The sequence below is a fragment of the Sapajus apella genome, unplaced genomic scaffold, assembly GCF_009761245.1.
Source record: "Sapajus apella isolate SASKATOON/1434 unplaced genomic scaffold, GSC_monkey_1.0 scaffold16, whole genome shotgun sequence".
Taxonomy (NCBI): Eukaryota; Metazoa; Chordata; class Mammalia; order Primates; family Cebidae; genus Sapajus; species Sapajus apella.
In genome coordinates, this window is record NW_022436956.1 from 10,146,745 (window position 1) to 10,288,961 (window position 142,217).

A 142,217-nucleotide genomic window follows, 5' to 3' on the forward strand; every position below is an offset into this window, starting at 1 on the left:
CATTATCTTGCTCACACACTGTCTTGTTTATGGCTCCCCTCTCTTTCTCTATTCAATCCCACCCAACCTTCAAAGCCTGGCTCATGGGAGACAGGGTTTCTAATGGAAAATGTTTAGATGCAGATGGGTCTGGATTTGAAATCTCAACTTGCCAGCTGTGTGGCTTGGGCCTTTGCCATATGTGAAAATGGGGATAGTCGTCCCCACATTCCAAGCCTGCTAAAGGGGAATGAGTGTCAAGGGTCTGCCATACCACCCACCTCTTCCAGGAGCTCCCCTATCCCTGCAGCCTGCTCAGTCTGTCCATCCTCTGAGAGTATCACTCTTACTAATGTCACTCATTTGGTAATGAATCTTCTCTGCCCTGTAATATCTCTTGTGATGAACCGCCCTCGGGTACTGTGATGTAACTCCTTCAATATTAAACTTTCCATGGTTTCCATGCGTCCCTCCCCACTCAAACTGTCTGATCCTTCATGTAGAGACCAAATCTTGTCATCTTTTGTCTCCCTCCATGGCGACTAGAACACAATGGGTGCTAAATAAATTGAAGATGTATTTGCAGTAAACGGAGGGTCCACAGGCAACAGAAGAAACCCCCACAGGAAAGAGATCACATTTGCTCAGAGTAATAGCCCCTTCATGTTCTCCACTCTGGATGTAACCGTTCCCTGCCCACACTGGCACTTAATGAACACTCCATTCATTGAGCGCATGAATCTGCTGATTCCCTCAGCTCAGTAAGGTCAATTGTAGTGGCTAATCCAGAAAAATATTCAGTCTGAAAAAAAAATTACCTCTTTTTGTGAATTTTAGAATGTCTTTAGAAATGGTGTTTATCTTCTAAGTTCAGTGTGACCATTAAAAAGAGTCAGTGTAAAAAAAAAAGTTAATTTAAAAAAAAGAGTCAGTGTCTTATGAACATAGCTCACCCTCCATTAGAGAGAAGTGGCTCAAGAGTGGGCTAAAGTGTCAGAGGGTAGCTGGCCAGAGATTTAATATGTGTCACCAATAATCCACAAAGCCGACGAGCTACTGTCAAAAAAAAAGGATTCATTGCACGCTGCAGTCATTGTGTGCCTTGTTCCTTGGAGCTTAAAGGACTTCCCCAGCCTTTTGGACCAGGGGGTCCCTTGGGCTAGGGGCTGGGAGAGCCTGGGTGCTGATCAGCACTGGAGCTTCGGATGAGTCACCACCTCTCTGGGCATCAAGGTCCTCATCGCAGAGAAGGCCTAGACCAGAGGCTCTCCACAGTCCCTCTTGCAAGTTGCATTGATTCCAAACAGTAATGAGCCTTCCTGTTTTCCAGAAAGTCAAATGAGCCAGGGAAAGGGGGAAAAGACACACTTAAAGCCCCAGGCGTCTGGCCCTCAGCCCAGCCTTCAGTGCAGGGACAACAGCAGTTCTCCTACCTTCACCTCTCTCCCCACAAAAAATCCAAGGGTCCTTCCCAGGCCCTTCTCTGTAGCCGCTGGCAGGCCAGGACAGCGCTATGAAATGGGCCAGGTGCCATGAATTTGGAGAAGCTGGGGAGGCCAGTTTCACAACCCAGCTTTCCTAAGAGAAAAAGGCTATTTCTTCCCATCCAAACCCAACACTGGGAATAAATGTAATGGCTTAGGTGGCTTAGCCTGTTGTATGTAACATCTGTAATACGCCAGGTATTTTATTTGTCTTGGGCCATCTGAGTCCCACAACAGAATGATGACATAACTATTACAGTCCCCACATTTACAAATGAAGATACTGAGGCTCAGGTTAAGATACTTGGCCAAAGTCAAGGTGATAGTACACAGCCGATGGGAGATTTGAACCCTGATCAGCCTAAAGCCTTTTTACCTTTCAGCTAGATCTTCCTTTGACATCTATCTGCCTATCTCTGGGGGATTCAGCCACACAGAGAAAGCAGTGGGACCGCCTTTAGTGGGTACATGAGCCTTCAGTGCTACAACATTCTCTCCCTCTCTCCTGACTCATAGGGCGACCAACTGCCTGCCCAGATTACCTGAGACTGAGGGGCACCCCAGACACAGGCTTTCAGTATAAAATCCATTACAATCCTGGGCAAACTGAGATAGTTAGCCAAACTCCAATGGGGACCTCCTTGTGCTTTATGGCTCCAAAAGAAAGCAAATATATTTTTAGAATGCAAACATAATTGAAGGACGTTATCAGTAACCCCACTGAGGAAAGCAGCTTTAGGTCTGTCCCCTAGCATAGCCCCAAAGGGCCAGGTCACACAATCAAAGAAACCTCTCTGTGTCCCAGCTCTAAGCTAATACTGAGGGTAACCAATCTGAGTTGAACTGGGGATTGCAGGAGGTGGACAGAGAAGGGAAGTAGTCTGTAACTGAAGCCCAATGGGCCAGATTCCTTAAAAACAGAGCCATGAAATGCCCATTGCACCCCCATAGTATGGGGTCACTGGTCCATTTTACAGATGGAGCAGCCATCTTGGCATCTTGGAGGCCATTTAGAAGATCTTCTCTGAGTCTCCCAAACATTTAAGAAGGCTAGATCCCAAGGGACTCACCAGGAGACTCCTCTCCCAAACTAAGCAAAGTCCCCATGACGCAAGACCATGGGGAACTATTTCTATGGGAGAGGGAGGCCAGGCCAATGCCAAGTTCTCCCAGCTCTCACTGGGCAGCTGATAAATGACCTTGTTCAGGTCCATTACTCCCAAATGTATGTATTAAGGGAGAGGACTCCTCCCTACCACAAGTCCCTCATCAGACACCCCTAACCACTGTTCCCTTCTACCTGAGGATAGAAGACCAAGAGGGCAAAGCCTCTCTCCTGCTATGCAAACTTTCTGCTTCCGTCAGGCAGCACCTCCTCCAGGAAGCCATCCCAGACTACTCCAGCCTGCAGCGTAACCTCCTCCCTTGACCTCACGCTACTGCTTCATAATGCATCTCACGTGCTTGTCTTGTACTATTTAACTTAATGTATAAGAAGATGGGTGCTGGTGAGAGACCAACTGGGTTACAATCCTGGCTTCTCTTCCTACTAGCTGTGTGGCTTTGAACAAGTTGCTAAACCTCTCTGTGCCTCAGGTTAATTAAATGTGAAAGAGGCATGGCAACATCCCCATAGAATCATAGTGAGAACTGAGTAAGTGAATAGGCATAAAGTGTTCAGAACAGTGCCTGGTATGTGGTAAGCACTGGTTAATATTTTCTAGCATTATTATCTTAACGTTAATATCGACGTTAGTAAGCATTGTCTCCCTAGCTAAACTAGAAGTTCCTGAAATGCAGGACTAGAATCTGATACTTCTTGTATTCTCCACAGACTCCAAGTCAGAGCTGAATAATCATTTCCTGCGGATCGACCTTGACAGAAAACATTCATCTTACCTCCTGGGAGAGAAGTATGTCTGCCTGTCAACTACCAATAGCTGCCTTTACCACCATCCCCCAAGGTGGTCCAAGGAGCAGCACCAGAGATCTTGGGGTGACATTATAGCCCGTCAGGCCATGTGGCCCCAGGAGCAGAACACAAGGAAGCCAGAGACCACAAAGCAAAACCCCTTTTTTCCCCAGGAGCTGTGTCATGCAAAAAAGCCAAAGCTCCGCCAAGAGTCCTGGAGGAAATCCCAGAGGCTTTGGTTCTCATTCTGACTCCGAGCTCTGTGACCTTTCACAAGCCCCTGAAGTACCTCCCTGGGCCTCTGTTTACTCAGTTGTTAAATGAGAGAGTTGCTCAAAGACCAATGACTTAGTTCCTTCCAATTATGACATTCCATGAGTCAATTTCAGAGTAAGGGAAAAAGCATCTTTGAATGAACCTGACACATCATTTCACGAACAAACGGCTCTCCCCATTTATTCACTCTTTCATTCATTCCACAAACATTGCCTGGGCTTTTACTACAGCCAAGCACTATTCCGGATTATAGCAGAGGGGGGAAAAAGAGACAGAATCCAATAATCGCTCTGAAGAAAAATAAAGATGGAAAGGGAGAGCCAGGGAGGGGACAAAGGGGGTTTTATTTTAGATGGGAAATGAGGAGAGCCTCATTGAGAAGATGACATTGGAGGAGAAAACTGAAAAAGCAAGCAAGCAAGCCATGCAGATATCCAGGGAAAGTGTTCCCAGCAGGAGGAACAGTACGTGCAGGGGCCCTAAGGCAGGAGCGTGTGTGGCTGTTTCAGTTACAACAGGGGCGTATAGAAGGCCCATGTGCCTGGAGTGAGCAAGACAGCGACAGGAGATGAATTCGGGAGATGGAGATCTAGCCATGGGGAGGACTGTGGCTTTTATTCGGTTACAAACCCAGATCATTAAGCTCTAATGTAAATGAATTTGATGCCGTTCACATATATGATGAGGGCAAAATACCAAATGCATTTGTTCTTTTTCACCTGCACCCCCACCATCATGGATCTGCAATCTATTTATAATTTTTATTATCCTTATGTTCGTTTTGGGGCACAAAAACCAAGGCTTGGGGACATCTGTTTCTCTGTCCAGGACTATATCCAAATGTTGGCCTGGGCTCCATTTCAGAATCTCAGACTCAGTTTACCCACCCCTCTCTGAGGGTGCAGTCCTTCTTCAGACTCAGACTCCAGGGGTTCCATCGTAGGCTCTTCTGAGGCACAGCTCAGTGACTCACGCCTGACCCGCCACTCTGCCCCAGGTCCCTAGCTGTCTGTCGGCCCTTGTAGGCACAGCCCTTTCTCCCTGCCAGGGGCATATAACTCCATGTTCCCCTGCCTGGGATGCATTTTCCTTCTGCCTTTTCTCAGTTTTGCCTTATCTCCCTTCAGGCTGAGCTCACACATCACTCCCCAGGGAGGCCCTGCCCTGATCTCTCCGGATAAAATCTTCCTGTTGAAGAATGCTCTCACAGTGTTAGGTTCTTCTCCTCAAAGCTCATAGGTTGCTCATATTCTCACATTTATTCGTGTGATTTTTAAAAAGTAATATCTCTGTTTATCATCTAACCGTGAACCCTATCAGGATAGAAGCCACCTGAGTTTGCCCACTTTTCTATCCCGGACACCAGGACAATGCTGGGCACATGCTCAGGATACTCAATATACCTGAGGAATAAGTGAATGAAAGAATGAAGACATCCTCAGGCCCTCTGTTCATTGAGCCCAGGGGATGCACAGTGGGGCAAACTCAGGGTTCATTGGTGGGTTCTATGGGTGTGGCTGGAACGATGGAACAAGTGGGAAAGGGCAAGGCTTGAGGGGAAGGAGCTGCCTGTACCATCCGAGCCTGAACCACTTTACATGGGGCTGTCTCCTTTCGTGGTCCTGGCAGCCACCTGAGTTGAGAACTGCTGTACCATCTTACAGATAAGAGAACCGAGGCTCAGGAGGTAAGTTTTCCTGAGTCATATCACAAGTGTTCTGTAGGTAAGCCCAGTCTTTGATTCTAAGGTCTATGTTCTTTCTGCTCTGTGCCGACTGCCCTGGCCTGGGCAGTTTCTAACCCTCTGTCACTGATTTCCTGGGTGACCTTAGGTAAGTTACTGTCTAATCTCTGAGCTTCAGTTTCCCCGTATATAAAATACAGAGGGACAGATGGATGGATGGATGGATGGACGGTTTCACATGTCCTTTCTAGTTCTGAGATGTTCTGACTTGAATATGCTATGCTTCTAAATTTATAAAATCAAAAAATGAGCATTAAAGTACCTCACTCAATGTCAAACACACAGTAGACATTTCATAAATGTTCATTTCCTCCCTGTCTCCCTCCCTGCCTTCCTTCCTGCTCCCTGTTACAAAGATTCTCTGCTTCACAGCCCTCCTTGAGGCCACCTATGCTGCCTGGTTCTTCCAGGACACCCAGAGCACTGCTTCCCCTGCCTCCCCAGGCTCTAACATCACTGTCCCGGCCAACTCAGCGTCCTTAGTCAGCTGTTCTAGCTGTACTCCCCGCAGAGGCCCACGGCCCACAGCCTTCCTGCCGGCACACTCCCTCCTGCCTCTTGCCTCTGAAGAGGCTCCCGGGTCCTGTGCAGCACTGTGGGGAGAGAGAAGGATGTGACGGGAAAGGAACCCACACCTATGAATACCTTCTGAGGCCGGGGCTGGAGCAGGATCTTTGCTGCTGTCACTGTTATCCCATTGAATCCCCCACACAGGGACACTGTTATTCCCATTTCACAAAAAGGAAGAAACGAAGGCTCAAGCAGGTGAAGAAGTTGCCCAAGATCACATTGGCAGCAAGCAGCAGAAGCTGGCCTTTCACCTGTGCCTCCCTGCCCCCAAAACAGGTAACTTTTGCAAACTCTGAGGATGCCCGAACCCTCGGCAGGAGGCCGCTGGCTTTCCTTCTCCTGTCCATGCAACCGTGGATTTACAGCCTTAGTGCCAAGCCCACCAGTCCCTCTCTAGCCCTCCCCTGCTGTCTCTCCTTACTGCCTCCTCCAAATTACCAGACTGCAAAATAGTCACAAATTTTCTTCAGTGTTTCCAAAGGGAAGACACAGCCTTGGTCACTGTACCAAGTTCTCAAGTTGACCCCCTCTCATGTAGGGGAAGAGGCCAGATGTGCCAAAGACTCTTTCTAATAAATATAGTCCCCCCGTGGCTGGTGCTGGGCAAAAAGAGCTGAGTCATTTCTCCCTCGCCACAGCTGCTGCCCATGAGGGTTTTCTAGAAATCAGACTCAGTTAAGACCTGAACGTGAACTTTGCAAGGAAGCCCTAGGGTGTCACCAGAGCCCTGACTGGGGCTGTTGGAAGAATGCGGAAGGGATGCCTGCATTCTGCATTGCCTAAAGGCTCCCCTGAAAACTATGTCCTCAAGGAGCATGGGAAGGCATACGAGGGGGACGGGGGGACTGCGGGAACCGCATCCTGCTCTGTGATGCAGCAGGCAGGGAAGCTCAGGTGACGGGAAGCCCTGGCATCATTCTCCTGGTGCCCGGCTGTCTTCCCCTCACCTTGCCTGGGATGGAAAAGGAGACGTTGGGGAGAAAGGGGTTGGTCAACTCTATCCCTAAGAAGGGCCTCACCAGAGGGACGAAAGTCAGCATGATGTCAGGCAAGGCCAGCCCAAGGTGGCCAGGGTTCTTACGCCTGCTCTTACCTAGTTCACGGCAAGTCTCCCTTCACGCCTTAACTTAAAGCTCACTTCCGCCGGGCACGGTGGCTCACGCCTGTAATCCCAGCACTTTGGGAGGCTGAGGCAGGTGGATCACCTGAGGTCAGGAGTTCGAAACCAGCCAGACCAACATGGAGAAGCCCCGTCTTTAAAAAAAAAAAAAAAAAAAAAAGTAAAGCTCACTTCCTCCAGGACGCCCTCCAAGACCCTCCCAGACCCCCACAGTAGGTCACACTCCCTGTCGAGGCCCTCATGGCTTCCTGGATTTCTGGATGACTCTTGTAGTTTAACTAATTACCTACAGAACTTGAACGGCTTCTTCCCCCATGGTCTGTGAGCCCTCCCGGCAGGGAACCCATCTGTCTAGTTCACGGTCATATCCTTGGCACCTCTGCAGGGTCTGACACGTAGAAGGTACTCAGTAAAAATCTACCTAGTGAATGTGACTAGCAAGGAGAAAGCCAGGGCCTGCTTCAAGCCAACGGGACCTGGCGGAAGCCAACTACTCCTCACCTCAGGCCCCTGACAGCCTCCCACGCTGCATTAGATGCGAAAACCTACATGAGAACAACCACAGCACTTAGGAGGCCCCAATTCGGACTGGTTGACTCAGAGCTGGAATTGGCAAAACCACTGGGTGCTCAGGGATCCCAGGAGGACTCGTGCCTGCCTCAGGCACAGGGCAGTCATGGAAAGCCATCCTGACAGCTTTGAATCAACTAAACACGGTTGTCATCACGTTGTGAATGAGTATGAGAAGGAGTGTGAATTTGTGTGTATACTCTATTTTAAACTAATAAGAAACATATAGTCTGTGCCAACCAATTTTCTCCCCCACATATTACATGCAAGGCACTGTGTAGGCGCTGTCATTTATGTTTATACAACATGTATAACACATCCACATACACTAACTCACTTGATCTCCCCCCAAGCCCTGATGGTAGGCATTACTGCCACCAGTTGACGGATGGGGAAAGTGAGGCCATCTGAAGGTTCCACAGTGAGCAGAGGGCTGAGTCAAGGCCCACATCTAAGCCTGTTGCTTGTTCTACACTGGCCTGCCTCCCTTATAGCTGGGTGGCTTTGGGCAAATTTTCTTACCCTCTCTGAGCCTCACTTTCCTTCGTGGGTCTACATCGATGACTCAACAAAATAGTGTGAGTGCTCCCAGCACAGGACGCAGCGCAGAGCCCACCACACAGCAAAGGACACAGCAAAGGAGCCTCTGCTTGTCCATGGCCTTCATGCTAGAGGTCCTGCACAGCTACCCAGAAATCACAGAGCTCAGGAAACACTCTGTTCCTGACTATCTGCAAGCTAGCTGTGGCAGCCTGTCTCCCCAGAGCCCAGTTCCACCATGGCCAGGCCAGGGCGGCCAGCACCAGGACTGTGCAGCAGAAATGCTGGGAAGTAGGCAGGGTGCAGTGGCTAACACCTGTAATCCCGAAGTGGGCAGATCACAAGGTCAAGAGATTGAGACCAGCCTGGTCAACATGATGAAACCCTGTCTCTACTAAAAATTTTTAAAATTAACTGGGCATGGTGGTGCATCTTTGTAATCCCAGTTACTTGGGGGGCTGAAGTAGGAGAATCACTTGAACCTGGGAGACAGAGACTGCAGTGAACAGAGATCATGCCATTGCACTCCAACGTGGGCAGAAAAAGAAATGCTGGGAAGTTCCCATTGCCCCTGCCAGCAGCCAGTGCTGCTCCACGGAGGACTGCCTGGGAATGAAGCTTTCCTTCCTTCCTTCCCTCCTTCCTTCCTTCCTTCCTTCCTTCCTTCCTTTCCTCGAACCCAGTGGAAATGACTTTGAAAAGTATTCCAGGAGACCAGATGTCCAGCTTGGGAAGGGGCTCCCCCCACAATCTGGAAGTCAGCAGGAGTTAGCAGTCCCCCATCTTGTGGCCGCTAAGAGGCTCTCATGAATGGAGGTGACTTCTCAAGGAGTGCTATGCCAGTGCTGGAGACTAAGTCAGGTTCCCTGGGAACAGGCTTCAGGGAAGGCTGGAGGAATCCTTTCAAGCTCCTTGGCTTTCCTCCAGAATCTGTCTCACAAGTCGAGAGAGTCCCAGGGGACCGCTGCCCTCCTAGGAAGCTGGTTGTCTCCTCCCAGAGCGGTGGGTAGGGGGCAGAGTGGGAGAGGGGCTGGGGAAGGAGCTCCCTCCACCACCACTATGTGGGGCACAGGGCAGCAGTGGCCTTGAGCTCCCACTCTGCCAGGTTCTCCTGCCTGATTTCTGTCCCCGTGACCCTCCTGGAAGCTGGGGGACTCCACAGGGCCCTTCTCAACAAGAGCTCTCACAGCCCCTGCAGACAAATAAATGAGGCCAGCTACCTTTGCAGTATACCTTCCCACCCCTCACCCGGCTGGAGGAGGACAGGCCTTCCTGTTGGGCTAAGTGTTCTCTGGTGTCCTGTCACCTTCTACAAACTCAAGGTGCCTGATGGACTGGACCACACATTTCCCATGTATAGCCCATACAATACTAGAAGAATAAATTTGGAAGGGGCCTTGAAGATAGTCAAGTGTAACCTTGTTCATTGTATAAAATGAGGATTCTGAAATCTAGAGAAGCTAAGAGATGAGTCAAGGTCACATAGCTTGTTCTCAATTTCATGTGCATTTTGTTTGGTCTCCTCATCAAAAATATGTAGCTCCTGGAGGATGAGGCCACTGAGTGTCCCACACAGCATGCTAATGGGCACTAATTAAATAGTGAGTTCAGGCCACACCTGTTAACAGATGGATTCTTAGGGAGGAAATGAGAATGAGAACAAGCACCTGTCGCCCCTGGTGCCTGGGCATACACTTGACTCTGGGTGTCTGTCTCTTTGTCCTGGTCCTGGAGATAGAACTGTCAATCTCCACAAAGGAAGGTCTTCCGGGAGGAAGGTGGGACAACTCCTCAGAAGGAGGGGTTACATCACATTCAGACCGTGCACGGGACTTGGAACAGAGGCGCGTCCACTCCTCAACAATGCACTGTAGACTGAGGACCGACCGTGAGAGGAAGCTCTGGGGTGGGGCTCACTCGCCGCTACTCCAGCACAGACACACTGTGCTACCCTGTGCCCTCCCTTTGCCTAATAGGAATTAGACAGACGCTAATGGACTAAACTCTGGTGTCTGTCAGGCTTGATATCTGTCTGGATTGTGAGCTGATGACCATGGGCATGAGCCCTCGAGGGAATTCTTTCCACCCAGGGGTCCAGCCCACACCTGGGCTGGCAGACCAATGCTATACTGCAGCTCCGCCACCCCACTCACAGCCATGAGACATCCCCTGCTCCTAAATCTACCTTTACCTTAGTGCGGGCCCTCCCAGCCCCACCTGAGACTGAAGGCTTTGTGGAAGTAAAAATTGGATCTTCTAGGTTTTGGTTTCTGTAACAGTATAGCTCTTTCCAGCATTTGCCAAACAAAGGTTTAGGTAATGTAGGAGATGACTTCAGCTGGTTCCCTTATGAAAGATCCCAGAGAGGAATAGACAGAGCTCAGGAGCGGCTTGCGTTGTCTACAGAAGGCTGCAGGAAGAACCGTCCTTGTAGAAGACAGGACTGGGCTACCCTAGATAACATGCTCCACTGCTACAGACAGACACATCTGCACCCACTTCCTGGACCTGCCACTTTAGCCACTCTCTGAGCCCCAGTTTCCCTTACCTGTAAAATGATACAATGCCCATGTTACCTGTTTCACAAGACTGTGAGGATCAGACAAGGGCACGTGAGAATGAGCTTTATTAGGAGAGAAGGCTAATATTTATTCACCATGAGCTGACCATGTGCCAGCCACTTACAGATGTTTTCTTCTAGAGTTTTCACAGCAGTCTTAAATATGTGTGGTATTGTTATTATCCTCACTTATGAAGCTAAGAAATCGGAGGCTCAGAGAGGTTAAGTGATGTGCACACTGCTTGGTTGTAGTAGAACCAGCGTCGGAACCCAGAATCCGACTCCAAAGCCTGTGTTCCTTCCCCTGGCCCCACGCTGTCTCAACAAGAAAAGTAAACGTTGCTTTTTATGAAGAAGCCAGTGAGTCTTCAGGCTGAAATTGCTGCCTCATGGGGCCAACCCCTATTGCTAGGACATATCCATTTGCCCCAAGCAGGCCATCAGAAGGGTTAGAGCCAACCCCCAGCCCCGCACTGTCCTTAAGACCACAGGGACCAAGCCCCTGCAGTCTGTTGAATGTCGTCATGTTTCTTTGCTTGGATTTATGGTGGTGGTGGTGCTTTCAGTGATTGCCTAGCCACGAAGCATCCAGTTGGGAGGAAGCACAGAATCGTGGAACTCGGAGCGGAAGGAGACCTCTGAGAGCAAGTTCAAGCTCCTCATGGGATAAGTGAGGACACTGACACCTAGAGAAGGTAAGTCCCTTGTTGAAGGTCACAGTCCGTCAGTGGCCAAGCCTAACGTGGAATCGGCCATCCTCAGACTACCAGTCCCGACCGCATTCTCTCCACCATCCTGACCATCCTGGCATCTATCCGCTTCACGGTTCCTGAGAGGGGAGAGGGCTGGGTGTGGGCCTATAGTCTCTGCTCTCTCTGCTTGGGGAAAAAGGGGATCTCAGGTGAGAAGCCATGTTGCAACCAGGAGTGAAGTGAGTTTGTTTGCCTCATGCACCAGCTCACTGGCCTAAGTTCTACCCACTGAGAAGTCAACATGGAAGTTCCGCTCGGAAATCCCTCAGTGTGTAAGGGAAACTGGACCCCAACAGGGAGTCCTACCTGGTGCTCCTGGGGTAGGGACAGCCTACTTCTGGCCACCTGGGATAGGCAGAGGGGGCTGAACACCTCTGTGTTGATAGGACAACACAGAGCACTGTGACCTGGGAGGCCATGACTGGTGTTTCACTCCCCCGCTGGCCGGCCCGCTCAGCCAGTCCTCCCTTAACACTCTGCAGAGAGCTCCCTTCCTCCCAGAAGTCCACCCTGTGACTCCACTCTGTCCTGGTCACTCCACATCCTGCCCCGCTGTTGCCTCCTGTGGGTAACATCTAGTTGGTGGCTTTTTCCACGTCACCTCTCTGTCCAGCATTTCTCATGTTTGTGTGTTGAATGTGCCCCCTCCACCATCACCCCCAAACATCCCTCACCCCCAAACTGTCCTCAGGGTCTATGTACCTATTTTCTACCACAACCCCTGCCAGGGCTGTGCACAGCGGGCAGCACCAGGCCACAGCATTGACTGGCTCTTTGTGCAACACTTGTTGAAGGCACCAGTGACCTGGGAAAGGACCCAAGCCAGGTTCTGGGGAAGCAATAGGAAAGGGAAAAGATAATCCCCCAACTGGATCATCAGCTCCAAAAAAAACATGACAGAGGAGAGTAAACCATGACTGAGTCTCTCCTCTGTGCCCGACACCGTGCTAGGGACTTAACAGACGCCCTCTCCATGGTCCTACGAGCTATGTGCTTCTACTTCCCCATTTACAAATGGGGAAACTGGATCGAAGATGTTGAGCCACTTGTCTGGATCCATATGACAGGTAAATAGCAGGGCTAGACTCTAAATGAAGTTTTGTCTGATGCTAAATAAAGCCCATACTCAACACTGTCCCCACCACAAGCAAGCTCCTTGAGGACAGACGTCATGGCAATATGTTTGCTTTGTTTTTGCCACTGTCTCCTCAATGCCTAGGCCTGTGCCAGGCACACAGAAGACGCTCTGTAAATATTTGCTGAATGGAGGAAGAACACAGGGAATGAATGAAGGCCATGCTGCCCCTCCCCAGCAGGACAGGGCACCCGCTCAGGATGCCAGACGACTGGGTTCTATTTCCAAGAATCTCGAACAACTATTTGTTCCCTCTCTCCACCTAGAAAAGTACCCTGTCGATTAAGGTTCCTCCAAAGGCCACGTGTACTAGGTTTGGAACAGGGGTGTGACTAGAAGCCTAAGTTGAATGCAAAAGACTGTGTCCTAATGAGGTGGAGGATTTACAAGCCTCGATGCCCTGTGACCTGCCGCTTCTGTGGCCGCTTTCTGGCCCATCTGGATCTGGCCCCTCCTCTACCCCAGCCCCTGCTCCCCGACTGGGCACCCCCACTGCCTTGACTGAGCTGTACTGAAATTGGCCACGTTCCTAAGCAGAGAACTAACAGTTACGCCACCCACCCGGCCCTATCAGAACCCTCCAGAGTCTGCTCCGGGCCCCAGGGCCAGCTGCTTTTCTCCACATTCCAGCCAAAAATAATACAAGAACGAAGCTGTTTGGTGGAGACTTAATCTAATCTTCATTGCTTCAGTTTTAAAATATCCTGCCTGGTTTAGGGTTTCTTATTACATGCAGGGATGTGTTTTTAGTGAGATAGGTCTTAGCAGAAACGTCCATCTTGTAATTAGAAACCCAGGCAGGCCGGGCCTGCAGTGAGGCATCCAAGCCAAACAGCAGATCCCCCTGAAGACAACACGTTTGCAGCAAGCTCTTCCTGAGCTCTGCTTGACTTCAGGAGATGAACTGAGCTGCCCCAGTCTTGCTTCTCCCCATCTCCTGGGGGTTCTGGGCGGGAGGAGAAGCTGGAGTTAGGTAGAAAGACTGTGTCCTCCAGCTGTTGCTCCCTCAACTCCTAGGCCAGTCTCTCACTCCCAATCAAAATGGAGACTAAGACGTTGCCCTGACTGGCTGAGAAGTAGCTACGGCAGAAAAATTACCCCCAAGGAATCCCCACGGACTAGGGAGAATTAAAGACAAGCATTCCACCAGAGCCGCGTCTCCAGGATCAGAGCTAGCTTTTACAAATCAGGTACCAGAACAGAAGGAGTCTACGAGCGCGCACACACTTTTGTGTAAGTGCCGGGTGTAACTTCTTGGGCTTTCTGGCCCAGAATCTGCTTTGATCTGCCAGCAGAGACTGCTAAGCGAGGTTCAGGCTGTGGCTAGCTCCAGACCAGCACCCATCCCCCGCAGCTGACCAGATGTCACACACACCAGTCAGGGCTCAGGCCTTGCCTTCCCAGTGGAATATAGAGAAGGAGCTGCATTTCTGATAAGTGAGATTTGCATTCATCTGATGCATGAAAGCTATTCCAGGTAACACCATTCGGAAGAAAGGGACTGGATCCCCCAGCTCAGCCAAAATTGCCCCTCTTGGTAAAGTGCAGGTGGTTTTTGAAATCACAGCAGGCCTTTCAAATTCTAGGATGTAAAGCAAGGCAGGTTTTCAGACTCTTTCCTACAGCCTAAGAACTCCTGAGAGTTGGGGGGAAGGCTCTGGAGCCAGGCAAGGAAAGAAAACACACCGAAGCCTGAGAAGCCTCCATCTCCCGTTTTCTTTACTCAGAGCAAAGCCTGTGCTTGATCCAAGCCCATCCTCACCCCCTACTGAGAATTGTGTGTGATATATTCCACTTTACAGGTGAAAAAACCAAGGCCCAGAGGCGAGATGGCCCACTGGAGTCATGCAGCCCAGGCAATATAGAGTAGAAAGAGGCCAGGTCCCTAAATTTCCGCCTAAACACTAGCTCAGCATGCTGACCTGCCAACCTTGATTATCTGCGGACCACTTCCCTCCCTCCTTCCTCCCTTTCCCACCAGGTATTAGGTTTAATTAAATTAGCAGATCCCCATCGCAACAATCCTGGCCATGCTGCCTGGATAGAACCCAGCCCGTGCAGCTCCTCCCTCTAAATTCTGCTTCTCGATATAATTCAATCTTCAATAAGTCACGGATCTCACATGAAGTGTTTTATACAAAACATGGTGTGTTGGCTAGACTCAGGCTAACGGTGGTTCATGATGATTTCATTTTCCATTATAACTTCCTCAGTTTTTCCTCTGCAGCAGCGTTTTCACCCTCTCCATACTCGGATCTGCATTTTGTTTGATCCAGACACTTGGCTTCACATGCCGTCACCTCCAGCAATTGCATCACACGTTTATATATAACTTACAGCATCGCAGGCCTTGTGCCACACAGCGTAGGAAAAAGGAAAACTCATAACAGCCTTTCTCACCCTCCTCGAACTAATTTAGAAAATGTGCTCCAGATTAAATAAATCGGGAACAAAAGTCTGAGATTAGAGATAGAATTTCAGAAAGTGGGGGGGGGGCAGGGAGCTAAAAAAATAGCAAGGAAATCTTGCAACATGTTGGAAGCCTATAAATTTTATTGGTTGTTTCTTTAATAAAAACAAATTCAATTGCTAACAACGCAGTATTATTAAGCCTCTAACATTTAGACATCTAATTTGCCCCTGCTCTGCTGCTGTTTATGTTGCGCATTGGATCCACGGAAGGTAAGGAAGTCAGGTCGATTGGTTTGGTTTGGTTCCTAAACCAGGCTAATAGAGACCCCTTTAAAACCCAGCCTTTTTGCTTTCTAGGCATGCCTTGGTTTCTAATGAGTTACAGCCCAGGTTGAAGATGGACATGGCAGAAAGAAATTGAACACACACTCTGGTGCACCCATAAACTTCAAGGCCAAGGGAGAGGAGGTATGTTTCCAGTTAAGCTAGAACTCCATGAATTCAGGATCCTCCACTCACAAGACAGTAATTCTCCTTATTTCATCACTAACTTACTTCAAATGTGTTTATACAATTTATTGCTACCGAACTTCCAGGCAACTGGTGTAGAGTTAATGAAACCCAGCTTGGAGAAGCTTTGAGCTTTGAACAACTAACCACAGTTTAAATGGTTATGACATGCGGTCAAAGCCACAGCCCGAGGCCACTGCAGTTTCTGTGTTAGGACCTAGTCAAAAACCTTGTCATCCCACCTTTTGTGCCAAATAGATTGAAAAAGCAAAAAGCACTGAAAAACAGCCTGCCTTGTTCCTTCTCAAGGTTCCCAGCCATTTAAACACATTTATCTTACTAAACGCGAGGCAAAGCCCCTCCCCCAGTGCCGAGTAAATATTTTAGTTGCAGTTTGAATTGGCAGCTGGGCTGAAATCCTGAAATCCAGTTTGGGTTTAATTGAACAGGGTCAGGCCTACCTAAAGCAATACTGGGAGGGGCTGCTGGGGAGACACCAAAGCAACATTTAAAGGCAGACTCAGTGAAAGGCCAAAGGCAACACAAGAATAAACAGATGAAACTGGATTGGAAAAGAAGCGAACTCGTCTTTCAGAATCACTTGGACATTAACTTTTATTAATTCTCATTGTCACATGGCGCCCTCCCCCAAGCTCTGTCCATGTGGGAACTCCAACAAGCTCGTTCTTTTTAAACGGCCCATTTTGGAAGAGTAAAGTGTGGTACTGGATTTGCTACTGCCGCACAATAAAAGCCCCTTTTGAAAGCAGCACTTTCATTAACTTAAAGCAATCTATAGACTTAAAAGCAGAGAGCAGTAAACTCCCAGAAAGGATCATAAAACAGCCAGTCTCAAGTTGGGTATACTTCAGTGCAATTTGCACGAGGCATTTTACTGTGAGCGGTGGTCGGGCCCATCTCCCTCCAGTAACCCCCTGCCCCTTATTTGGAGCAGCCTCTCTTTCTCTTGGCTTTCATGCCTTTCCCGCTCACAAAGGGGAGGCGGTGACCAGGGAGTCTCCGTGGGGTCACGGCTCCCTCCCCCCTCGGGCTATCGGCGGGAGAGAGCTCTCACGAATTCCAAGCCAGCAAAACAACAGCCTTGGAGCTCCGCCGCAGCAGTCGCCGCGCCCCGGGCCGCTGAGGCCACTCGTGGGTCGTGGGTCGTGCGTCTTCTGTGTCCTCTAAGGGCTGTCTGGCTCTCCCTGCAGGGGTGCAGGGGGCTGGGAAGGTGGGTTCAATATTACAAGGAGGAAATTTCAAATTTTCTTCCCCGCCCCCCCAAAAACCCCCCCCCCCCACACACACACACACTTTCTCTAGTTGGCCAGATAATAACCTCGCTCCTGGTCCGGACCCCTTCCCACCCCACACCCCCAGCTAGGCCCAAGCTATGGTGATGCAGCCTGAGTAGGGGCTTATGAGACCAGAAACGGGACCCTCCCTCCCCGCTTCCATCAAGGTCCTGGGGCCTCGAAAGACCAGAAAGGCAGAGAGAGCAGGAAGGGCAGGGGCAGGGGCTTTGGAAAATACATCGTGTTATGTTTGAACATCATTTTCTCAGATTTGGGACGGAGAGGATCGTCTAATCTGCCTGAAATGCGAAGATTTTGGCTTCCACCAGTTATAGAGCATTTGAAACCCGAAAAGCCAATATCCTGAAGTCTCCGGTCAGGAGAGATGACAGTAGGGCATCCCAAGCTTCCTCCTCCCCCGGGCGAGCCAAGGGCCGGATTTGTGGGCTTCCCAGCCCGGCTGGGGTAAGGACAGGAAGCAGCTCCCATCATGGCACTGGAGTTCCAGCAGGTCCTGCCCTGGGCCACAGCCCAGACTCCTCAGCCCAAAGTGGCGCTGCCCCCACCCTCATAGCAGGCCGAGGCCCCTGCGGGCCGCCGCTCCCGCCCCGCCGCGCTGCGCCCGCAGACCCGAGTGGCTCCCGGAGTCCTCCGAGCCGCATGGGTCGGGTCCTCCGATCCACTCCGCGCCCCACGAGGGTGCCCAGCGGCTTCGCCCAGAAGGTCTCTGATCTGTCCGCTTTCCGGAATTGCTCTCCTAGGACCGGGTCCTGTGTGGCCCAAGTCCTCTCCTCCTCCAGAAACACTTTCGGGAAGAAGCAGCAGAAATTCGGGGCTCGTCTGCCATGACTCAGATCAACTACTTTCGTCGCCTACCTAAACGCTTTTTCACACGCGGAGTTCCAGGAACCTCGCGTGTGACCCTCCCCAAATTCCAATAGCCTGGACCCCAAGAAAAAGCTGTGACTCTGTTACTAAATCCTAAAAACGCCACCCGTTCTCTAGCCCCTAACTCCGACCTCCAGCCCTCTGCTCTGGCCAGCGTGTAAACTACTTATCGGTCCTTCAATCCCGATTCTGTAAACAGTCTGGATCCTATAACCCAAACTCTAGCCTGGTCCTAAACCCAGCCCTAATTCAGGGCCGATCCACAACCCCCTACCCCTCAATTCCCAACCCGAGTCTCCCTACCGCGCGGGAACCCCCTGCTCCCGCGTGAAGAGCCCCAGGAAACGGCGGCCCGTTTCGCTCGTTTCGTCCCGGGGATCGGGAGCCAGGAGAGCAGCGTCACCTAACCCGAAAGAAATGCAAACTTTGCGCGGCCGATTCGGGACCCTGCCCCATCCCCCTCAGCTCTCTGCTCTTGAGCGCTTTCGGTCCCCTCTTTTACGAACTCATCCTCTAGTTCTCGAGCCAGAAGGGCTCCCGATCCCCAAACCTCGCGCGGGCCCCTACGCCCGCCTCACCAAAGATCCCCAACAATCACAGAAAGGCAGTGACCCTACTACACGTTCTCGCTCCTCCCTGGGTGAGGGTCCCTGCGCGTAGCCCCTCGGATCGTGGCTTCCTGGACCCCACCGGTGTTCCCCTGTCCCCACTGATCCGCCTGCAAAACCCCATTCGCCCTGCCTCCCCAGGCCCGGCCGGCCGCCGCCGCGGCTCCTGGACTCCTCTGGTCACCCGGCCCCAGTCTGGGGCCGCTCCCGCTTCCAGCCGCTCGGAAGCTGCTCCAGGCTGGTGGCGCCGAGTAAGCGCCGGCCCCAAGGACGCCCGAAGCCGGGAGAAAGAGAACCTGGAGCGGGCCCGCGGTTCCCAGCCTCGCCCCGCGGAGCGCCCGGCCGGGAACCTCCTGCACCCGGGCTCCGGCCGGCGTGCCCTTCCCTGTTCTCGGGGCCCGGGGCGCTCCCGGCGCACAGCTTCCCGCCCGCCCGCTACGGGGTTGGGCCCGCGGCGGTCCGAGTCCGCAGCCCAGCTCCTCGCACCCGCGGACAATGCGCGGCCGGCCACGGGGCCCGAGCGCGGCGAGGCGGCGGCGGCGGCGGGGTTGCGCGCTGGCCGGGCCGGGGAGCGGGCGGCCCGCGGGGCTCTCGCAGCCTCCGCGCCCGGCCTCGCCGCCCTCGCGCTGCTCCGCTCCGCGCTCTCCCGGCGCTTCCCCAGTTTCTCTCTGCACGCTCCCGCCGTCCCTCGCTGCTCCCTGCCTCCCTCCTCCCTGCTGCCTCCCTCTCTCTCCTCCCTGCTGCCTCCCTCTCTCCCTCTCTCCTCCTTGCCCTGTCGCAATGAATAATACTCTGGCTTGGGGACTGGAATAAAACACACGCGCTCTGAGGCAGCCGCCCGCAGCAGCAGCCGCCGCCGCGCCGCCGCCGCCGCCTGCAAAAGCGTCTCTGACATGGAAATGAATGACAGCTTACCTGATGCCAATCTTCATCAGACTGACACCGGCGTGACAACACAGCCTATACTTCCCAGCACTGCTCGGGACGTCAGCGGCACAGGGACCCGCCCCCCGGACCCCCCCTTCACACACCTCCCCTCTCCCCACTCCCCCTTTCTCCCCACCCCCCATCACCCCCACCCACTCCCGGCCCGGCCGCTGCCAAGTCGGAGGAGCCGCTGGAGTGTCTCCCTCTACCGGAGGCTCTCGGGCGGCGGGCGCGGGCCTGCTCCTGCGGCGGGGAGGCGGGCAGCCTGGAGAAGCGGCTCCACTCGCGGGGAGCCTCGGATGGGGAGCGCGGGGGTACCCCCCTCCCCAGGAACTCAGGAGCAACCTCCTTCCCCACAAGGCAAGTCCTCCTTTAGCGAACAAGCGGGGCCGAATTCCAAGACAACTGCTGGTGCTGAGGGGACCGAGATGAGGTGAGATTTTCTGTGGACCCCAAGAGAACTCCCCAGAAATGATGAAACTTAAAACGGGCAAGAAATCCTTCCTTCCACAGCACTCCACCTCCCCCCTTTCCTGCCTGGCTGGCCTCATTTTTATGATTGCATTTGAATAATTCTCATTACCCTGGCCCCAGAAAAGGTGTTCAGATGACACTCGGGTTAGTTATTCCTGGTCTCAAGAGCTTTTTCTGCTGTGGGCTTCCCGGGGTGTCTGGTTCAAGGTGGGGCAGAGGGAGAGAGGAAAGAGTGGAGAGGCTTTGTCAGTAAAGCACCTCTTTGCAAATGTCAGGCAAGCCGCTTCTAAGCCACTGCTATTTCCATTCTAATAAAAAGTCCTCAAGAAACTCAGTGAGTTCCCAGAGTTCTGGGGGCTGGGGTGCAGTCATATAAAGGGAGAAACCAGCTGGGCTGCTTCAGCCTAGGCCTGCTGCGGTGGCTTCATCTACATCAGGGAGGAAATCCGCCTCTTACCTGTGCCGCCTACAGCGGAAGACAAAGCAGGCATGTGTGGACCCACAAGTGCCTGCGATCACTCAACGGAGATACAGTCCTACTAAGAGCCACCTACTAGAGCATACAAGCCTGCTTCCACACTTAGCACATGGTCCTCTGCATAAAGGGACAAGAGAATCCCTTCTGCCCCTGGAAGTTTGCTTCTTGCTCCCCATAGCCAGTCTGCCAGCCATGATACTCTGACCCCAGGCCAGGCAGGGGGCCTGGATGAAGCCCAGACAAAGACACCAGTGTAAGCGGGAAAGCAGAAAGTGAAACCAGCCACCAGGTTTTCAGTAAAGAATTTGACCCAAGGAGTAGAAGGCTGCCCCCAGCTCTTCCCAGGCCTCTGGGTCACCGCTCACCTGCCTCCATCATGGGCAAAAGATGAGAGCTGTTAGCATTGCTGGGCTCAGGGAGGCAGTTGAGACCTTTCTTACAACACATCCCAGATGCACACACTACTGCTTGTCCAGATCCTCCCAGTACCCCTCAAATCCATACTCCAACATTCCTTGTGGGAGAAACTCTTCAGTGGTAGCCCCCATTACAGACAGAGTAGAATCCTCTCACCTTCACATAGAACCTCCAAAAACTTCACTAGATGGATTTATGTCACCCTAGCCTCTGATCTGCGGTCAGAGTCTCTGGCTGCTGACAGCGTAATCACTATTATATATTATACATTGTATAATAATATAATAATAATGAATGCACTTGCCCTTTTTATGTGGTACAGAAGCGGCCAGATTCTCCAACCCAGAGGCTGGAGGTCAGGCTGCCATAAACTCTCAGAGGGAAGCCCTCTTCAGATAAGGGAGGGGGAGGGGAGATCCATTTGTCTCTGCCCAGGACCCCTAGAGGGAGGCGTTTCTCTCTTTCCCATGGTTCCCAGTGAGTTCCTACAGCCTGCAGAGTCAGAGGGGAAAATCAGGCTGAATTCGACCCATCAGAGAGATGTCAGTGAGCCATAAATAGGGCCGCAGGCAACAGCCTTGCATCACTCATTTACACTGGTCACACCCCTCATTTTCTGACATCTAGTTCAGTGCCCAACACTTTCCTGATATGGGAGATCCATTGCCATGAGCTATTAATTTTTGGAGTCTTTACTATGATTTTCATTAATACCTTTTGGGTGCTTTAAATTGCAGATCACAGTTTTAAGTAAATATATCTTGCTTTGACTATTTTTGTCACTTGCAAGAGCTTAAAAAATGATTATCCAAACTATAACCGTCCTTTTTATAAGCACTGAAAGCAAATATTTGCCCTGCACCCACCAGAAGCTTTGCTGTGTGTTAGCACTAAGAATAAACAGCAGAAGCAAAGAGGCTCAGGTTATGGTTCCTGTCCTCAAGAGGCGTTCATTCTAGTTGAAGAAGACAAAGCACCCGTATGTAAAACATTAAGTAGCAATAATACAGGAATCAACAGAAGACACAAGCTAGTGAATAATTAATGAACAAATGAGTTGCCAATACGTCAAATTCCAAGAGTTCCACATATCAGTTTTGGCTCTGTCAGTGAGGAGAGTAGGGATAGAGTAGAAATTAAGGATTCACTACAGATACTCTACAATTTCTTCCCCACCATCCCTTGAGGATGAAGAAGAGGATGGAGAAGAATGCACATGCTGTATTGTATAAGCTATTAACACATTGACATTATAACCAAATAGGAGTTTCTACAAATCTTAGTCATCACTCCTAAATGTTGGAGTTCCTGTTTGGTTCTGGGCCCTCTTCTCACTCTACCTGCACTTTGTCTTACGTATAAGCAGCCCACACCAGCCCAGACTGTCTCCTCCAAGCTTCCAATGTAGGTGATCAATGGCCCAACTGAACTCTGCCTGTGACACTATGAATAAAAATATAAGACCTGTCTGTATCAGTTTGTTCTAGCTGCCATACAAAATGCCATACACTGGGTGGATTCAACAAGAGACATTTATTTTCTTACAGATAGGGAGGCTGGAAGTCCAAGATCAAGGTGCCAGCAGAGTCGGTTTCTGGAGAGGCTTCTGCTCCTGGCTTATAGATGGCACCTTCTCACTGTGTCCTCACATGGCCCCTCCTCTGTGTACACAGGCAGAGAGACAGCTCTGGTGAGCTCTCCCTCATCTTGTAAGGACACCAGTCCTGTTGGATTAGGGCCTATGCTTAGGACCTCGTTTAACCTCCCTGAAGGCCCTATCTTCACATACAGTCACATTGGGGGTTAGGGCTTCAACATATGAATTTGGGTGGCGGGCACAATTCAGTCCATAATACCACCCAGCTACCAGTTCCCTTCATTCTCAGCTTAATTTTTTTTTTTTTTTTTTTTTTGAGACAGAATCTTGTTCTGTTGCGCAGGCTGGAGTGCAGTGGAGTTAGCTCACTACAACCTCCAAACTTAATTATTTTTAATGAATATTGATATATTGCGAGTTCCCTGAGGATGGGGACAATATCTTATTTCATCTTAGGATCCCTAAAACCTGGTACAGTACCCAATCCAGAAAACATTAAAGAAACGCTTGTTGGATTGAACTGAATGAAACGTGTTTCTCCATCATTGTTCCAGGCCTGGTTGACAGACTTATCACTGGTCACCTGGAATATTCTGATAATTTTCTAACTGGTCTAAATGCCTCCGATACCTCCAATCCCTCCTACACACTGACACAAGAATGTTCTTCCTAAAACAAAGGTTGGATCAACTCCATGGTTTCCCTTGAAAATCATCAGTAGCTTTCCATTGCTTATAAGATTTAGCCTAAAAAGTTACTGGGCCTTATAACAAAAAGAAGTGTGCTCCTCGTCTGGCCCTGATTCCCTTTCAGGCTAATCTACATTCTTGCCTACACCTCCCCAACTCTACCTTCTAGTGATTTCCAGTGGTTCCTGCTACATCAGAACCACCCCCCACCAATTCCTGGGGAACTTCAGAATTCAGGGTTCCAGGTTCCACCTCTAGAGAAATCAGTCTGGAGAAAGGCCCAGGAGTCCATATTTTAAAAGCCACTGCAGTTGTGAGGTTTGGGAACTTCCATTCCAGCCAGCACTCCTGCTCACCTCATGGGTCCCAGAACACATTCTGGACTCTTGGCCTTTCCCGTCGTCACTCACGCTCTTCCTTCAGCCTTGGGTTTTCATTCCCCTTTTCCCTACCTTCCGAATCCTATCTGCTTTTAAGCTTTCACTGAAACATCACCTCTCTTCAAAGCGCCCTTGGATCCCCCAAAAGAGAACACCAGCTCTGGAATCACCAGGACTTGGCTCAGATCTCCACCCTGTAATGAAATGGCCAGCTATCTGGGACGTTACTGGCAAGTGCCAAGTCTTAGTTTCTGTGTTTGCAAAATGAGGATGATAATAGAATCCAACTCATGAGACCATGGGGATTAAATAAAATCACAAATGTAACAAGCTTAGCACAGTCCCTGGCACATGGGAGGCTCTTCAATAAATGAATGGCAGCATTAGGTTTAATAGCCCTTTACCCAGGGCTGCCCAGAGCTTTGCTTTGCCTTTGCCTTTGCCTTTATTATAGTGCTTATTTAATTGGCCTGAGGAAGGAAGATATTGTTTACTGAGAAAGCTGCCACAGGCCCTGAGGGCTGCAACACGGATAATGGGAGCCAGGAAATGAGGGCAGGAGGACCCTTCTCTCTACCTAAGGCCTCCTTCCTGACCCTGGATCCAGGTGGGGCTAGGGTGGGAGGAGCCAGGGCCAAGTGAGGAAGACTCTGTTCCTAACAAAATGATGCATGAAGGGCGCATCCCTTGAAGAAAAGGGTAAGCAGACTGGGGAGACCTGAGAGGTATAAAATCTCAGATGCTAAAAATCCTCCAAAAGGGAGTTGGGGGTCCAGGATTTTGCTCTGAGCTAGAAGCTGGAATGTCCAGGCCCCTTCCCTATTTCTGAATTTTCTTTTTGACCCTGAGAAAGCCTCTCAGCTCCTCATCCCACTCCTACCCTCTGAAGCAGGGGCATGAAGCCTGTCCTCTGGGCACACGATAGGCAATTAATTGTGTCACGCCTTGAACCAGCTCCTCTAACATAGGAGCAATATAATCCCCAAAGCTTTTGAAAAATCCATCTTCATTATGGCACTGATACACTTTGGGGAAGTTTTTTCAAACACTGTCTCTTCCCCATCTCTTACTTATCCCAAGCACCTCCCCACCCTACCCCAACTCTACACACACACACACACACACACACACACACACACACACGCACACACCAGGTCTCAGGTGGGAGCTGTCCTGGCCTTAGCTCCAGACAGGAGGATCTGTGGGTGGCAGGAAAAGAAAAAGAAGATTTCTGAGTAATTTCAAAGTTCTTTCTAGGTTCTAGCAAGGGGTGGGAAGGATCACAGCCAGCTTGAAAGAACTGAGAAAGAGAGAGATTGGAAGAGAGAATATTTAGACTATATTTAGGAAGAGAAGAGAGAATGTTATGATTTCCAAAAAGAGCCATTTCTGGGAAATGCCATCCCAAAAGTTTGGCCAAAAAAATTTGAGAAAGAAGGATTTAAACCTGTGCTGTCCACTACAGCAGCCACTAGCCACATGCAGGCCCTGGGCGCTTGAAAGGTGGCCAGTCCCAACTTGGATGTGCCGTGCGTGTACATCATTTCTTTTACTTTTTCAGTGTGGCCACTAACAAATTCAAAATTACTATGTGACTTGCATTCCATTTACTGAAGCCTCCCTTCTGGGCTTCGTTTCTGTTCTGGTAGAAGCTATGTTTGGATACTGAAACCTTTATTATTTATCAGGTATCACTCCAGCTCACCAGCTCTTCCATCTCTTCTGCTCCTGCCGACCCCACAGAGGACCAGTGTGAAAGGAGATCATTAGGCTATTCAGGCTTCCCTCAGACTGCAGAGGTGGCTAAGAACTCCCCACCCCCAACCCCTGCCCAGGGTTACATGAAGATTTGAAAGCTCTATTATCCCCAAAAAAACCACCTCTTCCATCTGCACTGGAGGATCCATCCCTGAGACCCTTGTCTCCTGTCTCCTTTTTAGCACCCTCCTTGCCATCACAACTGTCACTCCCCTGCCATCATCCTTTCCCTCCACCCCAACTCCATTCTCACCACTGCCTCACACAGAACCGCCTGCATCCTTCTGCTTACCCAGTGGACCCTCTTCTCCCGTCCCCCGGGAGGAACCCCATCAGCATTTGCTGCCTTTGATGCTGTATCCAACCTCTAAGCCCTCCTGAGCTGAGGATTTTACATGGCTGGGCTCCCAACTTCATTCTGGCAGCTGGACCCCATGGCAGCCAGACTGCAGGGCTCAGAGAAACAACCAACAACCCTGGGAGGGGGTGAAGGCCACATGCCCTGCAGAAGGTGGTCCCCTCTTATTGCACTTGAAGCGGACAGTGAAGAAGAGTGACCAAATGAGGGGGCAAGAAACCCCCAGCTTACCTAGCATAGGGACCACAGTTTACTTAGCAAGGAAGAACAAAACAAAGCAACAGCGATAACACTAGCTAATATGTATCGCTTATTTGCTGGATGCCAGACTCCATGCTGAGTGCTGAACATGCATGGTTCATCAGATCTCTGCAGCACCCCTATGAGGCTTAGGTAAGTGAAAGTACCTGTCGCCAGGCGTGAACTCAGAGAGGCTGCCACCAGAACCCACAATCCAAACCACCATTTGAATTGCTCCCTCATAAAGCATAAACTTCCTTGCCCCCTCATCCATTCATTTATTCGCTGATTCACTCATTCAGCATTCATACACTGATAGCCTCTAAGAAGCTTACCAGCTCATTGGTTCCCATTCAGCATCTAGGCTGTCCAGGCACATAGAAGGCATTGGGCTATGAAGATTGATAAATCACAGTCCCTGAATTCACAGACATCTTAAAGGTTTTCAGGGGCCATGAGAGATGTGGAAAAGCCTAACTCTGCCTTCAGATCACATCTGCATTTTACAGCAGAGAAACTGAGGCCTAGTAGGAGGGTCATGGAAAGGGTAAAGTTCAAATCTTGCCCGATTTAATAGTCAAGTAAGAGTCCGCTTGGATTCTCAACACAAATCAACGTTTGTCTTCCAGCCTCACCCATCTCCCAAGATTGTGCATGTGTATTGTGTCACTGCTTGGCTACGTGGTCCTTTTGACAGACTCAGTACGTCTCTTTCTGCCTTTATCCCCACTGGCTACCTTCACAATGCCCAGTGATAATGTCCACACCCAAAATCAAAACTCATCCACTCCAGAAACTACTCAGTTCAGGACACTCAGGTCCTGTATCCCCTGAGCTTATGTGTTCGCGTTCCCACCGTAATACTATACATTTGTATGTTGCTCTGTACATGTTCTTAAATTTCAAATATGTGTGCATTAGTTCAAGCAGCTTTTGAACTTCATGAAGGCAAGGACTAAGTGTTTCTTTTATATCTTATCTTCTCCTTCCAAATCGCTGAAGTCTATCAGCATCTGGTAACAATCTCAGCCTATTCAAATTAACTAATAAATGTGAATTTTTTGATCTGCTATGCAGACATAATCTGCGTGTGCCTGTGTGTGTGTGTGTGTCTGCCTGGGTTGTAACTTCAACCAGTATGGATAGCAGGGGTGTTTGTATATACAAAATGTCAGTATAAGCGTGTGTGTGTGTGTGTGTGTGTGTGTGTGTGTGTGTATGTGAATTCTCCATTAGAGTTAGGGAAGCTTAGACACACATCAGCACAATCCATCAATTTCCAGACATTATCTCTCATGATAATTTCCTGCCAAATCTTTGAGTTGCAATTAAGAAAGTAGATAATTTGAAACATTTTCCTCTGCATGTTGAGATGGATTATAATCCTAATTTGATAAAGACTGTTAATGACTCATTAGCCACCCTTGGCTTCTCCTCAGGTCAGCCAACTTCCCAGGCGCTGGAGGCAGCTGGCAGCAGAAAGGCTGCGACGCTCAGGTCATTACATGTTATTGCTTCAGCAGCACTAAAAGAAAAACACACAACAAAGACACAACCGCACCACAGCCCTGGAATTCTCTTTTCTTCAGCTCCTGGATTTGGGCATCAATTTTTGTTTCTTGGCTTTGAACAAAGCCTCTAATTTCCTGAAAACCAAAATGCTGTCCCCAGGGTATGCATACCCTGCCGGAGTGGCAGACAAGGCATTGCAGCCTTCCCTCAGCACAGGTGGGGGTACAGGGACTCACTGTTCTCACAGCTCTGGGCCCCATCCCCAACACATTTTTTTTTCTGGGATGGGCTCCCCAAACCAAAAGGGTGGGGACTCCTAAAGAGAATGGCAATTTCAAGCTGTTTACAATCACCACATAACATAACAACCTTCTTTCTGCCTTGGGTGAACAAGGTCAGAAAGCACAGAAGGCCATCTACAGGGTCCCAGTTCCTTTCCTCCTGGCTGGGTGTCACCTCTTCAGCTCGAGGCTTAGAGAATTGAATTCTTCACAGAAGCCAAAGTCATGGCTTCCCCTGGGTCATCCACTTAGGAATGTAAACCCCTGACTCTCAGGAAGGTCTTATATTGCTTGGACTCCTGTGGACCTGTGTGCAGCTGCAAACACACGCATGGCATGCACTTATCACAGCTGGACAGGTAGGACACAGATACAGTCACACTTACACATGTTCACACAGAAACAATCACAAGTTCACATGGAAACACTGACACATGGTCACACAGACACACAATCACAGACACATGGTCTCACAGGAACACAGTCATAGTCACACTGACACATGTTCACACAGAAATACAGTCACAAGTTCACATGGGAACACTGATACATGATCATGCAGTCACACAATCACATAGACACACAGTCACAATGACCTATGGTCATGCAGAAACAGACACAGTCACACAAACAGTCACACAGAAACAGCCACATAGTCACAGGTCACATGGGGACAATGACGTGGTCACACAGTCATATAGTCACATAGGAACAGTCACAGACACACATTCACACAGAAACACAGTCACAAGTTCACATGGAAACACTGACACATAATCACATAGACACAGCCACACTGACACATGGTCACACAGAAACACAGACACATAGTCACACAAACACACAGTCATACAGAAACATTACACAATCACAAGGTCACATGGAGATGCTGATACCTGGTCACATAGACACACAGTCACACTGACACACATTCACACAGAACACAGAGTCATAAGGTCGCACGGAAACACTGACACATTATCACACAGTCACACAGACACATAGTCATAAGGTCACAGAGAAACACTGACACAGTCACACAGTCACAAAGTCACACAGACACCACAAAAACACAGTCACAAAGTCACATGGAAACACTGACACATGATCATACAACCACACAGTCACAGAGTCACACAGGTACACGGTCACAGGGACACACAAGCACACAGTCACACAGTGTGTGAGGACTTCACCAAATGGTTTTGATCCCAGGCCCAGGTGAGAAATTAAGGGAAGAAAGAGGATGCAGTCAGTGAGTGAACACGGATCTGTGTGGCGTGCCTGCTGTGTGCCAGGCACTCTGTTGGATGCTGGGGACTGTGCTGCACAGGGAGGGTGGGGAAGCTAGTGTGGACCCATGTGTTGCTCATTCTAAGCTGGAGCAGGAGTGGGGGCAGCATCCTTAGTCGGGATCAGCCTTTGAGCTCTAATTCCCTTCCTGCACCCACCCCCACCCCCAGGTGTATTCTCACCCCTGTCCAGGCTCACTCCATCCCAGCTGTCACAGGGCAGGCTTGGGGTGAAATAAAAAGCCTCCACTGTCCCCACCCCACCCCTGCCCTGTGCATTCCATCAATGTGACAAATGCTCTCTGGGCAGGACCCCTGAGGCTGTCTTCTCTGCCACCAACCCCTCCTTGCTTCCCAATGAGTCCGGGGAGATCTGAGCAGAGGGGTGATGGATAGCCCTGTCTTATTGTTCCAGACTCCGAATCCAACAGGGGCCTGGAAGAGCTGTATAAATCATAGCCTGGGCTGGGCTCTCACCAGCACAGCTCGACAAGAGGAATGGAGGGCGAGGGGCCATAAAACTGTCTTTGGGCTAAGTTGTTTCATTTCAAGCCAGGGCCAGGGAGAGAAAATGTTTGGTTCTTGGGAGACAGACTCATTTGAATGGGATAGATAAGCTGGTGGAGGTCTGCCTGTCTGATGCTGAGAGACTGAGGAAGGCTGGTCTCACAGGAGGACAGTGAATGAGTCGAGTCACCCCTCATCCCTGGTACCTCGTTCCCACAGTACAAGACAGGTGGAGCAGCCCAAACTGTGAGAATGTTTGGAAAAATTCGCCTCTAGTGAGGAATGAAGATTCTCATCCCAGCTGGCGGATAAATGATACTCTTCCCTTCTCTGAGGTAGGAAGAGCTGGGCAGGCTCTAGCCTCTAGCCATCAGACTGCAATCAGGTAAAGCAGGAGCCATTCCAGTTTCATTTGCTCAGACATTAAGTGGGCAGCTACTATGTGCCAGGGGCTGTGCTAGGTGCTGGGACACAGGGATGAAAAGAACAGAATCACGTGGCCCTGCTCTTGAGGCTCTCATGGTCTAGTGCAGCAGACTCATAAATCCATGCTTGTAACTCATGATTGCTTATGTCACATTTCTTTATCACCTTCAGCATCTATGACAAATCCTTGTATTTATTGGTTTGTTTACTTTTCTCCCCTCCTCAGACTGGGAACTCCTTAAAGGGAGAAAGGAAAGGGAACCAACATTCCAGTGCCAATTACGTGCTGTCACTGGGCAGTTGGCAGTCACTTCACCATCACAGCAGTTCATGAGAGGTTCCACTATTCTTATTTCACAGATGAGAAGACTGAGGCTCAGAGAGGTTAATTCATTTGTCCGTGGCCAAAACTAGCATGTGGGGGAGCTGGGACTCAACCCAAGCTGGTGTGGCCCCAGAGCTCAGGCTTGCTCTCCACGCATTGCTCAGAGGGTACCTTCAGCAGCTGAAGCAGCACCTGCCTCAGGAAGCAGTGGGGAAGGAGTACAGAAGAATGTGGGGTTAGGAAAGACTCCACAGGAAGGGATTATGGCAAGTTTCAAAGAACAGATGGAATTTGCCAAAACGGCAAGGAATGGAATGTCCAGTCTACAGCCATCCCACTCTGAACCCGCCCGATCTTCTCTGGAACATTCATCTAGGTGGAAATGGCATGGAGGCATGAAACAGGTTCTGGCCACCTACTCTAAAGCTCCCTGCTTCCTACATGACTTCCCTTACTCCTCCCATTCCTGTCATGAAATAGGAGCTCAAGAATTCGATAAGAACCACATAGGGCCAGGAGCCATGGCTTATGCCTGTAATCCCAGCACTTTAGGATTGCTTGAAGCCAGGAGTTCAAGACCAGCCGGGGCAACTTAGCAAGGCACCATCTCTACCAAAAAAAGCTTCTTTTTAATTAACCAAACGTGGTGATGCGCACCTGTTGTTCCAGCTAGTCAAGAAGCTGAGACAGGAGGGTCACTTGAGCTTGGGAGGTTGAGGCTGCAGTGAGCTATGATCGTACCGCTGTACCCTAGCCCGAGAGACAGAACAAGACCCTATCTCAAAAAAAAGTGGGGCCCCCAATGGGGCCACTATACAATGGAGAAGAGTGTTTTTGTTTTATTGTTATTGTTATCTTTTCTGGAACTAGATTATAACTTCCATGAAGGTAAGATCCAGTCTGCTTTGCTCACAACTATGACTTCAACACCAAGAGCGGTGTCTGACTAATTTTGGAATAGAACTGGAACAGGAAAGGGGGCATTCTCTATATCTCTGCCCTCCCAGAAAGCTGATATAATTGGGCCAAGCTGGAAGCCGCTCGTATTTGGGGTCATGGAAACCAAAAGCCAGACAGGCACCAGGTGGGGCCCAAAGGAGGTCAGGCCCCGAGTCCTTGAGCAGCCGGTACCATCCCGTTCTGCCTTCTCTCTCTTCTCTGCCTTATCCTGTCTAATTCAGGAGCCACCAACAGGACATGTGATCAGGGAAAGGGGCCAGGGAGCAGGACTTGAGCCTGCCCCAGGCTTCAGCTCATGCAAAAGTGCAAGAGTCCCTATGGGGCGGCAGCTTCAGGAAGACCAATACTGAAGGGACAACTCAAAGATGAGGTGCCCACAAGGGGAACTGAGGAGTGTCCAGAGTGCTGGGATGCCCGGAACAGTGCTGGTTACCCCCACCTTCTTCTTTGGCATTGTGGCTGTCATCCCAGAGAACCTGTGAATCACCAGCCCAACCTCTGGAAGCTGCAAAGGTAATAGCCAAGGGGAACAGGAATGGGAGAGGAAAGAGTAAGCGTAAAAACAGTGGACGAGAGAGCTCCACCATTGTTTTTCTGAAAAAGAAAAAAAAAAAGGAAGAATGGGAACTGGCTCCACAGAGAGAAGTCACAGCCTCAGGGCCTGTGGCGGGGCTGAGCGACTCTGCAGAACCCTGTGGGGTGGAGCCCTCTGAGACACCGGGCGCAGTGGCCTGGGGTCAGGTACCTGGCTGGACAGCGGACAAGGGTGGGAAGTCAGTTTTTAGAAGAGGGCTCCACCCACCCCACACAGCCACTCAGCCAGTCTCCTGTGTCTCCAGGAAATGAATTTTTTTCTTTGAAAAAACTGAATAAGAACAATACTGGATTTGGGAACACCAAGTATGGTGGAAAGTGAAAAGGAGCGATCTGCATGCTCACCGTGTGCCCTTCAGTCCTTTCCTGGCCTTGCTGGCAACTCCCCAACACCACCACCCTTCGCCAGCAGACTGGAAGGACAGAACAGCCTCAGAGGGAACTGCCACTACAAGGCATCTCAGTAAAAAGGTTGGCTTGTGACCCAATAACCTACAGCAAGCCCACTGATCAACAGACTGCCCAGTTACATCCCAAGCTCCCAAAATCAACTTTCAGTGCTTCTTTCTTAAATATGAACAACAGAGGATCACCACATACTTAAAGAAATTTACAAACATGGAAAAGGGAAAGTGAAACAGAAAAAACGGAGAACTGGAGCAACAGAGCTTTTGCAAGGAATGAAAGAAACATTCAAAAGGGTAGTAACGTGTCTGGGCACGGTGGGTCACGCCTGTAATCCCAGCACTTTGGGAGGCGGAGGCGGGTGGATCACGTGGTCAAGAGATCGAGACAATCCTGGCCAAGATGGTGAAACTCCATCTCTACTAAAAATACAAAAATTAGCTCTGTGTGGTGGTACATGCCTGTAGTCCCAGCTACTTGGGAAGTTGAGGCAGGAGAATCATTTGAACCCAGGAGGCGGAGGTTGCAGTGAGCTGAGATCGTGCCACTGCACTCCAGCCTGGTGACAAAGTGAGACTCCATCTCAAAAAAAAGAACAATAATCCTTCAAGAAAACACTCTAAAAAAGAGGAAAGATTGTATTCATAAAACAAGAACTGATCACAATGAAAAGAGAAAATTTTAATTTTAATTTTAAAAGCCTCTTTGAAATTAAAAATATAACTAAAATTTTTTCAAAAATTGAATGTAAGGTTTAGAAGATAAAGTTGAAGAAATTTTTCAGAGTGGGGCAAAAAGGTAAAGAGATGGATAATAAGAGAGGAAAAAAAGGAAATTAATCTCCTAATGAGCCCAGCACAAAAAGTAGAAAAGATATATACCAATGCCCACCACCCTCATTATTATGACACTTTAGAACATAAGACATTTTAAAAGTTCCTAAAACACAGGTAAAAGAAACAAGAATAAAAACATCAAGCTTTTAAAAATAGCAACCTCAGATGTTAAAAGGTATCAGAGAAATGCCTTTTACATTCTGAAAGAAACTGTTCTTTAATCTAAAATTGGATACCCAAATAAATGATCAGTCACATATCAGAGTAGTCTAGAGATATTTTCAGATATTCAATGACTCAAGAAAATGACCTCCTAGGCACCCTATCTGAGGAAGTTATTGGAGCATGGGGTTTAATAAAGTTAGACTATGGGGCAACATAGAATACATGGACTTCAGGAAATAGGGTATTTACCACAGGAAGGCAATAAAGGAAATATTCAAAATGATAGTAAATTGAAGCCTCTGGATGACAGTTAAGCCGCATTCCTATAAAGCAGCTAATCCAGGCTGAAACAGAAAAACAGAAGATTCTTGGAGGGATTACTATAGGCGGAAGAACTAAAACAGATGAGCTTGAATGCATAGAAAGTAAATTCCAGGAAGAACAATGGATTGCACAGAAAAGGACACAAGGTCACAGTGTACTACTTGACTTGGTAGCAGATTATATTTGCATAGTCATTAGCATATAAACACCAAATAGTGATTGAACAAAAAAGTAAGTTTATGTTGAAGAGATAGGAGGAGCGGAAGTGCAGGGATGGAGTTGGGAGAGAACACCATGAGAGAATTAAGTTATCTACGTGGCAGTAAATCAATACATGATTCCTAAAATTGGTAAATTAAGTAGTAACAATGTAAGCATTTTATTTAGAAACACAGTGATATACACAAAAAGGAAAGGAGACGTAGGAGTTGATGGTAACTGCCTTCGGGCAGGACTTGGAAGTGTGGAGAGGTGAGGCAAGGCCACTGCTGATTTCCACACTATGTATATATATTCTTTAATGAATAAAAATTAAACTTTCATAAAAGAGTCCACATGGTTCACACACAACCCAGCTCAGCTTTTCAGGGTATGAGATCAGATGAGGATGCGTGGTCAAAGCTCTGACCAAAATAAACAATGCATTTTTACCCATGTGTCTGCAGATACCCCTTGGGGACCCGACACAGTGGTTGAAGGCCAGTAGGTTACAAAGATTAAGAAACCTGATCCTCGTCCACAGTGTGGATGGTACGGGCAATTCTCAAATATGCTGTGGTATTTCATGTCTATGCACGCTGGTCTCTCTGATTAGAGTGCCTCAATAAATAAAGCTCTAATCAACTGATGTGGTGGGCATGTCTTCAACCTCTAAACACTTCCAATCTATCTCGTCTCCTAGAAAGCCTTTCCTGATCCCTCCTTCCCAAAGAGAGTTATTCTCTCTTTTTACCTAATTTTGAATCTTCCGTGTACACATCTAGCAAAGCATCCATCACCCTGTGTTTCAGTTGTAAATAAACTGTCTCTCTAACTAATTTGTGATTCTCTCTAACTAATTTGCGATTCTCTCTGTGGCCATCAGCTTATGCTGATTATGCTGTGGGATAGACAACCACAAAATCTCAGCGGCTCACCACGCAAAGGTTTATCTCTCATCATGGTACACATCAGCTGTGGCACTGGCTCCACTCCGTGTCATCTCTTCATTGTGGAACCCTGCCAGAGAGGCCTGGCCTTATTCTGGACATGCCACCCTTCTAGAAGATAAAAAAGAGAAAATGCAGCGGGATCACAAAATGTCCCTGAAACCTCCTGCTCTGGATTTAGTTGAAAGCTTCTGCTCAAATTTCATTGGCCAAAGCAAGTCAGGCATCAGACCTCGTCATGTGACTTACAGGTCTCTGTAACGTCACAGATAAGGAAAACTCTTTTACAGGGCAAGGCAGCAAATAACTGGGTACACTAATACCATCTATCACAGTCTCCTTGGTAGTAGGTTCCGCATCTTATTTTTATATCCTGGCCCTAACGCAATGCTTGGCACCAAGTCAAGTACTCAGAGCATCTTCATGGACTTGAACTGATCGTCAGATAATAACCTGGCCTGATACAGAAATCTAAGATCAGAAGGCAATTTGAAGAAGGCGAAGGGCCTGCTGTGGAGCTGGGAGGGCATCAACAACAGGCTCACAGCATGGGAAGCAGCACCAGGCTTGGAATCAAGAGGCGTGTGTTTCAGTTCAGCTCTGAAACCCATTCTACTACCCTGGCTCAGCTTTCAAATGAAAGGGACGACCTCGATAAATCCCTGGGGTTCCTTCCAGTTCTCACTTCTTAGGAGCCTGCCATGAAACCCCTCAACCTGGTCCCCTAGTACCCACTTGCCAATCTGCCAGCTGCCACTACTCAGGGCATCCAGCTCTATGATTAGAAAGAAAATAAGCCCCAAAGTCACTTCATGTGCCGAACTGAATTTCTAAAAACCAAACATTCACCCATGGCAATAGAAGAAAATACAACTATACTTCAAAAATGAATGCTTTCAGCAAAAAATATTAAGCGGCAAATGCTTCTTAAACCATTTTCTATGTTGAGCACGTGGCTCTGATGGTGATCTCCAGTTAGGTGAAAGCTACTTATGGCATTGCTGAGGGTCATGATCACACATCTGAACGTATCTGCACTAAGTTCAGGTTCACAAAGGGAACCATCACATCAGTTGAAACTGTCTTGCACTTAGTAGGAGTTCGGTGTGAGTTAAATGAATGAGTACCTGTCTTAGCTGGACATCTTGGGCATTGAAACTATCATTCCCAATCCAAATTATTCCTATTTTTCTGCTATTTTTGAAAGCTTCGAGGAAAAAATATTAATCTAAAAGGGTTGAGAAATCCTGTAGCTAATAGGCTGATGTACTAAGAGAATTATTTAGCAGATGCCAAGTCCTAAGCCTTGTGTTCTCTACCAGAAGGCAAAGACTGTGGTGACCCTGTTTGATTAGAGAAACTTGTGCCTTTAAGTTTCTACCCATAAATCATGGATGGAAGCCTGGGTGTTCACCACCATCAGATAATAATAGCAACATATATATATATATATATTTTTTGTTTGTTTGTTTGTTTGTTTTGTTTTGTTTTGTTTTGTTTTTGAGACAATCTTTCTCTGTCTCCCAGGCTGGAGTGCAATGGCACAATCGGCTCACTGCAGCCTCCATCTCCAGGGTCTAAGCAATTCTCCTGCCGCAGCCTCCCAAGTAGCTGAGATTACAGGCATGTGCCATTATGCCCAGCTAATTTTTGTATTTTTAGTAGAGACGAGGGTGTCACCATGTTGGTAAGGCTGGTCTCGAACTCCTGACCTTGTGATCTGCCCACCTCAGCCTCCTAAAGTGCTGGGATTGCAGGCGTGAGCCACCACACCTGGCCAGCAACATGTATTAATACATAGCATTTTCTTTATGCCAGGGCCCTTCCAAGTCCTTTACATGCATTAACTCTCATCACTATCACAGCAACCCTAGGAAATAGGCACTGTTGTCATCTCCATTTTACTGATATGAGAATCAAGGTACAAGGAAGGTGAGTTAACCCATCTAAAGTCGCACAGTAAGGGGAGGGCCGGCTTTGAATGCAGGCAGGCTGGCTCCAGGGTCTGTGCTGAAGTCACCTCTACATTATACGGCCTGAGCAGCCGCAGACAGCCAAGTGAGTTGGAGTCATTCCTGGATATAGATGTAACCTGGAATCCATAAGCATTTCATCACCTCCTCACCCTTAAAGACTCTTCCCACCCCGTCCTGCAGCAGCCCGGGAGACTGATTTCTACGTTCTAATTGAGCGTGCAAGGGGAGAGGTGAGTGTGACTTCAGCTCTCCCAAAAATCAGCATGGCTAATTTTTTTAGGTGGATGCCTATGTGTCCCTATCCATCTCTACATTTCTGGATGTCATACCACTTTGCCTGGCAGGGGAGGGAGAGGGTATAATGAAAGTCACCTTTCCCTGGGACTACAAGGTTCTGTTTCTAGTGGCCACAGCACTGCAATCACCAGGCAAGGCTCTTTCCTGTAAAGATCAATCAATACTGCCCCTATCCCACGTTCCCACCCTTTCCTGTTCCTCAGCATGCAACTGCTATCGATTACAGCAGAGCAGGGAAGCAAATGCCAAAATATATCAATCACCAAGGTGGCCAAGAGACTTTATTAAAACCATTATGCCTTCTTCTATTTTCCTGCCCACCCCAGCTTCCTCGGCCCAGTGGCCATTTCTTTTGGAAGGTTTCCAAGAACTTTGCAGACATGATCTGATGGCTGGTGGAATTTCCTCTATGTGGGGAAAATTTAGACCCAGAGAAGGAGTAAGAACAAGTCCCACAGTGAGAAGATGGAAACCAGGTGTGTGAAAATATGTGCAAGTATCTGCGGTGCACATACGAAAATGTGCAAGCATGTGTGTTTGTTTAAAGAGAAACCTAGAACTTAGTCACATTTCAGAAACATTTGGTAATTATCGCTGAAGTTTTTACAAATCAATTCCTTCTGGTCGCTTAATGTCCTTCACTAAGTGGTTTAATTGTGAAATTTCACTTTATAATTGGGTTCATTTTAATGTGGAAAGAGGTAGATTTGCATAAGCAAATGACAAACAGTTAACAAAACCCATTAGCAGAGAGGCAGGAATCCAAAGAACTGCACACCTGGGTAGTCAGCTCGGAATCAAAGCCTGTGGCAAAGAGGTCCCTGCCCTCGCCCAGGCCAAATTCCAGGCCTCTAAGCAGAGGGGAAGCAGGACACGCATTTCAAGTGCCTTAACACATTGATAGGAGGAGAGGAGACCCTCAGAGAGACAAAGTTTCATTTGCTTGTCAATGAAAAACCAAAGACTTTTTTCTTTTTTCTTTTTTTGAGACAGAGTCTCACTCTGTCACCCAGGCTGGAGTACAGTGGCATGATCTTGGCTCATTGCAACCTCTGCCTCCCACGTTCTGGTGATTCTCCTGCCTCAGCCTCCCCAGTAGCTGGGATTGCAAGTGCCTGCCACCACATCTGGCAAATTTTTGTATTTTTGGTAGAGATAGGGTTTCATCACATGGACTAATCCGGTCTCAAACTCCTGACCTCAGGTGATAAACCCGCCTTGGCCTCTCAAATTGCTGGGATTACAGGGTGAGCCACCGCTCCTGGACCAAAGACTTTTCTTTCTAAGGAAACTCTGGACAAGTATTTTTTTTAACCAACAATTTTATACAGCTGTCTGACAACTGTTACTCTGGGTGAAAAGAGCATAGACTCAGAGTAGCGGTGGGGGGGACAGAGAGTCTGACAGCCAACTCTCCTCTGCCACAAGCTAGGAAGGATCCTCATGCCTCAATTTCCTTTTCTGTAAAAAGAGAACCCAAGACCGGGTGCGTGACTCATGCCTGTAATCCCAGCACTTTGGGAGGCCGAGGCAGGCAGATCACGAAGTCGGATCAAGACCAGCCTGGCCAACATGATGAAACCCCATCTCTACTAAAAATACAAAAAAATTAGCCAGGTGTGGTGGCGCACACCTGTAATCCCAGCTACTCAGGAGACTGAGGCAGAAGAATCGCTTGAACCCAGGAGGCAGATGTTGCAGTGAGCTGAGATTGCGCCATTGCACTCCAGCCTGAATGACAGAGCAAGACTCTGTCTCAAAAAGAAAAAAAAAAAAAAAGAGAGAACCCAAAACTAGATTATGAGCTCTTATGTTTCCCAGACCTCTGCTACCATCACAAGTAACTGACTAACTCATTCATTCACTCAATGGATATTTATTGTGCCCTTGCTATGTGCAGGTGCTGTACATATTAGAGAGGAGCTAGGGCTTCAGTGCTGGGGAACACGTAGCCACAGACAAGGTCCTACACTCATGGAATATATTATCTAATGGGGTCTTATGGATTGAATTGCATCCCCCAGCAAATTCACATGTTGAACCCTTAACCGCCAATGTGACTGTATTTAGAGATAGGGCCTTTTTTTTTCTGAGATGGAGTTTCAGTCTTCTTGTCCAGGCTGGAGTGCAGTGGCACGATCTTGGCTCACTGCAACCTCTGTCCCAGGTTCAAGTGATTTTTCTGTCTCAGCCTCCCTAGTAGCTGGGATTACAGGCTCATGGCACCATGCTCAGCTAATTCTGTATTTTTAGAAGAGATGGGGTTTCACCATGTTGGCCAGACTGATCTCGAACTCCTGATCTCAGGTGATCTGCCTGCCTCGGCCTCCCAAAGTGCTGGGATAACAGGCATGAGTCAAGGTGCTGGGATCATAGGGTCTTTAAGGAAGTAATTAAGGTTAAGAAAGTCACAAGGGTGGGGCCCTAATCCAGTAGAAAAAACAGAGATTCCCTCCTCCTCCTTCTCCCACCTGTGCATGAAAAGGTCATGGGAGGGCATAGGGAGAAGGCATCCACCTATAAGCCAAATGGGCTTCCGCAGAAACCAAGCTTCCTAGTACCTTGATCTTGAACATCCACCCTCCAGAACTGTGAGAAAATAAATGTCTGTTGTTTAAGCCTTGCAGTCTGGTATTTTGCTATGAGGCTGGAGCTGACTGCTATGGGAGTAAGCAGGAAAGGGCACAGTGTTACAGGAGCGCAGCGTAGGGCCACTCCACCCAGGCTACAGGGGGAGGGAAGGTTTTTCCAGAGAACCTGCCAACCAAATATAGGCCTGAAGGGTCAGGAAGATGAACAGGTGCAAACAGGAAAGAGTACTCGGGCAGGACGCCCACACCTGTGAAGACCCAGAGGAAAGAGGAGGAAGTTCTGTCAGAGGACCTGAACATGTTTCTTTATAGATGGAGCCTGGAGGATCAGAGGAAGAGGGGGTAGAATGAGGCTGAGGAGGTCGGGGGAGACGGCATGGGGGATGTTTCATAAGCAAACACCCTGAAGATCCCAGAGGCCAACAAGCTCCTCTACCTTTGACACTTCGGACTCACCTCTTTGATGCTTCTGATTCTGCTGGAAAAAAATTCCAACTCGGGCTGTGCAGGTTCCAAGAAGTGGCGAGGTTTCCTTGCCACCTAGTTGGCTGAATCATTCCTCGGCATGGCTGCATGTGTTCCTTGTGGAAATGCTTTGCTTGTTCATCCATAAGCTTCCTCCTTGCCTTTCAAAGCCTCTTCTGTGACAGCCTCTCCTGGTGCTTGCCTTCAGTTCTACAAAATTCCTTTGCTTTTTATTAATAATTGCTAGTGTTTATTGCGTTAGTTAATGCTAGCCATGTCCCCGGCGTTGTTTTAGGGGCTTTGTGTATATTAGCTCTTTTAATCCTCACAACAACACTGAAGCAGATTCTATTAATTCTAGTTTATGGATGAGGAAACTGAAGCGCAGAGAGATTAAGTAGTCACTTGCCCAGGGCCACTCAGCTAACAGAGGAGGCAGGATTAAAACCCAGGTAGTCTAGCTTGGGTGTCTATGTGCTGTCAAAAAAAAAAAAAAAAAGATGGAAACTGAAGCTTTGCTAGGTTCCCCTGGCTGGGTTAAGTGTTGGCACCAGGACTAGAACTGAGGTCTTCTTGATCCCATGGTCTCTGCTGTTCCCTCAAGGGCTGCCTCTTGAGGGAAAGGAGGAGAAGCAGATGAGTTTGATGATCACTCAGGAAGGAGACGAGCTAGGACTATCATGGGGTAATTGAAGAATAAGGGATACAATAGGAAGCCAACGGCAAAGCTAGGTTTCTAGGTCAACTGTGTAGCCAAACCTTCATCATCTTCTGCCACTTTACTCTTTATTCATGCATTCTTTCATTCATTTGACACATACTGTGTTTCAGGCACTTGCTGGGAAAAGCAGGAATTGGGGAGCAGGTAGATACTGAGACTGGCCATGACACTCACCAGGCCTTACTCCTTCCCCTTGTCTATGGAACTCAAGGGCTTTGCCTTCTAGGGATGGAGTTGACAAATAAATTATTACAGTGTGATTACACATATATCAATATATCTACATCTATCTGTCTATTAAGGCATCTACCTACCTATAAGGAAGTTTATGGATGGAAGACAGCCCATCTCTGCCTAAAGAAGTCAGGGGAGGCCTCACCCTAGAGAGGGTACCACTGGAGCCAGTGCTGAAGGTATGATAGGAATATCCTAGGAGAGTATTGGGGATCCTCGGAGCTTCCCTGAAAAGTCTGTGATTGATGCCTGAGCTCTTGGACCACAGGGTCATTAAATTCAGATATTCACTCTGAACGAAGCCTCACAGGCCCTCTCTATCCACAGGTGAGCCAGCTGAGCAGAGCCAGGCCTGGCGTGAAACGGAATTTCAGGAAGCACTCCCTCTTCAGCCATGCAGGCGCCAACCCGCCAGCACCACCCTGCAGGCGAGGCCTCACCCTGTTCCCAAGGCACAGCTCTCTCCAAGGGTCACACGGGGGTGGCAAAGACTCAACAGCCAACAATGCAAGAACCCCCCAACATGCAAGAACCCCTGCCGCCTGCACTCCAGTCTTCTGTGTTTTGTGACTATGACGGGCAAGGGAGAGGGAGAAGGAAAAGAAGGGGAGTGGGGTCAAGGAATGCACCGTGATCTCCTGTTCCTACAACTGAAAAGACAGCTCTGAATTTCTATATCCATCCACTTCAAGTTCCAGCCTTCCTTCCTCAAGCCTGATGTTTAGAAATGAGGGTCACTTCCCCCACAGAGCCCTTCTCTCCCCTCTCTCTACTACCTGCTCTTCCACTGCCACACCTTTTCAACATTTATTTCAGCTGCAGATTCTCTTTCAAAAGCTGGCAGGGCGAGCCCTGCAGCGCCCTCCTCCGAGGCCAGAGGGTTGCAGTTCTACAATGAGCCAGCAGGGGGCAGGCCTGCTCTGAGTCTCCCTCCTGCCCCGACCATCCCAGCCCCCAGCACCAGTCACAACTCCTTAGAGATGCAAATTGAGAGGCCGCCTTCCTAACCCGAGAGGGCTGCTAATTTTCTGACAGTATGCAGATTTCCATCTTGCCTGTGCCTGGGTTTATTTGTTTTACTTTGCAATAAATTTAATACAGACTCCCCGAAGCAGAGAGGCAGATGGACTATAAAGTGCATTTTGAGCAGCCTTAGTTACTAGGTTAGTGTGGGTTTTGATCCCTGCTTAAATTATATCTATGAAATTTGACATGGATTTGGGTCTGGGGTTTGCTGGCTCCTTGGTGCTCTGGAGCGGCTTTTAGAGAATTTACAAGGGTTGATTTGATTATTGGGGCTTTAATTTCTCACAGAGGCTAACGAGGAGGCTGGGCAGCCCGGCTGGGGCCTAGCAGGAAGATGGAAAGGCTGGAAGACGTTGAATTTCTACCTGCCCCAGTGTTCACGGTATCAGTATCGAAATCATTTTCTCATGCCCCTCGAGGGGCCCTAAGTCACTCTCACCAAAGAGCTGCATGCAGAAACCTGTTCTGATTCCCGGGGTAGTTGTGCAGCAAGGAGCTAGCTCAGAGTCTACGGAAAAAAGTCAGACGCACATATGGGGCAGACATAACTAAAACATCTATAAAGAAACATTAGCAAGAATGCACAAATCAGCATTGTATAACAATGTAAATTGGACATGAGGGGACTTGGTAGAAGGACAAAAGTCACAACGCACTCCTGTTAACCCCTTTGCCTTGTGCGGGAGTGTGCGGTCTCCCGCTTCCCTGCTGCCTTCCAGCAGACCCCTGAAGAAAGGAGGCAGAAGGAACTAGGAATGCGATGAGTTGAGTTCCTGTCCTGGCTCCACTGATGACTTCTTTGTTCAGATATTTGGGTAATATATTTAATTTCTCTGAGCTTTAGTTTCCCTTTGCCCAGTTGGAATTCCATTATCATGAAGATCAAGTAAGAGAACTTTGGGAAGAATGAGCGTAGACTATAAAGGACCAGACCATACAAAGTGAGTACATGGACAGATGTCATTCCCCAGTTGTGAAATGATCCTTGACGGATGAGGGTAGCAAGGCTTCAAGGCCAGAGGGGAGCTATTAATGGAATTTCCAAAGCCAGTCCGTGAGGCGACACTAGTGGAATGAGTTGGGTTTCACAATCTAGGCAAGGTGTGACGGCCAGTTTTCTCACTGGTGGTGAGTTCTGCTCACCTGTGTGTGAAGCCTGCCTGCCAGCAGAGGACACCCTGAGAAGGCTCCAGCAGCAGCAGCAGAGGATTGTCCCGAAGAGCTCTGAGGGCTTAGCCACCCTGGCTGTGGGAGACGGGCAGGGGCTGGTGCTGCAGATTCATCTTCTCCCACGGGAAACCGAGTGTAGGCAGAGCCTGGAGACAGGGGAGGAAGGAGGGGAGGGAGAGGAGGGAGGGGAAAGAGCGGAGGGAAGGGAGGGAAGGGAGGGCTACTTCCCTCCACTCCTTCCCCCTGCCTCCCTCCTATGCATCTTCACCTCTCCTAGGCCAGAGGCTGGAGCGGGAAGGGAAACTTGAGGGAAAACTAAGAGGAATGTGTTTAAAGAGCCAAGAAGAGCAAAGATTTGGGAGCCAGCAGAGAAAAGGGGTAGACAGTAGGAAGAGGCAGGTCAGGGAGAAAGGAAGGAACCATGACACGTTGATATTTACGTCTGAACTTTGAGGAGGATTGTGAACTGCTGGGGGAAGGGGAAAGAAATGAGAGAAGAGAAGGGAAATAACCAGCTTCACAGGAAGGAGGGGGTGGGGTACAGGGGAGGTGGAGGCTGAGATTAAATGGAAATGAGGGGCTTGGTCACCATGGAGAAAGAAGCTGGAAGCTTTGGCAGCAGTTTGTCTATTAGGAGGAAAGGCGGGGATCAAAGAAGCTGTGGTGTGTCTATACACACAACCGAATTGGAAAATAACTAGCTGAATTCTGCCCAAAGCAGGAGGGAGGGGGAAGGGAGGGAAAACTGGCTGCATTCTTTCCCAAACAACAATGGCTCTCCCCAGGCTCCTGTCTCCCTTCTGTCTGTCCCTCTATCGCCTTAAGAACACACTAAACTGAAACTGTTGGGTTGTGAAGATTTTGTTAAAATAAATTTGGTGACTTCCCCTCCGCCCCAATGACCTGTGTGTTGAAGGGAATGGAAACCCTACATCCTGTCCCAGATAGAGGAAGGGAGATGGTAGCTGAGGCAGGGAAGGAGGACCAACGGAGGGACGCGGCAGTGAGAGCAAACCAGCCGATGCTCTGGTCTTCACAGGACCTCTGAGGGAGAATGAAGAAATCCAGAAGCAGTGGCCGCAGGCCGAAAGGCCACACAGGCTCTCCAGAACTGCAGCAGAGGCAGCAGCACCGGGACCCATGCTGAGTCTCTGCCTGACCCTGTGCTTTCAGAGAGCCCACAAAGCCTCTCCTCCAGGAGCGCCCCCCCACCTTCCAGACCACTTAGCAGGTGCCCAGGCGGGCCAAGGGAACGCTGTCTGGGCAAAGGTGGAGGTGGAGTGTGGACAGATCTAAGGCCAAGGCCCACAGGCTCCTCAAACACAGAACAGAGCTGGGGACAGGAACTGGGGTGGAGCAGGGGGCCTGTGGCCAGGGCCTCCACGTGGATGCCCTAGCCTGTAAGAGTCAGCAGCAGTGCTGAGTGGGGAGGAGCCTGGTTTCCTGGCTGGAGGCAAGGAAAGAATCGAGGTTGCTGAAGGTTAGAGGCTTTGAGGGGAAATGGGGCGGGGGCAAGCCTCCGACTGTGTGTGTGTGTGTGTGTGTGTGTGTGTGTGTGGTAGAGCAGGGTGGAGAAACAGAGCCATACATCTGCCTCTTGCAATCTTCAGGATACACCGTACTAACATTTTAAGAATCATTCATTGTTTATCTGAAATTCAATTTGACTGGCTAGCACGTATTTTGTCTGGCATCCCTATCCCTGGGTCCAAGGGATTGCAGTGGCGACCACAAGGCTTGTGTCACAAATCAGGTGAGGCCAGGGAACCCCATGGGCCTCAGAGGTCAGGGTCTTACGACGTGCCATTGAGCCTTACCCATGCCCGGGTCCAATCAGTGTGTCCCAGCCATGGCTGGGGTTGGGAGAGCAGTGTCATTTGCAGGCACCCTGGCCCATGGGAGAGCTTGGCCAAAACCTTATCTCTGCCAGTGCCTTTTGGAGGGAACCAGGATCCAGCAAGAAAAGAGCAACACCCCAGAGGGAAAAACTGCCTTTTTTCTACATCCGCGGGAGTCTTGGAGGCTAGCGAGGCCCGAACCAAACCAATAAGAAAGAATTTCCTCCCCAGGGAGAGCAGCTTCCCTCGGTCCTTCTGAGGAGTGTAACTAACACTTTTCTCAGGCCCTTCCCAGTTCACACAACTCGAAACAATCCTTCCCTAACCAAAAACCCTCCTCCTTCAGCGGATGCTCTTTCAAATTCTATTCAGAAGCCAGCCTCTAAAATGCTACATTCCAAGAGGAAAGAAAATAAATAAATACATAAATCAATAATAATCGTACAGGAATTTCAAATTCAGTTATGAACACAGAAACTCAAGGGTGGTCGAATGAAAAAGGGCAGACTGAAAGGATTTCTTAATCCAGAAAACTTTTACAATGATATGACAAATAACAGAGAACTAAATAAAATTAAAACAATAAAAAAAAGTATACCCAGCAAGCAGCGTCCTGTTAAATAATTGGATGAGATTCATCAGAGTAGCAACTGGTGCTGAGCGTTTTTTAATTTTCTCCCTGCTGGAGCCTCTCCTCTCACAGTTTCAACAAATAGATTAACTACTTGTCAGAGACGAGGACTTCACACAGCAAAATTGAATTCTTAAGTATTTATTTTCCCCTTTACACCCCCTGCCCAAGGAGGAACATCCAATCACTTTTTTTTAAAGACCCCAAATCTAGAAATGATTAATTTTGTCCCATGATGCAAAGGGTTAATTCCACCATGGTTCACGAAGGAAAGCCAGGTTTAATAAGAATTGCTAATTGCCTTTTCCTTAGGAAGGAATGAACTTTGAAAGGGCAAAAGACAGAGGCAGCTTCATCCCTTCAGTGAGGCATCTGTGACCAGTAAAGGCCCACTGGTGTCTCACGGTGTTTTAGACAAACGAAGGTTCTGCAGGGGTTGGACTAGAGAAGAATGGCAAGCCCACGGAGGCACGGCCTGCAACAGAGCAGCCACGGCCACGGGCCCGCTGTGGCAATGCTGTCATTTCAAGAAAACAACGTAATGGTTCAAATTGGACTCATATTGTTAACTTAACATTTTTTTTTGCTTCAGAATTTTGTTAGCATTCAATTCGTAGTTAGAGCTACAAACATTGGGAGGTCATACCTATTTTTGGTTTGTACTTTTTAGGTTACAGTATGATATAAATGATGTAGGTCAATATTAGATGTCGGGGGGAATATCCTTCCTTTTTTAAAAATGGTGTGATGTTAATCAAATATGAGAAACAATGGGAGGCTGGGAGAACAGCCTAATCCTCACATAAGGTAACGTTACCTCACTAGGTAACATGGGCAAGGCTGTGGCTTACTCAGGGTTAACTGGAAAACAGGGATTATTCGCCGGTCGAGGTGGCTCACACCTGTAATCCCAGCACTTTGGGAGGCTGAGGCAGGTGGATCATTTGAGGCCAGGAGTTTGAGATCAGCTTGGCCAACACAACAAAATCGCATCTCTACTAAAAATACACAAATCCACCAGGCATGGTAGCCAGTGCCTGTAGTCCCAGCTGCTCAGGAGGCTGAGGCAGAAGAATCACTTGAGCCTGGGAGGTGGAGGTTGCAGTTAGCTGAGATCATGTCACTGTACTCCAGCCTGGGTGACAGAGCAAGACTCGGTCTCAAAAAAAAAAAAAATAGTTTTGAAATAGTTATTCTACACCCATTATCTCCGGATCAAACAAGATAATGGGTGTGGAAAAACTATTTCAAAAAGTGCTGTTTAAACCATTAAGAAAACTGTTTTTCCATGGCGTTGTAATAAAGGGTAAGCAGTCTACTCTGAGGCAGATTGTTCTTGGATTTGCATGCTTGAACTCACTGAGAGGAAAGAGCTGTCAGCTCCATCATGATTAATCTAAGAAGACCTCAGGGAGGAGAAGGAGGAACAGGATAGAGGAAGGAACTTGTATTTAGCCCATTGGTACCTGGCTCAGCTCAGAGACCCTGCTGTGCAGTCTGTCCAACCATGCTCCATGAAGCCGTCGGCCACAGGCCTTTCTGTTCTGTCCAGGCCCTGCTCTGCTTCCTCTGTCTCTTGCCTCCCAGGACCCGTTTCTGAGTTAGTTTGAGAAATGAGACAGAAGCGATGTTACTTCATGGGAAGACACTTGTCAGTTTTGGCCTGACCCAACTTTCTAATCAGCAGTTTTGCATTCAAGATTGGACCCACCTAGGTAAAACTCAGGCAGATGCAATTCAATCAGACATTTCAGGGGCTGAGTTCTCTGAAGGAGCAGAAGCAGGAGTGGTGCATTGGTGCCAAGTAAGCATGTTTCAAAAAATAGCATGGAAATATAAATTAGTGACATCTTAGGAGGCAATTCAGACGCTTGTTATTCCCAGACTGCCGCAGCAATCTCAGAGTACTTGGTTTTTCGACATCAACAGGTAAGAGGCTGCTCAGCTATTGGGTTATTTTGGTATATTACTGGCTAGTGCATGAAATATCAAACTATCTCACCAATAGAGAATGAAATACAATCTTTTTTTACAAGTAAAGAAAAATTAAAGATTCAATGTAAAATAGCATCTCATTTACAATAGCAACAAAATTGTAAAGAATATGAGAAGCAGTCTAACAAATAATATATAAAACATTTTATGCAGAAAGATTTTAAACCCTATTAGAGAACATAAAAGAAAACCTGAATAAGTGAAAGAATCTTTCATGATTATGGAAGAGATGACTTTATACAATGCCAATTCTCCCAAAATAGCCTATAAATTTAATTCATTCCAATAAGAATCCCAGTAGATTGGGTAGAGGGGGATGAATTTGACAAACATTCAAAAATTGGTGATGAAGAATACAAGTCAACTAATGCTAAGGTGGTTTTTAAAAAATAAAAATGAAAAAGAGCAAAAAGAAGGATCAGACTCTACCAGACACTAAAAAATATCACAAGAACAGAGTTATGAAAATAGTGTGGTAGGCACAGAACAGATAAACAGGCTGATACAATGTGCAAGTCCACAGTAGACTTACGTGTGCAAGAAAACCTGGCACCTGGTGAATCCGGCATCATAAATCAAAGGGTGAAAAGATGAAGTATTTTATAAGTGATGAAATACATTTGAATATCTATCTTATTACTGGATATGAAAATAAACCCTATATGGATTCAATATCTAAATATGAAAGGTAAAGCCATAAACTAATAGAAGAAAATATAGTATATTGTGACCTTGAAGCTGGAAAATACTTTTTTAAACAAGATCCAAAAGCAAAACCATAAAGAGAAAAATGGATGAATTTTACACTCAAAGTAAGGATTTCTGTTCAGTGAAGTACACCATTGACAGAGTTAACAGATGGGTAATGCCTGGAAGAAGACATTTGCAACTAACAATTGTTCAGGGAATCCCAACAAATTAGAAAAAAAAAAAAAAAAAAAGGACAGGAAACAATAGAAAAACGGGCAAAGCATATGATTAGGTAGTTCACAGAAAGGGAAATCTTACAGGCTAATAAGTATTTGAAGTGATGCTTAATTTCACAAATAATACAAAAAATGCAAAACAAAACTAAGATCTCACTTTACAGCTAATAAATCAGTAAAAATTAGAAAGCCTGATAATGTCATGCGCTAGCAAAGATGTTCACCAGGAACAGCTGATGAAGGTGAACACTGGAGCAGTTATTTAGCAGCACTGTTTTGTAGAGTGTAGTGGAAGGAGAAAAGTGGATAGCCTATGACCCAGCATCGCCTCTTGGTGCATTTATATGCCCGGAGAAACTGGCACGGAAGCACAAAAATGTTCATCCCTTGCCGATGGTGGTAGCAAAGTATTGGTGGCAACCTAGGTGCTCTTCACCAGGGGAATGGAAGGGTGAATTGCAGTAAACAGAACTGATGAAACACTGTGCAGTGGTATGAAGGACTGTGTTAGATCCATGTACAGCAACATGGCTAGGGCTCCAAATCAGAGTTGGGAGGAAGGGGTGTGAGAATAAATTTATAGCATGATACCAATTACACATTTTTTTAAAGACACAAAGCAGCAGTATACATATCTCAAAAATAAACGTAAGGTGGATCGGAAGGGCATACATTACTGTGGATGAGGTGGTGCGCCAACCACAGACCTGATTCAGGGCCCATCCACCTGAGTCCTTGGCTGCTGGGAATATTTTCACGGAGGTGCAAGGCAGTGTCCTTCAGGGGAATTTCTAGGCCACAAGGAACAGCCTCACCTAAGATCATCCTTCTCCTAGGGAAAGGCCAGTGGTCACTGGCTGATTCCAAGATATAAAACACTAGTTCCCTTTGCTTCTGTTTGCAAAAACGATGAAGGGCTCAGCTCAGCTGCAGCCACAGGGGGATCCCCTTCCCCTTCAGTGCAATCCGACCTTCCTTATTTCTGTACAAGTGTCTCTCTTGAGGGCATTCATGAATAAATCTGCATGTCACTCCCGTCTCAGAACTTGATTCCAGAGAGCCCCATCTAAAAGACATGTTAAGCCATCAAGAGTGAGAGCCTGTAGTGGGGAAAGGGGAACAGAAATGGGATGAAGAAAACAAGAATTCAGTAAATTATCAACAATGATGACAACACACCATGAAATGAGGAGTATGATCAACCCCATTATGTGCCCCCAGAGTCCAAAATGTAAAATAAAAAGTTGGGGAACGTAACATCTGCCTGTGACCGTATGCAAGCTGTCCCTCCTTTGTTCACTTTGTAGCTCAACATCAGTTAGTCTTCTGCCCACAGGCTAGTGGTGACCAAGTAACAAACTCAGAAACAAGTGATGGTCAAGGACTCATGTTTTTTGTCCTTGTAACTGGCGGCATCTTCAAGAATCAGGGGATGGGAGGGCTGTCTCTTTTGGCCCAAGTCTATCCTTGCTTCAAGGAGCTGTGAGAGATGGTTCCATCCTGACCAGCCAGGGAAGGAGGAAGCAAATGAGTATGGGGTATGTGCGGTGGGGTAGAATGGTGTGTGGCGGGGCAGGGTGTAGAAGACAGAGAGACAGAGAACACATCTCCACCTTAGGCAGGGAACAGCCCAATATTCAGCAGAGACAGAGATCCTGGTCTTGCTATTGGCTGAAGCACCATAGGAGCAGGATTGGCACTTTCCGACACTCATAGAGTGCGGCTCCTCACATCCAGGATGCAGCTCAGTCTGCCTCATGGAGCTGGACATCGGGCCCTGCTTTCTGCACCCCACGCATCCTGCCTCTCCCTTCTGCTCACTCTCAGGTGTCATGGGTTCCATACTCTTCTGTGATGGAGACACATTCGCTTCCTTGGGCCCTGACTCACCCGTCTCCTCTCCACTCCCCCAAACCCACCTTCAGAGTCCTTCACCCTCTTCAGTGTTTCTGAGAGTCTTGGTGACTCATACACCCATGCACTGAAGCAGATGAGGCTGCGGAGAAGAGTCCTGTGCCTACGAGTGATCTACGGGAATGACTCACCACAGGCTAGAGTGCCCAGAATTCTCTCTCTTTATTTAAAGAAATATAGAGGAGCATGTTTGAAGGAGCATAAAAAAATTATAATGCAAACTCACCAACTCACCCTTTCAACAAAACTATGTGGAGCTCCCGCTATGCGGCACGTAAGGCAGGGACTTCTACAACAAGAAGGGCAATCTCTGGTCTCCAGGAGCTTGCAGCCTGCTAGAAAGGTAAGGCTTGCACACAAATACCTACGATGAAAAGTGTAGCACGATGACAGTGATAAGAAGGTCACTCCCCAGATGCTCTGGGTATCAGAGTAAGGACATTCACTCCAGAGGGAAGACTCAAAGAAGGCTTCCAGGGCCCTGCAACTTTTGAAGTGAGTTGCAACTGAGAGCTAGTATTCGTTATTGATTTATTGTTTTAAAATTAATTTTAATATATTCGGGAAATACATTGACCAACATAAAAAATAAGATTATCAACAATTGTAATACCTTTTAAAAAATACATAAAGCAAAATATCAGTATTTCCCTTCATCCATCCCATTCCATCTCCCCAAAGTAACTACTGTAACAGTTTGGTATGTATTATCAGCTCTTGTCTTTTGATGGAAATGATTTTAGCAGAAAGAGGTGAGAGGGATATCACAGGAAGAGAGCAGGATGTAAACAAAGACGAGAAAAGGCCAGTTGTCTGCCTGGAGTGCATGGCAGAAGTGGAAGATGAGAGATGACATCATAAGAGGAGGTTGGAGTCAGATCGCAGAGGGTCCTAAATGCAGGAGGCTGGTTATTTTGGGCATTATCCAATTAGCAATGCCAGATAAAAGAGTGACTGAAGGAATTTGGAGTTTTGAGCTAGAAGAAGAGAATGTCCAGGGAGCACAAGGTAGCATTAATTCAATTATAAAAAGTGCTATCATGAGGAAGAGAGATTCAACTTTTAATTCGAAGATCACAGGTCAAAATCTGGGTCAATAATTGGAAGTTTCAAGAGTGGTATTTCAATTCCATATAGAAAAAGACCTTCTAACAAACAGGCCTGTGCAATACTAGAATGGATGAGTGAGCTGGTGAGGAGGTAAGCTCTTCACTAGAAACGTCCAAGCAGACGCCCCATGACTAGCCACTGTGGACAGAGGATTTGTGCATCAAGCAGTGAGCAGCTGCAAGGAAGCGTAGAGCCTTGTCTAATGTTAAGATTCTACAGTCATGTGGAAAAGCAGTGGAGGATTTCAACTGAAGACTTATATAATATAATTACAGCTGTGCTTTGGAAAGATGAATCTTGCAGAAATATAGAGATTGGGTCAAAGTAGAATCAACTTTCAAGGAGCTGAGCATGAGGCTGGCAGGACAGTGAGGACTCCTGGTTGTTATCTGTACACTCTCATAAAACCCAACCAAAATGACAGTAAGTGAACTAGAAAGACATGAACCTTCAAAGACCAAGATGATGGGAGAAGAGAAACAGCCAATGAGCGAGGCTGACAAATCTGATTTGGAATTCCCCAGGTGCCTCCAAAGGCCAAAAACCTGGGTGAGGCTGGAAACAGGGAGTCAGGTAACTGCCTCCTCCCAGCAGATGACAGGACTCCCTGGAGAGACTGAACTAGAGGGGTGTCCACACACAGAGACTAGTAGCAACTGACAGTGGAGGTGAGGCATAATTCCAAAACCAGGGGGTTAAAAGATTTCATACTGAATGGTGTCATCTCATAGTTACCCTCCCTGGCCAGGCTCTCCAGATGCCAGCAGCCAGGGTGATGCCCACCTCCTCAGGCAGAAGAGAGTTCCTTTATTGGAAAACATACTAACTCAAGAGAAAAGACTGACCAACACTGACATTATGGGCCCTCGGCTAATGGGTCTGATCCCTGTCCAGTCACTCAACTGTAAGGCCCACTAGTCACCAAGACCAAGCCCTATACATACACGTGTGCGCGCGCACGCACACACACACACACACACACACACACACACACACAGCCCAGTCTGATCTTTAGGGCATCATTTTTAAATACTAAGGAACAGGTAGTGATCACTAAACATTTGAGGGAAATCTCTAACATGAAAGACAGGAGTCAAAATAAAATGACTTTGAGGAAACAGACCGTTCAGAAAGAAAAAGCAGCTTCAAAAATAGAATGAACAACTGCAATCTCAAGAAAATCAAGGGACAACACTGCATTCCCCCAAAAAACAACAGGATGCTATGAAATAGAGCAAGAAAGAACTTTTTAATATTAAAGTATTAATTAGAAAAGTTGGAAAAGATTTGAGGAGCTCTCCCAGAATATGGAAATAAATAAATAAATAAATAAAAGGGATAAGAAGATTTGAGAACCAGTCTAGAAGGTCTGAAATTCAACTGCTAGGAAGTCTAGAAAGGATGAAGAGATAATTGATAGAAAGAAACTGTCAAAGACATAATATTAGGACACTTCTTAGGCTACAGTTCCCCAAACTGAGAGGGACTGTTCAGTGCCCAGCTCAATGGATGAAAAAGTGACACCAAGGAATGTCACTGTTAAACTTCAAAAGAACAAGCATAAAAAGAAAAACCTATTCATGAAAGCATTATTCACAACAGTCAAAAAGTGGAACAAACCAAATGTCCATCACCTAATTAATGGTAAAACAAAAGAATGAAACACTGAGACAAACTGTAACATAGACGAGGCTTGAAACATTCTATTAAGTGAAATAAGCCAGTAATAAAGGGGCAGATATTGTATGATTTCAGTTATAAAAAATGACTAGAAGGGGCCAGGTGCAGTGGCTCACACCTGTAATCACAGCGTTTTGGGAGGCTGAGTTACACCGATCACAAGGTCAGGAGATTGAGACCATCCTGGCTAACATGGTAAAACTCCATCTCTACTAAAATAAAATTTAAAAAAATTAGCTGGGCATGGTGGTGCGCACCTGTCATCCCAGCTACTCAGGAGGCTGAGGCAAGGGAACCGACTGAACCCAGGAGACAGAGGTTGCAGTGAGCCAAGATCACGCCACTGCACTCCAGCCTGGTGACAGAGCAAGACTCCATCTCAAAAAGAAAAAAGAAATGACTAGAAGAGGCAAATCTATCAAGATGGGACGGGGACTGGTGGTTGCCTGGGGTTGGGGGTTACTGAGAGGAAATGGAGACTAACTGCTTAATGGGTATGGGGTTGGTTTCCTTTGGGGAGTGACAAAATTTTTTTTTTTTTTTTTTGAGATGGAGTTTCACTCACGTTACCAGGCTGGAGTGCAATGGCGCGATCTCGGCTCACCGCAACCTCCGCCTCCTGGGTTCAAGCAATTCTCCTGCCTCAGCCTCCTGAGTAGCTGGGATTACAGGCACACACCACCATGCCCAGCTAATTTTTTGTATTTTTAGTAGAGACGGGGTTTCACCATGTTGACCAGGATGGTCTCGATCTCTTGACCTCGTGATCCACCCGCCTCAGCCTCCCAAAGTGTTGGGATTATAGGGGTGAGCCATCACGCCTGGCCTTGGACTTCTTAAAAACAGGCCTAGATACACAAATGATGAAACAGCAACGTCTTCAAAATTCTGAGGGAATAGGAATTTTAACTACTATTTCTATATTTTGACAAATTATTAATCAGCTATAAAGTTGAACAAAGACAATTCCAAAAGTGCAAGAACTAAGAAACATTCACCCCAGTGAATCCTTTCCATGAAGACTTGTAGAAGATATGCTTCCAACCTAAGGGAGTAAACTAAGGAAAAAGAGACCCAGGATCCAAGAAATAAGAGGCTCGCTTAGGAGAGGAATGAAGGGCATTCCTAAAACACTGATGCAGAGGCGTGCCACAGGCCTGAAAATAGGCCTGACTGGAAAATAGGCCTGACTTGCTCTAGACTGGAGCAAGAAGAGTGATGATCCAGGCATGGCCGCATGCAAAACAAGATGGAACCAGGCTGGGCGCGGTGGCTCATGCCTGAAATCCCAGCACTTTGGGAGGCAGAGGTGGGTGGATCACGAGGTCAGGATATCGAGACCATCCTGGTTAACACAGTGAAACACCATCTCTACTAAAAATAAAAAATAAAATTAGCCAGGCGTGGTGGCACATGCCTGTAATTCTAGCTACTCAGGGGGCTGAGGCAGGAAAATCACTTGGACCTGGGAGGCAGAGGTTGCAGTGAGCTGAGAACACGCCACTGTACTCCAGCCTGGGCGACAGAGCAAGACTCCGTCTCAAAAAAAAAAGAAAAAAAGATAGACCCAAACTAATGATGAACTGAGAAATTATCTGATGTGCATGATCAAATTGGAAAGAAGTCACAGTTCTCCTAGAAAGTCTGTAACACAGGATGATAGCTACCTAAAAAACTAAGCAAATGAAAACAAGAACCAATAACTAAAAAAAAAAAAAAGAGAGAAAATATACAAGAAAGGAAATGTAATCGTAGTATACCACATGACTTAGTCACAAGCAATATTTCCATAGTCATAATACTATGAATACTGAATACCAATTTGACCAAAAGTTCTAGAGTAACTAAATTTTCAGGGAGGAGAAGTATATATATGTTTATGTGTTATATGTATATATATGTATGTATTATATGTGTATATATGTATGTGTTACGTGTGTATATATGGATTATATGCTTATATAGATATGTAGTACATGTGTATATATGTATGCATTATGCATGTATATGTGTATGAATTATGTGTATACATTCATGTAGTATTTGTGTATATATGTATTATGTGTGTATATATGTGTTGTGTGTGTTATATGTGTCTATATGTGTGTTATATGCATATATATGTGCAGTGTTGTATGTGTTTAAATGCCTTGCATATGTGTTATATGCATATATGTGTATTTCTTATATGTGCACATCTGTGTGTGTTGTATGTTATAAGTGTATATGTGTGTGTTACGTGTGTGTGTGTGTGTGCATATGTCATATGTGTTAGAGAGTTAAATTATCATCTTCCAGAGGAAGAAGGTAAGGACAATGTCAATGTTGGGGGATGGAAATCAAGAATTAGAGGCAGATTTTTTTTGGGTGGGGGAAATATGGAATCAAATGCTGTAAGAAGAAATTCATTTTAAAAGGGTAATAAGGAGGCCTGGCTTAGAATAGTGGCTGCTGGAGATGAAAATCAGGAGACGGAGTTGAGAAACGCTCTGGAAGCTGGATTTGGGGGCTGATTATTTGGACAGCAAGGGAAAGAAAGGGAAGCACAAAACACACAGAAACAAAGATGATCACTCTGCAGTTTTCAGTCTGGGTTTGAATGACAGCGGTTGAGGAAAAAAAGAAGAGCTTGCGAATGTTAGGGGCATGCATGGAAGACCCAGATAAAGGTCACCTCAGCAGTGCCCAGTGTGGGGAGCACCCTCTGCCTGCCCCTCTGCTGGGCCCGTGGGGTTCTGAAATCTAGTATACTGATTGCAGCTGTCTGGCAAACAGGAACCGAGAAGATTTTAAATCTATAGGATTCGGGCACCAAAGGAGATCTTAAAAAGCACTTACCTAATTTAAATCCTCCAACTTTCAGCTAACCAAATTGAATCCCAAAGAAATTAAAATCCTAGGGAAGAAACGGTTTCAACCTACGGATGGTCAACAGTGTTAAGAGCTTTGAAGACAGTAAAGACGCGAAAACCAAGAAAAGGCCGTCAGATTGGGTGGTTGGGTGATCGTTGAGAAAGTAACCGTGCTGGGCAAGGGTGGAAAACCAGTTAGCACGGAAGTCAAGATACAATGGGGGCTGAGGCGGCTGCACCTACCTGGCGACACCTGAGCATTCTAAGTGCTCCACAAAGACTAGCTGTTGCTGCTGCCTACCTCTCAGAGAAACATGATGATTAAATGGAAGGAAAAAAGGGCTACTAGCTTAATGAAGGGAACTAAAGGTCTTAAAGGTGTTTGGGGAAAACAGTGGAAATGGTGTCTAGACCGAGGTGAAAGCTCAGCAAAGCCAGATGACTGAGAAGCAGAGACGTGCAGTGACAGACAGCAGGAGACCAGCTTGGCTGGGATGGACTTTAATGAAAGAGGTCCCTGCGGTGATGCATCTTGAAAAAGGGGGCAATGCTAGACTAAGGGGGAAGAGAAGGGAGGATGACTATCTGGAAGAATTTTGAATGGGCAGAAAGGGATATTTTTAAAGCCTCGATCAGATAACGTCCTTCTAAGGAAAACAGGAGACATAATTATCAACTGAAAGTGGGTGTCTGAAGGTGAGCTTGCAAGCATGAGGAAGAAGAAAAATAGCATGTCTCAACTGGGGGTGATTTCAGAATAAGGTGTTTCAACCAGAGGTGATTTTGGCCCCTGCCCCCAAGGGACGTTTGGCAATGCCTGGAGACATGTCTGCTTGTCACGAAGGGACATGGCATCTGGTAAGCAGAGGCCAGGGATTGTGCTAAACACCCTACAATACCATAGCCTCCCCTTCCCCCCAGGTTTGCTTTCATTGGTTTCCATTACCCACGGTCAACTATGGTCCAGAAATATTAAAATAAAAATTCCAAAAATAAACAATTCAAAAGTTTTAAATTGCCAGCTGTTCTGAGCAGCGCAATTAAATCCTGCACCAACCCACTCCATCCTGCCTGGGACGTGAATCATCCTTTTCTTCAGTGTATGTAGCTGTATCCACTGCTGGCCCATTAGTCACTTAGCAGCCATCTTAGTTAACAAATTCAAAAAGCATAGTATACATAGGGGTTCTGTGGCTTCAGGCAGCCACTGGGGGTCTTGGACCATATCCTCTGCAGCTAAGGCAGGGAGCACTGTACACAGAAAATCCACCACAACAAAGGATTATTCTGCCCAACATGTTAATAGTGCCAAGGTTGAGAAACCATGTTTAGATGAACAACTATTAAGGAAATTTCACTAAAAGTCAACAAGAAATAGGTAGAAGAATTTTCCAGCAGCTGTGTAGCCTGCCCCTCAAGCTTAAATAGCATAAATGTGTAGTCAGTCTAAGTGGTAAGGTTCTTTGAAGTTTTCTAGTTACATGAAGCAGAGAGAGCTCATATAAAAAGAATGGCTCATTTTGAAGAGCTTTGCAAACATTTGCCAGGGATCAATCACTAAAGATATCAATATCTAACATTTATTTTCTCAAACTAACCTTTGACGTAGGTAACTTTTTTTAGTTTTCCAGATGAAGAAACAGAAGCACAGAGAGATAAAGTAAAATCACACAGCCAGTAAGAGATAGAGCCCGGATTCCAACAGAAACAGTTGGACATGAGTGCCTGTATTATTATTAGGATGCCATGCTGTCTTTAAGGGACCTCTAAGAGTTGCTTCCATTTCTCATTTTGACAGTCTTCAAATGGCCTTCCCATTCTGGTGTGTTGTGTCCCAGCAGAGGCTTTTTTTTTTTTTTTTTTTTTTTTTTTTTTAACAGTCTTACACTGCACATATCTCCTCTCCTTCATATACAATATCCAGCCTTGATTTCAATAACCCATTTCCTTGATGCTAAAGGGTAGGAAGGTGATCAGGCTTTCCTTAAAGAAAAACTACAGTACTTGATCTATCACCTCTGAGACAACTAATTTTAATGAAGATCAGCAATCTAACCACTTAGAAATTATGCAAATAGCCAGCCTGTTTTATGAACCAACGCATTACCCATGTCCCTTTCTGAGATGGCAGAATAAATGAATGCCTCTGAGCATTATTCATTCTATCCAAAAAGCCTTTTTGACTACTGATCACTGATCATGTGCTCTGATAAACTAGGTTTGGAATTTTCAACCTCCTAGGATTGCGTGTATCGGGACTTTGCAGAGGTACTGCTAAGGCGCCACCTTTCATGTGCATCAATTCAAGAACTCTTGGAATCCTGATGACTGGGAATACTGATGCTGGTCCAGGATTAATGTGGTCCTGAGAAACATACGGGAATTAGACAACTTAATTCATCTGCAGAACCTGCTTGACGTTTGACCCAACTCTGGCACCCAACAGCAAGAGAGCTGAAGGCTTGTGATCTCTTGCCTGTGTGGTAGCTAGCCGAGGTAAAGCTGCTGGAATAGGAAACGGAGAAGCAACCTAAAGGACATTAAGATGAGAAGCAACTGAGAGAATGCCAATAGACCAGGCTGCCCCGCGGAAAGAGCTTGCACCCTTGCTCCGATCTCCTCATTCCTCTCTCCAGCCTCTGGCAGCTCTGCCTCTAGGGTCAAGAGGCTCACGGAAGTCCCCAGGGCTTTCATCTGCCAGCTCCCTCCTTTCTCTCCAATTATTCTCGTAGCCCCTTCATCTGCTGCTTATGTTCCCTGCTCCCCGTTGGCCTTGTGCTATGATCCATCCTAGATGCCTTAGATTCAATCTGCATCCACCAAGTTACATGCTTTCCTTGGATATTCACTCCTGGAAAGACTTTCTCGATTACATATGGACACATGAGAAAGATAGGACAAGGACTGGAGAACATTTCTATTCTAAGTATGACAGTATTTGATTTTATGTTTTTTTCCTGATCTTGAGTCTGGTTCTTGATTAAATACATAATTGATAGAACTTACTCCTCAAATCACTTCTTATATTTCCCCAGTAATTTGAAGCTAATGACTTCCATCACTTTAACTACAGTAAAATCAAGGTTTTCAACATTAGCAGCTTCAGGAGATCCTCACCAAGTAACAGATACTTGAGATTTTGAGGCTAGGGCACTATGTGGGAATTACATATCATCCAGGGCATGTGGCCCGATTTACTGGTCTTACGTCCCTCACCATCAGAAGAGTCTTGCTTTGTCTTACTTAAATGTACCATTCTCCTGGGCTGTCCATTCCAGGGGGAATACAGATGTTCATCACAGCCCCCTCTGGAGACTCTCACAGCCCTTTAACATAGTCCCTATGCCACCCTTCTGATACTGCAGTAAGGGACCTGGGATGGGGAGTAAAATTTACCCCTTCTTATAGATGAGAAACTGATGCCAAAGAGGAGAAGGGGCTGTATTAGAGTCATGAACTTAGAAAGAGCCAAGAATAGAGCCCAGATGCTCTGATCCCCAAACCATTGTAGCTTCTTGTTGGAGAGTATCCATTTTGGAAGCTCCAACAAGAGCCTCCATTTTGGAGGCTAAGACTTAGGTGTTCAAGACCAGCCTGGCCAACATGTCAAGGCTTGGTTGGTCACTTGCTCACTATCAAGTGTCGTTCCCTCTCTGCAACCTGCCCCCTCCAGTATCTCCATCAGAGAAGCTGGTGTTAGCTAAGAGGTTTAGTTTGAGTCTTTGATTCTAACTACTTGTTATCAGCCCTACCTAGACCCCTTTCTTAACCAAGAGACCAGCTTTCATTCAGCATCTCATGTTGGTTGATTTCTGGGAAGGATGTGGTACTCCTATCTGAAGCTGCCTTGTATCCTGATTTCCAGCCAGGATGATCGAAATTGATTTCTACCAGGAGCTGAAGAAGGATAATCCAGTCAGGGTTCCTCTGTGGGGGAAGACAGTCCCCACAGGGCCACTATACTTTTTCTTAAGATTATTTAGGGCCAGACATGGTGGCTTATGCCTGTAATCCCAGCACTTTGGGAGGCTGAGGCCAGGAGTTCAAGACCAGCCTAGCCAACATGGCAAAATCCCGTCTCTACTAAAAATACAAAAGTTATCTGGGTGTGGTGACGCACATCTATAATCCCAGCTGCTTCAGAGGCTGAGGCAGGAGAATCGCTTGAACCTGGGAGGGGGAGGTTTCGATGAGCCAAGATTATGCCACTGTACTCCAGCCTGGGCGACAGAGGGAGAATCTGTCTCAAAAAAAAAAAAAAAAAAAAAGATTATTCAGACCTTGGAACTAGCGATCTGCTCAGAGACCCTTAGGCTAATAAAGTGATGAAGGGTAGAATATCTGATACACTTTGTTCCTTCTATGAGCTCCTTAAGGAAAAGAAAAACATACAGAAGTCTATCTGACCCACTGCGAAGAGGTGTCATCTGCCAGGTCAGTCTCTCATCTGGCTATCATGCTAGTTTCTTGGAACACTTCTGACCCAAAAGAACAATGGGTGCACATGGAAAGTGCCCAATAAATAGTTGTCAAGTTTAATGAAAAAAGTAGTTTTAGCAATCTACAATATCTCTGCAGTATTCAGAAAACTCTTGCTCTGGTGTAGAGGCTAAAAGACACAGAAAAGGAACTAAAATGAGTTTGGCACTGAGGCAGAGTAAAGAAGTGTCTAAACATGAGACAGAGATCATGTCTTCCTGTAGCATCCCAGATTCTCCACATGCAGTAACACAGGAGCTAATGCTGGCAGACAGAAGAGAATGAAAACTTATTTCTAAGACTCTCAGATCAGTGGAAGTGCTCCATCTCCATGATCCAAGGAACACCCAGTCCTATTTCTGATGAAGAGAAAAAGGAAATAAAAATTCTTGCTCAGGAAACTAAAAAATTTTTGCAGAGCTGAAGAACTTGCTGTTTCATAGCTTTAGCTAAACAAGTCTAGCTTGATTATCAAATATTAGAATTGGGAGAAACAAGCACTGATGCAAGTAAAAGAATATTCTGCTGCTGATTTAAAGACAAGTGAATCGCTAAATATTTTTATTAGCAGCAAATTTGCTGCTTGCTGGAACTAATTTCACGCCCTGTAGATATGGTGCTTAAGTTGGAAATGGCGTTAAATTGCTCTCTCCTTGAGGCGGGTAGGGTCTCTGGTGGCAGCAGCCACTAGATGGCACCGACAAGGTAGCTCCTCGAAGATAGGCAGCTTTGGAACCAATGATGGGAAAGTCCAGAGGAAGTCCCGCCTTACATCTCCCTTTGTCCTTCCAAAGAAATGTCCGTGCTCCAGATAGCCAAACCTTTCAGAAAGGATGTTGCCTAGACAGGAGCATTCCTCCTAAGGGTCTTGAATTTCCCAGTTCAGTCTTTCCTCTAAACTCGTATAACACTTTTAGTTAACATGTCCAATTTGGCAAGCAATTAGAACTTATCATTTCTTGCATGTTAGCGCTATCTCTTCAAGCACATGACAGCTTCTAGAAAGGAGAGGTTACATTTTATTGCCAGTACTGGAGCCCAGGTGAGCAAACAGGTGCAACTTGCAGCCAGGGGGCTAGAATAGAAGAACTGAGGCCGAGACAGCAACACAAAGAATGAGACCAGTTTAGATCCAAGGTAGGACAGAATGCAGTGGTCACAGCAGAATTGGGCAACTGAAATCAGGTGGGAATTCCAAAGCAGAGGCAAGTCTAGGACTGAGGTCAGGGAATTGCTGTGGCTCAGAATACAGTAAGTGAGCCAAAGTCAGAGGACATGTTAAATAGTAAAGGTCAGAGCAAGCTGTGGGCAGACAGACAAACCAAGGGAATGCAGAACACAGATGCCTAAGGGAAAAATAAAGCCAAGGGGCCAACAGGTCAAAGTGAAAGTCAGGAAAAACATAATATCAGGGCAAATCACACACAAAAGAGGTTGATGTACTCATTAACCAGATGTTTAGGGGTGAATTCATGCTAGAACAAAAGTGGGTTCACTAAGAATAAGTTTTGCTAAATTGAACTTATTTTCTTGTGCAATAGAGTTATGAAGTTGATCAATCTGTTCGTGTTGCTTACACTCTTGCTTAAATACTTCTGACTTACCTAAACCCTTCACCTACATGATAAAGCCAAAATTCCTTATTATAGCATTTGAGGCCCTTCACATGCTTTCTCAGCTCTTGACACTCATTTCCCTGAACCTGGTACTTTACTCACACTAGAATATTTGCTCCGTTTGAACCACGCCAAAGACATTCACTCCTCTATGCTTTGCTTCTCCTGTTTCTCCACTCTGGAATTTCTATCTCCATTCTCTACTTATTTCACAAAACCCCTATGTCTTTTCTTTTCTTTTCTTTTCTTTTTTTGATACAGGGTCTCACTCTGTCACCCAGGCTGGAGTGCAGTGGCATGATCTCAGCTCGCTGCAACCTCTGCCTCCTGGGTTCAAGCAATTATCATGCCTCAGCCTCCTGAGTAGCTGGGATTATAGGCGCACACCACCATACCCAGCTTATTTTTTTGTGCTTTTAGTAGAGACAGCGTTTCACCACGTTGGCCAGGCTGATCTTGAACTCCTGACCTCAAATGACCTGCCCGCCTCCCAGAGTGCTGGGATTACAGGCATGAGCCACTATGCCCAGCCTAAAAAAAAGCTCTATGTATTTTTAAGGCCCAGTCTAATGTCATTTTTTTATGTGTGAAGCCCTCCTTTCTCTTTCTCCACCATGAAGAATTAACCTCCTCTTTCTCTAGGTTTTCAGTATACTTTGTTTATACTGCTACTGTATATTATAATACATATGAGATGTTACATTATCTATGATCTAGTATCTTTCTATCTATCCCCCTTTAATGCAGATTAGAGGTAACACATATGTTAACTATACCTATATTGATTTGAAACTGGTGTATATATGTCTGTCACCTCTGCTAGATGTCATCTCTTTAAGACAAAATTAATATCTTGGTCATTTTTATTTCCTCAACACCTAACACAGAACCTAGAAGATAGAAGGTCGACCAATATATGTTTATTGATGTGAATGAGAGGAAATACCAAATACAATGCATCTTCATTTAAACAAAATATTTAATAAATCTCTCAGGATTTCAATGGAACATTTAATAAATCTTCAACATTATGAATAATGCTGTACCGTGGGTCACTAGGAAAATTGAAACTGTCTGAACACATACTCAGACTGGAAGAAGGTCTCCAATGCTACCAAGTTCTATCCCAGGCAGCATTTTTATTAGTGACTTGGATTAAAACATACAAAGAATGTTTATCAGATGTGAAAGGAGACATACTGATATCATAGGAAAGAAAAATACGACTTTAAAAATAAGTCTAATTGGCCCAAATGTTGGGCTCCAACTGACAAGGTAAAATTTAAATAAGTGTAAAGGCCTATATGTAAATTTAAAAACTAAATTGCACATACCAAGTATGGTGGAGATTGGACTTGGCAGCAATTAATGTCCAGAAGAGTTAGAAGCTTTGGTTAATCAAAAGCTTTAAAAGCAGTGGGATGTGACCAATGACAATCTAAGGACATTGGGATCACTAATGGTCATAGATGTCCAGCTCAGAAGCAGCATTGTAGTCACATCAATGTAATTCATGCCTTTCAGGGCTGATTTAAAGTATTAGGAGCAAATCTAGCATAAGATTCTAAAAGATACGTTAATAAACCACAGTTCATCCAGAAAACTGTGACCAGAATGGTAAAAGAGTCTAGAAACAATCAAATAGACAAAGAATGAGGGAGCTCTGTGGAAACCTGGACATGTGAAAAACTGAAAACTAGGGGAAGGTTTGAGAGGCGTCTTCATGTATTTCTAAATGGCCTTTTATGTGTTGCTACAAATGGTAAAACTAGACAGGATGGGTAGGAATTGTGAGAAGACAGTTTGGCTGATTGTAAGAAAGAACTTTCTAATATTTCTGGTCATCCAACAATGAAGTGGGCAGCTTTGGGAGATTGGGAGCTCCCCAATCTTGAACAGGGTCAAGCAGAGGTCAATTGACTAGATAAGAGATTCATGGAAAGAGTTTTTTTGTTGTTTTGTTTTGTTTTATGAAGCATAAATACCCTCCTTCATAAAATCTTTTAGTGGCTCAGCAGAATCTGTGGGATAATGTCCAAATTCCTTATCTTGTCGTAGAAGCTGTTGTGATCCAGATCCCAATGACCCCCTGCCGGGTCATCTGCCTCTGCTGCCTCCCCTGCCTTCAGCCCCAGCACACCCCATACCAAACACGTTCCACACTGCTTGCCTAGTACCCATTCTGCCATGTTCTCTCATGCCACTCAACATTCTATTCCTTGTGCCTAGAAGCTTTTCCTGCTTTCTAACTTTGGCTAATCTGCATTCATGCAGAGATGCTGTGTCACCCTGGAAATGTCACCTTGGAAGTCACCCCAAGCCCTCTAGTTTCCTCCTGTGTACCTAGGAAGCACCCTCAATTTGCTACCTCTTGGTTTTTCTTGTTTATGTCACTCAGTGGAATGTGAACAATGTGAAGAAAGGGGCTGTGTCTTATCTCCCAATTCCCCATTTCTAGAATCTGCTTGATGGATGGGAGAACGCTCAGCTTTTAAAGTGAGTTTCATCAGGCCTTTATTCCTTAGGTCAAAACATGACCAAAGGATCAGGCAGAATCTGGAGTCTACCCAGTGGGCAATAACCTTCAGAAATAGAGGGTGAGGGAAATCTTGACCAGTTCAAGGCATGGTGATCCCTCTCAATCATGTACCACTTAAAGGAATGCACACTGGGCTTCTTTTTTTCTTTAGGGGATTTGGCTTCATTCTCCCCATTGCACAAGTATCCTGCCCTGTGTCACTCCCCTCCTTTCTTCTCCCTGTTCCTTACCCACATGCTGGCCAATACCCGCTGACTGTCTCCACCTGGGGGCCACACTGGCTAAGTAATCAAAGCAGTGAGTCCATGTATCATCATTTAAAATTTAAATCACATCTACTGCCTTCAGGGCCTCTGAGTTTTTGTGGCAAACTCATAATGTCAATATTTTCCATTGAGAATTGTTTGGCATGGTGCCATAGAGGTTAGCAAAACAGGGTTCTGGGACAGAAAGTCCCAGAACTGAAATCGAGTGGATCGCTTGAGGTCAGGAGTTCAAGACCAGCCTGGCCAACATGGTGAAATCCTGTCTCTACTAAAAATACAAAAGTTAGCCTGGTGTGGTGGTGCATGCCTGCAATCCCAGCTACTTGGTGGTGCATGCCTGCAATCCCAACCTGGGTGGCACAGGTTGGAGTGAGCTGAGATCACACTACTGCACACCAGCCTGGGTGACACAGCCAGACTCTGTCTCAAAGAAAAAGAGAGAGAGAGAAATAGACCTCAGAACTCTTTCCCAGAGTGAGAGACCTTCCCAGCTACCCAATAAGCCTAGTGAATCCAATCCTCTGGCAGCTGAGTGCCCTAAAACATTTAATTTGACTCTTCATAATGTTAAGGCAGACCAAGCTCCTCCTTGTCTGAAACAGCCCTTTCAGAGAATAGACCAAGTAGCTGGCACCCAGTTTTTGAGCCAAAAGATTGACTTTTCTCTGAAAACCATTCTGATTTATAAGAACTGGCAAATAATTCAGAAATTAGAAGCCTGTTACTTGTCTCATCCATCTCTGAGTCCCACCAAAGACAGAATCCTCCCCCTTCTCCAACACCAGAGGGGGGCAAAGGCTTTTCAGAAAGTACAATGCTGCATTAAAACTGAAGGAAGCTGCCCAGGTTTGCTTTCCGTTCTATTGTCTTATTCTGTCAGCTCCCACATCTCCCCAAATCCAGGCTTAATAATTTACAGCGGAAAGACATTTAATAAATAAGCAGCAAGATTGGAGCTGTCAGCTCTGCACAATGGGATTGTTTGCATCTTCCTGCTTGGCATCAGCACCCGCTCTCCCGCATGCTTCAATGAAACAATCCCATTTGCTATTTTCATAAAATTAGTTCCTCTGCAGTTTCTATTAATCAGAACCTTCTTTGGAAAGAATTATACTGGGATTTCATCACCATCTGAGTTCAATCATTCTGTGAATCTGATGAATTTTTATCGTTTCTATAATTGGCAGACAAGGTAAGACTTGGGTGGGCTGATATGCTTGGGCAGAGAGCTCTCCCGTCACATTGGCTGAGGTCCGATAGGAACCTGGATCGATCTCCACCACCACACATCTGGGCAGCTTTCTCCTCAAAATACGTCTCTTTTACATCTGCAGTTCCAAATCTTCTTTGGGGCATGGAATCTTATAAATCTTATGTAAGCTATGGATACTCTCCCTGGAAAAGCTCAAGCACACTAAACACACAATTTAGGACAGTCCCTCTCCTCTCCACATATATGGCCCATCCATGGATTCCAACGTCAAAACTAGATGCCCTCTTTTTTCTAACCATCCTCACTTCCCTTAAGAACTTTAGGCTGGAACAGAAATTCAGTCACCTCCAAAATCCTTTGTAGAGGAGAAAAAGAAAAATTTTTTTAAAGAGAGAAAGAACTTAAAAGAGAGAAAGTTTCTTTATGATGGCCATATACTTTCTGAGAAGAAAAATGGAAAGCAGAAGGTAGCTCAAATGAGCTGAAATAAATAATGAAAGCCCAAGGATTCATAAATTGATGCATACTGCACTGCAGTTGTGTGAAACCGATATGAGATCAAAGCTTAGCAAAATTTTGATGAATTCTCCTTGCTTTCAGCCTATGTAATGCCTATCCCATCTACATGAGGCAAGATACAGTCTGGAGGAAAAACAACCTGGGACCAGGGGAACTGGGGTGCTAGTATTAACACCACCTCTGTCCACTGAATATGTGATTTTAGGAAAGAGGTAACGTAACTCTATCAGTGTGAGATTTTTAAATTAACACTAAATGATTTCCAAAGTTTGTTTCAATTCCAACAGTTCATCAGACATGATTCATTAAAAATCTCTAAGGTAGTAAGAATTAAAATCTTTTCTTAAAGGGCCCAATAGTAAATATTTTAGGCTATGGGCCATATAGTCTTTGTGGTAAGTACTCAGTTCTGCTGTTATAAAGCAAAAGGAGACATAAACAACACGTAAGCAAATGAGCATTCCTGGCTTCTAGTAAAATTTTACTTATGAAAACCAAACTAAATTTAATATAATTTTCATATGTTACGAAGTATTTTTCTTTTGTTTTTTTCCCCAAGCATTTAAAATGTAAAATTTATTCTTAGTTTGCAGGTCATACAAGCTGAGATTAAGCCTACAGGCCATATAGTTTGCCAACCCTTGGTCTGTAACAACAGGTGAATATTGTGATCTGGAAAGTCATGGTGGTAATTCTGGGTGGCCTTGGAAGGTCAGTAATTTGGCTTCAACTACTGACAATAGTCGTTGAGGATATTTTTGTTTACTTGGTTTTTCAATTAGCAAAATTGAGAATTAGAAAAATTAGTCATTTTTGAGCCTCAGCCAATAATAATTACTTCATTTTTTGCTACATTTTCACACCTATAGAAATGCTAATAATCGCACAAGAAGTTGTATACAAAAAGTTCAGGGCTTACTGGCAGAAAGTTTTAATAGCCATAAAATGAGCAACAAAACTTTACATCTTCTCTTGAAATCATTCCATGCACTTGGTAACCCTAGTGACCTCTTTGTATTCTTCCCCTCTATTGGGCAGCATAATGAGTGATTTTATGCATTTGAGGAGGAGGAAATGAAACACTGATTTTTGTTATTGTTGCTTTGACTTTTTTGTTTAAGAGACGAGAAAATAAGTTAACAAAATGACATGCATTCATATAGGGCACCTATGTGCATTCTACAAGTATGAGGAATACATATACCATAGAGATGTGGAGCAATGTGTAGAGGTGCTGTAGAACACAGCATAGAAAAGACATTTTTTTTTTTTTTGAGATGGAGTCTCACTCTGTTGCCCAGGCTAGAGTGCAGTGGCTCCATCTTGGCTCACTGCAACTCTGCTTCCTGGATTCAAACGATTCGCCTGTCTTGGCCTCCCCAGTAGCTGGGAATACCACCATGCCTGGCTAATTTTTGTATTTTTAGTAGAGACAGGGTTTCACCATATTGGCCAGGCTGGTATTGAACTCCTGACCTCAGGTGATCCACCTGCCTCGGCCTCCCAAAGTGCTGGGATTACAGGCGTCAGCCACCACACCTGGCCAGGGATGACAATTTTTTAAAAAAGAAAGATTAAGGCCGGGTGCGGTGGCTCACGCCTGTAATCCCAGCACTTTGGGAGGCCGAGGTGGGCGGATCACAAGGTTAGGAGATTGAGACCATCCTGGCCAACATGGTGAAACCCCGTCTCTACTAAAAATACAAAAATTAGCTGGACGTGGTGGTGAGCGCCTGTAATCCCAGCTACTCGGGAGGCTGAGGCAGAAGAATTGCTTGAACCCAGGAGGCGGAGGTTGCAGTGAGCTGAGATTGTGCCACTGCACTCCAGTCTGGCGCCTGGTGACGGAGTGAGACTCTGTCTCCAAAAAAACAAAAAAAAAGAAAGATTAGATAATCAAATAATCAGTCTTTTTTAGAGTGAGGAACACAATTTTGATTCTGAGACAGCAAAAGATGAAGCACTATGATGACAGCACTTCTCTCAATCTCATTAAGAGGATATGATATCATTTAATTAGAAAACTATTAATAATACCCCTCTCCTAGTTAAGGGGTGCAGTTGGGGAGTATTTGGGAGGTGGGTCCCCTCTTAAGAGACAGAAAACCTAATAATGTTATACCTACTCAGGAAGATGTAAAAAACTTTGGAGTACCTCCTCATTCACGTCCATTCTTTTATTTATTTTTGACATCCAATGACTTCTGAAGTTTTCATTGGCCTCCGACTCCCCAAAGGGTACCATGCTTCTGCTGGTTCAGCACCTCAGAACTTTGGTGTTGTTGGTCTCAGACACCACTTTGCCGTCCACTATCCTGGACGGTCTTTTGGATGGTTTGCATAGAGTTGCTGCTGTCCAGGGCATCACCACAATTCAAGTCCTCCCCATCTTCCAGCCGACGGTGGTAGGTGGCAATCTCAGCCTCCAGCTTGATCTTGCTGTTCAGCAGGGTCTTAGACACCTGGGCCTGGTGCTGCCCCTCTTCCCGGGTCTGTGCCAGCTCTGAAACCAGGTGCAGCGGGACCCCATTGAGCTGCTCCATCTACATGGCATAGTGGGTCTCCACCTCTCTCAGGCTGTTCTCCAAGACGGCCTTCAGATTTCTCACTGAGTCTAGGTTGATCTCCAAGGACTGAACTATACATCTCAGCTCCATAAGCGTCATCTCAACAACTCCTATTTGGGTGGACTGTGTGATGACCACTGTGGTGTGCTCCTCAGTCTTCTGGGACTAGTACTTGTCCAGCTCCTCTTGGTTCTTCTGAGCTGGCTCATCATACTGGGCCAGGAGGTCTGCCATGATCTCTCTGAGGTCCTGAGATTTGGGGGTATTTACCTCCATGGCAAATGCCCAGAGTTGGCAATCAGAGCTTATAAGCCTTTTACTTCTTCCTGTGTTTCTTCTTCATGAAGAGCAGCTCCTCCTTGAGAGCCTCCATCTCTGTCTCCAGCTGTAGCCGAGTGACATTGGTGTCATCAGTGACCTTGTGGTGCCCATGGATGTTGCTCTCCACAGACTGGCACATGGCCAGATCTGTCTTATACTTGATTCTAAAGTCATCAGCAGCAAGACTCTAAAGTCAATCTGCAGAATGATATAAGCATTGTCCACAGACTTTGCAAAGATATGAGCCCCTCGGGTCCTTGATGGTCTTGAAGTAATGCCCCTTGGCTCTGACCTCGAGTCCCTTCTTCTCCAGGTACTCTCAAATTTTGCTCACCAGCCTCTGATTCTTAGTCACCAGAGTCCCCATCCTGTCCAGGTCAGAAGGCCAGGCAGTCATTCAGGCTTTGCATGGTAACCTTCTCATTGTGGATGTCCCCCATTCCTGCCAGATCCCAGGCCATCCCTGCAACCAGGCCTCCAGACCCCAGCCACTCCAGAAGCTGGTGAAATGGGACACTGAGGTCCAGGATCCCAGGCCCCTGAGGCCTGCATAGCCTTTGGCCACGCTGCTGATGGACAGGGCACTGGTTGGAGCACAGGGAGTGGTAGCTCGTGGAGGTGGTAGAGCAAATGGTGAAGCTCATGCTGCCTAAGGAGAAAAGCGAGAGGACAGGATTCAGGTTCTCAAGCCCTGCCCATTCTTAATTTATAACGTAGCCAATCTGATCATTAGAAGTGTAAGGAAGTTAACTCTTCCAATCTCAAACTTTGAACTTTTGACCACTTTCCTCCTAAATATTAATGTCTCAGAGCCATTTCCGACCAGCTTGTCTACACATTACTTGCCATCATTTGTCTCCACATTATTCTCCAGATACTCAGTGCTCATTCTTGCCTTGGCATCTTTGCTCAAACTACTTTCTCTCCCTGGATTCTGTTCTACCTTTCCTGTCCCTACTCATATGCTAGAGCCCAGCATCTGTTCTAGCTCTATTATAAAGACATACACATTAACTTCAGCCAAAACAAAATATCCCCCAAATAATACAAGGGAAGAAGTGCTCTGGAAACTACAAAATGTTCTGCAAATATGAAGTATTATTGTATTTTGGAGAAATTAATTGTACAATAGGGTTATTGTTATATCTTGCTTGAAAGTGTTTCCTAGTTGTTTCATGTGTGGTTGGCTAACACTACAAAACTGCAGGCCATTATGACAGGAGTCCCATCTCATTTCTTGTATATCCTCAGAGTTCCTAACAGCACGTAGATGCAGTCAACACTCAATTCCAATAAAATGAATTCATCAAAATAAAGGATGTCTTAGCCACAGAGCTCCTCACTGGGCCAAGTAATGTTAAGTTGCTCAACACATAAGAAATCACTGGTTAGTTTATGTGACTGCAAATGAAGCCTTGAAAGTAGAATAAATTTGAGATGGGCAGTTGATGAAATTCAAGCACCTTCTTTTTGGTTCATAAAGCTGTGATTCAGAATTCCTTAAATCAGAGATTCAGTGCTCTAGGAGAGACTAGATTGCTTCATGATATTTCTGAATTTTGTTTCAAGCCAAAGATTCAAACGGTACAGGTCTCCAATTTGGTATTGTTTTGATTATTGTTTGTTTTCCCTTCCTGATTTAGTGGTGGAGCATGCAGCCTCTGGTCCTACTTCCTTTGGTTGTCCTGACTGATGCATCTTTCAGTCTAACAAGCCATAATCTCAGAGCAAAGTCATGGCAAGCTTTAGCAGGCAGTTAGGTAGCAGCAGTCAGCCAACAGCCTGGGCCAGCTCCACTTTCAGTAGCCTGGCGGCAGAGAGTTTTCTTGATGGACCCCGGGCCGCTTCCCCAGACTGTCCCATGGGTAGAATGATCCTTGCCTCAGTCTGCTTCGCAAGGTTAATGGAAGAATTAAATGTCAAATAAAATACGGTGAGATAAAGATGAATGAAGTGTGCCGTTATTACAACTGGTGCTTTGTCCTCAGTTCCCTCCAGGAGGGTTGTTGGGGACACTTAATGACAGAGCCTGAGCTGACTTGTCCCCAACATCTTGCGCCCCACTCGAGCCAGTGGGTTTGGGAGTGAGGCGTTCATGAGACCCCGGCACAGGCATTAATGTCGAGATCGTGCAGCTCTCCGGACTTCAAGATCTGGGCTGCTCGAACCCGCTGCTTCGCTGCCCGGATGCGCAATCTCTATGGTAACAGCGAGGAGACCGGAAAAAGCTTCTCTCTTCCGCCTAACAACCCTCCCTCAGGCTAGACTGACCAATGGCCCAGTGAGTTACGGAGGGATGGTGTGATTGACAGGCGGGGGCGGTGTGCAGCTCTGACCGCCAAGATCTACCGAACTGAAGCTGGTCCAAGGGCCAACAGGCAGCACCAATCGGAGGGCGTAAAGAAGGGTGATAAGCCAACCCACCGCGCTCGGCGTTGCCGGGAGCCGCGCTAGGAGTAAGCTAATGAGGAGGAAGTTGTGTGTTGAAAGAGCGACGCTGATTAGTCAATCTTAAATGACGTTAATGAAAGCCCACTTGTGATTCGCTCTAAGTAAACCAGAGCCCAGTGGGCTGGAACGGGCCGGAATCTGAGGCGTGAGTAGGGCCCCGGGGAGAGTGGGATCCAGGTGAGACGGATCCAGGCGGAGATGAGGAAAGTGGGGTGGCTGCAGAGAAGGGAGAAAGGTGAAGGGTCGGGCTGAGGTGATTGGAAGAAGGCGTGGGCAGACGGCGATGCACGGACCGTCGCAGACCACCCTTACCGCCGATCTGGACCCAAGACTCGGCTAATAAATACTTAATTGGGGGCAGAAAAAGAAGGACTGTTTTATGTTTCATGCTCTTAAGAAAACGAAATGTCAGTGCTTGATTCAGATCTCTTATGACCGAGACCTTAATCCCTCTCCAGCTACTGGGAGGTGGCCAGGTGAACATTCTGAAGACGAGACGTGGGGGGCATTGTTTTCCTGTCTCCTGTTTGAATCAGCAAAAGGGTGGTGGAGAAGCTTAGAGTTCAAGTGGGGTGCTCCCAGCCTGCAGTGCTGTGAGATGCAGACAGCGGATAGACCGAGGCTCTGCAGTGCTTCCAACCCACAACACCGTCCAGGAGAGGGATGCAAGGACGAGACCTGGGTTTACTGATCCGCCTTTTCTATCAACGTGTTAAGAGCAGATGCTACATCGGTGGCATTTTGGGAGCTTGACAACTTGATTTTTTTTTTCTCCAGGCTTGTATTTTACCTAATTACAAAGGTAAAGGTGTTATTCTAATACTTTAAAATTCAAAAGATAGTGAAGTGTTTAAAGTAGAAACAAAATTGTACAAGTTCCAAGTTATTTTTGAAGGTTTGGGAAACAGCTATAAAGCAAAGTGAAAAGGACTCTTCCAGAAGAGCACTTCACTCCTGTAACCCACTGTTTAGTGTTGCTTTGAAGGGCTTGAGTCAGTGTAAAATCGGGGGCTGGGTGAGCTGTCTCCCACCAGTAGCAGCACTTAGGCCACATTACCCTCTGAGGAATCAGCATTTGTCTTAGATAGTAAGTCATCTTTTAAGTCATCTTATAATGGCCGTTAGTATTCTCACTAATGATGATCAGCCTGGTGGTGAGTACTGTATTTTTAATCCATTAGGTTACCTGTGCAGAGGTCAATCAATTTATTCCTGTTTTCTCTGACAGCTGAATGAAAGGGTATGTAGAAACAACCGTTAAATGAACACACACGACTAAAAAATTTTGAATAGACTCTTTCCAGAGAAAAACATCACAGCACTGAGCACAAAGGGAAAAAAAATTGACCCTGTAGTTGCTCTCGTTGTCAGCTGCTGAACTGTTCAAATTTAAATTATTTTTTCCAACTCCAATCTACCTGTTTTAAATGTCACAGATATTAGGTAAATGGACTTACCCTTGAAATCACATTGGCTAAGCCATCACTTCTCAAAGAACGTTTAAAGATGGCATCACCAGTAATAAAAACACTTTTATTTTTATATTTTATTGTATTGTACTCAATAACAATAATTTAGCTATTCCAACATGGAAATTATCAGATATTATTCTCACATTGAAATAAGATAAAAATTACTAGATGTCCTCTCTTCCCCTAGAGCAGCCCTCTGTACTATACCCAGCCCTTCTTTTCTATGCTTAGTAAGAAAATATATAGTTTGCCTGTAAAATTATCAACTCCACTCTTAGAAGACCTTGGGAATGTTTATCTTATTTCTTTAAAGCCATACCATACATAAATCCAATGTCTCATTAACTCTTAGGCTACTATGGGGGATTGAAGGGCAACATTTCTAATGGTTCCAGCCAGCTTCAGCTACCATTTGCCCTCTATTCTGTTAGAGTTGCTCCAAGTCTTCTAGGTTATTTGTGTAATATCCAGGCTAGCATAAATTACATTTAAATAGTTGTTTTCTTAAGGGCAGTACCATCAACTTGGTCAACTAAACTAGAAACTTGAGTCATTTCTAATACCTCCCTTGACACAGCTAAGACTAGAGTTCAGACCCTCAACATCTCTTATCTGGAGAACTGCAATAGTTTCCTAACTGGTTACCCATTCATATGCATTCTGCTACTCATTACCTTTCTTTTTCTTTTCTTTCTTTTTTTTTTTTTCTCTGAGACAGAGTCTCACTCTATCGCCCAGGCTGGAGTGCAGTGGCACGATCAAGGCTCACCGTAACCTCTGCCACCTGGGTTCAAGCAATTCTCCTGCCTCAGCCTCCCAAGTAGCTGGGATTACAGGCACCTGCCACTGTTCCTGGCTAATTTTTGTATTTTTAGTAGAGACAGTGTTTCACCATCTTGGTCAGGCTGGTCTTGAACATCTGACCTTGTGATCCACCTGCCTTGGCCTTCCAAAGTGCTGGGATTACAGGCGTGAGCCACCGCACCCTGCCCTTTTTTAAAAATTAAAAAGTATACCCCAAATTTTAAAAACAGAAAATGGTACATCAGGTAGTATGATATCTATGTCCACCAATCGGATTAATATTAACATTTGGCACACCAGCTCAAGTTTTTTTATTTTAAAGGAATAAAACATCACAGATTTAGTTCAGATCCCTTTTATTTCCACTCGCAGCCCCATTCCCTTTCCTTCCTCCTTCTCCAGAGGCAAATAGTCTCCTGAAATTGTCATACATCATTTATGCCCATGTTTTTATACTTCTGATGTATATGTGTACATCAGAAACAATATATATTACTGTTTAGATTGTATTTTAAAAATATAAATAGTGTCATACTATGGATTCCATTTTGCAACTTGTTTTTGTCATTCAACATTGTTTTTGAGATATATTTACAACAATACATATAGATTAATTTCATTCATTTTAAGTGTTCATTATGAATATATAATATTGTATCTGTTTCCTGATTCATGAATATTTAGGTTTTTTTCCTGATCTTTTGCTATTGTAAACAAAGCTGCAATAAACACCTTGTACATGTCTCTTTATGCAAGAGTTTTTCTAGAACAGTGGTTCTCCAAGGAGATATTGCTGCCTGTTTAGGGGTATTTGGAATTTGTGAAGGTATATTTTGTTACTCTTGTGATTGGAGGCACTACTAGGGTTTACAGATCAGGACTGGGGATGCTAGATGTTCTGAAATGCATGGGACAGTCGTCACAATGAAGAAGTGTCCTGTATCCTGTGCAACTTTTGAGTATCCCACAGGATACTCATTTATAATTATCTGAGTCTAGAGCCTAACTCCGGTTTTTGTATAAACATGATGTATTTTTTTGGCATAGTTTAATATAGTAAAATTTCCAGGAATGCAACTCTAATGTAAATCAGGGGAAAATTATACTTATTTGTGGTTTGGAACTTTAACAAGAGTTGTTCATCACTCTAGCAAATCATGTAACTGAAGGCAGCACAGCTCGTGGTATTTGAGTTGCCAGAACAACACACCTGCATAGTCTGCATTTGAAGCTTTTGCGTTCGTGGTGATTCTAAGTTTAGGTGCAAGCATCTGACTACTGTACTTCATTATGTATTCTAGTGTAGTCAGCCTGAACATTTGTATATTTAAACATATGCTATTTCATTATGAATTGCTTTCCATTTAAAATCGACTTCTGTATATTATATAGAGACCGAGTTTTATTATTTTCCTGTTGCAGAATCATTTGTCCCAACACCATCTATGAAATTCTTTACCCACTGAATCATAAAGCCAACTCTGTCCTGTAAAAAGTTCTCACAAATTCATGTATCTCTTTCTGGGTTCTCGATTTTATGCCACTGGGCCATGTGTCTTTGTGCCACTATCACACTGTTTTAATTACTTTGGTTTTTTAATATGTCTTGCGGCAGTTGGTAACAAGAAAGGCAAGTTGCCATCCTAGTTCTCAAAATTGTTTTGGCTATTCTTGGGTTTTTGCTCTTCCATATGAATTTAGGATCCGTTTTCAAGTTCCACAAAAAATTGTTTTTAGACTTTGGTTAGAATTGCATTGAATTTATAGGTTAAGGAAAATTAAAATTTTGTAGTTGAACCATCGCATCCAGGAACACACGTTATTTCTCTCTTCAGGTCTGCTTTATTTCTCTATTCAGGTCTCTTTCTCTCTCTCTCTCTTGTTTTTTTTGTCTTTGAATAAAGTTTTATGATTTTAGCTACACAAATCTTACTCACCTTTTGTTATGCTTCTTCATGCTAACACAGATATACATAGCCACATCTTTTATGAAAGTTTTGAATATATTCGGAAGTATAGAAAATAGAATAGCAAACATCTACACACTCATCACCCAGCTTCAACAACTAGCTCATGACCACTCTTGTTTCCTGTCACCCCCTTCACCTTCTCTCCCCCAGATAATATAAAGCTTCTAAGAAACCCTTTTCTGTTATCTGTAATGTGTTATTTGTGTGTATGTATATGTCTTTATGATAAAGAGTCTTTTAACAATATAATACCATCTTAAAAAATTTTTTTTTGCTGAAAATACAAACAGTAATTTCCTAATATTATATATTCTTCAGATTTCCCCAATTATTTCATGAAAGGTTTTTACAATGTTTTGTTTGAATCAGGACCAAAAATGGGTCCATTTACTACACTTGGCTGATACATCTCTTAATATTATTTCTGTAAACTTTTTAGTGAAGCGTAAAGCACATACAGAAAAAGTATATAAATCCTAAGTGCATGGTTAGATACAACATCACTGTATGAACAAAGCCAGGTGACCAAAACCCAGATCAAGAAACAGAATTTTATCAGCATCTCCCTGAACCCCCTACAGTTGCTGTGTTTCACAAGCCAACCATACTTCTGACCTCTAGCCCTTAAAATTAGTTTGACCTGTTTTTGAACATTATTTAAATGGAATCATATAATATGAACTCTTTGCCTCTAGTTTTTGCACTCAATATTTGTGAAATTCATCCACATTGTTGAGTCTAGTTGAGTGTGTTCTTTCTCATTGCTTTATATTATTCTCATTGCTTTATACTACCTAATGCTTTTTACACTGTATGAATGAATAGATTGTAAATACTATATCCACTCTATTGGTAGATATTTGGATTGTTTGAGGTTTTAGCTATTTCAAGTAGGGCTGTGATGTCTTTTGGTGAACTTATGTGTGCATTTCTGTTGTGAATACAACTAAGAATAGAAGAGCTGGATGTAGGGTGCATTTATAGTCAGCTTTATTAGACACTACCAATAGCCTGCAAAGTAGTGGTTAACAAACTATGGCCCTCGCCAGCAGTGTATGAGGATTCCAGTTACTCCACATCTTTGTTAACACTTGGTGTTGTCTGTCATTTTCATGTTAGCCATTCTGGTGGGTATATGAAGGTACTGAATTTTGGTTTTCATTTGCAATTTCCTAATGACTAATTAAAGTTGAGCACCTTTTTACACATTTATTCTCATTCAGATATCCTCTTTCTCAAGTGTTTATTCTTATTTTTTATCTGCTTGATCTAACAGTTTCTGAGATATATATTTAAAAAATCTCCCACTAAATTAATGGTTTTATCCATTTATTATAGTACTCCTGTCTGTTTTGGCTTTATGTATTTGGAAGTTTTGTTGTTGGGTTCACATTTGTTTCAAGTTGTATCTTTTTACTGAATTGTTCCTTTTTGTGAGTTTTCTTATTAATATTTTTCAGAGCTTTACATCTATTTTGCTTAGGATCCATTTTCAAGTTCCACAAAAAACTGTTTTTAGACTGGTTAGAATTGCATTGAATATATAGGTTAAGGAAAGCAAATCCACAAAAATATTAGTATATTGCTTCAGTAGCTTATATTTTATTTTGTTTCACTTATTTTTTTTCCAACCATGGCTAAAATAAATAAATAAATACAATTTTCTGTAACCATTTTTAAGGGTCCAGTTCAGCAGTGTTAAGTATATTCACAGTGATGTGAAACATCTCCAGAATATTTTCATCTTGCAAAACTGAAATTCTATACTCATTGACCATCTCCTTATTCCCTCCTTCCCTGGTTTTTGTCTTGTTAATATTTGCCTTGCATGCCTTTCTCAATCTCTTTATTTTCAGCCTCTCATTATGCTTTCTGCAGAGGTTTTGTACAGAGCTATTTTAAAAAAGAAAAATCTAAGAGAATTTCTTTTAGTAGTCAAATATAATGTTTCCATGTACTATGATTACTGTTGTATTTGGATTTATTTTTACAATCTTATTTTGTATTTTCCATTTTCCTTACATATTCTTTGTTCTGCCACCTACCACATTATCCCTTACCCTTGCCCCACTTTCTGTTTTCTTTATTTTGTTTTTACTTTACTAGTATGGAAGTTATTTGTTCTATTTCTGTTGCTTGCTGTTTACTTATTTTTTTTTAACATGAGTGCTTACCTTAAAAAACATATACTTACTCCAAAACAAAATAACTGTAGAATGCTTTAACTTTGAACTACGTTTTTCCATCTACCATATAACTGTTGAGTAATATTTTAGTTATTTCTTATTTTTAACCCCTCAAAAATTGTCATTATTACAGAAATCTTTACCGTCAATACTTCTTAGTATTTTTCTCACCATTCTTCCTCCATCTCATACCTCCTCTCGTGGTTCATTTTCCTTCTTGCTGAAGTATGTCTCTGAGTAGCTCTTTCACTGAGGATCCATGAGAAGTGAACTCTGTTTCACCCTCGGTATGTCTGAAAACATCTTTATTTTACACTTACTCTTGAGGGAGTCTCACATGCCAGCCTGTGGTTTTCATTTTTGTCTCTGCTGGGATCCAATGGGTTCTCACTTTTAGTCTAGTTTTCATGAGAATCTTTCTATTTAGGATTTTTGTACCACATTGGTAGTATTGAATCTCACACAAGCATATGACATGGGGGTGGGGAGGATTCAGATTTCTCTTGGGCTGTTGTGTTTTGACTTGTGGCCTGAAGCATCCAGCCAGCATTCTTCCAACTAAGTCAGTAGCAAATTTTTTAGACCCTATTTCAAAAACTGGTCAGCACTATGAGGGCCCAGCTTTCTGCATTGTTCTCATTTCTAGTTCTTTGCTGTCGTGGGCTTGAGACCTTATCTGCCCTGAAGAGAATCACCCCAAAGGTCTGTATCAGACACCAGCACCCCCATAGACTTTTAGGCTCAGCTCAGGCCTTCAGTTACATTTTTAATAGCACTTAACAATTTTCCTTTATTGCTTTCGAGCTCTGCTGTGTACTAAATTCTTCTTGTTCTACTTTACTGAACATTTCTGTGTTTGCTATTGTATGAGGCACTTCCTTTGTTAACTTCCATCCAGCATATTGACCAAAGATTACAGTCATCTTTGTAAAACTCCATGTGATCCTTTCACTCCCTCACCTGATTTTTGTGCATTTGTTAGCACTGTGTCATTTATTCATCCCATAGATTCTGTGCTAAGAACTGGGGTTACCACAGTGAGAGATATCAGGTCTCTGCCTTCATGAAGTTTACTACTCTAGATGGAGAGACAGAAAATAAACTTGTAAACAAGTAAATAAAAATGTAACTACAGTTTTGTGATGCTCTGAAGGAAATAGAGTGATAGAGAGTCAGTGTTTGAGGGGTTACTTTAGAGAAGACACTCAGGGAAGACCTCACTGAGGAGTGACATTTAAGCAGAAATCAGAAGGCTGAGGAAAGCCACTCCTTCAAATAGTAGCAGGCGTGGTTGGGGTAGAGGGTTAGTTCCAGGCAGTGGAAACAGCAAGTATGAAGACTCAGAGATGGGGAAACCCTGGGCATGTTAGATTGACCAAGATGACACCCATGTGGCTCTAATGAGGGGAGACTGTTTCCCAGAGAAGTTAGGCATGCTGGTGAGCCCCAGGTCCCATCTCCCCTCACTCTGTCATCTTTTCATGCTGAGTCTTTCCTAAATGTGCGTGTACAGAGTACTTCCTTCATAAAGCTCTTCTCACTATTGGAGTTCTCACTGCACCACACTTTTACCATTAGACAGAATGTAATGTGGCCAGTTGTTTTCAGGACAATGTTCTCCAGTAGACCATGAGCTTCTGTCAGAAGATATCTTATTCACCTTTGGTGTCCCCAGCTTATAGCACAGTGCTGTATATGGCAGGCACATCATAAATGTTGATTCAATAAATGTATTTTTTTAAGCAGTTCCTGCTTACACTCTCCTTTCCAATAACTTTATAGCTTCTCATAGCTAATATTTTCATGGTATTTAAACCATGAGGGTAAAGAAAATCAGCAACCTAGAGGAATGTGTTTGCTTAAGACTTGTCTCCAATGCTGAAAAGGAAAACCAGGGAGGTAGTGTAATGTGCTGTTATTCTGCTCTGAGTTGAATGGTGGTCCCAAAAAATATATGTTCACATCCTCACCCCTAGAATCTGTGACTGTGACCTTGTTTGACAGAAGGGTCTTTGCAGATTTATTTAAGCATCTCAAGTTAATACTAGATTATTTGTACAGACCCTAAATCCAATGACAAGTACTCTTATAAGAGACAGAAAAGGCAAAGACAGACACAGGGGAATGCCATGGGAAGATGGAGGCAGAGACTGGAGTTGTGAGTTAAAAGCCAATGAGCAGTGCCTGGAACCACCAGAAGCTGGAAGAGGCAGGGAAGGATTCTCCTCTACAGCAGCTGTCCCCAACATTTTTGGCACCAGGGACTGGTTTCATGGAAGCAGTTTCACACAGGGAAATGCAGGGGGATGGTTTTGGGATGAAACTGTTCACCTCAGATCTTCAGGCATTAGATTCTCATAAGGAGCATGCAACCTAGATCCTTTGCATGTGCAGTTCACAATAGGTTTCATGCTCCTATGAGAATCTAATGCCACCACTGATATGACAGGAGGCGGAGCTCAGGTGGTAATGCTGGCTTGCCTGCTGCTCACCTCCTGCTGTGAGACCCAGTTCCTAACAGGTCATGGACCATGCCGGTCCATGGCTCAGGGGTTGGGAACCCTTGCCCTAGAGCCTTTGGAGGGAGTACAACCCTCCTGACACCTTTATTTTGGATTTCTGGCTTCTAGAACTGTGAGAGAACATGTTTTGAGCTGCTAATTAGGAAACTAATACATACCCCATGCTTATTTCTCACTTACCCATTCTGTAACATGGATATAGTAATACCTCTCTCAGAAGCTTAGCACCAGGACTAAATGAGGTATGTTTGTATGGTACTTAGCACATAGTAGATGTTCAAAAATAGTGATGGCTGTTCCTCTTCTCTAAGGACTAAGGGTTTTCTTCTTGAATAAGAACTCAACAAGAGAGTGGGGATTATCTGCGATTGATTGCTTGGTGAGTCAAAGCTCACACCATGGATTTAACTTGAGAGCTTCAATTTCTGCTTTGGCCCTGAAGCTCCCATTCCTTGGTGTCTTCTAGCAGTTCTTAAGGTTTTATATCAAGAGAGGGTTCAGCTTTCTCCCATGAGCCGGGGGAAGAAGTCAAAGTAGAGCTCACATACCAAATTTGAAGGGAAACACTCAGAAAAAACTTCCAAGTGCACAGCAGAAATCACCCTTTTGGTCCCCGCCAAAGAGAAAGGCTTTGGGTTCTAAATTTCTAGTTCCATTAAGGGACTCTGGGACTAGACATTTTTGAAAATTAACGACCTGTACTGAGTAATCCTCCTAACACACTGATCGTCAAAAAATTCCCTGTTATGAGTTTAGGCTTTCTCTGAATGCCTTCATGGGAGTGTGCGGCAGGAAGACTACACTGGAGTGCTGAGGACACTTGATCGTGCGGCGTGCAGGGGGAGCCGCCGCTGCCTCTCCGCAGGATGACTGGCACTGTGCTTGGAGTCGGTGCGGGCGTCTTCATCTTAGCCCTGCTCTGGGTGTCAGTGCTGCTGCTGTGTGTGCTGCTGTCCAGAGCCTCCGGGGCAGCTAGGTAAGGCATTCCTTCCAGCTGAGAGTCCTAGGTAAAGCAATTAGAGGCAAAATTGCTGATGCTCATTAAACATTTAGAATTTAAGAGATCAGTTTATAATTACTGGCAGTTTGAATGAGTTGCATTTTAACCTCTTTTTATAAGCACAAATTGTGTTATTTATGCTCTGAAGCAGAGATGGGAGGAGAAGGAAGTAGTGTTCTTGAGTTCTAACTGTGGAGGAGATGGGGGACACAAGAGATGACAAGAAATTTTGCTTTCACTGCTTATTGAATTTCTGGAGGTTGTACACATGTGTTTCGGAATTGTTCAGATTTATGGCAGATGCTTCGTCTAGTCCCCAAGGCTCTAGCCCTGGACCCAGGAAAACTAAAGCAGCATTTGATGAGTTGGGCCTGCTTCCTTTATCAGGTGTTGCCTTCAGAACAGGGTTAGGCCATGAACCGACTCTGAAAACACTGTAGAGTTGCCTCTGGCAAGGTAGTGTTAGCATGAAGCAGAGAGTTGTAGAATTTTCTGTTGTAGAAGTATTCTGTTCTAAAAACAACAGAAGTGGAAAGGGAGAGGGGATGCTTTGGTTTTTCTTGATTATGCCTTTGGGCAGAAGTAAAAATAAAAACTACAAATTCTCATTCTTATGAAATGGGAATTACCAAGAATAAGCATGAATGCACCCAGATGGTACCTGTCTAAGAAGAAGGACTTTGGGATGAAGAGGTTGTGGGCAGCAGATCTCTGAGCATTGTTAAGGGACTGAAACATAGAATATTGGCCCCAAGAAAGAGACTGTCCAGACCTAACTGATCAGAGAAGAAACTGTAAACAGTGCTTTTAATAATTTGTCTTTTTGACCCCAGGTTCTCTGTCATTTTTTTATTCTTTGGTGCTGTGATCATCACATCAGTTCTGTTGCTTTTCCCGCGAGCTGATGAGTTCCCAGCCCCAGAGGTGGAAGTTAAGGTAAAGCTGTTGGTTTTGTTTTGCTTCCTGAGCTGTAACTCTTATTTCTCTTGGTCTGCACGTCCGCTCCGCCCTCGATGCTCCCTGACATCGGGTTGCCTGAGATGTCAGAATGGTAAAGTTCAACCAATGATGGGGAAAGTTCAGAGGGAGTTTTAAGTTACTCTGCCCCTTCACTGAGGAAAAGAATCTAACTCTGAATTCCTCTGCAACCCCACCAGGCGGTTATTTGCCTGATTTGGTCTCAACTCCAGTTTGCATCAAGTTGAAAACAGCCTGTTGGAAAGCCCCCTCATACCATGGGGATGGAGAAAGAGAAAATGAAGTAGGGATAGTCACAGGCCTGCGCTTGAGATGGAAGTGTTCCCATTTCTGGCAGCCTGGGCTCCTCACCTCAGATCCTGGGCTGAAATTGATGCAGTGCCCTGAGGGTGCTGAGGGACATGTGCTAGAATTTTCCTAACAGTTTTCTGGGAGTTCTTTGGTCCTCATGCCTGGGACCATACCTGCCAGCACCCAGAATTTAAAAATTCTTTAAATGAATTTTTATTATCTCTCTCCTAGTCCTTCTCTGGAGTTGTGGTTCATTCCTGATTTGGGGCTCCAGCTTTACCATGCATGGCTGGTCTCAGACCCATGGGATCTTGGCAATGGCATTGACCTCTTCTGTCCCATTACTCCTCACAGCTTTCCTCTCAACCTTCATTTCAATGTTTTAAGTAATGATCACGAAAATAGCTAACATTCTTTAAGGGATTTCTATGTGCCAGGTCCTGTGCCAAACACCTTGTTTGCACTGTCTCATTTAGACCTCAGGACAGCCCTAAGTAGTACGACGTAGGTGCCATTATTATCCGCATTTTATAATAAGAATACTGAATCTGTAAGAGGTTAAGGTAACTTGGCCAAGGTCACATAGCAAAAGGCAGAGCAAGAATTCAAGCTGAGGTCCGTCTTCAAAACCATCATTGTTCAGAACCTAATAGAATATCCGGGGCCGTCCCAGAGAGCTCGTGGGTTAGCATTTTGACACTAGCCAACAACAGTACACAAGGTTATACATGTAACTTTTGAACTAAAATCGACACTCTAGGATTAACCATGGAAAGAGGAAGGGAATTCGTTCTGAAAATTCCAAGGGAAATAGTACTTACCAAACAGACTTAAGAAACTGTTTCCAAGGACGCCAGTTTGTTGTCAGCATTTGGAAAACACTCTGGAGGTGTGAGTACCACATGTGTGAGCCAGGGGTAAATTCCCGCCTCATTTTCCTTGTCTTTTAAGGGGGAGAGTGATGTCGGCTGCCACATTTCTGGATGCTGCAGATGTAAACACTGGGAGAAGGGCAGAGAGCAAACACATTTTTAAAACCAATCCCTCGATCCTCTGCCATACGAGTTTCAGACCCAGGAGAGAAGAATGGGGTTTGAGCAAAATACGTTTGTCAGCATGGCCAGCGGAATTGGAGTTCTCATTTTCAGGTTTTGAGAGCTGGCCTCTGCAGCAGCCTGGCTCAGTGCTGTATCAATAATACATGGCCTGGGCCTTCTGCACCCAAGGCCTGCTAATTGGCTAATTAAAAAGTGAAACGTGTCGTACGAGCAAACATGTGGCCCGCAAGAGACTTGTTCAGTACTGGAGCCAAGGTCAAAGTTATGTTAAAGCTGTTTTATCAAACTGACCTTTGTTGTAAGTTGACTGTTGGGGTGATCTCTGGAGCAGCTGAGGTGTCTTTGGATCTCAGTGATCCTACCAGGGCTCAGGTCTAATAGGTGCTTTGCATATGGCTGCTGTATTAGTTTTCTATTGCTGCTGTAACAAATTACTGCGAACTTATGGCTCACAACACAGATTTATAGCTTATAATTCTGTAGGTTAGAGTCCAAAATCAGTCTCATTGGGCCAAAAGCAAGGGGTTGGCAGAGCTGCATTCTTTCTGGAGGTTCTAGGGGAGAATCCATTTCCTTATCCTTTCTAGCTTCTAGAGGCTGCTCATATTCCTTGGCTCACGGCCCCCTTTCTCCATCTTCAGAGCCAGCGACGTCACACCTCACTGACCACTTTAGTTCTCATCTCTCTTACTCTGACCTTCTCTTCCACTTCCCTATTCAGCTCAGAAGGATACTTGTGATTACACTGGGTCCACCTGGATTGGATAATCTAGGCTAATCCTATTTTAAGGACAGCTGATTGGCAATCTTAATTCTCCTTTAACATATAATCTAACATATTCACAATTTCTGGAGATTAGGATGTGGCTATCTTTGGGCCATTATTCTGCCTGCCACAACTGCCTTTCAGGTGTTTTGGATTCTCTCCTAGGTACTGGGATTTCAAAGCTTCTGTGAAGTCAGTCAGCCACCTGGTTTGTGTTATTGCTCTAATAGGTCTATAGATTAAATTGCTTTTTCCTGCCCAAATTTAAGCACCAACATTTGGATCTAGGGAGAGTGGAGCTCTGGCAGGGGACAGTGGACAACCTATAACACCAGTTATAGGTTTTTGTCAGCAAAGACCAACATCTTTGGGGCCTCAAGTGTAAGGCCAAGCAGCCCACTGATTTGGGGCAAGTTACCTATCCTCTTAGTGTTTTAGTATCTCAGGTAAATGGCCATTTGCCCTGCCCCTTGGCATGGGACTCTTCTGCTGATAGCTTTAAAGAGTTACCTTTAATTTTGAAAATGAACTCTCCTGAAATGACAATGGATTGATGATTTTAGGGGTTGGGTCCTAGACATGGGGGGTTATCATACGATTATATTTTTATGTATGTTTAAAATTCTCTGTAATAAAATGTGTTTTAACAACAACAAAAATGAGCCTTTCTAGGACCAAGCAAAAGCTTCTCATTAACTCTTTCAGATAGTGGATTTCAGAATATAATTCATCCAGGGACTTCAAAGTGTTTACCAACCTCCTAAATTGAGCCGTTTGTTCCCTGTACCGCATTAATCCCTTCTTGACCTGTGTCTCCTGCTCAGGGAGCTGAGGAAAAGATTCTTTTTTATCCATGTGAAGAGGAGACTCAGGGCAGGATGTTTTTGGGAGTTATAAACATGAACAAACTCTTGGCCCATTCACCACAGAGTTCAGATTAACCCAGCCAGAGTGCCTAAGTGGTAGTAATTTCATTCTGATGTTTTCTTTCTCCAGATTGTGGATGACTTTTTCATTGGCCGCTATGTCCTGCTGGCTTTCCTTAGCGCCATCTTCCTTGGAGGCCTCTTCTTGGTTTTAATCCATCATATTCTGGAGCCCATCTATGCCAAACCACTGCGCTCCTACTGAACACTCTTCAGGAAAATGAAAACCTGTTCTCTTCTTCATTGTGATGACACTGATGAGCAGAAAGTCACTATTCAGAGCCTTTGTTTTGACAGCCCTCACGCCTTAAGATTAGAGGAGTATCCGTCCATCACTAAGACAAATCTCTTGAGTCCTGGCTTCCAGAAACAGAATTGCCAAATTGTCTCGGTGGGGCTAGATTCTCACCAGCTTACGAAGGATATTGCTATCATTTTAGTACCTGTACCTTAGGATTTCCGACTGTTTTGAAAGGGAAATAGTAATGATGATCTGCTTAGAGTGGATTTCTAGCCAAGTCCTTAGTAAGTGGATTTTGGGGAAAAGACCACATTGGCTTCTGGTTCTTTTTGATAATATATAAAATTCTTCATTATGAGGTTGCAGTCATTTGCAAAGGAGAGGCACTCAAATTCAAAAGGTTATTTTAATGCGATAATTTGGAAGACTTGCTCAAATGTTGGTCATTGACCACTCTGTGCATATATTTCTGCAGAGCTCTATAAAGGCAATGAGTATCACTTCCCTCTGCTCTAATAAAGAATAAACAATAGCTGAAAGGCTGACTTTCACTTTGAACTTTTGGCCACAGCTTTTTGAATCAAGTATCTTTAGGTTTCCTTGGGATTAGAGGAAAGGTATGGAAATATCTTTTTCTTTTGTTTGTTTTTTTGTCTTGCTGTGTATCTGCAGGGTTTTTTTCTTTCATGATGTGGTGGGCTCTGTGTGCCTTATTTAATTACCATGAGTTCATTTTTGGGGGTCTTCTCTTTTCATCTTTATAGCCCTTTCTCCAAAGCTAGTGAGGAAGGTATATTCTCAACATTAGATGTAACTCTATACCTGTCTGATCTCCCAGACCATGTGAAATTTGCATTAAATGGAGGGGCTCTGGTTAGGTTCCACTGGAAATCTGATCCTGACTCTCTAGAGCCATTTGAAAAAGAGTCTTCTGTCTTAAAATTAAGAACCAAGAAAACAAGCTGGAAAGAGAACACTGATGGAGTACATGCTCTAAGCTAGTAGCACACTAATTTCTTTGGCGTTTAGTTTATTTAATTTTTACAACAGTCTCATATTTATCATCCCCACTTTAAAGTAGAAAAAAACTGAAGCTTCAAGAGATTGACTTGCCCAAGCTTCACCTAACAGCCAGTTCGCAAACCCAGGTGTGGCAGCCCCCAGGGCTTGCCTCGGAAAGAAAATACACTAGGCTTAGTGGAACTCTGATTGACAGCCTGAGGTAAGTGAAGGCCCCTGCTCCTTCACTTTCTCTCCTCGATCCTGTTTTCCCGGTAGAGAAGGTACCCAGTCCTGCCACCCCAGAGGCAACTAAGCTCTAAATTCCAAGAGGAGAGAACAGGTAATCATTGACAGTCATGGGCTGGTGAGGGCCAGGTATAGTTAGCCCTACATTGAACAGTCTCCTTTATCTTATTTTGGAAAAACTTCGCCGATAAGGCTTTATACAGAAAGCTTCAAAGGAAATAGTTTCCTAATCTGGCCTAGGGCACACAGGGAAGAAAAGAAGAAACATCTTCTAAACAGATTGAGGGAAAGAAAAAAGAATGCATGCATCTTAAGGGAAGTGAGACAAGTTGGGGCCCTCATGGTATTGTGCTTCTCCGTGAGTCTCTATCCAGCCCAAGTGGAAGCTTGGCTCCTAACAAACCCAGGGTGCCAGTTGTTACCCTATTCTGAGAGCCTTGCTGAGACAGTAACTCTGGGAAAACTATTATGGGTTCCTGACCATGAATCCATCTTTTTTATTCCCCGCAAAGATTACTCAACTATTCGATCAATGCGTAATAACTGTGAGATTTTGGGTGACTATTTAGATGGGGGAAAGTGTATTAAGGTTGGAAACTAAATTATATCCTTAATACTACTGTTTTCTAATGTTTTTTTTTGTTTTTTGGCATGATGTAAATGACAGGCTTATATGTTAAGGACTGGCTTTAGGCAAAAAAATATACTTTGTGCAAAGTTTATTTCAGCTTGACCTACTGTCTACAGACCCAGAGTCTATAATTACCAGCTGTGGTGAAATGAATGATAGATTTCTTTCTACCTTCATACTCAAAGCAGTTATGTTAAAAAAAAAAAAAAACAAAAAAAACCCTGAGGGGTTGGGATAAGACATAGAAGGCTGAGAGGGCTCAAAATGAATTTCACTGAGAGTTTGGCGTGAGACAACCCTATAGTCAATTTCTGGTATGGCACCCTGTATGCTCGTGGCCTTCTTGGAGACAGGGCTCAGAGGTCATTCCTTAAATACAGACAGAAGTCATCTCAGTGTTCCAGAACGATTCTTTGATCAGTGGCCTTAAAGCATGTTCCTGCCTATACTGTTCCCTATCCAGAGGGGATCCTGTGGCAGACTGGGGATCCCCACTGTTTAGAAGGTGAAGAGGGAGAGTAAATCTGGGTTTCTATATAAGAAAATAGGTCATTTCATAGCTTCTTAAAATTGTATCCTGATAAAAGCTGAATTAGCAGGATACCACCCTATCCCACAATGGATATCACAATAGGTAATTTTTTCATAAGTTCCTTAAATTTTTCACTTATAAAAATGGAAGTAAAGCTAACATTCTTTGTGTACAATGTAAATTTAATGTAAAACTGCATCAGAATTACCATACCAATGTCCAGGCACTAGGGAGTGCATAGCCATTCCTTCACGCATCCTGCCATTCATTCAGCATTTATCATGTGCCTGGAGGGTGGAAAGCACTAGTCCTGGCGGAGTAAGCCCATCAGAGAACTAGGCTGTGAGGTGTCTACACTGTCTTCCTCGCTCCGTCCCAGAAGGAGGGCATCCAATTTATTTTTAAATGTTTTTATTCTAACATAAAGCAATCCATTTCTTGTTCTGTTATTTAACAGAAACTTTTGTATCAACTCCATTTCATGGTCGTTGCAGTTGAGGTGTTTCTGGTTTATTTTTTGCTCAATGTGTAGAGAAACCTGCTGCGATTATTTTACAGATGAGAAACAGGCAGAGAGGACAAGGGATTTAAAAAGTTTCACAGTTAATTAGAAGTGGGGCTCAAACTTGACATCAGGATTCCTAACATCTCATTTCTCAAAGATCACTTTAGGCTTTTAAGCAACTCCTTTTTTTACATTGGTTAATACTATTTCTTAGCTATTTGTACCTTTTTCCTAACACATATCCAAAAAGGTGAAAGTTTTATTAAAGGATTCTAATGATCATTTATAGTACAACTAACAAACATTTGATCATAATTCCTTTGCTTAAACCTTTAAGTATCTAGCTGTTACACAGAAATGAATTTCCAGATGTGAGAATCAGAACCGTATGGAAACAAATCTGGAAAAGTGTTGATTATCCTCATAGGAGCATAAGAACTCAGGATCGGAAGAGATTTTATAGATCATAAAGTTCAACCTTTAATCTCTATTTCCATCCCAATACTTGGAAGTAAGTCTAGGGTTCCACATGTCAAAATTATAATTTTTATTCCATTTAGCAAACATGTGCTAGGCATTTTTCTAAGTGTGTTGTATTATGTCTTCCTCATATTGACCCTATGAAGTAGGTACTCTTAGTATCCCTATTTCACAGATGGGGAACAGGCATAGGCTGGTAGGGTAAACAGGAGTCAGGATCTGAAGTCAGGCAGTTTGCTCTAGAGTCTAAGAGCCTGACTACCTTCTGTTTTAGGGTGTTGCTCCATAAGATGAACACGAAGGAAAAGGAGTGGCAAGGACAGGCAGTGCAAATCCATTTGACAGAAATACCAAGGAAAAGCAGAGCCTGGTGGAAAAACCAGAATCTTAGGAATTGTGGAGTCTGGGAGAAAGCCATGAACAGGCACACAGACCTCAGAGATAGCTTCACCCCTTCAGCCCTGTGTTTCTGGCAGGTCTCTGGTGTTAGACTTTGGTTTTCCCCTTGCTCAGACATACTAAAACAGCTGAGCAACTAGTAGACTAGGTTTTCAAGTTTCAAGAACACTGCAACCTCTCTTATAAGCACCATCCAGCTGGAATGTAGAGACTTGGGCTGGTTTGCAGAGGTACCAATGGCAGAATCAAAGCCACACACCAGGAGTGTTTTGTTTTGTTTTCTGCTTGATCTCTATCTCTAGCAGATCATTGGTGGTGACTGTTAATGCAAAAAAGAAAAAAAAAAATTCTGAGTCCTTACCCCCGACCCTCTTTCTCAGTTTCCTGCCACCAAAGAAATGAGTGCTGGGATCGAAATCAGGCTCACTGCCACAGACAGAATAAGAAAGTGTGTTTTTAATGGTTTTAATGTATCATGCTGGGGATGATACAGCCTGTGCATTTGGCCCAAGTTCTGCCCTTGGAGAACTCTTGGTTGAGGTGGTCACACAGTAGCCCTTATGCCGTGCCTAAGTGCTACAGGCCAGCCCCTTCACTTGTTTGAAGCTTTGGGGAATTTCTTTTGTTTGCCTGTGGTTTTCTTCCTGCCTTTATATTGGTCATGCCCCAGTTTTACACTGGGAATATTATCAATTTCCTATTGCTGTTGTAACAAGTTGCCATAGACTTACTGGTTTCAAACAATTCACGTTTATAGCTCTGGAGGTCAGAAACCAGAAATGAGTTTCAGGGAGTAAAAGAAAGGCTTTGGTGATTCGGGAGAACCCATTTCTTTGCCTTTTCCACCTTCTAGAGGCTGCCCCCTCCCACTGGCTGGTGGACCCTTCTTCCTCAGTCTTCAAGGCCAGCAGAGTAGCATCTGCCAATCCCTGACACCCCTGTGATTCATACGGAGCCCTGTGTGATTCATATGGAGCCCTGCAGTTCCACTGGGTCCACCCTTATCAGTCTTCCCATCTCAAGATCCTTAGTCACATATGCAAAATCTCATTTGCCATGAAAGGTAACATTCACTGGTTCTGGAAATTAGGATGTGGTGGCACACTGTACCTACCACAGAATATAGGGCCCCTTCTCCATCTCTAAGCATGGCCTCCTTCCACCCCCATCTGCCATCCTCCACTCCCACACCTTTAAGTAGGAGGTCTGCTCCTTTGTTGCTTCTTAGGATTCCCAGCAGCAATTCTACCCCCACTCAGACACCCACGGTGTATTGAGTTCCTCCTGCCAGCCTCAGTCTTAGTGGTGGCCTCATGGTGCTAGGACCAACCAAGAGCTGCTTTCCCTTTCTTTGCCTCTTGCCTCCTCCTCTTCCCCCAGCCACCCCACACACATTCACCCAGCCTCCCAGTGGATCTCTAAGGAAGAAACGCAAAGAGTTATTGCTTTTTAATTACAAGTGCTATTGTAGCATCTATAAGGAAGAACATTTTAAGCTTAATTGAGACCAAATGTGAAGTTAAATTAAATGAATAGCTAATTAACGTAATGCTCCTACATTAGCCTGTGTGAGTGCTGAGGCCCAGGGAGAAGGCAGGTACCAGCCCTCTGGTGAACAGGCCATGCCCAGAGCTGCCCAAATGGGGCTGGGAACTTGGGACCTGGGATATGGGTGAAGACAGGCAGATCTCAGGGCCGGGGTTCCCCCAACCTTTGGTATTTTTCCCAACTCCCTACCCACAGCCTAAGTCCTCATTTCTGAGGCCAGACTGAGCCCCCACAATGCCTTTTGCATGTGTCTAGTGCCAAACTTACCTGCTGTTCAGAGCCAATGCCACTTGTTCAGTTTTCAGTCTCTAAGACCTAACATTATAGGAGTTGGATCAGTATTCATGTTCGCTTCCTCCCTCTTCCAATACCCCTTACTACCTTATCAAATGAATTATGCAAGTCCTGAGAATTCTGCCTTCAAAAGGAGGAAGGACTCTTCCCGTTGCCCCTGGAACCACCTCCTGCCAGCCCTGCTCATTCATGGCTGGGCTTAATGAACAGCACAGCTCTCACCTGGAGTCACTGTCTCTGTGTATTTTCCTGTTTATCCCCTAACTAGACAAGCTCTCCAAGGGCAGGGGTGTGCAGAGTATGTTTGTCTCCCTTCATACTAATCCTATGAGGTAGGTAATGTCACCATTTTCCTGATGACAAAACAGGCTTAAAGTTAGCAAGCAGGGCAGCTGGGAAGAGAAGACCTTGAGAGACCCATTCCTCTTCCCCTGCCCTCTGAAGCAGAAAGCAGGCTGAAAGTCTGAAAAGTTAAGAGACTCCTGCTCCTCTCTTCCAGGAAGCAGGATGGAACCACAGCCCACCCTGGGCTCTATGATGGGACTGGGCCACCATCTAGTGGCTAATGTAAGCATAAGCAACACAGCTTCTCCATAAACTGCTCCCTCCTAAGTAATGTTAAAGAGCAGCTTTCCTGAATGCTGAACATAAGGCCACAGAGTATAACTTCTGCCCCTGTGGGCTCTGAGGACTTGGAGGTCCCTGGCTAGAGCTGAAGTGACTGCAGGCAGGAGGAGCCTTCCCTGTTTGTCGCCATTGGCAGCTGTGCAGCCTGCTTTAGAGTGGAAGGGTGTGATTCTGGCTAATCGCCAGCCCACAATGTCCCAGGAAATGCAACGCTTGTATCTTGTGTGGCTCTCTAAGCTCCCAGTTTGCCTGACACATCGTCAGTGTCATGAGCACCCCCGTCTGGAATGCCCACTGTCGTCAGCTTTAACCTACCCACCTGGTGGTCCTGGGACGCCACTTCAGCATCCCACTCACGTGAGCCCCGCTCACTGCTGAGCCAGGCCGCCACAAGGAGGCACACAGGCACACAGGTGAAAGGGAATCTGTATTGGTGCCGATGGGCAGCTTTAGGATCAGATGGAGATGCCAAGAGCTAGCCAGAAGACAACGAGTGATCCAGGACTTTGTGGGGAGGGAGGATGTTGAAAAGTGGAAAAGGGGGGCGGCAGATGGCTCCAAGCGACTGCACCTGCAGCAGCTGCCCGAATGAACCATGCAGTGCCCTCACGTCTTGCCAGTCTTGGCACCGTTGGCACCTGTGCTTAGGGCGTAATTCCTTTTCGTATCCATTGTCTACTCCATTCCTACAGCAGAGCTGGCACACGGTAGGCACTCCTTAGCATTTCATTCTCAAAATAATACACATACTGGAATTTGTAGTCATGCCAACCCCTCTTTCTACTCTCCCAACAGCACTGGCCCCCAGTCATCTTCCACTGAGGACATTCTGGGGCCAGGATCCATCGTGTCTGACATACTGGGGCCAGTGAGGCAAGGGAAGCACTCAGGGCCAGCACGTGCCCAAGAGGGAGTGCCCCCTCAAATGATGTACCCAAGGCAGCTCCCTTGCCTCACCCAAGAGCTGGCCCTGGAGGAACAGCATGATGGGTGGGTAATGGAGTTATCAACAGGACCAAATGGAGAGGGCCCAGCTTGGGGAAATGCATAGAGAAGACTGTTTCATGGATAGAGGGACAAAGAAAGGCGGGGCTCCTTTGATGGAGTGAGGTGCCCACCTATAGATACAGGTGGATTACAGAGATTAAAATTTAACATGGGAAGGAGAGTTGCACATTTTCCAGGCCTTGACCTTGTAGAGGCTTCTGTCTTGGAATCTGAACAAGCAAGAGTCTGAGCATATCCTTCCCTATCAAAATGGAGACATAGCTCAGCCCAGTCCCACCCCTTTTGCTTGCAGCTTCCAGAGCTCAGGCCCTTGAATCTTCTATTTCCTCATGCCTGGCAGTCCCCTTCCCATGGAAAACATTCCTAAGCCCTGGGTCTGGGCTGGGCTGGCTGTTCAATAAAGAGGGTTTGCCTCCCCTCCTTGTGGAAGTTTCGGTGGTTGTGCCCATGGGGAGCACATTGGGGACCCAACTGGGGCCTTCCATGCTGCTCTTCCAATTGCGGCCTCATATTTCTTTATACCTGCATGAAGAGGAGAGAGGGGACGGAAGAGAAAGTGAGGCGACTTCATAAGCTCCTGCCCATCAGGGAGAGGAAAGGCAGGTTCCTAGGTCCCTTCATGATTGCCTTTCATCTCAATTCTCTGTAATTAGGTCTCCCTTTCACCTCTCAGGCACAAAATAGTAAGCCAGATTAATACTTAAAACCTTACAATGTTTATGCCACATTTACGACTTTACAAAGCAACATCACATACCCCACCTTATCTCAGCCTCAGATCAGTTTCACCAGGTATTCAGGGATAAGCACCCCCATTCATACATAAAGATGTGGCAGTTCAGAGAATCTGGGTGCTACGCTCAAGGTCTCATGGAGTGAGTGGAGAAGGCAGGACTGTCCAGGGAATTTTGGACTCCAAGCCCAGTGCTCTGTCTGCTCTGACAAATCACTGCACACCCTACAAATGGGCCTCCCGCAGAGAAGGACCAGCCTGGGACAGCAGTGGCAGTCCAGTGAAAAGCAAACAACCTCAGGCCCAGGTTGAGTGTTAGGCTGTGCCTGAGCTCTGAGCCCCTGTCTCATCTCCAGTGAGAGCTGCTGCGAGGCAAGCTCACACGTCTAAAGCCAGGCACAGAGCAGTTGCTCAGTAAACACTCCTCTCTCTCTGGTGCTCTTCTTCCCCCCCACCCTCAGGCCTGGCTCTGAGGAGCACAGGCACAGGAACTCTGAGTCAAGCAGTCCAGTCCCCTGCTCCCCTCTTCCAGGGTAGGGCAGGATGGGTGCTCTGAATGCTTCCTGCATTGTGTCTTCCTGCTCTTACTTTTTCTTCCTTAAGTGGAAGTGCATCCCCAGATACATGCTGGTTACCATGACCCAGGTGTTCCTCCTCACATTTGCTATCCAGCCCAGGTCCACAGCTCCGGCCAGCTCATTAGCAACCTCCTTGTTAGCACAAGGCTCCTGCTCAGGGTCGCCCAACCATCAGACCACCAGCACCGTGCAGTGTCAGTCACTAACCTACTAGTGCCACCACCACATTCACCACCACCAGACAATAGGCAGAGAGCACACCAGGCCAGCCACCCGTGCTTGATTCACATTTGTTTCAGAGGCTTTGATTGGTAGTTGCTTTTTTCTGCGTGCCAGGCAGAGGGGCCTTCCAGGAAGAGGGGCCAGATGACCTTGGTTTCTGAACTTCAGGAGGCACCTGCACCTCAGGCTTAGTTCAGAGGGAAACTGGTTTCCCTATCTCTGTCCCTCTGTTCCTGGAGGGCATGTCCAAAGTTCTAACAGTGTCCCTCAGGGAAGAGGCTGCCAACCTCTGTGGCATCTCAGACCCCTTGGAAAACACTTCCCAAGCACCTGACTCCGCTGAGGTTGAAAGTCTGTACAGCTAGCCCACAAGAAAAAAGAGAAAGGTGGAGAAAGTCATACCGTAGGACAGAGGATTTGCATGCAGCCCGCCATTCAAATGGCACTTGAGTCACAGACTCAAAGTAAATACTCACAAAAGTCATGGGACTTGAGGAAAATACTATCGCTGGTGGGTTAGGACCATACTAGAGCTATGGAGACACACGGGGACAACAGAGGACAGGTCAGCCAAACAGGGGCTACCCAGGGACTGGCTCAGTGCTCCTCAGGTCTGGGCTGGACAAGCCTCAGCCTGCGTTTGGAGATGCTGAGCACTAGGCTGATTCCCGTGAGAAGTAAGGCTAGCAGGGGGCAGCTTCAGCTCCCTGGAGGACTCACCCACTGCCTCTGCTCAGGGACACTTTCCAGGCCAAGATCTCTTTGTACACTAACCGGCAGAGGAGCTGTGGAGCACAACACACAGAGGGAAGGGAGGGCACCATTAGCACTGAGCACTGAGTGCCCAGCACCAGGTGACCCGCAGATTGTCAGTGGAGAAGGGAGGGACATACTCCCATTTGGCAAGGGGTCACCCAGGGGAGGGAGAGTGCTCTGAGCAGAGGACAGCTGCTCTCATTGTCCCAGAACCCCCAGTGGCCAGTGCTTTGGACCTCAGGGTTCCAGCCTGGCAGGACAGAGCATCCCCCAATATCTATCTGTGTACCCCAAGATTCTTACCAAGCAGGCTAGGATGTCGGCAGAGATGAGCATGTAGAAGACATTGTTCCAGCCCGTGGGGGAGATAAGCCCAGCCAGCAGAGGCCCCAGAGCTGCGCCTGAATGGAGCACAGCCTCATGAGCAAGGGGCCCTGTACCTCCCCTGCCCACCGGAGGACATTATGCCCAGGGGCCTGCCCACGACAGAGGTAGGGTCACAGACCTATGGAGCCAGTGCCGTCAATGATGGCTGTGACCGTGGACAGGGCCTTGGCGTTGCCCTTCAGGCTCTTATGCGTCCCCTGGGGAGAGACAGCGGAGTGGGGAGGCCCAGCTGAGCAGTAGCATCAAGGGAAGCAGGGCAGGGGAGGGGCTGACTCAAGGAAGCTGGTGACTGGGCTTTGGGCTTCAGAGGACAGGGGCCCATGGTGCATTATGTAGGACTTTTAGGGTCTCTCTTCTGCAGGATGGGAGAGAGAAAAGTAGACCTGGATATGGTGGCCCTGACCAAGCCCCTACGGTTGTCCCTGTCCCTCACGAGGTAGCCCCACTTACCAGGTCAGCAGAGACAGCAGTGGTGATGAGTGCGTACGGGCCGTTGACCAGGCCTCCACAGATGATCAGCATCACTGGGATGCACAGAGACAGCTCAGTCAGACGGGAGGCGCCACCCGCAGCCCCCACCCCAAGGCAGGAGCACCCTCGGGCCTTCAGCCCTCCCAGCAGCTCCACCCACTGGTGCCCCCATGTGGGCCAGCCTCATGGGGCCCCCAAGGTGGTGCCTTTTCCATGGCCTGGCAGGACTGGCAACCTCCTCCTCACCTATGGAGCTAGTAATCCCGTCCTGGCCAATGTGGTTGTACAGGAACATCTGAGAGAGAAGAGGGAGGAGGCAGTCACCCAGAATCCCCTCGCCAGCCTGGAGCCCTGAAGTCTGGAACAGCCTTCTCCTGCCCTGGAACCCCAGAGGGCATCTTATTCCTTTCCCCTCGCATACCCAGACTTCTCTGGTCTTTACATGTCCCAGGGACGGACGGTCTAAAACATAGTACTCTATCATCTCCCTTTCTCCAGTCTTCTCAGATTCAACCTCAATCTCTTCTTTCCTTGATCAGGAAGTTTAGGAGGCGGTCTCCTTCTCCACCAAGGCCAAGCAGTCATGAATCCCCCTCTAAAGTCTGCAGTCTGGATCCGTTTCCAGGGTGCCTCTGCTAAGCCTTGCTTCTCCCCCGTGTGTGCACAGGGATGCGGGTGCACAAGTACACAGAGACAGCCATGTGTGTAACACGTGGGTCAGAGGTCTCCTGCTCACATGCACTCACACTTTACCCTTGAGGTTATACGCACCATGGGGGCAGCCAAGATGAGCATGACGCAGCAAGTGGTGGCCCTGCCGTTGGTGTAGTCAGAGATGAGCCCTGCCATGATGCCGCCTGGAACACACACCCACTCACACACTGCCTCCCAAACAGGACCATGCCATCCCCTTGCCTGGCACCCCAGCTGAGCCCCAGCGCTGGCCGGGGCCTGTCAGCAAGAGCCGGCAGAGTTGCTTTCTCCACAGCCCTCCCTTCCTGTAATGCCCATCACTACCGGGCCCAAACAAAAGGGCATCTTTCTTAGGCCCACCCAGCCAGGCGGAAGCAGAACTCAGAATAAACCCAGGAGCCATTTTTTCTCTAGTACTACCTGCCCCGGTCATAGCCCATCGGACCTGTCCCTTATTCCTGCACCCCACAAGGAAAGAGGGGAAGGGAGCCTGTGGGCAAAGCAGGGCAGAGCCTCACCTATGATGCCACCAGCATCGAAGAGTGTAGACAGGTCCCCAGCCTCCTTGGCACTAAAGTGAGCTGTGGAAAACACAGGTATGTGGTCAGACCTGGGGTTCGGGGCAAACATCCTGGAGTGTCACAGCTAGAAGCCCTGCAGAGCGTGATCCAGGCCGCTGCCCCCTTTTCTGAGGAAGAGCTGAGGACCTGTGGAGCAGGCTGGCCAGGGCCACAGTGTGGGAGTGTGGCAGTTTGGGCAGACGCCCTCCTGGTCCCGTCCCGTATTGCCTTCTTCCCCTGTAGGATGACCTTCTCCTCTCAGAACAAGCCCTCCCTGGCAAGCGCTGGGATCCGGCCCCTGAGCACCCTGACCCATGGCCACCTTTCCCTTGGAGCACAACTTGAGGCTCACCCCAGTCCTTTCTCTGCTTCACTCTGGCCCTAGCAGCACTAGGAGCTCTTCCCATTTTCATACACAGAGCCAGGAAGGACACTTGCAGGGAAACAGGGGCCTCAGGTCACAGGCCTCGGCTCCATGTTTAAAAAAAGGAATGTCCAGAAGCTGGGACTGTAGCTCCACCCTCAAGGTTGCCTCATACTCTGAAGTCAGCACCAAGGCCACAAAACAGAGTCACAGTGTCCACGAAGCTGCCCTAATGCTCCACATTATCACAGAGAGAGGCCCCAGCAGAGCTGTGGGGCAAGCTACAGCTTGAGACTTGGCTGTGACTAATTCCTACAGTATCCTGTTCAGAGCATGTACAATGTGTGGCAAGGTGATGATGTTCCTCCCCAGGGCTGGGAGGGAGGGGAGCAGTTCTGGGTGACAGATCCTCAGCCCTGGTGAAGCTTGGATGCTCCGGGGGGCTGGGCAGGGTGGGGTGGGCTGCTCCTTGGTAGAGCAGCCTGACCTATGGAAAAGCAGAGACCCAGGCCAGGTGTACAGGAAACATCCTTTTTCAAGTGATCTCATCTGTACATCCCTGGGCAGGGGCAGGAGGGAGTAGGTCCATGAGACAGAGACAGCCCAGCAGGCCCAGGGACAAGGGCTTCCATCCCATGAAGTCCCACTGGGAGAAGTGTACCATGTTCACCACCAGGCTACAGGGAGTGGGGCCGCTCACCAGGCCTCTCCCTTGGACTGGGGGAGATACCCAGCAGGCAGGCCTTTCCTAGCACCTCCCAACCCTACCACCTATGAGCCAAGCAGCCTGGAGAGGGTTTCTCCTACACTAAGGACTAGAGGAGATAGCAAGAATTGCAGAACAGAGTTCTGAGTTCCCAATCCCCAGCTCAGTTCCAAGGGAGGGAAGGTGCCTGGAGTCAGGGTGTAGTGGGGAGTGTGCAGGGTTTAGCTTTCACTTAAATAAAGAACTAAATCAATCTCCTTTCACTCTAGAAGAGGTTCAGAGGAATCCTGACTATATACTGGAATCACAGGCATCACCACAAGAGGCTTCGTCTCCCACCAGAGGTGGCCTTGGCCTCCTCAGAGACCCCTTCATTCCCCTTCTCCTCTCTGACTTACCCACATTGAAGATGTAGAGGGGTAGCCAGTAGAGGAAGGTGTAACTGACCAGCTTGGCAAACAGCAGACACAGGGAGAACTCGACCACGCCCTGGGGAGCGTAACAGAGGGCACATGGAAAGGGGTCCAGAGGTCCTGGGTTCAGTGGTGGCCCCGAGGGGTGCTCAGCACCACCCCAGTGCTTTCCATCACCTGTCACACAAGGCATCCTCCAATACATCCAGTCCCAATAAAAGCAACGTGGCCACTGTGCAAAGTTGTTTGAAGACAAGTCTCCCACGGCACCCACCCCAAGCAGTCTGCCCAACTTACACCACCCCTATAAAGAAGTTCTAGAAAAATAGATCACCCAAGCACCCCATCTCCTCATTGCCAACAGAAAAATCTAGAGAGCCCCTCTCTTTCCTTCATTCTACAAACTTACTGGGATCCGGAGCGCGCCAAAGAAGCTGATGGCAGCAGGCTCTTCACATGGCTCCTTGGAGCATTTGGCCACAGTCTCAAGGCTGCTCTCCCTGATAGAGTAGGGACTATTCCCAGAGTCCTCAAGGTTGTCCTGGTTCTCAGTTGGCTCGCCCTGAGCAGAGGAGATGAACCCTGCTATGGGTGCATCCCTGTGCCGCCTCCACGTGCCACCTCCCCCCAGCTGGCAGCACAGCCCTGGCAGGAGACAGGGGCTCCCAGGATGGGGAGGCACATGTTCCTCTCGGGTGGAGTAACCTGCCAGACCTATCAGGCTGTGGGGCCAAACCACCGGCCTAGCACGGGGTCTGTGAGGTCAGTGAGGGCCAGAACTCCCTGCTCTAGCTCCTTGGGCCTCTCTGGGTCCAGCCCTCTGGATGGAGTTGGAGGTCAGGGATGGGGCTGGGAGGACTCACACTCACATGGTGTTGAGGAGGGGTACAGTCCACATCTTCTGGGTCTGGAAAATAAAATCACCTTTTAAGAAGCTTCACAGTCTGTCCCCCACCCCTAATCCCAAGGTGATTGCCAGGCCCTCACCTTGCACTGGGTCTAAGCCATCCCAGGAGCTGGCCCCACCTCCAGCTCCTAAGGTGGCCAGTGTGTGTCCCAGCAGGAGGAAGTGGGGCCTGGGGCTCAGGAGACACCTTTTTAGGCCTGGCTTTCCTAACAACCAGCGGTGTCACTACTGCCTCTTGGACTTTAGTACTCTTAGCTACAGAGCGGCTCTCATACCCAGCCTGGCTAGCCCACAAGGCCACCTGCAGCAAATGAGAGCCAGGTCACTGTAAGAATGTCCCTGCAACTCCACCCTCCCTGATCACACCTCTCAGATTCGACCAATGCTTGCTGAGCATCTCCTATGGGCAAGGCATTTTAACTATGGTATCTCATTTAAGCCTGCAGAAATTTTATGAAATAGACATTATTATTACTATTATTATTTTACAAATGAGAAAATAAAGGCTCCAAGAGATTGTCCAAAGTCACACAGCTGGTCCTCCCACTCTGTGACCAGCAATCTTTCCAGTAGAGCCAGCTGCCTTCTCCCACAAACCAAGAACTTTTAGGCTCACTGGTGGGGTCTGTGAGGAGCGAGGGACCCACTCACGTTCAATGAGGAAGAGGAAGGTGATGACACCCATGGTGGCAGTAATGATGCCAGGCACAACAAACGACAGGCCCCACTGCCCGTTCACCCAGATGCCAGCAATCAGGGAGCCCAGGATGTTCCCCACAGATGTGTGGGAATTCCAGATGCCCATGATGAACCCCCGCCTGGAAGGGAGGCAGGGAAGGGAAGAGAGTAGAAAAAGTAAAAAGCAAAGCACATTGTTCATAGCAACTGCCCCAGCCAAGCTCTAAAGCTGGGCTGACTACAGTTTCTCTAAGTCACCAAAGACTGAGACCCGAAGCCCCGAGTCGGCAAGGGTGGGAGACCTTGGGTGGGTCAAGCAGGTGGCTGCAGGGCCTGGGGTCTCGCTCCCCCTGTCCAGCTCCCTGAGTGAGCGCCAATGGGAGCTCTAGCCATACTGAGGGTATGGGGACCCAGCTCTCGTTCTTCTTTTTTGTCCCACGATCTCACTCTAAAGCACTGTCCTCAACCAGGGGCAATCCCACTCCCAAAGGACATCTGGTAACAGCTAGAGATTTTTGATGGTCACAGCTCAGGTGTTCTATGGCATCCAGTGAGCAGGTGCCAGGAAGGCTACCACTAAACAGCCTGCAGTGGCAGGACAATCCCCAAACAAGGGTCCAATGGCCCAGAAGGTCAATAGAGTCAAGGGTGAGAATCCCTGCTCCAAAACAGCTCTGCTTTGCTGCTTTGCACACAAGCCCATTCAAGCGGGGAAGAATAAAAAACAAACAGTTTTACAGGCGTCTTTTTGTCTTCGTTCAAAATAGAAATTATTATTAGAAAAAAGTATAACTAAAGTTGCCTGCTCTATGAGTTCAAGCCTCATCAATGAGAAAATCAGCACAGCGTTCAGCCACTTCTCAGCATGTGCAGAATAGCAACACGGAGGCCGTTTTCTGACCCTTCCCTCTGAAATTACATCAGAGGCCACAGTGACCAGATCCCGACCCCCAGCCCTCCAGGTCCTTCCCGCTCCTCCTGTCTTGTCACTCACTTCCCCTTCCCGAACCAGTTGCCGACGCAGGTCACCACAGAGGGCCAGCCTGTGGTCTGGACGAGTCCATTACAGACCTGCAGGGAGAGGGAAGGGAGGGTGGGAACAGGCCTGGGCTGTGCAGCCGGCTCCCTGCTCTTACTGCCCTGGGCTGAGGAGGTTCAGTTTCATGGCTGAGGAGCCCTCCACACCCCACACTACAGACCTTGCCCTACCCTCACACACACACCACACGCACCCCAATGTCATGAACTGGCTTCTCTCGCTCAAGATTATCCAAGCAGAGACCAAGCCTCTCGTGCATCGGAGGTGACCACAGCATGGCGGTCGAGGCCAACTCTCTGAGTGAATAAATGTGGGGGCAGCGGGGCTGGGAGGTGGAAGGCAGTGCAGGGTAATAGAGAGCACCAGACAGGGAGCCAGGAGCCCAGGCCTCCATCCAACAAGAGCTGCAGCCTCCCAGGTCCTTCCCGAGATGGGAACACAGGCCCAAGTGCAAGATGGAGACTCATACCTGGATGACCACAAAGTACCAGAGCACGTGGATGTTCCAGAAATATCCCAGGCCAAAGAGCGAGGTGAAAAGGCCACTGAGCAGCATTCCAGCTGAGAGGTAGTAACGGAGTGGAAGCCGCTCCCCAAACACCCCACTGAAGAAGAGAAAGTTGGATCTGCGGTTAACCTCCTCTGTGTCCACCTCAACTCCCTACCGTGTTTCTGCCCCCACCACGCTAGGGAGTGGCTCTGGCCAAGGTCCCACCAATGACCTCTGTGTTGCCATGTGACGGGGCCAACCTCTGTCCCCCACTGCTTTTGTGACACCTGGCCATGCTCTGCGGATTTAGCATGCCCGTCTTCCTCCCAGTTGGCCAGCCCCTCCCCGTCATGTATTTTCCTCTCAGAGCCCTCTTTTGCATCACTTTTACAATTTTCACAACCACCCATAGGCTACATGGCCCCACGTGCACATCCTCAGGCCTGATCTGTCTCCCAGAGCTTCACAGTCCCAGCCAGATGCCTCCTGGGCACTTATTCAGAAGCCCCTGGGGCATTTGAAACCTAGTGCTCTAAAGCTGAATTCCTCCTTTTCCTCCCGACAACTGCCCTGATGCCTTCATCGTCTTGTCACCCTCATCTGAGTGAATGCACCCCTTGGCCACTCAAGCCAGACTCAGAGCTCCCTCAGCCTCCGGCCTCTCCTCCCCACCCCTCACCTTCAGTCTCCAAGACTCACCAGGGTACCTCTTAGCTAGTTCTCCAGCATGTCGCCTCTTCCACCTCCATCACCACTGTAGTAACGTAAGCTTGACAGCTTGGGCTGTCTTCAAATTGGTCCCTCTGTGTGACCAGTCTCATTCACCTCAGCATCACTCTTAGAATGAGCTCTCAGAAATGCCCATCTGGACGGGAGCCCTGGCAATAACCCTTCCATGCATCTCTGCCCATGGACCTCATGTGCAAATGACCTCAGCCCTCAGCCCTGCTGCTACCTTCCTTAAATTGTGACTCCCTTACGTACACGTGCTCGCCGTTCCTCCTGCAGGTCATGCTGCTCTTTCACATTCGCCCTACTTGCTCGTGCTATTCCTTTTGCTCAGGTCTCCATCTCTACCACCACGCCCAAGGCTCCCGCATCACGTCAGGCATCTTCTCATCCAAGAAGCCTTCCCTGACCCCTCTGCTCTAGCTCAGCTTGGACTGAGTGATGACCTCAGAGCTCCCAGAACACCGGATGGCCACCATTGTCACAGAGCCGCCACAGTTTTGGCACCAGCTGCTGATGCATCCATTGCCCCCATTAGCCTGTGAGCTCTTTGGAGGAAGTATGCAGCCATATTGATCTTGGATTCCTCGCAAGGAACAGCATGCTTGCCGTGCTGCTTTGGACACAGCAGATGGGGATTCTCCCAGCTATAGGTGCATGCAGGGCCATCCTTAAAGTGTCCCAGTCCACACCCACCAACTCTGATATCTGAGTGAATAGACTCAGAAGCAGCATCCAGAAAAACCTTTCCAAGCAAAAGAACTGCTACCAGTGGGAGTCTACCAGGCAAAGGAGCAGCCTCTGGGACGGCGGTAAGGCAGGAAGGATGGCTGAGGGCGGACTGCATGTGCAGCAGTCCCGGTCTCATTCCCACACAGGGGAGCCATCACTCCCTGGTGGGAGCTCGCGTCAACCCAGCTCCCCCAGGTTCCTCCAGGGGAGGCAGCAGCTCTAAACCGTCCTCCTCTTGGTCACAGGCTCAGTCTCTGTCCTTACCTGATGAACATGCCAATGGCATAGGCCACGAGAAAGGCATTGTCCACGGCCCCCAGTAACTCCTTGTAGTTGTCCTTATCTGAAAGCAGATGGGAGAAACAGAAAGCTGACTGCTGGCTGCCCCTGCAGGAAGGCCTCCCTGGACAGCCCCTTCTCGAGGAAGAGGGAAATGGAGAGTGGGAAGAGCAAGTTGCCCTGTTCTTACCAAAGGGGGCCCAGCTGCACCACATGGTGTCATTGAGACTGCGAGTATCGTTGATGGGTCTGACCTGCTCCGAGCAGTTCTGGTGCAGGCGGCTCTGGAGAGGCAATGGGACACACAGGTCAGGGGTCGACCCAGAGGGGAGCAAGCAATCGCCTGCCCCAACCATACCGGTGACACTGCCTCCTACCAGATTCCATGTTCCCCCTGCTGGCACCTCCTCCTGCAGGAACTGGCTGCAGGGGAAAGTGGTCACATCAGACCCATGAGTGCATCCACGTAGCCCAGAGGCCCTGCACTCTTATTCTAGCTGCAGCCACCAACACACCTGCCTTGGGGAATAAACTGAAAAGGAGCCCCTGGGGAAGAGAGCTGTGGAGAGTGGGAGCCTGCCAGTTGAAGTTGCAGCCTTGGGGCCACCGTGAGGGTAAGGACGGTTATGATACGGGCTTCGGCACTCCTCCTTGCTGCCAGCCTAGCCTCACCTTCACGATACTGATGGGCTTCCTGGACATGTGATAGCAGGTGTAAATGAGGAAGGTCAACAGCAGGATGAAGCCTTGGAACCTGCAGGAAGGGACGGCATCTGTGTTAGTGGGAAGCTGGCCCCGGCTGGAAGTTCTGGGCTGGCATCTATCTGCTCCCTCCCTCCGTGACCCCTCTGAGCACCACCAACTTTTTCTTTCTTGGTGCAGAGGCCAAGGAGAGGCTGGGAAAAAAATGCCCAGAGGCCAGAGGGTGCTCAGGGGGACCTGTCTCCCTGCCCCAACTCCTGAGGCCTCTGTTGGAACCCAGCCCATGGGAAGCGCCTCCACCTGCTCTGAGCAGCCGGCAGCACCTCTGCTTTTCGACCGCCTCCCTGAGGTCAGAGCGCCTGTGTGTGTGCCTGTATGGCAGAGGTGTGGGCGGGGAGTTCGAATCATTTTCACATGTCTGAAATGATGGGGGTAGGAGGGAGACTGAGTCTGGAGAAAGGTCTGTTTTTAAAGTGAGGTCGACACTCCTCTGAAGCTTAGAACAGGGCAGACACAGCACCTTATTTAGCCAGGCTGTAGTTGGAAAGGAGACGGCAGTGGGATAGCTGGTGACAGACCCAAGCCCTCTCCCTAGTCCCAGTCCGTCCATCCCACTGGACAGAGCCCATTCTTTCCATCTGTGGCTCACACACACGTGCCCTCTCCCACCTCTTACATATCATCCCATGCCCTGGCCCGGGACGGAAAGAACAGTCCAGCTGGGTGGCACTCAGCGTTTCCACTGCGCCCCGGCCACTCCCCTCTCCTGAGGCCTGGGGAAGGGCCCCAGAACCCTGCTGAGTCACTGTCTGCTTCCCTACCACAGTTAAGGGCCAGGACATGTATGGAAAATCGGCCTCAGAGTGGAGCCCCAGCCCAGAAGGGGCCAGGCGTTAGGCAAGACCTAACACCAGTGAAGAATTCATGGAGAAGGGTCAGGTAAAAGGGTGGAAGGACTCCTGAACCGTTTCTGTCTTGGCCCCAAGAGCCCAAGAGCAGGACACTGGAGGCTCCCTCTATCTAGGAATCCTCTTCCACACCCCAAACCCACTTCCCCCAAATGTGGCATGAAGCAAAACCCAATACCACTTGGGAAATAAAAGGGCATTTCGGCGAAGCCTGAATGGGGCTTGGGCTATGAGGCTCCTTCTCACTTTGCCCCTGGATCGAGCTTCCTACCTGGGTCCCCACAGTCTGTCTTCCTGAGAAAATGAAGTTGCTCACGCCCCTCCACAGCTCTGCTTAAATGCTTTCAGTGCCTTTCCATCCCATCCTGCGTGAAGGTGCAACAGTGTAGTCTGGATTGCAGGCGGCTACACATCCCCGGCTCTTGGCCTCCCTAAGGCTCATGGGAGGGTCACAGAGGTCCTCTAGGGACTCAAGTTGTCCAGGGAAGCTGGGGCTACTCCAAGTGCCTGTCATAGTGACTGACATGGCAAGCTTGTGGCCGCAATGTTTTCCGGGTTCCACCTGTTGCCATATGGCTCATGACTCTTAGTTCAGGGACTTCTAGAATCTGAGGGAAATCCTCTCAGAGGCTTTGAAGAGGTTTCCCAGCTGGCGTCTGCAAAGAGCAATGGATGGAGGAACCCTGCAGCCCTACGGATAACACCCACCAAGCCCTGCCTGAGACGCGACTGGTTCAGGGAGAGGCGGGAAGTTTTGCGTGATGCCGCTCACTAATTGTGTGTGTAAATTCCCATGAGATCTTAACCCTTTTTTTTGCCTCTGGTTTCCTCATCAGTTGTACGTGGCTGCCAGTATCAACTCCATCTGTCCCTCAAGATAAGAGAACACAGCATGAATCTCCCCTAGTCCCCAGGTCCTGGTTATACTGCTTGTAAGACGTCCCGGTCAGCAGAACCAGATTTCATGACCACATGTATGTTCAAGGGCCTTTGCCAAGATGTTTGGCCACTGACCAAGGTGACAGGTCCTCTCAGTGTCTGAAAGATCCCTGGGGACCTGAGGCCCCACTAGGGTCCCAGCTGTGACTGTTCTTCCATCACAGGCTCAGCAGTGAAGCCCTTGCTGGCTACATAGTCCTGGTGTCCATTAGGAAGCCAGGCTGTTCCACAGTCACCCTGAGCCCTCCCAGGGCTGGTCAGAGCCAATGGGGGCCCGAAGGCACAGTGAGCTGCCAGCACCCCTTCTCCTCCCACCCCACTCCCCCAACCACACTGGATCAACCCCACCCTGCCCTCCCTGACCCCCCTGCCTATGGCCCCAGGTGTTCTTCCTCATCTGCTCCATGGCCCTTTTGTCTGGAGTCCTGTCCCCGCCAACCTCAGTAGCAGGAGCTGTGCCCATTTCTAACACGTCCATTTCCTTGGGCAGAAGCAAGGCTGCTCTCCCATGCATCCCTGTGCCCATCCTGCACCAGGCACCATGCCACGGTCCAGTACTAACAAGAGAAGCCGTAAGCAGGATCTCCACCTGCTTGGGCTCACAGGTCAGAGGGAGACAGACCTGGTGTGATGGTGCTGTAGGAGAGGGCCCTAGATGACACAGAAGAGGGACTCTGAGCCAGCAGGAGGGAGCAGTCAGGATTCCTGGAGCTCAGGCTTCAAAAACAAGCAAGATGAGGCCAAGTCAACCAGAGCCGGGGCAGGAAGGACTGCCAGGGGGAGGAAGCAGCGTGCACGAAGGCACGGAGGCGTGAAATGACACTACCTGTTTGGGGAACTCTGCATCAATCAGGATATCTGGAGGGTGAAACTGAGCCAAGCAGAGGAGCAGAGGTGGCTGGGAAGGGCAGGGGCCTCAGGTGGCATGGCGCAGGGCCTCAGCTGCCAACCTGTGGCATTTAGGCTATCTCTGGAGGTGATGGGAAGCCACTGAAGAGAGTAGGAGTTTCCAGGTCGGCGGCTCTGAACCCACGCCACCCTAAGCAGTGAAGACCCAGGGCTGTGCCCTGTAGGTTTTGGTGGGAAGCACAGACAGGCTTCCTCACTGAGGCACAGGCCAGTTCCCTGGGCCTTCCATCCTGCCAGCCACTCCTAGGCACATGGCAGCATCATAGGGGACCCTAAGTGGTGATGTCAGGGAGTTGTCTGTAAGAGAAAAGAGCAAGGGCTTAGAAATTGAGCAAAAGCTGGTTTTATTCCTTACATCTTTTTGCTCATTAGAAAACCAGAGTCTATCACCTTTCTCAGAACTACTGATGGGTTAGTGAGATGCATCTAACAGGTCTGAAATTGTTCCTGATGCCCAGTGGGCACTTAGATGACAGCTAGTGTGTTTTTAATCTTCAGATGAGGAAGAAGGGCTGGAGGGGTGAAGGCAGCCCACACTGCTCTGTTAGGGGAGCTGAGTGGGGTCAGAGGCTGAACCAAACTCCTCTGGGAAGCGGAGGTTCCAGGCCCTGGATTTACGTGGAAGGTAGCGATGTGGCTGTTAGCCTGTCCCCCTCCTCCCCACCTCCTGCTGTGCATAGCTGGGTCTAATGAACATAAAGATCCCCTGAAGCTCCTAGAGCCCTGGCCTTGCCTATGGTGGGCTCTAGGGCTTCTTGGGGAGCCAACAGTGGGACATAGGGGAGACTCTAGCCCCAGGGCCCTCCCACCTGCTCCTGTGGGCAGACAGGAAGGTCAGCAAGGGTCCCCACTTGCATCCTGACCTGCTAGGTTCCAAGATTCCAGCCCTGCCCTCCTCTAGGCGGTGGCCTGATGTCCCTGCCAGCTTTCACCCCAACTCCTAGAAATCCACCACCTGGGATCCCCCATGATGCTGCCAGTAGAAAACCTGATACCCAAGACAGCAGGAGAGTCATGAGTCTGGGGTACAAGGGGTCCTCAGCTGTGTTGTGTGACAATAGGACTGGCCCTGGCCTCTTCTGGGACTTCTGTCCTGGCCTCCAGAGGGTGGAGGGATGAACTAAAAGTCACAGCACTCGGTGGGCATGGCACAGCTGGAGCTGGGCCTCCTCCGAGTCTGGTGCTCTATCCACTCCCTATTGTCGGGTGTTCTAAGAGAAAGGTGCCATGGTTCACAAGAGACTGGGAACTTCAGTCAGGTTAAGGCTAGACGGAGGCCCAGGCTGCCAAGCTCACGTTAGCTTCAGGAAGGCAGCTGTGACACACTCCTTTCATGTTTAGAACACGCAGGTTTCACTTCTCCTCTCACCAGCTCTCTCCTCGTGAATCAAGAGGTCCCGGAAGAGAAGCAGGGCACAAAATATACACAGCCAGGCGTTGCCTAGCTGTCCCCAGGCTGGCTGTGACAGGGAGGATGGCGGCCTAGGGGTTGGGCCAGGCTGGGCAAGTAGGCCAAGGACCAAAGGACGGACAGGAAGGCCCCTGGCTGCTTCAGATTGGACGGCTGTCCTGTGACCCTCTAAGACTTTGTTAGCAAGAGGTAGCACTTCTCGGAGTCTCACCTACCCCCCACCGGATACTGGTTACTGAATAACCAAGTTAGATAGAGAGGTCGACCAGCTATCTCCTAACAATTAGCTGACAGTCCAACTCACTCTTTCGAAGGAGTGTGATAATAGCTTTATTGATCTTGTTGAGACTTTGCACTAGGAATGCTTCTGGGGTCAAATCAATAAACAGTGTGTCCCAAAGCAGCAACAGATTAGAAGCAAACAAACAAAACCCCTAGAGGACCAACTGCCACCAACCGCAACACAAAAACCAAGAAACAGCCCAGCAGGGGAACGCTGCCCCAGGAGATGTCAGCCCCCTTTCCCTGGGGGCTCCCTAGTCATCCCCCAGTCCCAGGCTGGGCTGGCTGTGGCTGTAGGTGACCTTGGCACTTGCCCTGAGAAAATGGACTCAGTGGCCTCTTCTCGGATGTGCCTGTTCTGAGACTCAGCAGATCTGGAAAGGATAGGGGGCTGGGCACAATAAGAACCAAGCTAGGGCCAATGGTGACAGGGCCCCCCTCCCCTGACCAAGCCCTCCACCAGCACTGGGAGATACCCTGCTAGGAAAAGGCCAGCCAGGAACAGATACCACAGGAGCAGAGCCCTGAGCCAGGCCTTCAGCACACAAGACAGGACAAGCCCTCTCTGGGAGGCCCAAAGCTCTCCCCAGGCAGCAGCCAGTCCCCCACGGAACTCTTTGTTTGTGGTCCTTCCTCCAGCTGCGACATGGGCGCACTCAGAGAGACTGAGTTGACTCAGGGAGCCTTCCCAAAGAAGGGAACCATTGGCCAGAAGCCACGAGGAACACTCAGGATGTTTGAGAAGAGATTGGTGGCTCAGATGACAATCTGTTGTAGGAAAGAGGAAAATACAGGAGAGACTGTTTTGCTTTGAGAAAAAAGTCTAGTAGAAGACCCTGAACGCTCAGGCAGAATGAAGACAGGCTTCGCGCTGCAGCAAGGGCTCCGATCAGCAGCTGGAATAACTGGGAGGGCGGGAGAGTTGGTGGGGCTCAGATGAGGTGGCCAACAGGTTTTAAGTCAGTGTCGCTTCTGAAGAAAGGTTGTGTAAATAGCACTGATGGAAGCGTGTTGATGATGGCAGAGCTACAGTCCTGTTTAGAGGGGTAGGAGGATGGCCTTCCTTCTCCTGAGCAGGAAGGGTCCAGGGGACAAGCCCTGAGCCAGAAGCCAGCAGGAGAGCAGTGACACCGCCCCCACCCCTGCCCCCTCATACACCAACTTAGTGGCAATCAGATAGGGGGTCCTGGGCTTCAGGGACTCTGCCCCTGGTGTCTGTCTTCAATTCTGCTGTTACTTCAGGACAGTCAACCCCAACCCCAGCTCTTGGTGGGTACAGAAGCATGACTGGAAAAAACAAAGCCTTGGCCAACCATACAGACTATTTCAAAACCTTGCTGCTACCTTCTAGGCCAGCCCACAGGGCCTGACTCAGACAGCCCCACCCGAGGCCAGTGAGGTGCACGCCAGTTCACTGTAGAGAGGGAAAGAGGAAACAGCAGGGTGGAGGAGGAAGCCCAAAAAGCAGCTGGGGAAGAAGCTGTTGTCACGAGGGGTGGGGGATGGGAGCTCTACAGGCTCACATGACCCTTATGGGGGGCCAGAGTAGGGATTGTGGGCTGAGCCTCCAGGTTCTCCCCAGGAGGGAGAGGAGCCCTCATTTCCTTTTCTAAGCAGCCTCTTCCCATCAAAGCTCATTTTAAGCAGCCCTTTCTGCTGCCTTCACCGTGCACCTCTTTGCCATCAACAGGAGAGACGAGAGCTAGCCCACTGAATTGGGAAACAGACATCAAACTTCCAGCAAAACCAGCTGAGTCCTCATTTCTGGTTCTGCCACCTAATGTGACCTTGGGCAAGTTATCGTACCTCTTTAAGCCTCAGTCTGGTCGTTTTTAAATAAGATCATAAACTCCTGCTGCACAAGAGTGTTATAAAGATTAAATGAGATATCCTGAATGTGAAAGTATCTGGCGCACAGCAGGTTTTCTCTCAGTATGCCTTGGAATGTCTTTCTCCTGCGTCCTCCTCCGGGTGGGCACTAGGATCTGGCAGTGAAAGCCGTTAGCTAACTCCACAGGGCAGAACCATCCATCTTAGCTCAGCTATGGCCTTTTCCAGCTCACGGGAAGATGGAGGTGTGGGGAAAATGGCGTCATGGGGGCTCACAGCTCCTGCTCTTCCTGCCTGCCCAATTCACCCTCCCACCCGTTCCTGCTCATCCAGCTGTGGTCACCCTGGTATTTCCTCCCACAGGCGTTACTTCTGCACGTTCTGAGCTGTCTCCCTCAGAGGGCCCTGGGAAATGGGCCCAGCCCCATAAGCACCAGCTGCAGTCATCTCCCATGCTGCCAGCTGCCCCCAGACGCACCCACATAGACACTGGCACAAAAGGCAGGAACAAGCCAGGCTCAGGACTGGGGAACCTCCTGGCGCCATGTGGCTCTGAAACATCATCAACAAGCCATTCATCACCATCCTGACAAAGAAAGTCTAACAGGAGGAGGAGGGCAACATCTTCCTGGGCAGAAACTCCGCCATCTCTGACTCTTGCTTGGATGTATGTCTCCATGTACCTGGCACCATATGACTCACAGCTCCCATCCAGGGGCGCCCTATGTTCCTGCTGGCTGGAGCTACATGTTACCACTTCGTAGACAGAGGAGAGGGCATGTCTCCACTTCCATGCCTTTGCCAGCTCTGTGACCTCTGCTTAGAACACCCCCAGATCCAAATCAAAGACTTCCTTCTTCTCCTAATGGAAATGAATCTCTCCCTCCACAGAAATTTATAAGCACCTAGCCAATATCAACTATGCTAGACATTGGGCCAAGTGCCTTAAGCAGTTTCTCATTTAATTTCACCAAAACCCTGCAATATAAGCACATCGTTATTTCCATTTTATAGATAAGGGAATTGAGCCTTGGAGAGGGTAAGTGATTTGTCCAAAGCCAAACGGCCATGTAGTCTTTTCCCCACACCACACTGTCATTGGGGAGGCAACAGAAAGACCTTAGGCTTGAGAGTCAGACTAATCTTGATGCCAGCTCCAGCTCAGTGCCAGCTGTGTGGTGCCGGACAGGCTCACACAACAGCTCAGTGCCAGCTGTGTGGTGCCGGACAGGCTCACACAACCACTCAGTGACAGCTGTGTGGTGCTGGACAGGCTCACACAACTGCCCTGTGCCTCATTATACTCATATGTTCCACGGGGAACCTAACATTCACCTTGCAGTTCCACAAGAATTACAAATAAACAATGCCTGGCACAAAGTAGTAGCAAAAGGAAATAGAATATAGTCAATCATTAGTGTTTACTCAGTGCTTCATTGAGCTAAGTACTTTACGTGCAGAACCTCATTTGAACCTCAAAACACTCATGTGACACAAGTATTATCATTATCCTCATTTTACAGAGGAGGAGTCCAAGGTCCAGGGAAATCCACTTGCAGCTTCCGACTCTGTCTTCTTCACTTCTTGAATGCCCTCCTTGGGGACACGTGAAAGCAGTTAAATGTGACAGAGACTTGATTTCTCATTTTCAGACTGTAAGTCTTTATTTTTGTCTCCACCCTGGCCTATATTTTGTTTAGCACAAGAAAAGTAAATTGGGTTGTCATGTATCTGTAATAATAACACCATCATCACTAATAATGATAGTAAAAGCTGCCATGTATTCCATGCTTCCTGTGTGCCAGGCAATGTATACATATAATCTCTAACCTTTTATGTGTTAAATGCTCAACAAGTCAGCTTTCTTCAAAATCACCCCAACTGACTTCTGCATTCCCCTCGATTGTCCTCTGAATGACACGGTGCATGGGAAACATCATCCTTTGCACTCAATAAATAGAGCAGGGCCTTCTAAAGTTGCTGACTATGTGTACACACCCTCTCTCCAGCTTGATTCTTAGTTCCAAGAAGGTAGAGCCTTGTCTTGATTGTCTTTGCAGACCTCAGACTCAGAAAAATAATGTACCTACAGAAGAACTCCATGACATTTAGTGTTTGATAGGAATCCAAACCTAAACTCATCTGGAAGGAAGTAAAAGAATACCTGTTGAGTACCCTCCATCAGCCACAAGACGTGAAGAATGTTTCCTTATTACATTTATCCTCCGGAACACAACTGACTTTTTACTGATGAGGAAACTGGGGCTCAGCAAAATCAAGGTTCACAGTGGTGAAAGGATTTCAATCCAGGTCTGTCTTAAATCTCAGAGATGTTGGGGAACTCAGTAGCTGAATTCACACCTTGAGAAGTGTGAAAGTGAAGTGTTGGAGGCCGGAGAAAGTCATATGTGTATTACAGAGCTCTTCTAGAATGCTGGTGTGTTCTAGATGCTTTATAATGATCCACCCTCCCTACTCCCCATCCTCTCTGAAATGTGAGTTACTTGATTAGAAGATGTAACTAATATACATGAATGAGACTCTGCAATAGTGGCAGAGAGGTATGTGACTTTGCATACACTGTATTTAAACATGTTTTTATTAAAATGAAAATAATCTACATGAGAACAATGGATGGTTGTTCCAGAATAAGAAAGAGAACAGTGAAGAACAAATCTGAATGGATAAATCTGTAGGTTACAGAAAGGAAATTTGATTTGTCTTGGATTATAGTACATGCAAACAATAAGTCTGAAAATAAGCAATCAAATGTGTTAAAATTTTGCCAAAGCTGGCAAAATCTTGAGTTTGTGAATATTTAGTTTAAAAAGAGGGAGAGCTCCTGGAAAATCACAAAGATTTGTCCTTTCATTTTTTAAAAACAGAGGTACTAGAAATAATTTGATTTATTTAATATGTTACTATTGCTTGGAAATAATTGTCAAGTCAGAAGACAGACTCAGCCTTCTCTAGGTTAAATTTATATTAGTAAAATATTATTATTTATCTAAATATTTGAGAAATGATATGCTGTATGAGAAATTCTGCCGATTTCCCAATGCCATCTCTGTACATTACATGTTTCTATTTATCAGCACCCTTATGGTGCCTTCCCTGATAACAACAGTATATGTGTTACTAGTCACGAATTCAGCTATTATTTAAAATGTTACTAGAGGCTGGGCACGGTGGCTAATGCCTGCAATTCCAGTGCTTTGGGAGGATGAGGTGGGAGGATGAAGTAGGAGGATCACGTTAGGCCAGAAGTTTGAGACCAGCCTGGGCAACACAGCGAAAGCCCGTCTTTACAAAAATTTAAAACTTAGCCGGGCGTGGTGGTGCATGCCTGTAGTCCCAGCTACTCAGTAGGCTGAGGAAAGTGGCTCCCTTGAGCCCAGGAGTTTGAGGCTGCAGTGAGCTATGATTGTACCACTGCACTACAATCTGGGTGACAGAGCAAGACCCTGTTTCAAAAAAATAAAGTAAAATAAAAATGTTACCAGGCTGCAACTTTCCTTATTTAAATCTAGCATCTTCCAGGCCACTAGTTTTCAACTGGACATGTACATCAGCCTTTCCTATGACATTTTATTAAAATACAGATGTTTAGGACTTACGTCAAACTTGCTGAATATCTTCAGTTGATATTCTTGGCATATTATGTAAATTGTATCTCAAAATTTTTATATATCTTAAGATTTCGATCTATAAAAATTATGTTTATTTCTATAAATATAATGTTCATTGTGTTCTTTGAAATCAGCAGTTTTTAGACATTGTCTAGAATTGTTTTTGTTTGGATTAGCATCTTTTTGTTTTACATATCACAGAAGCAAACAAATTTCCTTGTCAGTTGCATTATTCTTGTCATGAATTCTCATCAGATCATTCATTCTTGAAAATGATCAGTAACAAGTTAATCAGCACTTTTTAACTCTGTCACCTTCAGATAGTTTTTATTTTACTCTGATGCTTCTTAAAGACTCTGTAATAAGTTACAGAATAGAGTGGGAGTTTTTTATTTTTTAAGAAATGGGATCTTGCCGTGTTGCCCAGACTGAAGTGCACTGGTTATTCACAGCATGATCATGTGCACTATAGTCCCACACTGTTGGGCTCAAGGGATCCTCCCACCTCAGCCTCTTGAGTAGCTAGGACTGTAAGCACGCCACTGGGTCTGGAAGGCCAAGCGTTTGTCTCTTTAACAACCAAGACCTGTCTCAGAAAAGCACCGTACTAAGTAATTGCTCTTGGGTATAGGCTTCTGATGGTACCACTTGGACAACATTAAGAATGTACTAGTGGACTGAGTCAGGAGTTCCAGAACTCTTTAGTCAAGAGGCAGACGGGTTTTTGAGATTGCTAATCCAAGATTCAGTGGGACAGAATTAATCACACGTGAACTGGTGATGGAAAACTGTCTTCTCTGTTCAGAATATTGGTGATGTTGCTATAGTGTTCTATTTTCTGGATATGTAAGGAAGACCTTTCTTTTTCTTCTTGGGCTGTATTAATTAATCTGTAACAATTTAGTAGATTCTGCTTTTGTAAACTGAAATGAAACACTTAAAAATGTCTTTTTCTCCCTACCTGACTCCTGAGAATTTAGAAACTCTTATGGAACCTTCTTGCTTTTCATGGCAATATGGTTACTTGCATAGGTTCAGTCAGAATCTGTTTTTTGTTGTTGTTGTTGTTGTTGTTTTACCAGTACATAATTAGAAAATCGGTTATGCAACCAAGACCTTGCCTGGGTGTTGCATTTGATAAGGATGCCTATTTAATCAGATACAACCAGACTCCTTCAGAAACTGAGGTTCACTCTATGGAGCCAATACTAAGAAAACCCTCCCAGGAAAACAGGCTTACTGAGTTTCCAGGTTTACAGGCCAAAAGGAACGTGCTCCCTGGCTAGCCCAGAAACTTTAGGATATTTTGGGGTCTCTGAGAAGAGGAATTTGCCCAAATATATTAGTACAGTAGGTAAAACCTGGTGGAGACAGTTTCTTAGCTTACTGTCAGGACAATAAACAAAGACTTCAAAAAATCTAATCTAGGATCCCTTATGAAAACTTCCAGCAAAGTTTATTAATCTAACAAGAGCCATATGGTAAAATGGTAAATTAACACTCTTGTAGTACCTATATACACAATCCAGTCAAATCCAAAGAGACCAGCTGTATTTTGTGATCAAGAATAATCTTTCTAAGAAACTTTAAAAAATTAAAATAGGAGCGAGTATAGAAAAAAATGTATTTCTGTGGAAAACTATGCCTTTTCTAGAGTATAGTCCTCCACGTTATCAGATTCTAGCTTTTAATTGACCTTGAGCTATTTTAAAATTCTTTGAAGTGGTAGGTAACTGAGAAGTCATTACAAAATATACGTACAAAGATAATTTCAGCAGTCTTCCCTCGCAACCTGTGGAAAACCAGCTTGGTTTCAATATTCCTGATCTATAAATGAACATGTTCTTTAGATTCTCTTTTTAAAATTGTGGTAAAATATACATAACATAAATTTTGCCATTCTAACCATTTTTACTGTACATTTAAGTGGCATTAAGTATATTCACATTGTCTCTCAACTGTGACTTTTTCATATTCCCAAACCAAAACTCCATACCCATTAAACAATAATTCCCCAATCCCCCTCTCTAGATTCTCTTTTGAACCTATTATAATATCTTCTGGACCTTTATTATGAGTAAAATAAAATCTTTAACATATGTTCATTTTTATATCATTGTGAGAATCAGGATTTTAATCTTTTTCTGAAAAATATCTTTTAACAGTCTCCAACTCAAAAAAGTCTAGGTAAATACTCTCAGTGAGTGAAGAAGTTTAGAATTGATGAGAGCTCCCAGCAATTAAAAAGCGTGTAGGGTAGCCAATTGTCTTGCTTTGCCCAGGATTGAGAGGGTTGGGAATGAAAGACTGTTTCAAAATTAGGGACAAATTGGCCACTTTAATAGCATCTGCCCTATCTAAAGGGGACTCCTCAATCTTATTCATTTAATTTGGAAATTTAGGCCCAGTATTGCTGCATCATCTATTTTTCATTTCTTTTTTCCTTTTTTACTTCTAGAGACAGGTCTCACAATGTTGGCCAGGCTGGTCTCGAACTCCTGGCCTCAAGCAATTCTCCCATCTTGGCCTCCCAAAGTGGTAGGATTACAAGCATGAACCGCCATGCCTGGCCTACATCGTCTATTTTTTAAGAGAAGTCTGGAATCTGGCTATTTTTGTTAAATTGTATAATTTGTAAATAATGGCAATGAAAACAATATTTTAAAAGCTGTGCAGGCCGGACAGGCTGCTCCAAAGGTTGACTGCCTCTAAGGAAGAGTGGCTGAAGCCCCTCCATTTCACCATGCACCCCAACATGTGGTCTCTGGGGTTAGGACGAGAACCACCATGAAGCCCCTCGCCCATTGCTGAGGGGCTGCCCCACTCTGCTCTGAGAGCTGTGCCCTTTCCAGGCGTGTGTCTCAGGGCTTTGAGCCCTGAGAAGAGCTCCCAGGACCACTGAATTCTGGCCTTGGTGTTCCAGGGCAAAAGGAGACCAAGAGGGGCACTCACAAACCCCAGTGGCCACCCTTTTCCTCTACCATGCCCTGGCCTTGGGTCTTCAGCCTTGAGCCCAGGTTCCCCAGCTGCTCAACAACAGGGAAGGCACCCCGGGTGTGAGTTCCGAGGGGAGGTTGGAAACGGAAACGATGGAGACCCTCCCCGGCAGCCTATTCTTCCCCAGTGCCACAGAGCCAAGTCGCGGGGTCTCGGGGCGCGCGGGTGGAGTTAGGCAGGGAGTGTTATCAACTTCCCAGGCGGGCGCGGCTGGAGGAGCCCCGCTGGCCGCCCGCGTGGCTATGCCGAGACAGAACTAGTATGGTCTCTGGGGCTGCGAGCGCCGAGCCCGGGAGGTCCCGGCGCGCCTCCCTCCCCTGCCCTGCTCACCAGCTGTCCCTGGAGAAGGCGCGGAAGAACCAGATTCCCGGAGCCAGAGAAGACCGCATCTTGCCCGACCGGTACCCAAGGCTGAGTCGACGGAGGAGGCTGTGGAGCTGGGCGCGTGTCCCGGAGGGGACTGGCTGTCAGCAGGGTTTAAATGCCCCGCCGGCCGGCCCGCCCTGGCCCCGCGACCGGAGCACGGAGCGCCCGCCCCCTTGCGCCTGACCGCCCTTGGGGTCGGGTCCAGCGCAAACCCGCAGGTCATCCCCACCCAGCCCCGCCGCTGGCACCACAGCACTCTTGTGCTTTGCCTCCCGGCCAGGGCCTGACAGCTCTGAGGTGCGGGGGCTCCTCTTTCCGCCCTGCATTTTCTGCCTCACCACCCGCTGGGGAACCGAAAGCAGCAATCGTGGAGCTGTCCGGTGTGACGTGCCTGCCTGCCTGCACTGCCCTGCAGCCCTTCCTGTCCTGAGAACCCGTGGGCTCCGACACGGGCAGACACGAGACACGAGGGCTGGAACTCACGCCCAGTGACCCCGTATGACACCAGTCTCGGTACTCGTGCCTTCTGGGAGCGCAGTTTTTCCGTGGGCCCAGAGGTGGTGGTTGGACAATATTTGGCCCCAAACACACCACAGGCTCAGGCTGGGGCTTCCTACCCTGCTCGGATTCTCCAGGACCCCACTCTATCAGCCCTTCACAGACACCGGCCCCCACGCCCTCCCACCATGTCAATGTGGCAGTCACTCCTGATCTCCCTTTTGGAGGCAAGCAGTCAGGCAGGTGGTGGTGGTGGGGGCACTAGGCAGGAACTTCTGTGGTCCTGAAAGCGACAGCCGCTAGTCTGAAGATTTCAGGGTATGTTTCCACCGATAATTGTGAGATACTTCTATATGAACCCAAGGGTGAACTACAGAGGTCTGGAAAGGGAAGTATTTTCCCAAATAATAAAGTCAATAGAACATAAAATAGGAGTGTCCGAGCAAAGGGGTTTCAGCCCTAACCCCACCCTGCCCCTAACTCCTAGGAGTGTCCAGGCCCTACGTGCAAGGTCAAGGAAGTGGAGCAACAACTCCACCAAACAGGTTAGGACCCAGAATAATGGGCTTGGCTGGTACCAGCCCTAGAATCAAGAATAAGAGGGTAAGCAGAGTTGTAAAAGCCTCTGTTAATGCCAGGCAGTCAGGGGCATAGGTCTAGTGGCAGAAATGAAGAGGGCAACATGCCAATGACAAGGGGTAAAGTAATAGAGAAAATAAAGGCAATAAATAGAAGGGAGGCCCAAATAGGGTGCAGAGGCTTGAAACACCAAAGGACCAGTGTCACTAGCGGTGGCTCACTAAATGAAACCCTTGATTAGACCCCTCGCTGTGTCCGGGGGGTAGGTTCATTTCATTCTTACAAGTCAGTTAGGTGGCTATTATCCACCTAGGTAAGGTGACTTTATGTCCTGGTTTGCCTGGGACAGGAGACACCTACTGTCCCAGATGGAGCCATTCTAGGGTCAATAATCACAGGTACTCCACGTTATGGTACTCCTTTAAGGGGCGGTAAAGAAACTAGAGGGGTGAGCTGATATCCCCAGGAAGGGAATTATTTCTATGCTGCTTATTTCTGAGGGACTAAAGGGAAGGATACAATTGGAATTCAGTTGAGCCAAGGAAGCAGCTGAAGTTCCTTGATGCTACATTTGAGGAGCAGGTGGACATCACCAGAGGAATGGAAGAGACCATCTCCAGGGCTTCAGAGGTGCTGTCTAGACTTCAGCAATGTGGAACATCTGTCTTTCCATTTCAGACTGACAGAAGCCAAGAATAAGGGTCACTCCTGCTCATTTGTCAGGAAGCTGTGTTCCTGCCTCTCAGGGGACCATGCCTACCTGAGGCTGGGACTCTCAGAAAGGCATTAGGAACATGCCCTCATGGTAGTACAGCTGTTGTTCACAGTGCACCAAGTAGCTGGGAGCAGGGCCAGTACTGAAACAGACCTTGCCTTGTCCCAGTTACTTCTGTGAATTCCAGCCATGTATCCCTGTTCAGGGGCCAGGGTGGCAGTGGGAACAGTCCTACCAACGTTGGAACTACTCCTCACTCACTCCTGTGGTGAGCTGGACAATCTCTTTGCTTTCTGCTGCTTAGGGGAGTGACAAAGAGGGATATTGTGGCTCAGGGAGTCCCTTCACTCACCTACACAACCTCACCACTCTCGACTCACCTTTTATTGTCTGACACCCCTCCCATACACCACCTCCTCAAATCCTGCAGAATGTGGACAGGATCTGAAGAAAATAAAGAGGGAGGGGAGGAGCTACTGAATCAAATGCTAAAGGAAAAGATCCTCAGCTCTTACATGGATAGCCTTATAATTTGTCAAAAATGCTTTCCATGGTTCAGTATGAGACACTTGTGAGAAAGGAGCCATTTTACCCATCAAATACCAGTCCCTACTGCTAACAAGTTCCAGGACCACCCACAGGACTGTTAGGGTAGACAGTTAGTGTTTTAGGCCCTTTAAGACATGACAACAAGTGTCCTCCCTGTTTTTTTCAAAGGAACTGAAGGACCTGAATGTTTAAGAAAGTCTATGAGGACAAATGCCATGAGAACAGACCACTGGATAACAGAACTCCAAAATTTTATCACATCCACAAACATCATTTTTTGAACATGCTTCCCTCCTTCCAGTCTGTCTTACTGAACAGAGAAAAGTATAATTTTTGGTAATACAATCAAGACACAGAGTCTTGATTGAGGGGGTAAGAGTTGGGATATTAGGATAAACTGTAATTATTCAATCTTTTAAATATTCAATTTCATATTAGGCCTTTTTATTGAGAGGCAGAATGGTAAAAAGAACAGGGGCTTGGAGTCAGAGCCAAGTCTGGCCAAGATGCTTACTACTCCACTAACCCTCAGTTCCCTCCTCTGTAAAATGAATGTAACACCACCTACCTTACGGAGTGTTGTAAGAATCAAACATTTGTGCATATAAAAAGTGTAACAGTGCCTGGCTGTATTAAGTAGCTTTGGCAAATGGAGCAATTATTATGTGTGCAGGAACTAACATATACGATATTAGGGTCAGATATTGACTGCAGGTGAGAGAAACCAATGACCATCATAAATGAGAACTAAATGTAGGAGTTAAAGGATCAGAATTCTTAAAAACGATCAGTGGGTATAATAGAATATATTTTTGACCTGCAAAATCCTTAATATCATGTGCTTGTGTGTTGTGTGTATATCTGTATGTGTACATACATACAACTTAACCCACTGAGTTACTGTAAGCTTTATGGTAATACGTGTTGAATAATTTGGGGTTGACAAGGAGGTATGTCAACAAGGCTTGAGTAGAGTGTCATAAAAATGAAAGAAGTTATTATCTTAAATATGTCAGATGCTGAACTCTATGTGTTACTACTAAATTATTCCCAGCTAACACAGTCAACAGATAGATAAGCAAGGTGATGAAAGGTATTGAAAAAGATTTTATTTCTCAATAGAAGTCAAAATTCTGGAATGCTTAGCAAAGACCATCCAGCTTCAATCTACTGAAGACTAGATTGATGGTACATAATGGCCTGAAGACTGGGCTTTGGAGACCTATCAGCCAACCAACAGGGCAGCCCTGCTTTCAAATGGTCAATCTTAGGATACCAGTGGTGAGAGCAAGTATATAAAAAGACAGCCTGACAGTTGGTAGCCCTTAGGAAGAGAGAAGGATGGAGAAATGTTTTCTCCATGTTTAGAGGAAAAATTAAAAGGAATAAATGTAATGACAAAAGTGAGGTAGTCTCAGCCTAGTCACACAGCTGGGGACAATTTTTAGTTGTTCTAGTATCTGAAAGTAGGCAATCATTTACTTGCTTAATAAACATTTGTTGCTTATAATCTCAGCACTTTGGGAGGCCAAGGCGAATGGATCACCTGAGGTCAGGAGTTCGAAACCAGCCTGGCTAACATGGCAAAACCCCGTCTCTACTAATAATCCAAAAATTAGCCAGGCGTGTTGGCATGTGCCTGTAATCCCAGCTACTTGGGAGGCTGAGGCAGCAGAATCACTTGAACCTGGGAGGCAGAGGTTGCAATGAACCGAGATTGCGCCACTGTACTCCAGCCTGGGAGACACAGCAAGACTTCATCTCAAAAAATAAATGAATAAACAAACAAACATTTGTTAAGTGCCAACTATGTGCCAGGCACAGTGCTATGTGCTGAGGATATATTAATGAAAAAGACAGGTACAGTCCCTAATCCCAAAGAATCTACAGTCGAATGAGTCAGAGATGTACAGAGACAATCTCACTTCAAACAGCTTGGTAGAAGAGATGAACTCAAACAAGAAATAGGTTATAGAAGTATGTTCATGCTGATACCGGGGCACTGATCACATAACGCCAGGAGAGTCTCAGAAGGCTTCACTGTAGACAATATAAGAACTAGGTTTGAAGAACAGTGAAGTGTATGCCACGTGAAGAGGAAAAGGTGGAACCAGAAAATTGCATGTGCCGAATAAGGAACCATGAAAAAAGATGGTACATTGAAGAAATGGTGCATGAGACATTCTTTGCAGCTGGTGAGTATGTGTGCATGGTGGGGAGCTGCAGAAGATATGACTTATTACTCGTGGTAAGGTAGTGAAGAGCGTTCAGTGTCGACATTAAGGGGTTGGAATTGTATTCTTTGGATAGTTAGGTGCTATAAGACAGCTTTAGAAGGGTAAAGACAGGATCAGATTTATGTTTTCAGAGGAAAAATGGCCATTTAATGGGGCTTTGTCAGACTTCCAGCTCTGGATGAAGATAGAAGAGATACACATCTCTCTATTCTTCTTGCTAAGTACCGTTAAAAACTATGGACATTATATAGAAAGCAAGCATCAGAAAACTCTGAAAAGTGGAGAGAAGACACATCAGGGAGGGACCTTGAGATCTGAGGAAAGACACAGTGGTGAGTTATCTGGGTTTGCTTTTGGCTTCATATATCCTGGACTGGGTGCTGAAGAAGCCAGCAAATCCAGAAGCACCAATGACACAGACAGAACACCAAAGCTCTAAGAAACCCTGGCTCTATCTAGCTATAAGACCCAGGAAGGGGCAGCCTAGCAATAACCACCCTGCTCCAACTAAACCTCACAGAAAACACTGCAGCCCCACCCCATCTTATCAGCAAAGGCCAATGGGGAACCTAGACTTTCACTTGCACCCGACTGTAATGAGGGGTGCCCCCTCCACCCACTGCCTGGCTGGTATCAGAGAACTCCAAGTGGGAAGGCAGGACTTTCACCACCTTCCAAAGATAAACAGCACTCCACCCCCACCACTAAGGTGTCATTGGAGGTCACATGGGGAACTGAAAGGAGCCCATACAGGGCAATATCAATGGAGGCCTAGTGGAGAGCCAAAACTCCCATCCTTCCAAGCAGCAATGAGGTACCCTGCTTGGTACCCCCATCAGGGATGCTGAAAGAGGCCAAATGGGAAACCTGGACTTTCACACACCTCTCTCCCCGGCAGAGTAGATAAAAAGCATGACCCAAATACACGCTGTCACTTTCCTAAGAAACTAAAATACACTTACCATATACTTATTGCACTCCTGGGCATTTATCCCAGATAACTGAAAATTTCCATCCATACAAAAACCTGTACATGAAGTGTCCATAGCAGCTTTATCTATAATAACAAAAAACTGGAAATAACCAATATGCCCTTCAATAGATAAAGTTAAGCAAATTGTGGTACATTCATACCATGAAATACTACTCAATATAAAGAAATGAATACTGATACAATGGCATTATGCCAAGGGAAAAAAATCAATCTCAAAAGGTCACATACTCTATGATTTCATTTATAGAACAATCGCAGTGTGACAAAATTATAGAAATGGAAGAGATTAGAGATGGACAGGGGTTAAGAAAGGCGGTGGTTGAGAAGGGTGTAACTTTATACGGGTAACACAAGGGAGATCTCTGTGGTGATGGAATAGTTCTTTATCTTGTTTGCATTGGTGTTTACATGAATCAATGTATGTGATAAAATAGAGCACACACATGCTATGGTTATGTCAAACGTAATTGCTGGGGAAAACTGGGTAAAAAGGCACCAGGACCTCTCTGATCTATTTTTGTAACTCCTTGTGAATCTATACTTAGTTTCTAAGAGTCTCATAAAATTGAAAGAAAAACCTCTATGTCAACTTTAGTTTCCTTTTAGTAGTTCTCAGTTTTCTAATTCCAGAAACAAGATGGAGAAATTTACCTTTTAAGTGGAAATCTTTCCTTTGGAGAATATGCTATGGAGCAACACGGTCAGCTGCCCATATTAACTCAAGTAACTAACTTGCAATACGGATTTCAGTACTGTGCCTTGGATTCCAAGTTATAATAATTGGTTTATTTTTCAACTTTCAAGTTCAGGGATATATGCGCAGAATATGCAGGGTTGTTACATAGGTAAACATGTGCCATGCCGGTTTGCTGTACAGGTCATCCCCTCACCTAGGGATTAAGCTCAGTTATTCTTCCTGGTGTTCTCCCTCCCTCACAACCCAGTGCACCCTCCCACCCCATCCCGCCTCTGACAGGCCCCAGTATGTGTTTTTGTTTTCCATGTGTTCTCATCATTCAGCTCCTACGTATAAGTGAGATCATGTGGTGTTTGGTTTTCTGCTCCTGCATTAGTTTGCTGAGGATAATGGCTTCCAGCTCCATCCATGTTCCTGCAAAGGACATGATCTTGTTCCCTTGTATGGCTGCATAGTATTCCATGGTGCATATGTACCAAATTTTCTTTATCCAGTCTAACATTGATGGGCATTTGGGTTGATTTCATGCCTTTGCTATTGTGAATAGTGTTGCAATGAACATACCTGTGCATATATCTTTATAACAGAATGATTTCTATTCCTTTGGGTATATACCTAGTAATCGGATTGCTGAGTCAAATGGTATTTCTCTCTGTAGGTCTTTGAGGAATTGCCACACTGTCTTCCACAATGGTTGAACTAATTTATATTCCCATCAGCAGTGTAAAAGCATTCCTTTTTCTCTGCAATCTTGCCAGCATCTGTTTTTTTTTTTTTTTCTTTTTTACATTTTAGTAATAGCCATTCTGACTGATATGAGATGGTATCTCATTGGGGTTTTGATTTGCATTTCTTTAGTGATAGTGATGTTGAGCTTTTTAAAAAAAAAAAACAAAAACGTGTAACTCTGCTTTTATCAAACAGCTTCATCTGCACTTCTAGATGGCTAGGAGATAATACTCCTCCCTATTACTAAGACAAACAAATTTAACTTGCAGAGAACAGGCATGCCTGGTTCATACAGTGATGCTGGTGGAAAGATGAGATAGAAGCTCTACCCAAGGGCCACTCCGTGTAAAAGCAGGTTCCTTCTTACCACGTGGGGCCAACCTCTGTCCCTGTTACCAATTAAGCCTAAGATATTGCTCAAGGAAGTTGTGGGAATGCCTCCCTGCCTCATACTACAATTGGGAATACATTCCTATTGTAACATTGTGAAGCAAGAGTAATGAAACAGGGAGAACAGGTTGAACAAATGAAAATAAAAACGGGCGTTCAAAAAGCATGCGACTTCAAGAACTATGATGCTTTTCAGAGGCAAGAATTGAAAGGTCTTCAAGGGAAGAGTTTTATTAATAAAATTATAAAAGGTCTGAATAAACAAACCAGTGCTACACAATAAAGACTGACGATATCCCTGTTGCCTCTAGATGTCTACAGCAGCCCCCACAGGTAGGCCCCAGATCTGGGAAAACTCAACTCTTTCATATTCTTTGTCCCAGCAAAAGCTTCATCCTAGAATTTCCCTACAACCCCTTAACACTGGTTTGAGAGCCCTCACTCCTAGTATACTGTTGGCATTCCTTACTGTAAAATGAATAAAGGACAGGATACAAGACTCAGGAAATCAAGATCAAGATGGAAATTCCTGGAAAAGAGTGCTGATCCCAGGACTGATCAGGATCAGTTCTGATCCCACTGTATCCTCTTAGAAACTCATTCTCAAGCCCAAATGTGTCTCTCTTCAGAATTAAGTAACATCCAAATGTTCACTGTATGCCAAAGTGTGCCCTAGTAATTTCTATTTTCCTTTTCTAATTAAAAGAATTTATTTCAGAGACAGAATCTTTCTCTGCTGCCTAGGCTGGAGTGCAGTGGTGCTGCCACAGCTCACTGCAGCGTGGAACTCCAGAGCTCAAGTGATCCTCTCATCTCAGCCTCCTGAGTAGCTGGGACTAGAGGCATGTACCATCATGCCCACCTAATTTATTTTTTTAATTTTTGTTTTCTTAGAGATTAGGGCCTCACTATGTTGCCCAGGCTGGTCTCAAACTCTTGGCCTCAAGTGATCCTCCCACCTCAGCCTTGGGATGACAGGTGACAGCCACCATGTCCAGCTTGTCTGGTATTTTCTGAGAACTGTTACTAAACCTTTTTTCCCCCTTCTTAATAATAAATTGAAACGGTTACTTCCCAGGTTATGAGGAGAGAGTTCCAGCTAGAGATAAATGGACATGCCCAGATATCTCTATAAAAGTCAGAAAACACTTTCGTTTCTTTCAAGTTCTTGTCTTATCAAGTCCTTGTCTACTGCACAGCATGAGATTTAAGGCACAGACACACACACACATCTCAAAATTTAACAATCCAATCACGTTGAAAACAGATACACTACAAACAAAATACATCAGTCCAGTTAATTAACAAGTATTTTAAAAGTTAAATCTGAGATTCCTTATGAAAACTTCCAGCAAAGTAAACTTAAGAAGGCTTATATGGTAAATTAACAATGCTTACTGCACTTATAATTAGACCCAACCTAATGAGATCAGCTGTATTTTGTGATCAAGCATAGTCTTTCTTTGAGACTATTTTAATCAAAACAGGAGAGGATGTAGAAAAAAATTTGTTTCAGTGGAAAATAATGTATTGTCTAGAGGTCACCCCTCCAAAGTGGTCTGATTTTAGCCTAAAGTTCTCCTTAACAATTCTGCAAATTGTAGATAAAGTGTGAAAAAAATCAGTCTGCTTCCATTTGTACATTCAATCCAACATTCCTTTGTCTATATGAATTTGTGCATTTTTTTCCTTTTCCTTTTTCTTGGAACCAGCTTAAACATGTGCTTATTTTCCTCATGAATTAAATAAAATGTTTAATACATGTTCATTTTTGTATCTGTACGAATCATGATTTTACCTTTTTATGAAAATTATCTTTTAACATAAACAATTATCATATAATTCAGAAAACCTATGTGCTAAATAGTTACAACTAGTATACCATGTAATTGGGCAGGAATAATTGCTTCAGACTGAGAGAAATCAGGTAAATATTCATAGAGAGGTGATAGTAGTACTTTATTAGAGTTATTAGAATTTTAAGACTGAGAGTTTGAAGAATATTTCAGGGAAACAAAAGGCCTGTTAATCTTAAGAGGCTCTCCTGGTAATGAACCTAGAGGCTATTAGCCAGCACCCAGCTTCTAGAGTTCCTAAGGAGAGGACAGACTCAGTCCGATGTGATTCACGTAGGGGCAATATCCAACTTGGAACCAATCCCAATGAATCTATCTATTATCCTACCTGGCAAGGCTTACAGTTCCAACTATTCAGTTGAGGAAACGCTCCTGGGAAACAAGAAGCATGAGGCACGATGGTAACTGGGATAAGTGGTTCATGGATCCAAAGCAATGTGTCTTGAAATAAGCATCACAACCCACTTCCTGTATGTAATATAGCAGAACTATATACCACAATCTGAATAAATTCCCTATCCCTGCTGCCTCAGTGGGCCAGGTAGTAGTGATACAGATCCAATGATATCCTACTTCTGGAGTCAAACTAAACTGCATTAACAGCTATTCATCTCTACATTTCTATTTTGCTAATGGTCAAAAGGAAGAGATAGGTAAGGGGTTCAGAAAATGTAATACATATAAAAATACATATTCACAGAGCATTCACTCAGTCTCCAGCTATCATAGTTTACCTGTGTCAGATTGCATGCCTTGGTGAATGGATTTTTTCCAACGTGAGCCATTGTATGTAAGTCTAGAGTTACGAACACCTCTCCAGTTTTCAGAGACCCATGTCTGGCTAAACTACTGATTCCAGTTGTGCTGGCTCAAGTTCCAGTCTTGCTCTACTTCAAGCTCTGTTTTCCTTTGTTAACCTTAGCTCACTTCTGATCCTTGCCTTGTATCTGTGTTATCTCCCTCACAGTCTTAGCTCTGTTTTGGATCCTGCCTTACCTAACATCCCTGACCCAAGTTACTTATAAGGTAAGAACAAGGATTTATAGTCATGTGAGAAAAGACTCTCAGTCCTAAAAGAGCTGTGTCACAGTCAAACTTTATTTGTAGGATGTAATGTCCTAACGTGTCAAAGAAAAAGTGGTATTGGATCATCTGTTTGGCAAATGCTTTGAACTTGTTAGAGAAAACACTATGCCCACCTGGCAAAACACGACAGACATGTCCTCCTCCAGCTGAACCATAACTCAATCCTGGCAATGTGATAACTTGTAACTTGTAACTTGGGGCACCTACAGCGTTGAACCAGGAAGGATTTAAACACAGGTATCATCTAACCCTCAGGTTTAGCAATAAAGGCGGCATGCTAATTTGCAATCTAAATGGCACACCCATCCATCTGGCAAACTCTTCCTTTGCTCCTCCACCTTCAAAACAAAAACCTGGTTTTAGTGGTAAGTAGGCTCAGTGTAGAATGGAGCACAGGGTAAGATCAAACAGCCAAATGCGAATCAAATGTTAATGTCATCGTAACCTAGGAACACAGAAAACTCCTAGGCAATAATTCAAAAGGCCAAATTGGATGTCCCTGTGTTCCTATGCCTAACTAGCTTATTCTGGTTAAAATATCTGAAACATCAAGAATTCCACATGCAGCTAATGTAAGGGAAGAAGACCTCCTCTCTTGAATTGTCAAGCAAGAACTGTAAGAAATGAGTAGTAATATTAGGATATGTAAGATAGAGGGCATATAATAGTGGCAGTAGTTATGATAATAGAGATACTAATTCTGATATTCGTTTCCAACACTTCCTGTACTTACCATGTGTCAGGCACTATGCTAACCACTGTATACACACTATCTCATGGAATTCTCACCACAACTCTACGAAGTAAGCATTATTACTATTCTCAATTTGCAGATAATTAAACTGAGGCTCAGACCGAAATAATAACTGGCTTAAGGTCACATGGCTGATATGAGATAAAACCAAAATTTAAACTGTGAACACAACCCTAACCGCTACAAAAGCTATCACACAGAAATAGGGCCTTTGAAGACAACAAGAAACAGCTGACAACAATGAGCAATTTTTCAATCTCTATAGACTGTATTCAGAGGGAAGGTAGAAATATAAAGGAATTTTATCATCTCTGAATTTAACCATATATTATCTCTTACCCCCATCTCACCCTAAGGTTTCAAAACTGCTTTTATTTGCAAAATTACCATTTTGTTCTGTCATTAATGCTCTCCATAGTCTCTTACCTCTGATTTCTCAACTTTTATATGCCTGGGAATTCACTAGTTATAGTTCATAAAACCAGGTAGCTACGTGCCTATCTGATTACTTAGGGTGTGATCTATGCAAGGGAGCTTCTAAACAGACCTGGTCTCTTGAATAAACCTAAATTCTATTTACTCAGTCTTTCTTATGGACAGGCTACAAAACACTGAAGCCTCTAGGTTCTAGCCACCACCTAATAATAACTATGTCAGAAGTCCCAGAACTAAGGGATACTACTTTCCCATCCAAATCTCCTATTATTTGGGAGAGTGAAAAAGAAGACAGTTATACTGTTAACAAAATTATTTCAGTCGTATGTTTTTTGAAGTAAATAACTTAAAAAAATCAAATATAAACAAAAATAAAAAATAGCATGATGAAACTCCATAAACCTGTCACCCAGGCTCACTATTATCAAGTTTTGGCAATACTTACTTCATCTATCTTTTTTGGCCCACCTTATTTTTTCTTTTTTTTTTTTTTTGCTTTTTAGGTTTTGGGGTACATGTAAAGAACATGCAAGATTGTTGCAAAGGTACACACCTGGCAGCGTGATTTGCTGCCTTCCTCCCCTTCACCTATATCTGGCATTTCTCCTCATGCTATCTCTCCCAACTCTCCACCCACTGCTGTCCCTCCCCTATTTCCTGCCAACAGACTCCAGTGTGTACTGCTCCCCTCCCTGTGTCCATGTGTTCTCATTGTTCAACACCCGCCTATAAGTGAGAACATGCGGTGTTTGATTTTCTGTTCTTGTGTCAGTTTGCTGAGAATGATGGTTTCCAGGTTCATCCATGTCCCTACAAAGGACACAAACTCATCGTTTTTGATGGCTGCATAATATTCTATGGTGTGCCACATTTTCCCTATCCAGTCTATTGTCAATGGGCATTTGGGTTGGTTCCAGGTCTTTGCTATTGTGAACAGTGCTGCAATGAACATTCGTGTGCATGTGTCCTTATAGTAGAACGATTTATAATCCTTTGGATATATACCCAGCAATGGGATTGCTGGGTCAAATGAAATTTCTATTTCTAGGTCCCTGAGGAATTGCCACACTGTCTTCCACAATGGTTGAACTAATTTACACTCCCACCAACAGTGTAAAAGTGTTCCTATTTCTCCACATCCTCTCCAGCATCTGTTGTCTCCAGATTTTTTAATGATCACCATTCTAACTGGGGTGAGATGGTATCTCAATGTAGTTTTGCTTTGCATTTCTCTAATGACCAGTGATGATGAGCATTTTTTCATATGTTTGTTGGCCTCATGTATGTCTTCTTTTGTAAAGTGTCTGTTCATATCTTTCGCTCACTTTTGAATGGGCTTGTTTTTTTTCTTGTAAATCTGTTTTAGTTCTTTGTAAATTCTGGATATCAGCCCTTTGTCAGATGGGTAGATTGCAAAAATTTTTTCCCATTCTGTTGGTTGCCGATTCACTCTAATGACTGTTTCTTTTGCCGTGCAGAAGCTGTGCAGTTTGAGTAGGTCCCATTTGTCTATTTTGGCTTTTGTTGCCAATGCTTTTGGTGTTTTGATCATGAAGTCCTTGACTACACCTATGTCCTGAATGCTTTCGCCTAGATTTTCTTCTAGGGTTTTTATGGTGTTAGGTCTTATGTTTAAGTCTTTAATCCATCTGGAGTTAATTTTAGTGTAAGATGTCAGAAAGGGGTCCAGTGTCTGCTTTCTGCACATGGCTAGCCAGTTTTCCCAACACCATTTATTAAACAGGGAATCCTTTCCCCGTTGATTGTTTTTGTCAGGTTTGTCAAAGTTCGGATGGTTGTAGATATGTTGTGTTGCCTCCAAGGCGTCTGTTCTGTTCCATTGGTCTATATCTCTGTTTTGGTCCAAAATCTCCTGAAACTGATAAGCAACTTCAGCAAAGTCTCAGGGTACAAAGTCAATGTGCAAAAATCACAAGCATTCCTATACACCAATAATAGACTTAAAGAGAGCCAAATCAAGGATGAACTGCCATTCACAATTGCTACAAAGAGAATAAAATACCTAGGAATACAACTAACAAGGAACGTAAAGGACCTCTTCAAGGAGAACTACAAGTCACTGCTCAATGAAATAAGAGAGGACACAAACAGATGAAGAAACATTCCATGTTTATGGTTAGGAAGAACCAATATAATGAAAATGGCCATACTGCCCAAAGTAATTTACAGATTCAACACTATCCCCATCAAGCTACCAATGACCTTCTTCACAGAACTGGAAAAAAACACCTTAAACTTCATATGGAACCAAGAGAGAGCCCGCATAGCCAAGTCAATTCTAAGCAAAAAGAACAAAGCAGGAGACATCACACTACTGGAATTCAAACTATACTACAAGGCTACAGTAGTCAAAACAGCATGTTACTGGCCCATCTTACTGAATGAGCTAAAGTGATTTTAAAATAAATCTCAAACGTAATTTCATACCCATATATGTCAGTAGCCATCTCTGTATATTTCTTGTATATAGCCACAATGCTATCAACTTACTAACAAAATCAATCACTTAGATTCTATTCAAATTCCTCTGATAGCTTCAGAATTATCTTTTTCAGACTGTTTCTTTACATCAGGATCCAAACATTATATTTGGTGGTGGCTAACTCTATAAGCTTGTTGAAAGCCATCTCCCCATTTTTAAAATTCAAGCCCTTAATTTGTTAAAGAAATTGGCTCTGTTTTAATACAGAAGGACCCATATTCTGGATTCCTTCTTCTTCATGGCATAATTTAACTTGTTTCCTTCTATTTCCTATAAATAGAATCCTCATGGCTTTTCTCTTTACATATTATCATCATCTAAACCAGAAAATAATTTGAGTGATTGTTTTTAATTCCCACAAAGATGGTCCATAAGTAACTAGTACCATTCTAGATCAACAGGAGAGAAGTTAATTATATACAATGGATTCCTTAAAACATTTGGGCTTAATTTTCTCCCAAAAACCAAGTGAGAAAGACTGATAGGCTTGATTATATTTAGTTTTGACCTTGTATTTGGCAAAAATACTTTAAAGAAGGCACTGCATGCTTCCTATTGCATTACATCAGATGACCATGTTTAATAAGTTCATCCATTAATTATTGGTGTAGGTGTCTGAGCATGGGGAGAATCTATGACAAGAACTGAGTGGTAACTTCTACCAGCAGAAAGCTCATCTTGGAGCCTGTAAATGATAAGTCATGCGGTACAATACCATGTTGTCTTTTTTTAATTTTAATTTATTTATTATACTTTAAGTTCTGGTGTACATGTGCAGATAGTGCAGGTTTGTTACATAGGTATACATGTGCCATGGTACACCATGTTGTCTTAATCAAAAGGAATCACTCTGGCTTCTTCTTGGCAGGGTGTGAGCTATGTTAGACAGCTTCCATACAGCCCACCTCAAATAGTGGTCAGTAATATGGAGAACAAGACCAGAGATAGACCATTCATTTCCCCTTAAGAGAGCTCTAAAAATCTAAACCAACATATTTAAAATCTTTCACCCAACAGAATGGGTGCAGCATGCCAGGGGGCTATTTATTTTTGTCTTTCTCTATAATAGTTCCAATCTCCCAAACGTTTTTTTTCTAAGAAGTATGAAAAAATGTCTAAGATGGGACACAAAGTAAATTATGCTCACCACACTCAGAGAGAAACTGAAGGACATATTTTACTTGTAAAAACAGAATCTAGGTAAATAAACACAGAAAAATAACTTTTGCCTCCTTTATCAAGCCTTAAATGTCTAGAAGATATGAAAGCAAAAGTTTCTAGCCTCTGCACCTAGTGGGTAGTCAATAAAGTTGTTGACTGTCCATCATAAAAGTGCTAAATAGGTAAGGGTGAGGCCTGGACAATTAAGTAATATCCAGGAACAATAGAAAGGAGAGGACACAGAAGTTTAGTAAATCAAAGCAACTGGAGCCAGCAGTTTCACGTTTGAAGCCTAGGAAATTATGTCATACGTGCATTCTGATGGTTATTATGAGAAAAGTACAGCATATATATCCCTTGCTACTACCATAATCCTGGAATTGCCTCTATCATAGAACATTTTCATCTCTTGTCATGGATTCTGGAAATTAATAAAGTTCCCTTCTAGGTAAGAGCTAAAGCTAAGCTTTCATGGGACTGTACCTCTCTTGTTGGGCTCATATCCATATGCTCCTGTCCCCTTCTGCTCTGCCCTTCTGTTCCACTTTGACCTATAGAAATTGCATCTATTCTAACAACACAATCAATCCTAAGTTACAGTAGAGAATACTGTATTTCACTGTCCACAAGTAAAACCTATCACTAGTCCACACCTCAGCATGAAGAGCGAATGAACTGAAAAATGAGAAACAGTGAGGTCAAAAGTATAAAACAAATAATAAACTCCTAGAATATTAGATCTACAGGGTAGATGGGAGGCCACTTAATAGAACCCTCTTATTTTACAAAAGAGGAAAGTGCTGCCCAAATAAATAAAATTATTTGCTCCAAATCACAATGACAATGAGAACCTGGAAAACAAAGCAAAATGATTTCCTAATAACATTTTTAGTAAATATCACATTAGGTAAAACTACTAATCATGTAAAAATATTTGGAATGTTTTAAAGACAAATTTATTGATTCATTTAACAAATATTTATTGAAAATATGGCCTATTACACACCAGGCAGAGCCTTAAGAACTAGGGCTGCAGCATTAAACAAAGAGACAAGAATCCCTGTTCTCACAAAGTATATAAATTAGTGGGGACAGAGAGAAATTAAATGTTAGTAAAATATATAGTACGTCATACAGCTGTAAGTGTCATGAAGAAAAAGAAAGGAAAGGGAATATAGAGTTCCTGTGTTTGGGGGTTGGGAGGAAGACTGCATTTAAAAATAGGATAATCAAGGAAGGCCCTCTGATAAGCCATATTTGAGTAAAGATTTGAGGGTAAGGAGGTGGCCAAACATTTTCTAACGGAGATGTGTCTCCAGGCAAACAACAAATAAAAATCCCTGAAGTAGAAGCGTCCCTAGAATGTCCAAGAAAGAATAAAGTCAATGTGGCCGAGTAGAGTGAGCAAGGAGAAGAGCAGCTGGAGACAAAGCTCAAAAGTAACAGGAATCAGATTTTGTAGGGCTTCTATGATATTGTAAGGGTCCCAGCCTTTGCTGAGCAAAATGTATAGCCAAAAGGAGGCTTTCAGCAGAGAAGTGGCATGACCTTAATTATTTTCACTGCTTTGGCTGCTGTGCTAAGAGCAGTTTATAGAAGTATGGAGGCAAGAAAACCAACTCGGGAGCTACTGCAAGAACTCAGATGAGATATGATGATAATTTAGTCCAGGGCTGTAGTGAGGAAAGCACTGAAAAATAATGGCATTTTGAGTATATTTTCAAGGTGGAGCCAATAAGGATTGGATATGGGTTGTTTAAGAATGAAGGTGGACTGCATCCTTTTTTTTTTTGGCCAGAAGAAACAGAGGATGGAGTTGTTATTTACTGAGATGGGTAAGACTATAGTAAGGAAATTTCTGTTGGTTGGTTTTATTGGTGATTATGTGCAATGATAGAGATCAGAAGGTTGGTTTTGAGGTATATTAAGTATGGCAGCTGTACTGCGAAAGTACATAAGGTTCAAACAGAGAGATTACTTGGGAAACTCTTACAATAATCCATGAGAGAGAGAATGGTGGTTGGATCAGGCATCTGGCAGAGGGAGTAAGGAGAACTGCAGATCAATTCTGAAGGTAGACTGACACGGTTTGCTGATGGAGTGATGAAAGATGAGCAGGGGAGGTGGGAGTAAATGATTTCCATGAGGATTTTGGTCTCAATAAATAGAAAGATACATTAACTGCTATTAACTGATATGAGGAAGACTGAGGGAGGAGCAAATCTGTGAAAAACCAAATGTCAAGTAGGCAGTCAGGGTTAGATGAGTCTAGGGGTTGGAGAATGGCTGTGGACCAGATATATAAATTTGAGAGTTATCATTTCATAGGTGGTATTTAACACCATGAGATAAGAAGAGATCACCAAAAAGAGCAAGTGAAAAGCAAGACAGAAAGGAAGTCCAAGGACTGAACCCTAGGATATTCCAATATTAAGAGATTGGAGATGGGGGAGAAACAATAAACAACAAACAAACAAAACACCCCTAAGAAGCAATAGCCAGGTGAAGTTGGAAGACAAATAAAACAGCTCTGGGGTTTCGGGAACCAGGTAATAAGGTGCTTCAAAAAGAAAAGATTCATCAATTGTGTTAAATTTTGTTGACAGGTAAGTCAGTAAGGCAGTAAGTAAGTAAGTAAGCAGGACAGTAAGATGGAGTCTGAGAATGACCACTGGATTTAGCAATGCGGAAGTTATTGGTGACTTTAACAAGAGTAATTTTGTTAGAGAGGTAAAGGCAAAGTCTCACTAAAATGCATTCAGCAGAGGATGTGAGGAGAGGAATAGGAGCAGCAAATATGTACAACTCAAGGATTTTTGTTATAAAGTGAAGCGGAGAAGTTCAGTGGAAGCTGAAGGAAGATGTGGGATAAAAAAAGGTGTTTTTTTCTTTCCTTTTTTTAGTTGGTTGGTTTTTAAGATGGGCAAAATTACAACATGTTTATAAACGAACAGCAGTACTCTAGTAGTCAGGAGGAAAACTGACGATGCAGAAGAGGGGGAAGAAATGCTGAAGCAATGTCCTTGAGTAGGTGGGAGGGAATTGGATCTAGCCACATGTCAAGGTAGGCCTAAGAAAGGAGAACAGTTTCTCCACATTAACAGGAATTAATAGATGCAAGTAGGTGGGTAGGTATGATGGTGGGAACTTGTGAAGTTCCCTTTAGATTGCTTATTTTTCTAGTGACACGGGAAGCACTGTTACTGACTGGGAGTGAAGGTGGGAAAAAACCTATAGGAAGTTTGAGGAAAGAAAGAAATGAAATAGTCATCTAGGAAATGTTCATTCTTACTTAATCATGTTTCAGTTGAAATGTCTGCCATTTACCTTGCTTGAAATTTGGGACCCAAATTTAATCCTGTCCCTCACACTCCTATGCCCCCAACTCAAAATCTGTTCATTTATGCTCAGTTCTTATCTTTACCTCTTCTTTTTTAATGGGTCCCTGCTAATGTAGAAAATTGGTAGAATATGTCCTTACAACTCTGATTTCACAAACTTGTATACTCAAAAAACAAACAAATAAACAAACAAAAAAATCACTTAAGATACCAGGCTACTTTCCAAAGTACACTAATCCATTCCAAACGGAATTCACTATATTACCATCACAAAGGGTCATGAGACTTAGGCTTCCTCTTCGGTAACTGATACTCAACATTTTCTAACTCCATAAACATAAATCATTAGACACGGTCTACAAATAGACAAATTACAATGCAAAAACATATACATTCACAGATGAAATTTGTATTCATAGGCTAAGGGAAGGCTTGAAAGTCTCCTAATCCAATGGAAGATGTAATCCCATTATCATTCTACTACTAAGTTGATGTCAAAGAAGTCAATTCATTTGTTTCAGATTACTAAACTAAAAAAATAAGAAAATGAAACAAGTAAAATAAAATTGTTGTATAAGATCAAATAAATAAATAAATAAATATCACTACGACTTATCCTGCTAATGCAAAGTAATTTAACACATGAAAACATTGTAATACAGCATATTAATAGGAAAAAAGGACAAAGAATACATGATAATAATAGATGCAGAAAGAGCATTTGACAAAATCCAACGCTGTTCCATAATAAAAACACTCAACAAACTAATAACAGAAAGAAACTCCCTCAACTTGAAAAAGGACATCCACAGTTAACATACTACATAGTGGCGAAGGACTAAATGCTTTCTATTTAAAATCAGAAACAGGACAAGGATGTCCACTTTGCCATTTCTATAAAATATTATACTGGATATTCTAGCCAGGGTACTTAGGCAAGCAAAAGGGATAAAAGGCTATTTGTAGATGATAAGATCTTATATATACAAAATCCTAAAGTTTTCTCTAAAAAGCTATTAATAATGCAAAAAATCAACTACATTTATACCTGTGAACAATCTGCAAATGAAATTAAGAAAACAATTTAATTTACAAGAGCATCAGAAAGAATAAAATACTTAGAAATAAACCTAACAAAATAAATGTAAATGTTATGCTCTGAAAACTCTGTAACATTGTTGAAGGAAATTAATCTAAATGAACAGGCAGACATCCTATGTTTATAAGTCAGATGGCAATAGTCCCCAAATTTATCAATAGCTTTAATGCAATCCTTATCAGAATCCCAGCCAGCTTTTGTAGGAAGGTGATCTTAAAATTCATATGAAAATGCAAGGGACTCAGAAGAGCAAAACAATCTTGAAAAAGAACAAATTTGGAAGCTTCACACTTCCAAACTTCCACACTTACTACAAAGTTACAGTAATCAAGACAGATTGCACTGGCATAAAGTAAAACATATAAATCAATGGAACAGAATTAAGAGTTCAGAAATAAAAGTTCATGTTTATTGTCAACCTAATGGGGCAAATAGTGTTGGGATCCTGGTTACCTGCCTACAAAAGAATGATGTTGGAACACTACCTAACACCATACACAAAAACTTACTCAAAATGGATCACAGACCTACATATAAGAGCCAAAACTATAAGACTTTTAGAGGAACCCTTAAGAGTAAATCTTTGTGACCCTGAATTAGGCAATGATTTCTTAGACAACAAAAGCACAAACCACAAAAGTAGATAAAATGGACTTTGTCAAAATTTAGAACTTTTGCTGCAAAGAAAATCGAGAAAGTAAAATGACCATCCCCAGAATGGGAGAAAATATTTGCAGATCATATATATGATAAGGAACCTATAAGTAGAATACACTGGGAACTCTTATAACTCAATAATAAAAAGATTTTAGATCTTTCCTTGCTTCTCATGTGGACATTTATTGCTATAAATTTTCCTCTAGACTCTGCTTTAAATGTGTCCCAGAGATTCCGGTACGTTCTCATTGGTTTCGAAGAACGTCTTTATTTCTGGCTTCATTTCATTGTTTATCCAGTCAACATTCAAGAACCAGTTTTTCAGTTTCCATGAAGTTGTGTGGTTCCGAATGAGGTTCTTAATCCTGAGTTCTAATTTGATGGCCCTGTGGTCTGAGAGACTATTTGTTATGATTTCTGTTCTTTTGCATTTGCTAAGGAGTGATTTACTTCCAATTATGTGGTCAGTTTTAGAGTAGGTGTGATGTGGTGCTGAGAAAAATGTATATTTTGTGGATGTGGGGTGGAGAGTTCTGTAGATGTCTATTAGGTTTGCTTGGTCTTGATCTGAGTTCAAGTCCTGGATATCCTTGTAAATTTTCGGTCTTGTTGATCTAATATTGACAGTGCAGTGTTAAAAGTCTCCCACTATTATTGTGTGGGAGTCTAAGTCTCTTTGTAGGTCATTAAGAACTTGCTTTATGTATCTGCGTGCTCCTGTATCGGGTGCATATATATGTAGGATCGTTAGCTCTTCTTGTTGCATTGATCCTTTTACCATTATGTAATGCCCTTCTTTGTCTCTTTTGATCTTTGTTGGTTTAAAGTCTATTTTATCAGAGACTAGGATTGCAACTCCTGCTTTTTTTGCTCTCCATTTGCTTGGTAAATCTTTCTCCATCCCTTTATTTTGAGCCTATGTGTATCCTTGCATGTGAGATGGGTTTCCAGGATACAGCACACTGATGGGTTTTGACTTTTTATCCAATTTGCCAGTCTGTGTGTTTTGATTGGGATATTTAGCCCATTTACATTTAAGGTTAATACTGTTATGTGTGAATTTGATCCTGCCGTTTTGATGCTAGCTGGTTGTTTTGCCCATTAGTTGATGCAGTTTTTTCATAGTGTCGATGCTCTTTACCATTTGGTACATTTTTGGAGTGGCTGGTACTGGTTGTTCCTTTCTATGTTTAGTGCTTCTTTCAGGAGCTCTTGTAAGGCAGTCCTAGTGGTGACGAAATCTCTGAGCAATTGCTTTTTCGTAAGGGATTTTATTTCTCCTTCGCTTATGAAGCTTAGTTTAGCCAGATATGAAATTCTGGGTTGAAAGTTCTTTAAGGATGTTGAATATTGGCACCCACTCTCTTCTGGCTTGTAGGATTTCTGCCAAGACATCTGCTGTGAGTCTGATGGGCCCTTTGTGGATAACCCGACATTTCTCTCTGGCTGCCTTTAGCATTTTTTCCTTCATTTCAACCCTGGTGAATCTGACGATTTTGTGCCTTGGGGTTGTTCTTCTTAAGGAATATCTTTGTGGTGTTCTCTGTATTTTCTGGACTTGAATATTGGCCTGCCTTGCTAGGTTGGGGAAGTTCTCCTGGTTAAAATCCTGAAGAGTATTTTCCAGCTTGGATTCATTCTCTCCGTCACGTTCAGGTACACCTATCAAACGTAGATTAGGTCCTTTCACATAATCCCATATTTCTTGGAGGCTTTGTTCATTTCTTTTCACTCTTTTTTCTCTAATATTGCCTTCTTGTTTTATTTCATTGGGTTGATCTTCAATCTCTGACATCCTTTCTTCTGCTTGGTCGATTCTGCTACTGAAACTTGTGTATGCTTCATGAAGTTCTCGTGTTGTTTTTCAACTCCATCAGGTCATTTATATTCTTCTCTGAGCTGTCTACTCTCGTTAGCTTTTCATCAAACCTTTTTTCAAGGTTCTTAGTTTTTTCGCATTGGGTTAGAACATGTTCTTTTAGCTCAGAGAAGTTTATTATTACCCACTTTCTGAAGCCTGTTTCTGTCAATTCATCAGACTCATTCTCCATCCAGCCTTGTTCCCTTGCTGGTGAGGTGTTGTGATTCCTTGGAGTAGGAGAGGCTTTCTTGTTTTGGGTGTTTTCATCCTTTTTGTGCTGGTTTCTTCCCATCTTTGTGGATTTATCTACCTGTTGTCTTTGTAGTTGGTGACTTTCGGATGGTGTTCTCTGAATGAACGTCCTTTTTGTTATTTCTGTTTTTTAATTTTCCTTCTAACAGTCAGGCCCCTCTGCTGTAGAACTCCTGGAGGTCCATTCCAGACCCTGCTTGCCTGGGGAACACCTGCAGTGGCTGCAGAACAGTAAGGGTTTCTGCCAGTTTCTTCTTCTGTTATTTTTGTCCCAGAAGGATACCCACCAGATGTCAGCCTGAGCTCTCCTTTATGAGGTGTCTCTTTGGATATACAGGGGTTGGGGAGCTGCTTGAGGAGACAGTCTGTCCTTTACAGGAGCTCAAGTGCTGAGCTGTGAGCTCCATTGTTCTGTTCAGAGCTGCTGAGCAGGTACGTTTAGGTCTGCTGCAATGGAACTCATAACTGCCTTTTTTTCCCCAGGTGCTCTGTCCTGGGAAGGTAGGGCTTTATTTATAAGTTTCTGATGTGCTGCCGCCTTTTTTCAGAGATGCCCTGCCCAGCTAGGAGGTAGCCTAGTCACTGTCTGCCAGCAGAGGTATTGCTGAGCTGCCATGGGCTCTGCCCAGCAGCTGTGTGAACTTCCTTGTGGTTTTGTTTATAGAGGTATAGTTAGAACTGCCTTGGTAACGGCAGTCTGCCTCGGTAATGGTGGACTGCCTCGGTAATGGTGGACACCTTGGTAATGGCGGACTGCCTCGGTAGTAGTGGACTGCCTCAGTAATGGCAGATGTTCTTCCCCTCCCAGAGCTGAACCAACCCAGGTCCAGCTGTGCCTGCTATGAAACTATCAGTCCAGAGTATTTCAGGTTGCTGGTCTTTGTAGGGGTGGGACCCGCTGAGCCAGATCACCTGGCTCCCTGTTTCAGCTCCTTTTTTTTTCAGTTAAATGGGTGACTCTGTCTCCCAGGCATTCCAGGTGCCAGTTGAAATGGCACCCAGATTTGTGTGAGTTTCTGTGTGGAGACCTGCTGCACCAGCTGAAACAGCCATGCTGGAGACTCAGGGTGCTTTTCCACCTGGGAATCTGCTATCTGTGGGCAGTAAAAATTCATTTGGAAATGCAGTGATCACTCACCCTCTGCATTCTCACTAGGAACTGAACTCCAGAGCTGTTCCTAATCAGCCATCATTCCTTTTTTTAGAGTAAAAATTTTTTAGTGGTTATGGCTGCACAACCAGTAAATATACTAAAAATCACTGAATTATACACTTTAAATGTGTCAATTGTATAAAATATGTGAATGATACCTCAATAGAGTTATCAAAACTACAACACTAAAAAGCAGAATCAAGTTATAATAATTACTTCAATAATTTTGGCTGAACTATATAATCTGGTTAAATAACTATTCAATCTTGTTTATGTAATTCTAACTATTTTCCAAGCCTTTGCTCGATGTGTAGGCATTTTTCTGGGCACAAACCTAAGTGCTTCTTCAGCACCGTACATTAGAGAATGTAGACAAAATAAACTGTCAGTATGTACCTCCAATTCATAACATTAAACTTTTTCATATTTTGTATCAGGAAAAACTGCAAGGAAATAACAAATTCATACCAACTATGGCAATTTTTATTTCATTTGCCCTGTAGCCATGTCATTCACCAGGTTTTTTAAAAATAGAGAAATAGGCCGGGTGCAGTGGCTCATGCCTGTAATCCCAGAACTTTGGGAGGCCAAGGCAGGTGGATCACCTGATGTCCAGAGCTCCAGGACAGC

At 45.7% G+C, this 142,217-nt stretch overlaps 3 protein-coding genes, 1 long non-coding RNA gene and 1 pseudogene across 13 annotated transcripts in view; 2 read left to right on the forward strand and 3 right to left on the reverse strand.

Moving 5' to 3' along the window:
- The window catches only part of PKNOX2 (PBX/knotted 1 homeobox 2), a 267,859-nt gene extending 248,475 nt beyond the window's left edge, over positions 1–19,384 (reverse strand). The window contains exon 1 of one of the 5 annotated variants that reach the window (XM_032285049.1): positions 19,271–19,384. The gene's annotated coding sequence lies outside the window, so the exon portion shown is untranslated. The remainder of the gene's footprint in view (positions 1–19,270) is intronic. The other 4 variants (XM_032285050.1, XM_032285052.1, XM_032285053.1 and 1 more) reach the window with 4 other exon arrangements.
- A 71-nt stretch (positions 19,385–19,455) lies between these two features.
- On the forward strand, positions 19,456–23,556 carry LOC116556078. The gene is made up of 4 exons (XR_004270820.1): positions 19,456–19,715; positions 22,199–22,341; positions 22,803–22,928; positions 23,445–23,556. It is a non-coding gene; the product is annotated as an uncharacterized LOC116556078 (long non-coding RNA).
- Positions 23,557–68,648: 45,092 nt separating this feature from the next.
- On the reverse strand, positions 68,649–76,078 carry LOC116556387 (annotated as a pseudogene).
- TMEM218 (transmembrane protein 218) lies at positions 71,736–88,172 on the forward strand. 4 transcript variants are annotated; one of them, XM_032285058.1, is made up of 4 exons: positions 71,736–72,022; positions 81,556–81,775; positions 82,633–82,735; positions 85,889–88,172. In XM_032285058.1, the coding sequence occupies exons 2-4, from the start codon at positions 81,666–81,668 to the stop codon at positions 86,021–86,023; spliced, it is 348 nt and encodes a 115-aa protein (XP_032140949.1). In that variant the 5' UTR covers positions 71,736–72,022; positions 81,556–81,665; the 3' UTR covers positions 86,024–88,172. The 4 variants fall into 4 exon arrangements, with proteins under 4 accessions (XP_032140949.1, XP_032140950.1, XP_032140952.1 ...); XM_032285059.1 differs by having other exon boundaries at positions 71,736–71,990; XM_032285061.1 differs by lacking the exon at positions 71,736–72,022 and adding an exon at positions 72,623–72,647.
- Positions 88,173–90,297: 2,125 nt separating this feature from the next.
- Positions 90,298–120,303, reverse strand: SLC37A2 (solute carrier family 37 member 2). Of its 3 annotated transcripts, XM_032285056.1 has the most exons (20): positions 120,214–120,303; positions 115,674–115,676; positions 104,741–104,822; positions 104,259–104,352; positions 104,054–104,132; positions 102,308–102,443; positions 101,794–101,870; positions 100,773–100,939; positions 100,084–100,121; positions 99,624–99,776; positions 99,200–99,290; positions 97,690–97,752; positions 97,250–97,335; positions 96,725–96,773; positions 96,458–96,531; positions 96,126–96,204; positions 95,924–96,021; positions 95,585–95,649; positions 95,341–95,397; positions 93,765–93,853 (listed from the first exon to the last, which is right to left on the reverse strand). In XM_032285056.1, the coding sequence occupies exons 1-19, from the start codon at positions 120,237–120,239 to the stop codon at positions 95,367–95,369; spliced, it is 1,491 nt and encodes a 496-aa protein (XP_032140947.1). In that variant the 5' UTR covers positions 120,240–120,303; the 3' UTR covers positions 93,765–93,853; positions 95,341–95,366. The 3 variants fall into 3 exon arrangements, with proteins under 3 accessions (XP_032140945.1, XP_032140946.1, XP_032140947.1); XM_032285054.1 differs by lacking the exons at positions 115,674–115,676; positions 120,214–120,303 and adding an exon at positions 118,006–118,401 and having other exon boundaries at positions 90,298–93,853; XM_032285055.1 differs by lacking the exons at positions 95,341–95,397; positions 115,674–115,676; positions 120,214–120,303 and adding an exon at positions 118,006–118,397 and having other exon boundaries at positions 90,298–93,853.
- Positions 120,304–142,217: the final 21,914 nt, after the last annotated feature.

Excerpts from the sequence above, each read along its gene's own strand:
- TMEM218 (XM_032285058.1), top strand. The coding sequence starts at position 81,666 with ATGACTGGCACTGTGCTTGGAGTCGGTGCGGGCGTCTTCATCTTAGCC. Across the intron at positions 81,776-82,632 it reads AGAGCCTCCGGGGCAGCTAG|GTTCTCTGTCATTTTTTTAT; the intron begins GTAAGGCATTCC and ends TTTTGACCCCAG. Across the intron at positions 82,736-85,888 it reads CCCCAGAGGTGGAAGTTAAG|ATTGTGGATGACTTTTTCAT; the intron begins GTAAAGCTGTTG and ends TTCTTTCTCCAG.
- SLC37A2 (XM_032285054.1), bottom strand. The coding sequence starts at position 118,064 with ATGCGGTCTTCTCTGGCTCCGGGAATCTGGTTCTTCCGCGCCTTCTCC. Across the intron at positions 104,353-104,740 it reads AGCCCATCAGTATCGTGAAG|AGCCGCCTGCACCAGAACTG; the intron begins GTGAGGCTAGGC and ends TTGCCTCTCCAG. Across the intron at positions 96,774-97,249 it reads TCATCTTGGCTGCCCCCATG|ATGTTCCTGTACAACCACAT; the intron begins GTGCGTATAACC and ends CTTCTCTCTCAG.